Genomic DNA, 144,179 nt, shown 5'->3' with positions numbered 1-144,179 from the left:
CAAATAAATAATAGCTATCACATGTTAAACTAATTGTAGTGGAATACAACTTGTTAATCCCCACTGGTTCAAAGGAGAAAGCGGAGCTGTGGCTCCCCAGAGTGAAAACCTCCAGTGAGTTTTGGCATGAGATATCTTCGTTAACAGGCAAACCACTACGTATGTTTGGTTGATTCTTTTATCACCTGTTGTGTAGAAATAACTTACACATCAGTGGGACTGGCTTGATTTTTCTTTGCAAAATCATTGTATCTTAAAAATACTGAAAGTTCAAAGTCAAAAGAACTGGTTCTGGTGGTTTATGTGTCCCACCTCTACATCTCTCTTTTTCTTTTTTTTCTTTCAAATTGTTGCATTTTAATTCCCTTTAAATCACTACAGGGTGAAATGTCGTGTTTTTTACATTTATACTAAATTGTTCTGGTTTAAATCCCTAAAGTCAGAAGAAAATATCTATGCTCAAAAAAGACAAAAGATGTTCCTACTTTTGGAAAACAGGTCTTAATTCAAACGTTAGAGTTCTTGTTATTGGCTTAGGAGAGTTGCGAATCAAGGCACTGATTAATACCCCTATCTTATGGAGTACATACAACTGTCACTGACTTCAGGGAAATTCTTCAGGTAGTGCAGGGTAGCTGTGCCTTGCTTATATATGTGATTATACCAGCTGGTATAAGGAAAAGTCTTTTAAGTAATAGAAATAATGAAGAAACGCTGTTGTTGTAATCAGTGAAGGAAAAATAGGTTCTGCATGCTCCTAAACTAATATTCCTGAGTCAGTAGAAATATTTGTGATTTCATGGTAATCTTCGCATTGACTGCAATAGATGTTCAAGTAGAACTTTCTGCTCTCTAAGCCACATTTTGCTCCTGCTTACTGTGTGGTTCTGCTAATTTTATCATCAGGAAGACAACTCTGCCTTGGCTTTCTCAGTTAAACTAATTAATAAGCATTAACTCTGTGAGGTCCTGTGGTGGAAGACTCCAAGTTAGCATAATGTACTGTTAATGCTAGCATTTTGTACAAGCAATTGGAAAATAATTGTAGCTTAAATATGAGTTTACTTCAGCCATGACATTTTGAGATCACTTGCAGCGTATATCTGAATCAGACTTTAACTATATATAGATTTCATAGACAAAATTTTCACAGGGCAGTATTTTGAATTCTTATACACAAGACCATGAAGGTGAAATGTACTCTTACTCAACTACAAGATTTAATGTCCCTCTAATTAGAAACATTTACCTAAAGGAGGAAAGGCTCTGCGATAGAGTGAACATTAATCTGGGCCTCGTGACACTGCCACTAGGCTCCTTGTTTTTCCAGGTACCTCCTCTGTGACTTTGTATGAATCACATATACTCAGATTCTAAAAAGTATTTCATTATCTGCCATCAAAATCTCATTTCATCTGCCTAAATCACAGAACTAAAAATAACCCTATAAAAATACCCAGGGATCTATGATATCTCAGAATATTCCCTACTCCACTTAAAAAGACCACCTAATGCATTATTTAGATGTTTGTCTGATGTTGATACCTGCTTGACCTGCAGCCGTACACCGAAAATTAAGGAAATTCCTTGATTTCTCTTGTAAGTACATAACTTTTTGAGTGAATCAAATTCTGTTGAGAGCAACAAACAGGTTTTTTATAAATTATAATAGATTATATTCCTCCAAAGTTAATTTAAAGAAAAAATAATACTATACAATGGTTTTAGTTCATTGTGTTATCTTCACCAACTCCTGTTATAGAAGTTGAATGTAAAGACATCATATGCAAAGATACACCCAATGGAAATACCCTCTGCCTACTCATCAAAGCACAGTGACAGCATTCTCTCCAAAACTATCTTTGCAAGACTATGATACATGCTGACAAATCATATATTCTGAAAGAAAATATAATGCCACATTTCCACACTTTTTGAACTTTGTAGTTCAGAATTCATATCTTTAATAAAATTTCATTTTTCTGGTTCTAAAGGCTGTTTTTATACATCAATTTTATTTCTATGAAAAATAAATAACTAGCTATCAAAATTGGAATTGAGGATTTTCAGACAATCAAATTTAAGTATTTGATTGAACAATTACAAGTTTTTGCTTTATTAGTGGATTATGAAAATGTTTGTAACTTTGATTTATTGCTCAGTGGAAACACTTACCTTAAACTTGAATACTCAAGTATGGGAAAGAATTTCTTCCTACTTAGCTTTCCTAATAATAGATAAAGTTAGTGCTTTTTTTTCCTCAGGAAATACCGGGTTGGATTTGTTTGGTGGACAGCATTAAAATAACAGTGTATGCTTAAATGGGTTATTGCACATAGTTTGGAGAAGCAATCTCTTTATCTTAGTCAACATCTCCTTTCCCACAATAGGTTTTAAAATCCGACATTCTGGCATATATGAGTTAACTAGAAAAGTTTTTCTTTGTTTATTGCTAGAATTTTATGATACAGTAGGGACTGCTGGTTTCTGGAATCTATAATTGAACATGTACTCTGGACTCGATTTGTTCAGCTGTGGCTAACTCTAGTAAAACAGAGAAGAATCAGGACCCTTTTATCATTGTAAATTACAAGAGTAATTGTAACATTGAGTTCGCACTGTACCTTCATTCTCAAACACCTCTATAAGTACCATCTGTGCTCCTTATTTGTATTCACCAGCTTTCTAATTAGCTCCTTGCAAAGCTGCACACCTGCAGCAGCTTTGTTCTCAGCTCCCTGCACATTACCCACTAAGCATCCACAGCACACCCCACACAGAAATAATTTTGTCACTATGTCAGTATACCTCCTCCCCTTGCAGGGAATACAGGCAAAAATCAACTGCTTAAAATTATGTTATTCTTGTGAATAAAAGCTATTCCTTGTCTTTTGCCTCTTTACATGTTTCACATAAAGTGAAAATCTTGCATGTCCATTGTCGAGATTGCAGTTGGCTCTGTTCAGACCAGGGTAAAGGGCTGAAGACAAAAAAAAATCGAACCCAATCAACCAACAAAAAATTCCCAGAAATCCAGAGTGTTCTCTTTGGATCTCATTAGCAAGTATGCCAAACCACAGCCAAATGTTTTGAAATATTCTCACTGTTGAAATACATACTTTTGCATTAGGTGTATTTCTTGTAAAGTCACAACAACTCTGTTCAGTTGAGCTGGTTACTCTTGATGAGAGATTATTTTATTTTAATGTGTTGCATCACATTTTGTGTAATTCACATGCACATACAAACTTACACTGTACTTACCCAGAAGCCCAGCTTCTCATGGATAACTTAATTGTAAAGTAATTCTGCAAATTTTGAACTGTAGTAAAAAACTTTTTTTTCTTATGCATTCTCATACAGTAGTACTGTGTTTCTCTGAGCTTCTGTCAGTACATCGTGCCACAACCTACATATTCCTCTGATTCCCAGACAAATTTGCACGTGTATGTTTGTAACTATTTGCATGCAAGTTGTTGATAAGGTGATAATCTGTCCTAGTACTATTTAAATTACCACTGCACAATTGTGATTATTAGCAATAAATTCCATGTATATTGGAAGTTATTTTAGTGTTATGGTGGCTTTATTTTCCCTCTCCACTTATTTGGTATATCTTGTTTATGTTAAAGATATTGAATATTTTATTAATATCTTTGTCCCCTAGTGCATATAAGTCTGTTCCTGTGTGATTACTTATGCCTATTTGAAGCAGGTGAGATGATAGGATGCTAAACTCTACCCAAGCTGACCTATTATGAATCACTCTTATTTAGGGATCATGTTGTAGAGTTTTAAATAACTTCATCAAAGTCAGTGAACACCACTTAAACATTGACATGCTCTCTTAAAATCCCAATATTTCAGTCTTTACAACAGGCAGAAGTGGAAATTTATGGCTGGGAAGAAACTGTGGTCCACATTACTAAAATTGGAATAGTCACAGAAAACAAGGAGTAAAGTATGCATGGAATGACATTTTCTACCTGAGCAGTGTCCTGTGCTTAGCTGGTACTGTCAGCCTTGAACTGGTCTGAAAGCTCTCTGCTGTTTACTTTATAAAAGACTAAGAAACTGATCCTCATTGAAGAGAAGAGTCATAATCCATTGACTTTAATGGCAAAACAGAATCAGGACTAAAAATGTATGCAAGCAATTTAAGAACAAAGGCATTACAAGGAAGCTGCAGAGAGAAACTTAGATCAGAACTTTAAACAATGACAAATAATATAAAAAATTAAAAAGCATGTTCAGGAATGGAAATATGCAGCACAATTTAGCTATCATATACTTACATGAAGACACAACAGACATTTGCAATGTAGAGATGTCACACGTTTGCAACTGAACAATAACTCCATATCAGCTTCACAGTGTGCCTCTTCTAATGACACTCCAATGGATTAGCGTTAAAGGATTTCTACCAATGAAGTACAGTTAATGACATGTTCAAGTTGGTCATGCAACAGAAGTATGTCCAAGAGTTTAATGTGATATATTTTGCTAAAAAAACATTAAATGAAATTAAATGAAGAATGAAAAATCTCATGAATTTGGAATTTACTGGTTGGAAAACCAGTAAATTTCTTTGCCACACCTTCAGAAGGGGAAAACCCCGTCCCATTTCCTGTCCTAATTCTTGTTCCAACTTGCACAGCATATTCCGTTCCAGTGACTGCACTACTTAGCAGATACATTCTTGCACAAGAAATCCAGCCAAGTGCTGAGATTATATCTTTATTCAAATTATAAGATAAAAATAGTGCCACATGCATATTTTCGGGTGAGTGCTTCTCCCTACTCCACAGTACTAAAATCTAGATATCAGTCTCTGTAACAACAATCCAGTGAAATAAGCCATAACTCCTAAATCTTGTTGAGAAAACACACATTACATGGTCACAGAATCACAGAATAGTTGAGGTTGGAAGGGATGTCTGGAGGTCATCTGGTCCAACCCCTCTGTTCAGGCAGGACCACCAGGAGCCAGCTGCCCAGGACCATGTCCAGTCAATTTAAAAATATCTCCTAAAATGGAGATTCCACAACCTCTCTGAGTAGCCTGTGCCTATGCCGTCACCCTCACAGTAAAAAAGTGTTTTCTGATATTCAGAGCAATTGTATTTCCTGTGTTTCATAGTATCATAGTATAGTTAGGGTTGGAAGAGACCTTAAAGATCATATGACCATCGCCTCCTGCCCTGTCACTAGGTTCTTCCGAAAAGAGCATGGTTTTGTTTTCTTTATAACCTCCCTTCAGTTACTTTCACATATTGACAAGGTCCTGCAGAAGTCCCAATTGAACTTCATATATCACAAAGATTAGCTCATTAGTTTCATTGCTGGGCCAACATTCAAAGGGTTGCACCAGGCAGAAGACAACCATTGTAATACCTAAAACATGGACATCTGTCTTTAGCTAAGTTAGTCCTGCTACCATTAAACATTCGGGACTTTTTTTCTTTTTAAACATTACGAATCATCCTGAGAACCCCTCTGCTTTGTTTCTTAGTTAGTCAGCAGAAAAGCTAATTACCAGTTTAGACATATTCCTATTCCCATCTGTATCCATATCCTCCAGAGAAGGGACAAAGTAGCCTGAATATATTTGTATTCACCCATATAGTTAGGACTTCAAATACAGGTAGGACACAGTACATAGAAAAAAGTAAACATCTCTGGTGGGCCACCACCTCAGCATTTAGACATACTAACAAGGAGACTGTAATCTGAATCAGACATATTAAGCCAGTCCACTCTGGGGAATTCAAACCAAAGTCATCTCTTTGCCTTTCCCTACAACTAATAGGGATCATGATTTTAAGCAGAAGGAAGATGTCTTTTTAGCCAGGCATGTCATCATCCAAGCAGCCTGGGCTGCAGTGATCGCACATTGGTGGAGTTCAAGGTCCTAAGGGATATGAGACAGGTGAGGAGTATAGTCAGAATCCTACATTTCGGGAAAGCAAACTTCCAGCTCTTCAAGGAGTTAGTCAGCAGGACCCCCTGGGATATGGTCTTTGGGAAAGGGAGCAGAACAGAGCTGGCAAGTATTTAAGAATGCCTTCCATAAAGCACAAGAGTGCTCAGTCCCCAGATGTAGGAAATCAGGCAGTGAAGGGAAGAGACCAGTGTGGCTGAGTAGAGACCTGCTGGTTAAACTGAAGGGAACTGCACAGGCAGTGCAAGCAGGGACAGGGAACCTGGGAAGAGTATAGGGTTGCTGCCCAGTTGTGTAGGGATGGGGTCAGGAAAGCCAAGGCACAGCTGGAATTGAACTTGGCAAGGGAAGCAAAGACTGACAAGACGGGCTTCTACAGGTACATCAATCAGAAAAGAAAGGTTAAAGAAAGCATGCCTTCACTGAAAATGGTGATCTCATATCAACAGACGAGGCAAAGGCTGAGGTACTCAACATTTTTCCTCAGTCCTCACTGACAACTGCTCTCCTCATCCCTCCTCAGTCAAAGAACAACAAGATGGAGACCAGAGGGGTAAAGCCCCTCCCACCGTAGGGGAAGATCAGGTTTGTGAACACCTGAGACACCTGAGCATATATAAGTTTATGGAATCTGATGATGCATCCCAAAGTCCTGAAGGAATTGGCAGATGTGATTGCCAAGCCACTCTCCATGATATTTGAAAAGTCAAGGCAATCAGGAGAAGTCCCTGGTGACTGGAAGAAGAGCAACTTTGTCCTCGTTTTTAAAACGGGTAGAAAAGATGGCCCTGGGAACTACCAACCTGTCAGCCTCACCTCTTTGCCTGGGAAGATCATAGAACAGGTACTCCTAGAAACTATGTTAAAGCACATGCAGGACGCAGAGGTGAAGCCAGCGTAGCTTCACCAAGGGCAAGTCCTGTATGACCAACCTAGTAGCTTTCTATGATGGGGTAACCACATTGGTGGACATGGGAAAAGCAGCAGATGTGGTCTTTCTGAACTTCTGTAAAGCCTTTGACGTGGTCCCCCACAACATCCTTCTCTCTAAATTGGAGAGATATGGATTTGATAGATGGACTGTTTGGTGGATGAGAAGTTGATTGGATGGTCATATTCAGAGAGTAGTGGTCAACGGCTCAATGTCCAGATGGAGATCCTTGACAAGTGGTGTCCCTCAGGGGACCATACTGGGAACAGTGCAGTTTAATATCTTCATCAATGACATAGACAGCGAGATTGAGTGCCCCCTCAGCAAGTCTGCAGATGACAACAAGCTGAGTGGTGCAGTTGCCACACCAGAAGGACAGGATGTAATCTGGAGGGACCTGGACTGCCTGGAGACATGGGTTCTCCTGTGAGAACCTCATGAGGTTCAACAAGGCCAAGTGCAAGGTCCTACACCTGGGTCAGGGCAATCCCCAATTTCAATACAGGACAGGGGATGATGTGATTGGGAGCAGCTCTGCAGAAAAGGACCTGGGGGTGCTGGTCTACGAGAAGCTTGACATGAGCCGGCAAAGTGTGCTCACAGCCCAGAAGGCCAACTGTATCCCAGGCTGCATCAAAAGCAGGGTGAGGAAGGTGATTCTGCCTCTCTACCCAGCTCTTGTGAGATCCCACCTGGAGCATTGTGTCCAGTTCTAGAATCCTCAACACAAGAATGATATGTAACTGTTGGAACGGGTCCACAGGAGGGCTGCAAAAATGATCAGAGGGCTGGAGCACCTCCCACATTAGGACAGGCTGTGAGAGCTGGGGTTGTTCAGCCTGGAGAAGAGAAGGTTCTTAGAAGACCTCATAGCAACCTTTCAGTACCTGAAGGGGGCCTACAAGAAAGCTGGGGAGGGACTTTTTACAAAGGCATGTAGTGACAGGACTTCATGCTGAGGATGGTGAGGCACTGGCACAGGTTGCCCAGGGAAGTTGTGGATGCCCCATCCCTGGGGGTGTTCAAGGCCAGGTTGGATGGGGCCTTAGGCAGCCTGATTTGGTAGGAGGTGTCTCTGCCCATGGCTGAGGGGTTTGGAAACAGACTATCTTTAAGGTCTCTTCCAACTCAAACCATTCTATGATTCTATGATTCTATGATTCTATGATTCTATGATTCTATGATTCTATGATTCTATGATCCAGCTTTTCTAATACACTGGTGGTTGATGTGAGGTGTGAGATTGTTTTTTCTCAGTGACATCTTCTTCTAGGAATGTGTCCAGCTATCAAAATACAGGATTGACTAAGAGGGAACACACTTCACCTCTGTGTTGTGGGTGGTTTGCAATACAACCAAGAGATACAGATAGTTTCTTTTCTTCATAAATATTTCTTCAAGATCGCTTTATTATTATCCATAAGAAAAATTATATTACATGTTCAGTACACTAATCATGTATAACTAAATCTGCTAGTCAATCTACCTCTATTATTTGATCCTTCTTCGCCAAACACACTCTGAAATGCCTATATGTAAAAAAAAAATTGCTTATTGTATGTCAAATAAATTAGTTCTATATAAGATATATTTTATAAATAATGTCTTATACACACAAAAATACTGACATGAATGTGTTTATTTTGCAGGACCAATGCAATTAAGTCCTGTCATTTTTGTATGCAGCCCTGGATATCACAGTAATCATTAATCAGAGGAAAGAATGTAATACTAATCTGTATAAAGAATAAATTATATCCTTTTATGACCATTACTAGAATAAGGCACAGTAGGAACAAAAGTAATTTATATTTCTAATAACTGTATATTTTTATATCCAGAGAATTTAGCATTTTAACTAGACTTTGGTTGTTTAAACATAATGCCTCAGTGATAAGCCAAGACCTGTATTCTGAAAATTCAACGTGGCATCAGTATAAAATATTTTAGTAACACAACTGGGAGACTAATACTTAATAAACTATATCTCCAAAGAACACTCCTGCTTATGTACTATGTGTCACATTGTCAAAATACATTTTTCCTCAAATGTTTTATTACCTTCTATCACTTCACTCGGTGGAGGATAGAGCAGGTAGGGATTAGATCTTGCTAATCCTTGGAGCTGACTATCAAAACTTCAGTGGAAGCAGTCACTGTTCAGACTGTGTTACTTCTTTTAGCCACACAGAATGCTTTATGCATTACAAATGGAAGAATTCGTAGCCATTTTTCGCTTGAATTCTTATACTTTCAGGTATAAAAAAGAGTCCTCAAATATCAGTGCAAATAATTCTACCATATATAGCAATCACAACTGACTACAGACACTCACACTAGCAAACAATAGAAGTTTCTTAACAAATACCCAGCAAACAATTCTGCAGTACAGCGACATCTGTATCTATTAAATAAATTCATAACTTAATCTGCCAAGTTTTTGTGTGATACCTCAGAAAAATTTGTGGGGAAAAAAAATTATGTCTGGCACCTGGTTTTTGTATAAAAACATTGATAATTATGACTTTTTAATGATCTTTCTGATATGACAGGGTATGTTCTACAAAAGTTATCAATTACACACATTTTTACAGACAGTTTTCCTTATTGCTTCAATGTCAATATGATTCTATTTAATCTCAAAACGTGCTATTCTATGCAGACTTCCTTTAAAAAGAACTATGTTTTTTGCTGTACTAACTTTTAAACCAGTATTTTACAGCTTCCCCATGAAGTGTTGTACGGATGGGCTTCATACTTTAGTTTTGCAGAGTCATGAATACATAAAGGAAAACAAGCATGTAAAAATACATGGATTATGAACATATTCCCATGAAATTTCTGCTGGACAGCAGCAGAGCTAATCACTACTACTAGCAAAAAATGGGTACGGTCCTCCCACGTTTCAGCAATACAAAATGGTGTACTTGCATCCCCTCTGTTTGCATGTAGTTTTAAACCAGTTAACCTGTCCAAAGTAAAAAGAAATTTTACTTTAATGAACTCAGAGTCACAGAGTGAGAAATAATCCACAAAAGTCTGTATGTGGCACTCCAATGTGTAAAAAACCTAATTTCTCAATCTCTTCAAAGATTGAAGAAGGAAAAATGTGTTACCCAAATAAAAGAATTTCTGGCATTTTACAGTTTATCAGGCTGTCCGGTTAATTCTTCAAGCTTTTCCAGTAACTAATCTATAAATTATGTGGATAAGAGGAAAGGGATGATCAAAACAAAAAAAAATGTTAATACTTACCTTCAAGCATTTCTACATCTATGGAACTATCGTAGCTAGCTGTTTGTTCAAGTAGAACATATTCCATTGCTTGCTGTTTAAATTCATGATATTAATAGTTGTTTGATCAGCTAAATATATAATTGCATAATATGTGCATGTACCCAATATCTGTGGCTTTTTTATTTAAGGAAAATGAAATATACTCTCACTAGTACTGTAATACAGTAGGTTCATTTTCCCTACAAACCAGCCTGTTGAGGACATATAAACCACGTACTTCCTACAGAAGTGTAAAGTATTTGTATATTTTAAATCTCTGAAGCTCCATGGATGAGCAAACAAAATCAATCACTGCTGCACATATTTGTGTCAGATAGTAGAATGCATATATAAATATTTCTTCTGCTGAAATCTTCATTTGTGATGTGCCAAATTATTCGAGCATGCCAAGGCAAAATACTTGAATTAATATCCAGTAAGTCAAAATAAAGGTACTGTAATTGCCGCAGTTGTTTCCTCTTAGAGGTTTGTTTGCGGGCTTTTATCGTTCCTGAAATCTGCTCCAGTCATAAACAGGTCATTTGAACTACTTTAAAGAATCTCCTAACACAATGAATTTACATATTATCACACAAACAGCCAAAAAGATTTAGAAGTGGTAGCTTTTAGGAGTAGGTTAGTTGAAGAGTCTTTTGAAATATTTGAAATATGAAACAAGGCCATCATTTTGCTTCCATTATAAACAAAGAAACACAGAAGGTTTCAGTGGAGCAGCACAGAGGCTGAAATTAGCTTTTGACTCCAAAGCAACAAATGAACAAAGAAAAAATCCAAATAATCATTTGCATGTCTGTTCAGAAATGCCTCACAGCTGCATTTATTCCTATGGGAGCATTTTAGAATATGTGCAAGGGAATAATTAATCAATGTTTCATTTACGTGTTTGGTTTAGACTATGCTGTTTATAAATAAACAAACCTAGTATCCTTGTATACTGTGCTTTACAGCAAAACCCAATAAAATGTGTCAGAAATAAAGTGTGTGTATACGTGTTTGTGTGTATATATTTCATAGTGATTATTTAATCAGTTAAGGTTTAGTAGGTGATCATCTCAGACAGAAAATTTTGCGGGATGGTTTAAGAATTCTGTGCAAAAGAATGCAATTCCATACTAAATTCTGTGGGAAGGGAACATAAGAAACAGTAAGCCAGCAGAAAAGAATGCAAAATTTTTCAGTGTTTAAAAGAAACAGTAGCCTCATTGTGCAAAGATCATTTTTTATTAAAACATTATGCATGTTTATACCTACTGTACACGGATTACAGATGATCTTCTGTGTAAAGCAGGTAAAATCCTATTGATGGAGGATTTTTTTAAAAATCTATCGTGTATAAAACACAGATTATATCCCATACTAATAATGCATTGCCATGAAAACACTGTAACAGCTGTGAGCAGTTTTGCTGTCTGTTGTGCCAATGAAATGAAGAGTAAAGCCTATTTCAAAGCTCAGAAGACAGCAAAATCAAGCAGACTCTGGCATGCGCTATGCATTATATTGTGTACTTGGATTGCTCAAATGGATATTTGCTGTTGCTTCATAACAATCTCACTGAATGAAGATTTCTGACACAATGAAAAAAAGAAATAGTATTCAAATAGATGTGGATTCATAAGTAAGAATATTCATATAACATTCAGTTTCTACAAAATTTCTGAAACGTACACATCAGTCCACAGCTGCAGGATAGGAGGTGCACTTTTACCATGTCTTTTCCCCTGAAAAATTTCTTCAGGCTAAAATGGAAAACATAGTTCTGCTTCGTTGATGATACCTCATTTAACACAGTGATCACAGATTATTGCTTCTTGGTCCCTTGGCAGGGATCAAGTTTGTAAATTCTCTCTGTATTCATGCAATTCAAACTCATTAAGCCGATATTGCTGGCTGTTGCTAGAAGGCTTGTGCAGATTAGGAACAGGTAGTCAGACTGTCAGATTAATTTTCATTACTTGTGAGTAGATGATTCCCTCCTGAACAGCTCCAAACATAATCTAATTTTATTTTTCGCTTTGTTTTCTTCTTTAGAGGTCAGAATATCTCAATTCAGTCATAAGGAGTGCAGAACTGAAAATTTCTGATATGAGATTTTGCTGTATCTCATAACAAGAAATAACAGTATGAAATATTTATATTCAGTGCTGTCAGAAAAAAAGATAAAGGAAGAACACAGAAATGACGGCACCAAATAATCAGTATTACTCTATCACTGTAACTGAAATATTCAATTGCAATGCAACTGTCCTCTATTGAATGCAACAATAAGTATTATTTTAGCTTCAATTTCAAGCAACATGGATGTTCATCTCTAAATGTTAGACTGAGGTCATCCTTGTTTTTTAATACAATATCCAAAACAATGCAACATCATTTTTGCAACACTGGCCAATGCCTGTCCGTGGAGGTTCAGACTGGTGATGAAGCCCAACAGCTACTTTCTTTCATCTGTCAGACACAATTGATTGTTTCAGTCTTAAATTTCATCTTTTATTTTACTAAGGAGGTTGTTTTTATAAGCTGTAATACTGTTTCTCAATTTCTTCAACATAACAAATTTAAGCAGAGTTTTTATTCAATAGCTAGAAACTTTGACACATAGTTTTTGTTGCAATTTATACATACCTAGGTCAATACAAGTGCTAACTTGTGGAAATATATCATTTGTCCTTACTGAAGTAAATATTTTTCAATTCAGATTTATAACCAATAAAAAACTATAACATTACCTCATTTCTAGTGTTCAACATCCTCCTACCGGGAAGTCTAGCACTACCTATTTAAGATAATCATGGGGATGAATTTATAGTATCAGTTTGCTTCATTGTCCAATTAATTTGTCAGAGCAGACACAAAGAAAAGGGATTTATCCCTGCCCTGGCTGAGTTACAAGCGCAGCGCTGCATGCTGCTACGAGCCGGCTGTTCCCAGCGTGACAGCTGTCCCCAGGCCCCTGAATGTGCCAGATGTGCATGGGGAACTAATCGTTTATCCACGGACTTGGCACGTCCCAGTGAAATCTCCCTGCCAAAATGCCCTCCAGCAAGCGATGGGGCTGACAGGTGAGGGACGCCCTGGCAAAGGGCAAGGTGGAGGCTTATCAGGAGACCAAGGGGGTGAGGGACACCAGTGTGAAAGGGGGCCACGGTCATAGACCAAGCCATGAGGGAAGCGAGGGAGTGGGGGCAGCTACAGTGGCCAGTGAGAGAGGCTGGACCCCGCCAGGGAAACGGGACAGCAGGGCTTGGTGGTGCAGCCTCTCCAGGAGGTCATCGGATGCCTCAGGATCTTGGATATCATGTCAGAGGCACTGCCTTGTTAGGAAGGCAGCAAAGGTGGTAGGGCTTGGCAGGGATGGAGGCACACGTCACAAGTGCCACAGGAGAGCAGAAGGGAGGAAAGAAAATAAATAATAGAAGAAAGCGAGGGAGTGACGGGAAAAGACTTCTGCGTTAAACTTTGCGTTTGTAATAAAACAGAGTTAGTATTTGCCTTGTTAAAAAACATTGCTGTCCATGTTTATTTCATTAGAGGCAGTGTTACATTGCACACACAGGCAGAAAATTGAAATAGCAGCCTATCTTTATTGCTGCCATTTTTACTTTTATGCTTTATTTTCATCTCTGATTCTCTGTCAACAAATTTTTATTCCAAAAATGTTTTGCACAAACATGGAATACCACATTCAGTTTATTCTGTTCCAAAAGCAATTTAGAGAGGTAGTGTGAGTCAATCATCCTCTCATAAAAGGTGACACAATGAAACAGTCCTTCACATTACTACATGAACATCAGTTATTCCCTTTGAATGTCTCTGTCTATGATGGCCAAGTCAGCAGGCTAATATTTTGTCATACAATTTATGCATCCAACATGCATGACTACTGGAGAGAGTCCAGCAGAGAGTCATAAAGATGATTAGGGGTCTGGAGCATCTCTCTTATGAGGAAAGGCTGAGAGACCTTGGTCTGTTTAGCCTGGAGAAAACTGAGACAATATCTTATTAATGCATATAATCTAAAAGGCAGCTGTTAAGATGATAGGTTCACACTCCTCCCAGTGGTGCCCAGCAACAGGACAAGCGGCAACAGGCACAAACTGGAACACAGAAAGATCCACATGAACACGAGGAAAAATTCTTTACTGTGAGGTTTATGGAGCACTGGAATAGGCTGTCCAGAGAGGCTGTGAAATCTCATTCTCTGGAAATACTCAAAACCTGAACAGACCCATTCCTGAGCAAAGTGCTGTAGGTGAACCTGCTTTAGCAGGAGGGTTGGACTAGACAATCTTCAGAGGTCCCTTCCAACCCCAACCATTCTGTGATTCTGTGAAAAAGCCAGTCATGCCTCTGCCATAACTCTGACGCCTTTCACAGAAACAGAAGTAGAACAAAGGGATAAATCATCAGCTTGTCATAAGGCCGTACACGAAAGCTATTGAATAGCTGGGGATAGTTTTGGGTCAAAACCTATTTAAGGATGGCTCAGAGCTCAGGAGTAGTAGCAGCATTGCTTAATTTCTGATTTTTTTTTAAGAGGAACATCTCTGCTACGCGGTTAAGTCCCCAACTATCACTTACTTGAAATAGTCTTTTAAACTGTATGGCCAAAATGTCCTTGTCTGTGTTCTTCCATGACTGAACATAAGCAGAGCCATGCTTAAAGCTGTAGGAAAAGTTGGAAAGAATGGCCAGCAAAACTTGCACGGTTACTTATTAGCACATGTTGCAAGTTGGACAGCAGTGAGGAGCACAAGGAGTAGCAACAAAAAAAAAAAAAAAGAAAAAAAATGAACACAAATATTGTAAAAAATATTATAAAAATTATTATCAAATACTATATTCATTACAAAGATCCAGATGTATACATCATTGGAAAGAGGAAAGGTGCAAAGCCTGATCATTGGATTTCTGATTTTACAGAGATGAATATTTAAGAAATACAAACATATACATATATAGAAGCATAAATACACATAGGATGAAGGAGAACTCTGGAAGTCCCAAATGCAATTGAACTTTCAGTCTTCCAAGGCAGGTGATGTTGTCCAGCCCAGGTTAGAACGGTTGCATAGGTGGAGACTCCAGGGCTTCTCTGGGCAGCTGGTGCAGCCTTGCATTCTTAGTCACTCTGAATCCACAGTTATTTATTTACTGTTCATCTGTTATTGAAGCGTAACACCCTCATGGCAAAGAAACCCAGTCACGCTTGTTATTGGTATTCATTTTATTTTACTTTGTGCATTTATATAGAAAGTACCTAACTCTCTGTGGTACAAACTGAAAAAAGCTAATAGATAGTATAAAGGAAAATTTTTCTTTCTGCAGTTAACAGTGGAAGGATTTGGCCACATGAGGCTGTACTGATATTTTCCCAGTGGTATTAACACATGAGTGAAAGCTCATAATCAGCTCTTTTTATTAGCACTAGATAGTATCACATTCATTGCAATGTTGGTCTCAAATCTCACAAAGGCACCTTGAAATCCAGGTACCTCTGGGGCAAAAAAGTCACTACACTTTTACAGCAGTAATCTGTAACAATTTTTCATATATATGTATAGACAAAAAAAGTCTGGGATACTCTGCCCGTGATTCATATTCATAGCTTAAATGGAGGCTATCTTTGATCAAATTGTGCATCTGTCTATTTGTGTACATATTAAAAGGTTACAGAAATAATTAAAAATTTAAAAGAAAAAGAATAGTTATCTAAAAGGTAATTTAAGGGATAAAGTATGGTCTTGTTCCAGGATATAGAGTTAAAAATACTGAGTTTGTATGACATTTTTGGAGGGCCAGCGGGAAAATCTACAAATTATGTGTGTAGATGTCTCAAGATAATGATGAAAGGGAATTTATTTCTAAAACAACTTGTTGTCAAAACAGGCATATGCAATTTCATCATAGACTGTTAAATTACAAACCTTTATGACACACTAATACAAAAATATGCATTACAGTGTTATTATCCCTTTCTTAATTCAGCAGAATAGCAACAGTTTTCTCCTAAAACATTCTGAATAGTTTCTACTACAAAGTTAATCTTGTTTATCATGTAATTGAATTATTTGGATTTGTATTATATTGTAAGATAAATGTTTTCAAAATATTTTGGAAAGCATTTCAAAAGACAAGCTTAATCCAATTTTGTCTGCCAGAACATCTACATGCTGAACCTTCAAAAATCACATTAAAGCATGAGTCAATTTTCTCTCATCCTTTCTCCTAATGTTGTTCTCTGATTTTTATGCCAAAGATATAAATTTAGAAATATTTAGAGTCAGTGTAATGCTGGATGGAAAATAAGCTTTCTATTCTTGTAAAATCAGTGGTTTAAGTATTTTCTTTTATATACACACAGAGTAATGTAAATTATTCACAAAAGCACACACTAGTTATGATGCTATTTTTAGTGCAAGTTCTAGTGAAATACTTGGATGCCTTCAACAAAGTCTCAGTGTCCTATCACTGATTTTTTTTTTCCTTGTGACTGAAAAAGGAATTTACAAGTGTCAAGACCAAATGGCTCTTTTTGCTTTTCCTCTCAAGCAGCTGTAGAACTACACATGAAGAGAAAGAAAATAGAGGTTGTTATATTGAAAAATGGGCATGCTCAAGCATGAAGTTCAAACAAAATATGCTGGCAACCCAGAATGAAGTTCACCACTTAATTCCAAATACTTCCTTTGAGTAATTTTACAGAGGGCTGTGATCACAGAGTTAGCATAATAAAGGCTTTTTCAATATGCTGGAACTAAAATGAACTAGAAGAACTAAAAATGCCCTTCTTCTTCAGCTGTGGTCTGGGAAGTGAATGTATCTGGCACTGCTAGGATCAAGACATGTATTAGAGTTTAGGTTAACCCCCATGAAGACCATAGGTAAAGCTATATTAATGCAGAACCCCAAAAGGAGAAGGAAGCTTGGACGTGTTCTGAAATGTAAGCCACCACTGTAAGAATCAGAGAATATGACTGGTGATCAGGATTCACTCCCCCTGGACGTGTTAATGTTACAAATGAATGCTAGAAATCGGCTGGTATGAGGTAGATTAGAATATGCTAATATATGATAATAGAGTTCTGATATTATGCTGGAAGGGATAATACATGGAAACAGGTGTGGATATAAGTCACCTTCGTATCTTAACAGGACGACCACAAACTCATCTCTTCTGTGTCTTTGATGTAGGTTATCCTATAATATGCAGCTGTTTACAGGACAATAAGCTGCACAGCATCATGAAATCAACTTTTCCTCTATTTTGTAAATATGTAAGTATATTTTGCATATATGTTTACATATTTTAAATATACAGTATTTTTAGCTCTGCCTGCCTAAGCCATGCAATGATAGTCAGATCTAAAAAAGAAGTACCTGTTGGTATATCCACTATAAATCTACAAAGAAAGCCTAAAGCCAAAACATGTACACAAGAGATGAAGAATAGCTCTACAAAATGCTTTTCAGTAATTCTCCACTGAACAACCATGAAAAAGCATTAGGCATAGAGATAGGCAAACACAGCTGTGGATTCCTCTGTGATCCTGTATCAAGAGCTGTTCTGTGGATAATCCATTTATAAACGCTCTTTTGCCTCATCTAGCACGTGCCAAGTTTCTGCATCAACCATGACATCCTGCCTTGCCTAGATAGAAGTAAGTCAACAACTAATGTGATTACGTGGCCATGAGAGCTTTTAACAGGAAAATGGCTTAGAAACTTGCAATTGGATTTGAACTGATAATCCCTTGAAAGCAAAGGTGGCTTTTTGTGTACTGATGGTGAACGACTGTTTCTAGCAATGAAGGCAAAAGTCCAAAATACACTTTTTTTTCTTTAAGGTTTTAGTGTGTTGAAGTGCTCATCACTTAGTTTGAAGGCTATATCTCAAACATTTATCTGAGGAGAAAGAAGGGTCCATTTGGATGCAGTGGGCATATTTTGATGAGTGCAATATCTACTGTGTGTTCTTTGCAAGCTACATTTCAGGACACTGCAGTTGTGTTAGAAAGCAGCAACAGTCAAAGATGTCTACGAGCACTATCTACTTCCTTTTGAGAGTGCAATTAAGTATAGTGAAGTCTGTACTATTTGCAGCTGAAAATTACTCATTAACTACATATGAAAATTTAAAGTCTTATAGTACTGTTTTATGTCATTTTACGAGAATGAAATTCCATTTTGGGTTAGCAGAACTAATTTTATCTAAATAGCCAAAATGCATTACTTTAGACTGCAAAATGAGTGAGACACAATGCAAATCATCCTAGTGATGCTAGTTGTCCCATCTCATTCAAGTGAACAGAACTTATTAAACAGCAATGTTTCACTGATTTTCCTTTCATCTCTACTTTTTTTTTTTTTTTTTTGAGTTTACTATGGTGTGACAGGAAGGACAGAACCTTAAAGTTTTGCCTCCTGAACACATGGTCCTGTACCAGCACCAAGTTTTAACTACCTCAATCACTCAGCACAAGGTGCAAACTCAGCTCTAGTCACAACAATCAGAAGACACTGCAAATCCAGAGCAAAATGCTGTACGAGGATTCCTTGAGCAGAAGCATGTAGAGCCTACATCTGGCGGCTTCCTTTTGCCTATCACAAACAGTACTTTTAATGGAAAATCCTGGAACTTTTCCTGGGTCACCTCACTTCAATTTAGTAGTTAGCAAGTCCTCAATAATTTAAATTAATCAATATTTAATTTTTTAAATTGCTCTGCCATTGTAAGCACTCATGTTTCCCCAACATTTCTAGCCAGGAGAAGCTATCTTCAGGAGTTAACTGACTGCCTGTAGTTTGAGGAGCTTTTGTGAATGCAAGAGTCCTTACATGACCCTAGCTTGACCCATGCCTGACTCTTAGTAAATTTAGGCTATGGTAAAACATTGTGGCTTCACTGCAACGTGATACATAAAGCACATCCCTTATATTAGATTCCATTCCTGTCTAAGGTTGCAATTTGCTTGCTGATCCTTCATCACTGGAGAAACCTAGGTCTGTTTTTCTATGGTAACTCTCCATCCATTGGACATCTCCGCATTCTTCGCCCTGCTACATGTATTATTACCTTTTTCTACAGTGAGTTTTGGAGTATTTTTGTCCCCATTTTTATGTAGATTTTTTCATACTACTTATTAGGTTCTTGTTTTTATTGCGAGCCTTTTAAATATTACATCTGAGTTTATTGTTGGCAAAAGAGAATGGATTTCTTGCATTAAAAACTGACAGGCTCATCAACCTTTCTTTTGAATAATTTATTAGTCTAAACCCCAAGAGTACCTTAAAAAAACACAAAACCATACCTCCTGTGAACATACCACACCCACATCCGCAAATGCTGATCAGCATAACACTCTCCCTACAAAGTAATTAGTATATATGAGCAATTTGCTTTCATACCAAAGTAATCTATGGCCAAAGTTTCAGCCAATAGCATGTCAACTGTAAGTCTTCTTGTTGCTTTGCTCTGAAGTTACATGACTTTTCAAACCTATGTTCAAAAAAGACCTATAAAGATGCATCACTTTTTCATTCGGTAGGGAAGTGAGAAACTCTGTGTACGAGTCTTTTCTTTCCAGAAAGTCACTGGATCTTGCCTCAATATATAAGGTGAGAAGTGTGGGCACAAAATGAACACTCTGGATAGTGTTTACGAATGGGATTCATCATATTTAAACCTCAGCAGAAGTTTCAAAGGGCTGGTTCACTTCCAAAGATTGACTGTCAGTTTTGAGCTGTGCCAAAACAAACCACTGATCAAAAATTAAGACACTGCATTTTGTCCACCATCTTCCTCCTTGTTCCATTTGTTTTCATAAATAAAAGAACATCTCAGAGATACAATCCATCAGGAAACAGAATGAAAATTTAAGAAGTTTTTTTAAATCATTTCCCACTGAACAAATAAGAAAGGGCAAGCAGACAACTGGTTTGCACTACACATCAGATAAAGAAAGAAAGAAAATAAGTCAAGTCCATCTATCCGTCTGGCTTTTATAACTCATTCATTTAAAAGAGAAAAAAAAAACCCAAACCTCTTCTAACCAAATTAGGTTAAGAGACTACTGAAGCTGCCTGTTTCCTATTTCATTTTAATTATTTTTGTTTTGTTAATTAATTTTGAGAATATTAACATTAGCTTTTATGTTGAGGTTCCTGCTTCTTTGTAATCAGATTAAGCGATTCCAAGGTCTTTCATGTGTTTTCTAGTTCTCCTTTCAACAGCTTTCATAACTGCCTGCTTCTATTTATATTTCTCCTACCGCAAAGCCAATGTCACTGAAGTACTTCTGCTCTTGCTCTTAAGAAATGTTAATTCTGCTATTTTTGGAAAGGGGCTCAGCACCATTTGTGCTGGCTAATTACTTTCATTTCTTTCATCTTGTTTTCTGCTTTCCTTCTCTTTTGTTTTGCATTAACCCCTTACTGCTAACATTCTCCAGGCACCAGTCTAGTGGAGCCAAACTACCACAGTGCTGACAGCTCCTTAACAATAGGCAGGGATGCTGGAGTATTTCTGTGTGACAGGCTGCAAAAAACATTCCTACTTTATTGATACAGTCACATTCAGAGATAAGTTGTGATGGGTCACATGTTTTCCTTTTGCACTGCTTGTTTCTGCTCAATTGAGCAATGGCAGTAGGGAAACATTTTTCTCCTAGCACTCATCAAGATGTAATAACAGGGTTCCTATTGTTAGAGCAGCAAGCCTTGCTTTTGTTGGCACCGATAGGAGTTTTAATGTAAACATCAACCTTGAAAGACAACATATTTGTAGTTAAGAGGATACAAAAATGTCTAATAATAACATACCTTCGTTCTAAATTCTGACACGTGCCTCTGAGATTACCAGTCTTTCCTGTTTTAAGTTGTAAATCCAACACCATACCTTATGTTACAACAATCCTACAAAAGATGTAGAGATCAGAATACAAAGTGCATTTCCCCCTCATGAAGCCTTTTTAAAGCTAGTACTGAAAACAGCCAGAGCCTTCTCCAAAAGAAACAGATGTAAAAATAAAGGTCAGGATCCTGGCTCTGTCTGCCTCTGCTTTGGCCAGAAGAACTGGCCCAGCAAAGATGTGTAAGCAGCTCACTTTGTGCTCCTTCAAAGAGCCAGCAAGGGTGACACTGACATGTGGTATGCATCAAAACACAGTGCCTCCTGTTCTTTGGTATTAGCTATCTGACTTGATTTTACTTTGCTCCAAGCCTGCAGGTGCACAAAACACTTCATGAACTCCTAGTCCAAAACACCTGCCAGCTTGGTACATGCTGTCCCTACTTACTCTACTCGCAGGCACCAGACCTCAATACAAGACTCAGCATGATTTATATCTAATTATTAAATGTTGTTTAATAGTGTAAAAAAAAAAGACATAAAATCTTTCTACAAATCAGATAATTTTAGGAGAAGTTGGAGTTGATAATAAGCTTCGATATACTGGCATGCTCTGTCCTGGTTGCAGGCAATGAATAGAATGAAAAATTCACTTGGTATTTGGCCACTAATATTGTTCTGATCTCCTAGAGCGAAATTATACTGTAGTGAAATGCAAAGTGAGGTGAAAAAAGAGCACTTCTAAAATGTCCAGCTTTTAAGTCTAATACTAGCAATTTAAATTCATTCTCAGACACATAACAAATCTGATCACCAGTTGCTGAGGTCACTGGACCTCCACTGAGCCAAGCACAGGACTTTGCACATTCAGTTTCTGGTTGCCAGAGCACTGACCAAATATAAAGAAATTTTTCAAAATACTCTATAGTTTATTAAAAAAGTCATCTGTAGCTTGACAGAAATTAGCCACAAGATCCACAATGTCATTAGGACCAGAGAGACCGGTCATATTGATATTCATTTTCTGTTACCCACATAAAGCTAAGGGTAATGACTGCCGGATATATCCCATCTACTTTGCCCAGGCCTTACCACCAGGGAATGTGTATAATATGATTGCAGACCTGGGCACATCGTTGTACTATGTCAGATGCTTTTTTAAACTGCTACCTTCCCAATCCATGATTTATATTTGAAACGTCTCTATTCTCACTGCTTTGAAACATAAAGTGAGGACGTTATCAATGCAGTGATGTCTCTCTGAGTTTACAGTCTGTAACAGTGGCTTGAAATAGCATAAATTGTGTCATATTTCCTGGCAGGATGTCATTACTGAAGTCTGGTGACAATCCTCTTAACATCAATTATTTCACTAATGATTCTACTAGAACTACTAGGTAATCACCCATACAGGACATAATGACAGCTTTTGGAAAATGTTTGCTCTGCAAGGTTAAAGATATTGACATTCTTTTCACTACATGTTTAAAGTAAATCCCTACCTGGCCAGCAAAGTCAAGCAATGAAGAAACAGGTCTCTTCCGAATCAAAGTAGTACCTTGAAACTGAATACCAAACATTGTCTTATGCTGGTTTAGGTGCCTAAGGACTCAATTGTACTTTCTTTAACTTCCAGTGTTCAGTTTTCTTTTAGCTTCTCAAATGTCTTGTATTTCTGAATTTTATTGAATGATATTTAACATAAATGTAATACTAGAAGAACAGATATCTATTCAAGAGGGATCTGCAAGAAAGAGGAAACCAAGAAAGCACATTGACTGACCCAGCTACTTAGTTTCATACATACATTTCAAACCCAATGTGTGTCAGAAACCACTGTGTATCTGTCGTATAGAAATTGGCAGTGGTATCCATGCGTAGATACTGCTCTGAGGAGAGGTTATTGCTAGGTTCACAGCATCTAAACCTTCCTAAACTCCCCATAAAACTTTCCAGCTTTCTGATACGCTGCAAATACTGCAGCAAATACTGCAGCATGCAATGAATGTGCCACAGTCACCTTTCTGTTCTTCTACAAATTTATGACCATGCTTTTCTCAAGAACAGTTTAATAGGTTAATCCATCACGTGCTACTATGCCTGTGGCAGAAAAAAAGTCAGAGTTTTATTTACTAAAATTTTCTGCTGCCTTTTTTCTTGAAGATAATTTGGTTTCATTTGTCTAGCATAAGGGAAAGAAGGGGGAAAGGAGGGCACAAGCAATGTAGGAAAAACTGCACCCCACCCTCTGAAAGCTGCATTTGGCACACAGACAAGTCACTAACAGTTTCTTAGTAGTGATAATTAGCAAGTCAGTTTCTGTCTGTTTGTCTATCTCCTGTTCAGTTGTCTTTTGCTATCACAGTATTTCCAGTCATCTTCTTTCTTCCCACACAGGAAATCTACCAGTAGGCAAATTATTTTGACACTATTTATTAATTCTTTTTTTTTATTCTTTGTCCACAGGGTTCACATGTAGCTATTTTTGTATCATGAGTGAAATTGCATTACACAAAGCATTTTTGAACATTTGCCCTGTCACATCCTTTGCAACACTTATCCTTGTGGAGGATGAGTTGAACAACGTAGTTTATGAGCTAGATGTGGGCAACACTAAATGAAGGACTAGCCCACAACAGGAGCAAACTCCTGAATCAGCAGTGCTCCCCAAGGGTAGACAGATGTTCAGATGAAAAAGGAAGGTGATAAGCCTTGGAGAACAGGACTTTATACATCTTCCAGAGACTGTTTCATTTCTGTTAGACTGTGATTCTGATTTACCTGTACTGTCACAACATCTCCAAAGACACGTGCTATAACAGATTTCCCTCAGCTTGTGTACAGGAGAAATCTTAAGGAAAAGGCAAAGTTGCATGCTGCAGTTGTGGAGGTCTCCAGACATTGAGACAGTCCTTCAAACTCTTCCCCCCCCCCCCCCTTTTTCTCCTTTCTTCAGGAGACATCTTCATCTTTTCACCAAATTTCTTCTATATTCTTTTTGTCATCTATACTCTTATTTTCTAGTTGTGCTTACATTTTAAGGAAATTTTCATTCAATTGTTGATACTTCTTCCTTCAATCAACTATATTTTTTCAGATTTTGAAGGGGGAGAGAACGAGAGACTTTTTTCCTTAAACATGCAAACAGATTGCTTCTCACTCCCATAATGTTAGAAGGCAGGCGGGTCAAGGAAAATGTAAAGGATAAAAATTGTACCAAAAATTCTGCTCTACATTCATTAGCTGTTTCTAAGAATAAAAATCTTGTCACTTATTGTCTAGTTACAAGCAAGATGCACATCCAAGAGACAAATCAGGCAACAAGGCAAAATGACTCTGCCAGACAAAGTGTTTATAGCTTTATAGAAAAGCTTTACTGTAGGTTGGTTTGGAATAGAGAAAAGGGAAATAGCTAAAAATATCAAAAGAGAAATAATAAAACTTTTTGTCTTTGGAGAAAAATAATCATATGTCACCATACCAAGAAGACAATGCTCTGCAAAAGACATTTGAAATCTTGACTGAAAAAAATCCGTGTATCATAAAAATTGAAATGACTAGAATCATCTACTATCAAGAAGGGATAAAGATAAACAGAAAAAGAAACAATCACAAAGAGATGAAAAATGCTGGTATAAAACTGTCTGGAAAGAGGATGAGTATAACAAGCTCCAGTGAAACTTAGATGAGAGAGTAGCTTTTAAAAGCAAATTTTCCTCTTTGGGATAAACAAAAAAACAGTAAGATTGCAGAGCAATATTTAGTCATGATAATTCATACTTTTCACAAGCAATTTTAGAGTGCTGAACCTAAGGTTAAGGCAAGGAATAGCCCAGACTAGAAGAACTCAATGGACAAAATCAAGATCACAGAAAAGTGAGCAACTAAATTAAGGTCACCAATGCCAACTTGATTCAGGCTCGCACTATATCCTCTGCACTAGCATGGATGTCATTACATGAAGATCAGGTGCAAGACCACCTAAGGAACTTGAAAATGCATACATCCATGGGATCTGATGAGACGCATTCATGAGTCCTGAGGGAACTAGCAGATTAAGTTGCTAAGCCACTGTCCATCACAGCAGTCACATCAGTTTGGTGAAGTTCCCACTGAATAGAAAAGGAGAAGTATAATCCCCATTTTTTTAAAAGGAAAAAAAGGAAGACTTGGGGAACTGCAGCACAGTCAGTCTCATCTCTATGTGCCTAGCAGGATTATGGAGCAGATTCCACATGAAACTTTGCCAAGGAACACGGGAAATAAGGAGGTGATTGTTGATAGCCAACATGGCTTCATAAAGGGCAAATCATGCCTGACAGATTCCTTCTACCATATGGTTACATCCTTGGTGGATAAGGAAATATTAACTGTCATCATCTAACCGGACTTGTGCAAAGCATTCCACGCTGTCCCTCAAGGCATTCTCGTCTTTAAATTGGGGAGACATGGATTTGATGGATATACACTTAGTGGATAAGAAACTGGCTGGATGGTTGCACTCAATGAGTTATGGTCAAAGGCTCAATGTCCAAGTGGAGACTAGTAATGACTGGTGTTCCGTAGCGGTCAGTACTGGGACTGGTGTTGTTTAACATCTTTATTGGAGGCACGGACAGTGGGACTGAGGGTGCCCTTGGCACGTTTGTCAGTGACATCAAGCTGTGCAGTGCAGTCAACATGCTGACTTAGACATTTAGACGGAACTTAACAGGCTTGAGAGATGGGACTGTACTAACCTCACGAAGTCCAATAAGGCCAAATGCAAGGTCCTGCAGCTGAGTTAAGGCAATCCCAAGCACAAATACAGGTGGACAATGGATTGAGAATAGCCCTGAAGATAAGGACTTCTGGTGTATGAGAATCTCATCGTTAGCCAGCAGTGAGTAACCAGCAGGTCAAGAGAGGTGATTCTGCGTCTCTACTCTGCTCTCAAGAGACCTAACCTGGAGTACTGCATTCAGTTCTGGAGTCCTCAGTAGAGGAAAGACATGGATCTGTTAGAGCAAGTACAGATGAGGGGCACAAAGATGAAGGGTGGAGCATCTCCATACGAGGACAGGCTGAGAGAGTAGGCCCTGATGGGCCCCCTAAAGAAGGCTCTGGGGAGACCTGATAGTAGCCTTCCAGTACTTAAAGGGGCCTACAAGAAAGCTGGAGAGGGACTCTTTATCGGGGAATGCAGGTTTAGGATGAGGGCTAATGTTATTAAGCTGAAAGAGGGGAAATTTAGATTAAATAATAGGAAGAAATTTTTTACTGTGAGGTTGGTGAGGCACTGGAACAGGTTGCTTAGAGAAGTCATGAATGCCCCATACCTGGAGGCATTCAAGGACAGGCTGGATGAGGCTTTGAGCAACCTGATCTAGCGGAAGGTGTCCCTGCCCATGGCAGATGGGGCTAGAAACAGATGATTTTTAAAGTCCCTTCTGACCCAAACCACTCTATGATTCTATGAAAACAGGAAGTGTTATATCATGGTGATGGTCTGTATAGGCTGTCAGTAAACTATCATTTTTCTATTTACTCAGAGCAAATAAACAATTTGTGGAGTTTTGCTTTCCATTAGTAGGACAATGTTTGCTGTTTTTTTATGTTAGCTTTTTTTTTCATAAGAATTGTTGTCATTTCAACTATATTTGTGTGACGCTTATTTTTCAGCTGCAAAATTCTAAAATATCTTGTAGTCAGATAGTATCACTGGATGCTCAATCTCAGAACTGTAAAAATTGCTAATAGAAAATTTCTGGGTAGCAGCTCTGACCCATCTAAAAGCAGATGATGATCTGAATGTGCTATTAAATTATTGTATTAATTATAACACTGTTCATGTGCCAGTGACTTCCATTGTATAAGGCTAGCTCTTGAGTGATGACTTCTGTATAATTTATGACTGACATTTACTTGACAGAGAGATGTAAGTAAAATTTTCTTTTTACAGTGCAAAAAAATAAGGTGAAATCGACTCTAGCATTGCAATTTCCTAAGCATTTTCTTGAAAATCAGTCTCTCTTCAATATTTAAAATGGGTGAAGTTTTTTTATTTAGAACATTATCTGAGTACCAATGGTATAGTTTCATTTGGATTTATTCATTTATTTATGTTAATTTCTGTATTTGTTCCTAATGATTCAAATAAGATTGATAACGTATCACCCACAGGAATAAAAGCTTATTAGAATGAGACAATTGTAACGTCAATTTATAATTTGAATCTTAAAGAAGGCACTCAAGCAGAATTTTTTTTTAAAACTGCTAGCATCTATTTAAACTCCAATAATTCTAAAAATTTTCAAATACTGTGATATAGGTGAGCAATTTCAATACTGTACACACAGTCTATTTTCTACCTAATTGTCTGGTTTCTAGGGATCATATACTACATCCTGCGATCCAGTATAAAAACTGGTAAGAGGTAAGGAGGCATAAATCTCACTCCTGTATTCTACCATTACATTTTCCATGTACTAAACCAAACCCCTAGCTTCCTAGAACCTGCAGGATTCAGGTCTAGGATGCTAGTTTTATACCAGTTTGTAGCTCCACCCTTAGTCACGTGCAATTCATTCAGGGGGTAAAATCCTATCCAAAGTCTGCCATTTATGTAAAATAAATCTGGAAATTTCAGAATGGCATAAGAACAAAAAGGTTATTGAGTCCATCTCCCCCTACTGAGGCAGGCTAGACCATTCTTTATAGATGTTCACCAAGACTCTCTTTCAAAGCCTCCAATAACAAAAATGCTATGTTTACACTCGACCCCTTCTTCTTGTTATTAACTATCAATGTGTTTTCCATTTAACTTGACTTCTTTTGTTGCAAATTCAGCCAATGTTGTCTTTGTCCTTCAGTGGAATATGACTGTGTAACTGCCTGTATATGCTGAAGGATGTACCCTTTAACAGTCTGATTTTTCTAGACTAAGTTAACTCAGTGCTTTCAAATTCTCCACAGAGATAATATTGTCTAAATGTTTTAGTGTTTTTAGCTCTACTCTAAACTCATTCTAACTTGACTACATTTTTCACACAGAGTAATTCCTCAAATTAGACACATCACTTTCGCCAAGGCTTCACTAGACATGGAAAAAGAATAATTACTACCTGTGTTATGTATAACACAGCTGCTAATACCCCCCAGAATGAAATTTATATATATTTAGCCACATCACATTGTTGATTTGCATTTATTATGTTGCTGTATGCTTTAGCTCCAAAATCCTTTTCAGTAGTTCTTCTGCCTAAGGAATGATTCCCCATTTTGTATTTGTGTAAATTTTTTTATTCCCAAGTGCCTTAATATGCCTTATTTTTCTTTGTTGATTTCATCTTATAGACTTAAGATCATTTCTTTAATGTATTATATCATTCAGTTCTCCCTTTTTTTGCACTGAGATATTTTGCTGTTGCAAAATTTATTAATAACTCTTTAGCCGATTTACAACTTTCTACTCTGGCACTTATCCTTCTTTCATTCTACCTTCCCCAAACACTCTACCTAACACCACTTTGAATTTTTTAAGTCTCCTTTGTAGAAATATACTTATGTCAGTCTTTATCCTCCTCTTCCATCCATGCACCCTCTTCCTAGAATCCAAGAATCATCATAAAAACTTGCATCAATAAGTCTTCTGTCTGAATTTTCAAGTGGTATTGTTAGGCTAGTTAGAATCACCTCTAGAACTGCTACTACTAACCATTTATTAAAAAAAAATAATATTGTGTCCAACTGACATGTTGTTACTCCTTGTGTGAAAAGCAAAATTAGTCTTCCAAAGATACAAATTTAATTAAAACTCTCTAGTACAACCCTGCTATTTCAATGTATTACATAGCTACACAAAAAATAGTTGCATCCACCTACTCCTTCTGTTTGGCAGTTTACAGCAAATCCCTACCATTAAATTAAGCTTATTCTTTTCCCCTTTCATCTTCACCCAAGTACCCAACCACACTGCCTCCTCCTAAACTTCAGAGCAGGTACGTATACGTTCTTGATCCACAGAACAACAGTTCCCCGTATTTTTCCTTCAGCATGGGCAAGGTTTCACCCTATATTTAAACAAAGCAAAAGCATTGTAACTGTTTCACATAAATGTTGACTTATATCCTAAAGCCTCAAAACTTGTCTGGGTACTTTTCAGAGAAAACAAAGGATGACCTATTGTAGTGACCTGCATGTGTACCATCGCAAGAACAATGCAGAATAGAAATGCATGTAAAGACAGCTGAGTAGGGATTAAAATGTATGGACATAAAAAGGCAGTATTTTATTAACAACAAAATGCCACACAACATAGCCAAGTGAATAAACAAGAAAAATCTGTAATAGCCCTATAATTATCATGCAAATTGAGATTAATAATAGTAGAAATACCCATCCCATGCTCTTCTAATCGACAAATAGTAGATTACAGGGTAATTAGTAGGGAATTTATATATGATTATTAAGCTCTAGATTACATGGTGACTAATTATAGTAGCAATCTGAAGGCATGCTAATAACCATGGAATCATTTGGCAAAAGTACATAAATTAAAGATGTAGCATACCCTACAACTGTATACGTGATTAAACATGTATATAGGTATAAAAAAATAAATCATTATTTATCCATTTCTCAAAAATAATGAAAAAGAAGGCATCTAAATAATATTTTTGAAAAACCACAAGGTAGATTATGAGCACAGGATTTAGTAGAAAATATTACTAACGATTTATTGAATGAGCATGACCATAAAAATATCTGTATTAGTTTCACTGATTTAGGAAAAGGACAATTCAGAGAGAACTTGATAGCTGAAGCAGTATGATGGACACATGGAATTTTCCAGACTGTCATTCCTAATTAATTCCAGAGAGGAATCTCTGTCCTTCCAAATGAAAGTGCATCCTTAAGAACCGAAAACCAATGTGAATTCTTCCTGAAAATGTAAAAATAAAATGTATGAGATGTTCTAATTCAAATATATATAAAACTGGCTTCCTATGTCCATGTAGTGTTACCAATAGCATAATTTCCTGATGTGGTAGGGTATGCAGCAACCATTTTGAGTGAAACTACTGAGCATTAATGAAACTCACACTTTATTTTGGAGCCAAAAGTGAACTTACAGTCCTAAGTTTAGACAGCTTTAAGACCAATCCTCAAAATAAATTACTATAAAGTACTATTTCATTATGATTATTTTAAAACAACGAGAATTTATTTCCTGGGAAAACCAGAAAAGTGGTCAATTTCTGGGCAATAGAGGAGAATATTTGTATAACCAATGAAACATCCACTCCTTCCTCCCTCCGTGTTGGCTTTCTACTGCAATCCAAAACAATAATGATCTTTAAAATTGATAGAGACTCTGGAATAAAAAGACTCAGGCATAAAAAGAAAGCAAGAGAGGTAATGGAACAGATCATACACTCATCAGAATGTAATTAGAATGGAAAAGTTAAATGCTAGTAAAAAGAATAAAGTGTGGGAGAAAGAACATCTAATGAGAAATAATATGGAAAGAGTGCGGACCGTAGTCTTGTAACTGCCTAAACCAGATTGACTTTTAAGTTCTAGTTATGAATGCTAAAAGAGATCAAAAGACCTGTTCTGAAGTGAAAAAAATTACATAACAGGCTTTGTTTTCATATTAATAAGGACCTGGGAATGTGCTAGACAACATTAAAACTGTCCAGTGCTGCTTGGCCTATGGAAGATGCATCAGAAAGTCATTTTCACTCAAAGGTTGAATTCTACTTACCAACAAGCAGTGCTCATAAACTGTGAAGAGCCATTATAGAATCATCATGCATATAATTTAATCTGTGAAACTTCCATTAGTCAACGCAGGAATTATATCTGAAACTCTAGAACTGCCTAATTTCTTTTCAGAAATTCAGCTTGGGAGGGGCCCCGGAACATACAGTTCTTCCCCTTGCAGTGCAGAAGACTGGCTTGGTTTCCCTTCTAGCATCATACAGACTCCTTAAACCAGTACAGAAATGTCATAAACCTAAAAATCACACAGAGAAGAAGAAATGGTTATTGAGTAGCACATTTTGTGAAGCTAGTGATGCAGGGATCAAAACCAGAGGGTTATTCTCAACCTCAAAGAAAGAATAGGAAGCCTGAGGCTATTTCTTTTCATTCTGTGCTAATATTTTACACCTCCTCAGTAGGGTTTTTCTCCAGGGCATTTTGACAGACAAAGCTTAGCAATGACTGAGTCCAGTACTACTGTGAAGAGCACAGCACAGCCAGAGGTGGAAATAGATACCTTGGCCTGTGAGATGCAGTTAAAGCAGCAGAATTTATAATGACTTAGATAGCTAACACTGTACTCTGTCACACATTTCTCTTGTTCAACTGAGTTTTTATTTCCATACAGTCCTTGCTAATGTTGTCTTAAAAAAGTTCCCATGCTAAGGTCACAACTACCGTGAATAATACAGTTAATACTTCCACCTAGTATAAGACAGAAGCAGCATTGCTGCATTAGTTGTCATTGCACTTGAGTTAAAAAGCCCTGACAGCTGGGCATTTCCATGACTTCACTGCTTCCAAAATCCTGAATGAGATTGACTATGAACGCTTTTCCACCCTTCACTCCGTAATGAAAAAAAGTTCAGACTTTCTCATGATTTGCTATCCTTTTTAGGGAAATACAGCTGCTATATCTACCTTATTCTCATTTATCACTGATTGCAGCAACAACTAATCAGCCAATTAATCACGCAGAGGGAATTTTTGCCAAACAGATTTTGAAAAAAACTTAAGGATTCTGCTAATAAAATATATGTGAAATGGATGAGAAGGACAGAGAAGGACAAGGGGATATGAAATCTCCTTAATATTTATAATTCTTCAAAATTAGTTAAAAAGTGAATCATTAGGGATCAATACATTTCTAAAGACATGTATGCAAGACATAACCAGACAGAAGTGACGCTAGATGAAATAAATCTCAAACAGCAGAAGGGAAGACAGATAGAAGTGAGAAGGAGTGAAATATGGCAGGAATTGTTACATGTTTTACAGAAACATTTATCTCACATTAAGTGAGATAAATGGAGGACAAGTTTGTAGGCTACTAAAGAATAAAAGTAACAACAGCTCCAAAACATAATGTTTGTATTCCAAAATGATGAAACAGATGAAAGATAGGGAGAAATATGGAGATATATAAATGTAAATACGTCACAAGGAAGAACAAAACCTAACACAAGTACTTTTTACAGTAGCCCAGGGGCTAGACTTTAAATTAACAGCCACGATAGATTTCTTGTATTCTATATGATAAATGGTGAGATACAATTAATGAAGAAAGCAAAGAGATTGTTTACACTATTGAAATTATGGAAAAAGGAATGAAAAAATGCCAAAATCAGAAAAGATAATAGCATCTTGATAACAACTGTTGAGAAATTCGTATGGGGACCTGTTCAATATTTCTGGCAATGTGTTTCAAAGGAAGACAGAAAAGAACTATGAATGACAAAAAGAAGTCAAGATTGGCAAGATCTGGGTTTAATTTGGCTCTGGTGAGAGATGGCTGTAATAAGATTACAACAAAAGAAATTGACATTAGAATGTTAGATTTCTTTTTCAACTGCAGGAAGAAGTTTATTTCCCAAATATTTGTGAGGAAAAGGCCAAAAAAAAAAGAAAAGGAAAAAAACAAAAGACATGTCTTAGTTATAAAAGGTGGATATTGCATTATAAAAATAAATCATTTCACCTGGAGTCAGCTCATGGATTTTATTGTCAAGGACTACACTTCAAGATTCACTTGTGAATGCAGTCCAAGGAATTCTAAAAATGACTAAAGACAGGTTTCACTACATTTGTGTCTTTTCTGACTGTTCGCATTATAAAACAGCTCCAGATGATATCAAGATTGAGGAGACAGAGTTGGTGTGATTCCACTATATTCTGCAGTGAGCCAACAGCAAGAAATAAGTTTGATGAAAATATGTCTGTGAGGTCAACAGCAGCTGCAGCACCATCACACAAAGCTCACATACATCCTCTGTTCCTAAGTATCTCTTCCATTTTTCTGGGAGAGCTATTTTTGCAGCTGTCTGGAGGCCCAAACCAAGGAATTGATGTGGTTGACATATCACTGTCTTTATATTATATCAGTTTTTAGCCTGATGACTTTGCCAGGACGGTTGACTGGGTGGTCGTGCAACTGAGGAGACAAGCAGAAGGTACTGAGGGAGAAATAAACAATCAGCTGAGGGCTGCTTAACTTGGCCTGAATCCTATTTTGCTCCAACGGCTGGGGTGATAAGGGACCTGCAATGCCATCTTGATTTTGTATACTACTAATCTGCATGTCAAAGAAAAAGTCTTGGCTTTGCCCACACCACACTTGCCCTTGCCTTTACTCACCAGTGTATGACTACTAGATCCTCAGTCAGTGCACTGGGCATTGTAACTCTTGGATTGTGTTAGTGTCGTTACCAGTTTTCATTGTTTCTACTTTTATGTTTCTTTTCACGGAAATAATCTAGTCCTTCAAGGACAGATAAAATATAAATCAGGTAATTCTCTTGCTTTCAGAGAAATGGAATTTTGTCCAGAAAGATCTTGAATATATTGTTTTCAAAATTTAAAGAGTGAAAAAAAAATCATTTTTAGATGAGATTTTTAAAAAACAACCAAAGATACCACATGGCATTATACACTGTAATTATAATTCTAATCCTTTGAGAAAGTGCAAAGCACAACTGTCATTGAGGTACTCAAGCAATTATTAAATGTGTTAGTAGAAGAAAAATATAAGACCCTTAAGTAATGTTTGGTTTAAATTTGAAACATTTTGTCTCAAAACAAAATAAGGCCATATAAATTTTGACTCTAACCTGGTTTTAAAGTTTTCTGTGTCAAGTAAATGAACTACTCAGAAAATATCCGATTTTCATTAGCACAAACCTAGATAAAAGAAAGAATGCTGAAATAGACTGAAATAGGAGGCAGACTAGTTTATGTTCATGGTTACAAGTTTCAAAAGCAAAAACTAAAGAATAAAATAGCTAATACTCTCAGTTGGTTTTGGAGGCAACATATAAAATTCACACAAAAGATTTTTTAAGAACATTTCCTTATAAGAAACTTTGCTAAGTGAGGACAATAGACACCAACAGAAATCTTTCTGTGGTATAGTAAGAAGACTTGAAGGGCTCTGCATGTCATATAGTTTTTCCCATCTTAAAATAGTTTCCTACCTAGATGTTGCCAGACTTCACTGTAAAGGAGGTATTCTCCTGGCCTTGAAGATTGTCACAGCTTCAACAGGAACACTTGTCAGAACAGGGACAGACTTTTATCTCATGCAAAAATGATCTTTTCAGGCTATATATATCATTGCAGTTTTATTTTGAGATACCTAATACGTAATCACTTCTACTGACAACTTACAGTATTTCTGTAACATGGCAGAACCCACTTTTTAGACTATAGTAACACGTGTGGATTAATAGAAAATATTTTAATTTTTTGGAAGACCTTAGCACAGAGATTTACATATGTCAATGATGTATGACTTGCTAGTCTTTTTCTTTCTGCACTGCACCGTAAGGTTCATTTGGCAAGAACTCATTTGACATTTTCAGCAGATGTATAAAAACAACAAAAACATTTCTAAAATCATGTTTCCTTTGCATCAATAGTTCCACTTTTGATACTATTACTGCTTTGTGAAACTAAAATTTAGTACATCTTTGGAAAAGAATAAATTGAGGTGCTAAAAAAATACTTGAAAGTGAATTTTATAGTTTCCAGTTAAGTCGTGTCAGGAGTGTACCTTTTCCCTCCATCAAATCATTAACCACTTTCAGAAAAACATTAGGGTGGTATTTTATTTTTATAATGTATTCCCTGCTCTGTGCTTATTTCAAGCTTCTGGATCAGCAGAAAACAATTTCATATCAAGTGAAATTAGGGTTATATGTAATAAGAATATGTAGTTTGGAATTTCATTCTGCTGAATTGGCATGATTTGGTACAAACATTTTAAGAGACCCATGCCTATAATTTAAATGGTTCAGTGAGATAAAAGGTAATTTTTCTCTTCTTCTTTCATTCTACTGTCACCACAACTGGAGAAAACTTTTAAGTGATAGGAGTTTCAGTCTAGTAAAGCACTTACTGTTAAAACAGGTACCTGTTTTTGCTAGTCAACAAAGCACTTAAAAATTTCTTTCATTCCTACTGACTTCAAATCATATATAAGCTTAAGCTGAAACACACACGTAGTTGCTTTCATGAAAGAAGGCCAAAGTCAGAAATAAGTTTTAGATGGACTTATCAAAGAAAAGCTTCAAGCTGCCATCTGATTCCATTAAAATTCATTAAAGATTTTATCCTGCTCAAAACACCTGAGTTTAGCTGGGGAGATTAAATTGTCAATCTCTGAAACTTTATTTAAAATTAAAAGCCTTCTGTCAAAAAACTTTGAAAAAGTATCAAAGTTGTCATATTATGTTCAACAAACAACTATGAATTTTAATAAATAAAATACTTTATCATGCAATGAAATTATAACATGATATTTGCAATTGCCAAATTGCCAAATAAATGCTAGTACTGTTTTTCCAGTTATTTAGTGATAATAATTTCCTATTGAATCTCAGAAATAATACCAATAATTATTCTTGTTCTTTTCACAAGTCATCTTTGTGCTTTTTTTTTCCCCCCATCAAACATTGAAATAATTTTTGTAGAACAGCAGACTACACCGTTGAAGATCTTGAATATTTATAGTGAACGGAATATCTGTCAATAGTCTGGTAAAAGTTATTTCATCCTACATAACAGAGTAAAAGAGTGTACTAAATAAACCTGAAGAAATATTTGATATCTCCATCTTCTAATTTAACTCCATCTGTAACACCATTGTGATAATACGATTTTCACATATTCAGCTCTTGATTTCCTGAATTCTGAAATCTTGCTTGCATATCTTTGTTATAATCTTCACTCATCATATGTGATATCCACTGGGGGCACAGGCTGGAATAAAAAAAAAAGGAGGTGGTCAGTTGTTCAGCCCAGAGAGCATATGCTCATTCAGAAACACCTTGCCAGGTGTTCCTTTAGTCATCAGTACCCCAAAACTTGCTTCTTTCTGAGTTACAGTAATTCCCTTCAATATTTCCCACGTTCCAGCTTGTCAAATTCAGACACTAAAACCAACTCATGAGCTGGTTAATTCATTCTTCTCCGATTAATTTTTCAATCAGAATAATATCTGGAGTCTAAATCAAACAAAGCTTACGGAAATTGCAGGAGGCACAGATGCCTTGATAAAAAACAAAGCACATGATACCATATGTGCATTTATTGCACATTTCACCTACGGGATTTGAAACGGACAGAGCTGGCCAGGAAAATCATGTTGTGAGCCACAGGATGTTCTGATCCAATTTATCTTTTAAGCATTTTCTGAAGTCTGGGCTTCTCAGTCCCCAGTGAAATTTAAATCTGCCATTCCCACTAGAAGTTCAGAAGGAAGCTGAAAAAGGAAACCCTGGCAAGGCTTTTCCTCGAGAGCTTCTCTTCAGGGCTCAGACATCCTCTGCAGCCTCCTCCTCCTCAGCAGCTCCACCTGGAAATGCTGCCTTTATTCCCCGACTACTCTACCCATCCTGCAATTCACTCAGTTTTCAAACATGAACTCTCCTTCACCTATATGTCTGCCATTATTTACATCTGTCATTTTTCACTTACTATGCTTTCAAACAGTGAATTTGGGTATCCTTTTTAATGGAGAACATAAGAAAAGAAGATTAAGGCTGCTGGCAGAGTTTTGTATTCATTTTTGAGCAGTGATGTTCTCAGCTGTGTGTCATTGGGAGATATGAACCCTGTTCTAAGCAAAGAGACTGCTTGGCTGTCTAATGAAAGGGTGTGTAAAAACAGAAGCAGATAAGAAAACCACAGTATATAAACATAAGGAGAACAACTTCTTAGAACATTGAAGCAGCACCACTGATAAAGTGGTCAAGGCAGTAAAGTATCTGAGTAATAACAGTCACAAAAAAAAAGGAGTAACCAAACAAAGATCAAACTCTTATCCCCATGCTACAGGACCTACCAATTAGTTACATGCAGCCCAAGTCAAAAACAAAGTTAACAAAAAAAAACGTATTTTTTTTAAAATATATTTAGTTAGAGGGGTTTTTTTAGTAAAATATGTTACATAAATTTGTGTCTTCCATGACATGTATAACATCCAGGGAAGAGAAAGAAGGAAAATAAAATTGTTCAAAATGAAAATAATTAGATTAAATGCAAAAACATTTATTTCTAAATTAGGTGCAGAAAGAACATTACTGGTTTTCATTCTTTCTCCCACCCCAAATCCTACTTTTTCCCCGTTTCATTTCTAGTTAACAGGTTGCAGAGGCAGTCAAGAACATTTAGGAGGAGAATAGCAACAAGAACTGTTCATGGATATGGAAAAAAGTGAGCACAGAAAGATAAAACAGATTACAAATACATTATATACAATACATTATAAAAATTAATACATACTATTAAGGGTGAACAAATAAAAGAAATATCCTACCTTACACCATATCTAAACGAAAGGCCATCACGTTATTCTTCTGTATTTGTTCACACATTGTAGTATCCGACAAAAAGGAACAGGGGCTCTAGGGGATTGCTGTGTCCTCTTCTCAAGCACGGAGAAATGGAGAAAGCAGGATGTTCAACAGAAGCTGTGGACAGCAGACACTGTGTCTGCTGTTTGAAGCCCATCTGGAGAAGATGGGAACTGTGGAAAGGCAAGCCGTGGCTGAAAACAAAACCTAACAGTTCTTTCCAACAGAAAAGTGATGAGGCATCTTTCTTGATCTGTGGTGTGATGATTAGTGGTCAGCTCCATGGCCAGCCCAGCAAAATCAATGGCCTTTTGCTTTCAACATTGGCAGAATTGCACATTGCATTTATAATGGATGGCAGCAGCTACATTTCTCTACAGTCCCAAACATCTCTTCTACTAGCAGTCTCCTTTACCTGCAAATATACCAAAAAAAGAAAAAGCTATTGTGAAAGTCAGTGAGAACCTTTGGCACAGAGGAATGTACACATGTATGTAAAAAGGTATCTGTAGTATTTCAGACAAATTTAAAGTATTACAAGAATTGCCTGTATTAACAGCAATGAAATCCCGTGGTATGTTTAAATGGTAACATTTAAAATTGGATTCCAATTTATAATAACCTAAGTAATTTTAATATAACTTAAAGTTGCCATATATACTTATCATACAAAATGGGAATAAGCACATTTTGAGAAATTGAGGGATACATCAGAACTGAAGACACCTTTCTGGCAAGGTGAAACTCCCAAAAATGATCCTACAAAAATCATATTATCTACTCATTCTGGATGTTGGTAAGCAAAGATTCATGTTAGTTTCCCCTAGGTTCGAACCAGTGTCTAAAAATCCATCTTTTAACAAATGCAGTGTGTCATTATTAACTAGTCATGGCAAATAAACCAGCCAAGTGACTGTAAATGTAGGTAGTTTATAGCTGGTACAAAGCCTCTATCATCACAAAAATATCCCTGTGCCTATGAGGAGTAGATAGGTGGATAAAGAAAAACAGTCATGGCAAAGAGAGACAAACATGTTGAGAAACTTTTCAAAACACTGGGTATAAGCCTTGATAGGTGAGTTTGTTAACGATGCAAATACTTCCTCTGCCTTCCTCTGATCTAATTCCTAGATATACCAAGCTCGAATCTGGCAAACAATGCTTCTATTGTTCTCAGCTGACTTAAAGCACCTCTTTCTTCTTCCTTAATGATTTTTTTCCTCTGATTCAAGCCACTGTCTTTGTTTTCCTCAGAGTTGCAGGAAATTGCATTGACAGTGCATCTGTCAGTTGAATGCAGTTACCTTTCTCCTGAAACTGTTAGCTTCAATTCAAGCTGTTGGATTTTACATTTAATTAAATAATACTAACTTCATCTTTAAAATATTTATAAAACTACATCAGTCTAAAATCTGGATAACACAATGGCTGTGCACCAAACCTCAGCTTTCTAAAAGTTCTCATAGTTAACAGAACTGTGAACAAGGGGTCCACTCCAGTCATCCGGAGAAATGACCCACTACTCTCCAACAAACACAAAGACTGGAAAATGGATCAGCGTAAAGGCCAGCGATCATCTGCTAAGTATAGGGAGTTACGTAATTAGGTATTTTGCAATGAACTATTGGTCTGCTTAGGTGTTGCTGAACTCATTTAAGTCATATTCTGCATTGCCCAATATTTACTGCACTCTATATTTGTTACATTGACTATTTTGCAGATTTTATACTACATAAAAGTAATATACAAGGAAAAAAAAGCCCTCACCGTAAATCAGCAAAAAATGTGAGGACACTAAATGAATTCACAGGTAAAACCCTTGGTGGTAAATTGTCCATCTTCAGGGGTGAATGTGACCAGCTATGCAATATATATGCGTGGACACAACCTAGGGTTTGCAGAGATTTATAAGATCATACATAAACCTGACTTTTCCAAATAGTCATAATGGGGGGGGGGGGGGTGTCCTGAATTTCAGACTTAAATGGGCAAGTTGCCCAAGTAAATGGCATTTTGACTTTATATTTGAAAACAGATTAGTTCTCAGTTTTGTTGCTTGAACAGTTTTATGCTTTTTGCTTGATGCTTCCATTCGTAAAAGCACATAAGTGCATGCACAGCTGAAAGAATGCACATAAACTCAGTTGCAGTCATTGAAACGTTGCACCTTATGACTAATTCCATTGGCTTTAGTAGAATCTAGGCACTTGCTTAAAACTAATAGAAATTAAGTAGGTACTTAAATAGTTTGCTTAATGAGTCTGCAATGACTCTCACGTACTGAACTGAATTGTAAACAGAATGAATCACGGTTATATCATTTTATATTTGTTCAGCAAAATACATATTTAATTAGCAGAAAGAGTTCACAAATGGTCCATAAATTTTATTTAACATAGAAGAGTACAAAAACGCATTCTAAGAAATCTAAAATCTATTTATTTACCTTTAGTAGTGATCAGATTATAAGAATATCAACAGAAATATTTCGAAGGCCTTTCTACCTCATTTAGCTCACATTTCTATAAGGACATCAACTGATAGTGAAACATAAAAGTATAAATTAGGCCAGCTTTGAGAGTTAAAGTGGTAAATGTGCCACTGCATATTACATTTATGGAATTATAGTATTTTAATTAAATTAAATTAACAAATTATAGAACACCAAAGAACAGATTAAGAAAAGAATGTATTAGTTCACAGCAGAAGTTATCAGTTATGGATAATAAAGGTATAGTTAATTTTGCTAGAGTCAAGTGACAATGCCTTTTCACAATTTGATTCCATTTTTAAAGATGTAGCTATCATGCATACAAGCATTTTGCTTTCAAAAATTAGTAACAAGATGCACATTTAGCCATGAATATAGATATTCATAAAACATCTTTGCATCATATCTGTAAAACTTAGGGACTGTGGTGCCATCTTTGTTTAAGAGATAAACTGCAAAATATTGTAGAGTTGCCTAGGTTTGGAATAAGGGTCAGACTTTGCTTAGCTAATTTTAAGCGCTACTGATGTAAGAGAAAGAATGTCAGCCTCTTGCCTGGAGCTAACTTGGGTTAACTCTAACTACATACTTCCTCATACAGCTAGGCAGATACCTCCAGAATGCAAGAAACCCTGATAATCCACATAAGGTGCCCATCTATTTCCTCTGGTTTTATGGCCAGCCTCAGTGCCACTGTGAAGTGATTATTTCATCCAGAACACTGAATGAACTCTTTAAAAACTAATAATGCGAAACACTAACCTCAGCTGCAGCCATGTACATCCATGGAGTAATCAAAGTGCTAATATTTTCCTTTTGAGGGTCTATGGGATGAACAACAAAGGCACAAGCAGAAGGAAGCGGAGAATAATGCTGAAACAGCTTGATGGGAGCACAACCTGCCTCAGAATTCCCTACAGCTGAGTGATTGGGGCACTGAATGCCCTAAAGCCTTGTATGTGGCAAAGATTTGGGGAACCGATCTGGATAAAAGCCCTAATACCTTTATTTTATAAATAAATCCCTGAACTAATTCCTGAACTGGAGCTACATAAATGTCAAATGCAAGAGCAAGGGCGTGGGTGGGACTGCTGATGGGAGAGAGGGAGGAGGACAACAGAATTGTCACAGCCTGCACTTGGATCAGCTAAAATGAACCACACCTTTCTAAGCCTGAAGCCTGCATAAATTGTGACATGGGGAAAACCTGAAGATACGATGGACTCTCAAGTCTGGCATCCTTCTCACTTTGATGCTTTTCATTTAAGAAAAGATTTAGCCATTTCTTTTTGCTCATGCAAGTCTTTAGTCTTTGATATGAAGACAGCAACATGAAAACAAATAGAATTCAAAAAATGTTGAATAAAATATTTATTCTATTCATGCATTAGATGTGTGTGCCTTAGAAAGTACATTACATGCAATTACACTTTGAAAGTCCTTTAACTGTTCTAAATATAGGGGGGAAAATACTTTGGCACAGAAATTCTGTATTTATCTAACTGAGGACTCCTTTATGAGATAGCTTAGTTCCCTGAGGAGGATAGCAACAGAAGGGTTTTGTTATTCTATTTGACTACCCTGAATGTTATAAAGGTCACATAATGCATGTCTTGCTACAAATATATATATATATATATATCTTACCAATTTAATCATTTGTGGAATTTATTATATTACAGTGATCTTCGCAGAACCTTGATAAAATTTGTAAAAACACACCATAGTTACATATCATAAATTGTATAAATGTGGCTTGCACCTTATTTAATTTCTATGGCTTTTGATGTATTTCACAAAGTGGTGAACAAAACACCTCATCTCATCGGCACAGTAGAAAAGGAGTGTTTTTTTTCCTGAAGTAGGAATGCACAATATGGGAGAATATGTCCTGTGGTTGCCTTTGGTAATTTAAAGGAAGACTGGAATGAGAACTCCTTTCATACAATTAAAATAAAAAATGCTGGATACTCCACTTGCTGAGTGACTGCTATAACCTGTATGCTATTCTGAGTATTAAAAATGACATGTGCTAGTATAAATATACATAACTAGTTCTTTGGGGAAAAGAATGAACAAAAAGATGTCCTACTGCATTGCTCCCTATTCTGTCTTCCATTTGAAGACAATATCACCATCTGTTTTTGAAGAGCTTATCCAGCACGCTGGTATTTCAATGTTTCCTCTTAGATAATATAGCATTCCTACAGCGTTTTTTTCCTGAAAATGTGGCCACAACTTAATTTTGTGAGGGGAGCGGTTTTGCATATATGTGAGATAGGCTTTCAGAATGCTTAACAGAACAAGTTCCTCAGCAAACGTAGGCAAAGCAACATCTTATTTCCAGATCTCAATCTAGTTTTGGCAGAAGTTAGGCACAAACTTGCTCAGACTGGGAAGAAGTCTAGACACTCTATTAACTCTATTTCCATGTACCGGCTAAGTCAACAGACTTCCACAGAGAGGCATCAACTCAGCAAGACTCGACAGAATCACAGTTTTGGATGTAGGTATCTATGTTATAGCCTTAGTGCTTAAGCTCTCATTTGGAAGCAGCCACTAGATTAATAATCATTTAAATTCTTTTAAAATAACATTAAACATAATCATATTAAAATACACGTGTGATAGTTGCTTTATGAATGTCTTGATACATTCACATATGTGATTGTTCATCATACAAATGGTCTCATTTCCATAATATGAAGGAACTACTTCAAACAGGTGTAAAATTTCCCTCTTCCTTTGTCACAAGCAGGGATTTCTGGCATGAAAGGGTACTTGTTTACTTCACAAAGTAACTTGATCATGAGCTTCTTCAGCAAAACAAAACAAATGAAAAACACATACCATAACTAATTATCTTTACTAGTTATTCCTCCTTCTCAGTGTAGTCCCACATTTTTAAGCACTGTATGTAACATGACAAAAGAAGATACAGAGCTATTTATTAGTGAAAAACACTCTTGAAGGATTTCTTCATTTCCTCCCTACAGATTTGAACAAGTTCTCTAGGAAGCTTGTGGCAGTAGTTTTACTATGACAGTGATGGTAAAGATAGGCTTTAAAAAGATATGTAAGGAAAATTACATATTTGCAGGGAATCAAAAAGCATGCTTTCAGGTAGACAAATGCAAAACTGCTCAGACCACAGGTAAGACTTTTGTCTGCTGTCATGGAGACATTTAAATTACCTATTCCTTTCTCAGAGAACCAAGAGACCAAGTCAGGTGCTTAAATCATATTCCATTTGTATGATATGTGTATCACAATGTCCTCTTGAAATGACAGAGAAATGATCTCTCATGTCAATTCACAGTCAAGTTAAAAGTTTGTAATCCTTTCCATTAGTTTAAAATTGCTAGCCAAAGGTTTCCGAGACTGAGAGGGGACCTCACAGCTGTATACTGCATCCTCACAAGCAAAGGAGGAGGAACGGGCGCTGATCTTTCTGGTGACCAATAATAGGACCCTAGAGAATGGCAGGAAGATGTGCTGGGGAGGTTTAGGTTGGATAATAGGAAATGGTTCTTCACTCAGAGGGTGGTGGAACACTGGAACAGGCTCCCCAGGGAAGTAGTCATGGCACCAAGCCTAACAATATTCAACAAGCATTTGGACAGTGCACTTAGACACATGGTATAAATTTTGGGGTTGTCCTATTCAGGGAGAGGAGTTGGACTTGATGATTGTGCTGGGTCCCTTCCAACTCAGGTCACTCTGTGATTCTGTGCAATAAAACCCCACAAACAAACAAAAAGGAAGGAATGGCAGGTATATCACCAATTAGCACCCAAAAAATCACTGACCTACCAGTGTGGCTGTACATGTGGCAAACTAAAGTTTTGCAAATGTACATACATCTTGAAAGGCAGTATGGAGTTATCAATCTGACACTTGGGACCCTTTTAGACCCTCAAAATTCTGTACTTGTAAAGGATTATAAGTACACTGAACACTTCTTGCATTTGGAATGGAAGGAAAAAACTCTCATCTAAAATAATGAATACTAAAAAAAATATTGAAGCTACTGTACTCTATATTAAAAGAAACAAACAATGATTCTTTTTGTAAGGCATGCACCATCTTTGGGAAAAATCACCTGTAACATCTGGTACTTTTAAGCTAAAATGAAAACCCTTGCTGTAAGTACCTGCAAGAAAAAAAGAATGGAAATGTAAAGGCATTAAATGCTGCTTTAAGCTACGGGAATCTGGCTGTGGGCATTTACTGCATGTATAGAGAAAGTGAAAAAGATAACTATGAACTATGAAGGCAAAGGCTAAGATCGTTCGAAAAGTACCTGCGACCAAATGTTGAGATATTGTTAAAACAGTGGCAAAAATGAAAGACAACAGGAGAACAGGACTGCAGGCCTTCCTATGAAGTGTGGCCAAACTGGGCAAGAAACTGTTTTGTATCCACTATTGCAACCCAGTGGCCAGCTCTACTTCCACATGCGGTTTATAAAGTTATGAGTTTTGATTCTCAGTCTTGTCATATTTAGAAAGAATGTCATTTTCTTTCCCTGGAATACTGTGAATAATAATCAGTATCTGCAAGATAAATTCTAAGTAGGTTATACAGAGGTGGTAAAGCACACTAATAATATGTTGACATTCTAAATATAAACACTGCAATTATATTGCTACAATTAGAGCGAGCGAATGCTTTGGATGCCAGTCTAGCAAGGTAAGAAGCTAACTTTAATCATAAGAAAAGAGACACTGAATTGACTGGAGCTAATCCTGTGCTTACAAACTTTGCTGAATCACTGCCTTTTTGAATGTATGCTGTCATATAGGCCATCATCTGCTGAAGAATAGCAGTAAGAGTCTCTTTAAAGACAGTTTTAAGATCATGAATGCAAGTAATTTGATCACTAAGTAAAGTTTGTAGCATAAATAAAAATATCAGTTGAAAGTAATCAGTACCTTCTGTAAAGTGTTTTAAATCTTTTTTAACATCGTTAACAGTGAATGAGTTCTTACTTTTTATGAAAAAGAAAAAGAAAGGCTTCAGGAAGATCATGGATAGACTGAAGTTAAGGTACTGTCTCGTGAAAATGATCATGATTCTCTTATACTTCTTCCTAAAAATCTTCTCAATTTTCAATTCTTTGGCTGGAAAACAGTTACATTTTATATATACCGAGATTTCTTCAATGTGTGAATCTTTAGTTTTCAAAGTGTTTTCTTAAAAAAAAAATTCAGTTATGGTTAGGAGAGGTTTGTTGGCTTGCTTATATTTTAAATAAACAGGAATTAAATTTACAGCATGCCAGAACATTTACAATTTGCAGTTTCAGAACTCTTTTTAAGTATTCCATTGAGGGCATAAATCACAATAATTTTTGTATACTATGTAAGAAATGTAATACAGAGGAAATTGAGTAAAGTAATAAAGCAAAATAGAAGTGCAAAACTAGCATTCCAAAGTGTACAAAAATAAAATTTGAAATTTTGTAGCAAAAGTGATGTCATCCTCATCTGTTGATTCTGTTCACAGGCTGACAGGAAGCAGAGATGACTTAGCGTTTTTCCAAATTAGTCACAACCCTTCGTGTCAACAACCTAAAAGATAAAAATACATGTTACATACTCTGATTATCATGACTACAAATGAGACTGAGAAATTCCTAAATATAGGAAAGAAGTACATAAATTTCTAATTGTCATATATAACTTATGTATTTATACTCATTTTTTTGGTATACATATACATAACTATTTCTAATTATTATTGAACCTACTCCACAAAGAAACTTGTAGGCCTTATAGTCTCATGCTGTCACTTGCAATAAAAAGGAGATGCAAAGTGCCACCTGTGTGACTTGATTTACACACCAGCCTTATAGATACCCTGCTTGTTGAAGCATAGGATAGGAGCTGTGAACAGTGTAAAACTGGGATGAAAGAAGGCATGGAAAAAAATAGGATTTTCTTCCCAATTTTGACAAGAAGACTTGTCAGTGATTTGGCTCACACACCAATTTTCCCTGTCTTTCAGCATAATCGTCAACAGTTTCTTGGATGCCATGGAAGGAGCTATATTTGTACTTGACTGCTGCTACATTAGGTGCCTCCTCAGTTCAGCTTGGCACGGCCCAGTGTACCCGCTGACATCCTCAGTCACCTAAAGATTTTGCAGGCTCCAGAAGGGAACATGGAGGAGGTGTGGCTGTTGCAATATCCACACCTACTTGAAAACAGGGAGCAAAATAACACATGAGAAACCCTTAGAAACGTGTGGGTGAGAGACATTCACTAATCCTGAAACCCTCGACTGACTCCCACATGTTCCCACACGTGGGGAATGACTGACTCTCCCTATGACCATCAGTGTGAAACCACACAGGCCACGAAGCTGCTTTGCAAGGGACACCCATCAAATTTTGTTTACTTTCCGTGGTGAGCAGACAGCACCTTCCCCAGTCGCTCCGCAGCCGCAGCACCAAGGGAGCATGGCGGCAGGTACTCCAGTGTGGGGCAGGCAGTATGGGAGAGCTGTGTTGCTGCTCAGGCGGGATGCAGGGGTGGGGAAATCATAGAAACATAGAATGGTTTGGGTTGAAAGGGACCTTAAAGATCACCCAGTTCCAATCCCCCTACCATGGGCAAGGACTACACCAGGCTGCTCAATGCTCCATCCAACCTGGCCTTGAACACTTCCAGGGATGGGCCATCTACAGCTTCCCTGGGCAACCTGTGCCAGTGCCTCACTACCCTCAGCATGAAGAATTTCCTCTAAACCTAAATCTTTTCCCCCCTCCAATTTACAGCCATTCCCCCTCGTCCTGTCACTAAACGCCCTTGTAAAAAGTCTGTCTCCAGCTTTCCTGCAGGTCCCCTTCAGGTATTGGAAGGTCACCATAAGATCTCCTTGGAGCCTTCTCTTCTCCAGGCTGAACAAGTCCAACTCTCGCAGCCTGTCTTCTTAGCAGAGGTGCTCCAGCCCTCTGATCATCCTTGTAGCCCTCCTCTGGACCTGTTCTAACAGTTCCATATCCTTCTTACGTTGAGGATTCCAGAACTGGACACAGTATTCCAGGTGATGTCTCACAAGAGAGAAATAGAGGGGCAGAATCCCCTCCCTTGCCCTGCTGGCCACGCTTCTTTTGATGCAGCCCAGGTCACGGTTGGCCTTCTGGGCTGCGAGCGCACATTGCTGGCTCATGTCAAACTTCTCATCAATCAGCACCCCTAAGTCCTTCTCTGCAGGGCTGCTTTCAACCACATCATCCCCCATCATGTACTGAAATCGGGGATTGCCCCGACCCAGGCGTAGGACCTTAACGCCTGGCCTTGTTAAACCTCATGAGGTTCTCACAGTCCCACTTCTCCAGCCTGTCCAGGTCCCTCTGGATGACATCCTGTCCTTCTGGTGTGCCAACCGCACCACTCAGCTTGGTGTCGTAGGAAACTTGCTGAGGATGCACTCGATCTCTTCCTCTACATCATTGATGAGGAACGGTTCGGGTCGGAAGGGACGCTGGGGCAGGGACACCTCCCCCGTGCCGAGCCGCGCCGGGGCAGGGCGAGCCCCGCACCTCCCCGCCCGCAGCCCCGCCCCGCCCCGCCCGGCCCCACTCGGGCTCCCCTCGCCATTGTGTGGCTGCGCCGCGGTCCTCGCTGCCGGCGGCGATGCTGAAGGGCTCCGCGTCCTCTCCTCGCTGGCGGGAACTCGCTCCAGCGCCGGAAAGCGGCCACCCCGCCTGCTGAAGAACGAAACTTTGCCTGTGTGTCCCCTCCCCGCGCCGCTCCTTTCCCTTCGCCGGCCCCGGCGCGCCCTGCTCCATGCGCTGAGCGGCAGCGGGGCGCCCGCACGGCCCCATGGACGCCTTCAGCGCCGCCAAGGCTAAAATAGGGGCGAAGAGTGGCGGCGAGGCAGCGGCGGCGGGGCTGGCAGCGCCTCCGCCCCCCGGCCCCGCCGCGCCCGAGGCCGCCGCCTGCAAGCTGGAGGACCTGGAGACCCTGGCCACCGTGGGTGAGTGCGGGGGACAAAGGCGCTGCTCGGGCTGCCTTCGGATGGAGCCGCCCGGAGATGCCCGGCTGCCTCCAGCCCTCCTCCCTCGGTCCTTTCTTGCCGCGGCCGCTCGTAGGCGGCGGGATTGGACCGGCGGCCGCTGAACCCGAACAGACACAGACCCCCAGAAAGGGACGGACAGACACCTCCCCCCTCCCGAGAGGAACGGACAGACACCCCTCCGAGACGGACAAACGGACAGCCGCTCCCCCCCCCGCCCCGAGGGACAGACAGATACCCCCTTCCAGAGGGACGGACAGACTGCTCCCCCCTCCGCCCAAGGGACGGACAGACTCCCCTCCCCCCGGAGAGGGACAAACAGACTCGATTTCCACCCCACCCCCCCCCCCCCCCCCAGTGTGACCGACAGACCTCCCTCCCTCTGCCCCCAGAGGGACGGACAGACCTCCCCCAGACGGACGGACACCCACACACAGACAATCGCAAACCGAAAGACACCCACCCCCCCCAACAGAGACACACAGACTCCCATACGGACAGATGCACACAGACAGCCCCCCCCTCCCGGATAGACCTCCACGCAGACGGACACACAGACCCCCCCCGATCTCCTCCTCTCTGTCCAGACCCACAGGGATAGACACACAGATCCTCCCTCCCTCCTCCCTCCCTCCCCAGACCCACGCACACAGACACATGCATGGACACAGGCGCCGGGAAGCTGTTGGCATTCTCGGTCCCTGGTGTGGTTGTGAGGGAGCGCAGATGATGCCAGCACTATCCCTGTCTCTGGCTGCGAGATCCTGGGTTTCATCTGCAGCTGAGCGAGCCTGTGACCGGGTTTGGCCTGTCTGTGAGACAGGGACAGCCACTGCTGAAAGCTGAGGGCCTTCTGGTGTACGACTTGCTTTATCTGGTTTAGACTTCATTTACCTGCATTGTGATAAAAAAGGTCATTTAAATGTAGCTGTCGGCCCAGTGAAGAGTTCCAACAGGTTAACTGAATATTGCCAGGTATATTTCAAAACCCCAACAGTTTTTTTGCCCTGAATACTGATATAAAGATGCTTTTGCATGTGTAGGATTTTGGTAGAAGGCAAGGTTGCATGATGCGTTTACCCTACCTTCTAAAAACTGACCTTAACCAGCATTGCTGCAGAGTAAATGCATGTGTTTAAAACATTAGCATTTCGTCCGCTGGTAAAAATGTTCATTGTGTTCGTATCCACTCTGTCTGTGCATTGTGTCTGAACGTATGTTTGTATAGTTGCGTATAGTTTTGCACCTGTTTTGAAGCCTTGAATGTTCAACTATGTGGAAGTTTTGTGGTTTTTTTCTTTATAGGACTATGAGATGAGTTTGGATAGATTTATTCCAGTAAATGCTGTAAATCTTATTTTACCCTAAGCTGCCTTCAGCTAAAAAGGTGCTATTTAAACACTTTCTTAGTGAAGTTGATGGTTCTAATAGGCCTGTACAAATGGAGTCGAAAAGGCCTGAGAATGTTGTGGTCAGTAAAGACAGCACTATCTTCTCTTGAAGTGCATTGTTTTCTGAGGTAATTTTCCCCATTTGAAACGTAACAGACGTTTTATTGATAAATTAATTGAGATCATTAAGGCACTGCTTTGAAGGTTTGTGATGCTTTTTTCCCCACCCTAAGTGGTTGGTCTTGCTTGTTACATCATGACTAGTTGTTGTGGATATAATTGTCATCACAGAGGATTATGACTTCAAGTGAAGCATAGGCTGCAGAAAAATAGTAATTTTTAAAGAAGACGTAATAGTCTTGGAAATGTTCCTGAGGTGAAGGTAGAATGTAGATATAATCCTGGTGTTGATTTTAAACAGCCTGTCTTTTTAGAGTGTCCTTTAAGGTGCTCCGTAGTCATTAAGGAACAGGAAAGTTGTGATTCCACAAGCTATAAAGAAAGACTTGAAAAAATTGAGACAGCTTGATATGATGTCACAGAGAAGGAAACAAAATGTAAAAGGAGCATATAGCTGCCTATCAGGGCACTGTCAGAATATTTAGAGAGCAGTCTCCCTTCCTTCTCTGTCTTCCTTAGCCTGATTTCTTTATTATTCTTTTCTCATGTAGCTCTTTCTGAGAAGATGGCCATTCTTTGTATTTCTTGTGAAGTGTGGCACTGGTTGTTTTGTAGGGAGAAGGTAGACAAAATGCAATTCTTGAAATGTATAAAAGTGCACAGATAAATACATAAGGCTTGACCACACTAAAGAGGCTGAGCTGGCTTACTGTAAGTTGGTTTTAATGTGAATTTATGACATGCCTGTGTGCCTGAATCTAAGGCTGTGAGATAGGAAGGCATCTAGCTCCTGACCAGGAAGCAATGCAGCAGCCTCAAAGTGATACTGAAACTGAACACGTGTATACCTGCCTCTGAGTGGCAGAGTTTATAAAAGATGCACTGCCCTGCTAATGTGTTTGTAGCACATCTGAGATCTGAGACACTAACTGCATATGGTTGGCCTGCGCCATACCTGCCCACTAACTTGCTACGTTGCATTCCTGAGTTAAATGGGCTGCAAGTTAAATCAGTACAGAATACTGCAGAATAAGATACAGATGTGTAGTTTACTTGGAAAAGCTCATTTTTGCTTGGCTTGAACATTTTTTAAATGAGTTAGTTAAGTACAATTTAGGTTTCTATCACATGTACTGAAAGCGTATATCTGCAGGGCTTTTTTTTTTAGCAGCGGTCTGTGTCAGTTTTGCCCTATGCTCCATTTTGATCTCCCTGTACAAATTGATGAGATTGTCATCAATTTCACTACAGCAATTTAGAGTCATCTGCAGTTTGATTGCTGTGATAAGAATAGCTGTTTTCTTTCTGCTGATGTTCTTGAAAGCTGTGAGCCCTATCTGAAATATTTGGAGATGTCTGTGGAGGGGAAAGGGATACCTAGAAATTACAGAACAGGAAGTTCTGATGTCTTCTGTTCTAGAATCATTGTTGCTGTTAGACATACCCAGCCTTAAAAATGGAATGGACTTGGAAACTATAAATTTGAGAAGTGGCAAAATGGAGAGGTGAGCTCCATTCTTTTACAGCTGTTTAAGTAATATTTGAGGTAACAAAATAATGCTGGTGTCTGTAAGATTGTGATCATCTTTCACTTGATAGGCACTTTCTCTTGGAGAATAGAGTAAAGTTTATGTAAAAGCAATACATAAGAATTGGAAGCCCTTCCCACTTTGAATATAGTAGCTACTGTTTTAAATATCCTTCATAGTCTAAGAAGATTAAAATCTCTCTGTTAACTCGACCAGCATAATGCAGACTGGTTTGCATGTGTTCTCTGATTTATGTTGGACACTGTGCCTGGTATAGCAAAGAACTTGCTATGAGGGGAGAAAGCAAAAGGGGAGAACAGTTTAGCATCACGATTGGGAGGACACATATCCCCCTCAAAAGTCCCAGGCCTCAACCTTTTGTTTTGGTGTTTGTGGACCCTTTGGTAAAAGGCATTGGTAGCAGAGGCTAGAGTACAGGTATGCTTTTGAGAGAAATGCCCTAGTATTTAGTTGATAAACTGAAGTTACTGGTTTGAGGGTGGCACAGAAGTAGGGTGCGTATTGGTTTCTGGCACAAAGAGAGGTTAAACGGGAAGAATGTTTCTTTGAGGATGCTTCCTGAGAGGTTGAAGATTTGGCTTTGAACCTTTGAGATATATGGATTTTTTTAACTAGTCTTCTGATATGAAAGATGAGCTCTTTTGCTCTGGAGCTGTTTAACGTGCCTGACTGTCCAGTTCTGATTTTGAATTAATTTTCCTTTCAAAGGAGGTTGAAATACAAATGTTTGCTCAGCACGCTAAGACCAGGCTGAAATAGTCTGTGGATCGTAGTTGAATTTACATGCCTAGTTCTAATGTCTAGGGTAGTTCTGTGCTGCACAGAAGCAAAAATTTGTGGGCCGCCACCACCGTGCTCATTGAAACTTCACTGCTGAAAGTTCACTGCCCACCCATGCTTGTCTGAGTGCATTTCAGGCTTCTTATATAGGTGGAAGAAAGAGACTATGGACACTAGTGGCATAGTTCTTGAATCCTTGTTTTTGATGAGCATTTAACAAGAGCAGCCTTCCTATCACTAGAGTGTCTGCAGTTTGACATCTGACATATATCCTGAAACGAAGACGCTAAATTTTTAATTATGCCATTATGAACAAGTAATTCAGTTAAACTAGAATAATAAGTACAAGGAAACCAGAAGATATTTGTTCACTTTTGGGTATGTGAAGTTGGGAGAACAAATGTTATCTTCCGCAGTGAAATGTATGGTGATAGGGAGGGGAGAAAGAAGAGAACTTTAGGAGAAGAAAGGTGACAAACTTATTCTTTCCCTCTTTCCTCTGAGATCTGCTTCTTGCCCATTTTTCAAAGTGCAGTGAATTCCATAATGGGCTTTGTAATTGTAAATTGGGGTTTATGAATCTATTCAATTGATTGAAATATTTTAGCAGTGGTATTTTCATGTGAAAAGATTCTTTTAAATAGATGTTCTCATGAGGTGCTTTACACTAAACAAATGCAGTATTTTAATTTTTATGAGCATGGGAATATTTTAAAAAGTACATGGGAAAAGTGAGGCACAAGATTTTTTTTAAACACTTAATTTCCCTGTGTTCACACACAAAATATGCTAGACAAATGTATTTGAAATGGTATTATATCAGCAAGACAGTAGGTACAGAAGTGTAGTCTAATGCTGAAAGAAGGAATCTGCTCTTGTATAGGACGTTATAGTACTATTTTCCCTGCACATAACTAAACAAAACTTATGCACCAGGATAGGTAAGTTCTTTTCTACTAGCACTGGTGGTGTGCGGTTTTTTTTTTTTTTTGTTTGCATGATTTCCCTGAAGGGGTCTAAATTAGCTCTGTTTCTTACCAAGTGGGTTTTTTGGCTTTACTACCAAGGTCCTCACCTATTTAAAATATTACATTTTAAGGGATAAGTGGGCATTTTTTCCTGTTTTGTCACCTTTTCTTGATACTGAAATGATAAAATAATAGGCCATTTTACTTGGCAATGTCTTTAAATACCACAAGTTTGAAAGAAAACATGGTCTGAATGTTGTGACTGTAATGGTGACCTAAATTCACCATTACATTTGTACGTCCGTGAGACTTTAGTCATAAAGCTAAATTACTTGCATTTTATTTTCACTCTCTGTCTGTGGAATGTCTTTCTTGCTTCATTTGTCCCTCCCACAGGATCGTACTTGTCTGAAAATAAATCCTTAGTATTGTTATATTTGATGTTCTAGAGAGAAAATGACCAGGTGTGACTCAGCTTTCCTCACTTGATTTTCCTGTTATCCGCTGCTGAGGTGAATTTCAGTAGCATAATGTTTATTGTGGAGTAGGTAGCAACAGGTCCTTTCTCATAAGGTGGTTCTCTTTAGGCTGGAAAAAATTAATTGAATTGAAACAAATACTGTCTTTTATCTTTCAGAAAGGTCAGAAAAGTGAGAGTATTTGGAAGAAATCTGAAAATGTGAAAACTGAAAGTTCACATTTCTGCTTTTTTATCTTCAGTGCTTAAAATCAGTGTTGAGGTAAATGTCTAGTGTCTGCCTGTCACCTGTTTCTTTTACCTTAATCTTATTTAGATGTCTAATGATTGTGGAAAGAAATTCAGTATTCTTTCTCTGTTACTGTGGACTTGATGCTATTTTATAGAATGGGCTTTGACACTGAAATACACTTAGATGTATTATTCGAGTCCTGTAGATAGCCCAGAGATGCCCAGAAGTGCCTGTTGCAATGCAAATATACAAATAATTTGGAACCCAACTAGTGCTAATATTTCAGAAGTAAGAAACATGCAAAACTCCTCTCCTATAAAATCAAAAGTACCTAACTCCACAACTTCCCTTGCCAAATTTCTGCTTAAATAAAACTAATGTTCCAGGTGAAGATACTGTTGAAAAATTCTTACATCAAGTGGTGTCTGTCAGCTATGACTGAAAAAAAAAGATAAAAAACCTGAAGAGAAATAGAGATTTTAATTAACTTACTTTCTCCCTCTTCAAAGGGAGGAAATAAGAACTTAAAGTACTGGTGGTTGGCAGCATGTAGTTTCTTAGGCCTTGACTCACCGTTCCTGTGTTTAGATTCCTGAGTTTGCATGTCTGGACTGTTTGTAGTGGACAGGGAGAGCAGCCTTTTGGAGACTGATGTCTTGATATTTCAGCTTTTGCATCATGAAAACTTAGTGAAATGAATTCCAAGTTAAAGTGCTTTTAATCCTGGATTGGTCCAGGGTGATATGAAATGTACATATTAGAAGAAAGAAAAGGCTGGTGAAGTTTATGTACCATTTTCATTTGTTAGGAGAGGAATAGACCTGTATACAGCAAAGAAGAGTGAATTTTTGTAGAGTAAAAGATGGGAACTTTGTTTAACCTTTCAAGGGCTTATCTGGGCATAAGCTGTTCTTAACCAAATTAGTTTAAGTTAAACAATATAATTCCCTTACTGGTGATACTTAGTAGTGTAAAACATGTTCAGTATTAGGTTTTACTACTCAGGAGTAGATTAACAGATGCCTTTACTCCGGGAAAGCATCCTCCATTCCTCCTCAGATTTAGGGGGTGTTTAGGAGTTTATAAAAATGTTTGTAAGTAAAATTTTGCTGAAAGACTGTGTGTTGGTGTGCACCTGGGATATCCAGGTGATAGGAAGCGCAATTCTCAAAGTTAGACTGTATTTTTGTTTTCACACAGGAAGACTATCTTTCAAATGATTGAACAAATGTCCTTTTTTATTTAAAAAAAAAAAAAAAAAAGGAGGGAAGGTATATGTTACAACATTGTTTTAATTAGCTCTTGCATATTAGAGCAATGGTTCAGTTTTTATTTGGACTACACATTGCATTTTAAATACTGAAGGTGGATCAGAGGTTTTTTTCTTAATGTAGCCTCTTCTTTGCCATAGAGACTGTAAATTTAGAGTGCTAAGGAAATTCACTTGAGAGAAAGGTGAGTAAATCATGAAAGCAGTTAACAAAACACATTATATTTGGAAAGTGAGTAGAATGTTACAGAATGAGAATTTTTTCAAAAACATGTCAGTCTTGTTATTGGTTGTTTTTTTGATAATTGTAGTCTTGGTTTGTTAATTTTGCTAAAAAAATGCTCAAGTTTTTGCCCTTTGGATTATGTTTACCATTTTGGTTTTGGTGCATTATTTCAAAGGCATTGAAATTATTGCAGTTGTGATGGTAAGCTGGCAAATTAAAGACTTCTGTCTTGACAGATTTCATGGGATGTGTTTGAAAAGATGTTACCTCTGAAGCAGTGGATAATAAGTTTATCTTCTAAATGTTTAGAGGGCCAGGGTTAAAACAGATACAGTGTTTATGTGAGGGGTTTTGCCCTGAACCCATTGATAATCTAAAAAGAATATCTTCTAAGAATAATACCGATTTCTCATTTTAGAAAGCTTCTTTGAACTTGAGGAAAATATCTTTTTATACTTTGAAGAACATTCTGAAAATATATTAAAATAGCAATCTCATTATGAGGATTAACTTGAACATTTGTTTTTGCAGGGTTTAAGGTCCACAGTCTTATTGAACTGTAAATTTTGTTCGTTTATAATTCAACTAAAACAGCTTAACTGTTCTTTGTAAATATCAAAGTTCTTTCACTGAAGGTGAAAGATGACCTAAAAAAGGAAAATTGTGTTGAAACTGTAAGTCCTAGCATACTAGAAGTATTCAGAATGTGCTCTTCTGTACGTATCTATGTTGTAGTATATGCAATTATAGTTTTCAGTTTTAGGTCTACCTAAACTAGTTTTAAATTGTTTTCACTTCGTTTCAGTGCAACTGGTAGTTGTATCACTAAAGTGCTTCTGCACTTTAGTGAAATAAGCTTGGTTGAACTGCTGTGTAATGCTTATGTTGAAGGATTTGTTTTGATATCTGTATTTTTGAGGTAGTTTGAGAATGTTTGTGTTGCAGAGTTGCTCTTCAAATGTAGGTATGATCAAATTTTCTTTTGTTTAATTCTGGCAGCTGCCCTATCCAGTCTTAAATTGTGGTGATCTGTGGCATTTTTTCATGAAAACTTTCCACTTGACTGCCTTCTTTCTTCATGCCCATCACAGCTTGGAGTAGTTGATAGCCGGTCTGTTAATTGATTGACAGTAACTTTCGTATAAGTGTGTCATTTTTCTCCAGGGAATCAATTGGTCTGCTTTGATATGCTTCATCTCAGACAAATTGCTAGTGTGTGTGTTTGATTTATTTGTTTATAACTGAAAGACATTAAAATTAATGAAGGAAGCATCGTTTCCATATGACTGCATGGTATAATCCATTTCTGTATAATACTAGTGGTGATGGAATATTACACCTGTGTTTTGGGTTGATCTGGTCAGTGGAACGGTTAGTGAAGTCTTGCTTTGACCTTCAATTTTCTTAGTTTGTTGAGGGGGCAGGGAAGTCCAGCTCAATTTGACCTACATTATAGTTAAGTAAATCTGAACTGCAGTCCTCTGGCAAATCAAGATACTTTGTGAAGTATCTTGATTTCTACTCTTGTGACTCTGTTTGTTGAGTGGTATTTATTTAATACCGAAGTAAAAGTAGTTTGGTATTGTGATTTTCTTTGGTTTGCAATGTATTTCATAGCCCTGATACCAACAGTTTATGATGTCTAAACCAGACAAATTTTTATGTCTGGTTTATCTTCAAAATCTTCTTCGCTCTTGTTTCTTTCCTGGATATTCATTTTGAATAATGCCTACAGCTTTTTTTATTGGATAATAAATTTTATACATATACACATCTCTGTTTAGATTTGTATAGACTCATAAAAGAAAGTTCTACAGTTCTATAGCTTGATGCAGAAAGACTGAGAATATGGAAAAGTCTGGTCATTTTCTGTCAGTATATATAGGATTTCTAAGTGCAATAAATGGTCAAGTGAGCAGTTCTTTGTTTCTGCAAGCTATTCATACAGTATCTACATCATGTAACATTTTTTTTAACAAGGATTTTTTTACTTCATTAAATAATTGATTTATATTTTGTATTTCCTGGAGTATTTAAGAAAGGCAATTCAAGGCAGAAGAGCTGTATAACATAAACTATTATTAGCAGTTGCAACCTGTGAGTTAAATGTGCATTTGCTTTTCTTGTGTATACTTGGCATTCTTATACAAACTTTTAGAAAGCATTATGGCTATCAATTCAATACATTATTTTGCCGAGAAAAAGAGACTGTATAATCCCTTACATTGTCTAATACAAGAGGAAACCATGGAGGAGAGCTGCCAAGGTTCAGGGATTATTTTGTTGTTTGGGTTTTTTTTTTTTTTTTGGCTTGACTATTATATACCTTATAGGTGATAATGGTTTGTTGCCAAAATCATATGAAGTGCCCATTAAGGGTGCCCACTCTGCCACCCTACCTGAGTTTTGATATGGTTCTTCATTAAAATGTAGCTTCTTACACTATTTGTGGAATTTACTTAAGTGTTTTTCTGTTTGTATTGGGGAATATGGGGACCCTGAGTAATCTGAAATATTTATGGTAATGACACTGCCATTATTGTTGAAGGTGTAGGGAGCTCTGTGGATTAAAGCAAAATATCTAGTTAGTATTGTATTTTATGTCTCTCTGGTGGTGCTTCAGTTAGTAAACTAAATGCTCCAGAATTGTTTGGGTAGGTGCTGAGAGTGCTGTCCTTATGTAGACCCTTCAAAAACAGGCTAAACTGGATGTAAGATTCTTTTCTTTGCTGATCTACTAATTAGGATCTACTGTAATAACTATATGGATGGTGAATATAAAAACCAAGAGGCTAAGAGCTGACTGTGTTTATGTAAAACTTCTGGGTGCTATAATAGCAGACTCTAGCCACCTGCCCCAAAACAGATGAAAGGCTTATAGCCTCAGACCTCTTCCCTCCAGTTTGGTATTGGCTTCTTACAGCTTCTTGGGTCAGGATATGATAGCCTGTACATTTTTAATTTGCATGGCCTGCCAGAAATAACTTAAGAGTATGCATTGTAAAATTTTTTGTTTGTTTTCAGGAGGATTAGTGGGTGACTCCTTGACTGTCCCTGGAGTACAAACAATGGAGACAGCTCAATCAGTGTGTTTCTCAACTGGGATTCTTGTCCTCTCTTTCACTGAAATATTTCAGGTTCCATGTCAATATGCTGAGTTTGTGTTCTGAGGCCACTAAACTCTCCCTGACTTTTGTGACTTTCGGAGGCCTGTGAAGACTTCTGCAATATGTCTTTATTTAAGCCAGCTGTCACACTCAGCAGTGGTGGATGTAAAAGTTGTAGTAAATCAGTAATGTTGTTCTTGCTACTTTTTTAGTGACCAACATAGTTCAGTCCACTTAAAATAAATTCACATTAGCAGCCATGTATGCAGAAATTGCTCATTCATTAACATCTTTGGAAGTAATGTCATTTGGGTTATAATAAATTCAAAAATATTTCTAGAAGCTTCCCAGTATTGCAACTTAATTCAAATTATGTGGAAAGCTTTTAAGCAGAATCTCTTCTTGTAATTTCACAGTAAGTAGCAGAGATTCTTTGGATTTGTTCATGGAAAATTTTCCTTGATTAAAGTTGGTTTTGTTACTTTTGTTTATTTTCTGCTAGAAAAGGCAGCTGTGAAGAAGCTGTGAGAAAGACAGTGTGTCCTACAAGATAGAAATATTAGAAAACAAAGTATCTGAGAAGAGATTTTGAAAAAATCTGAAAAAAACCCTAACACCAAAATTAATGCGAAATATTTTAAAGGACATTGAAATATATTTGGAGACGAGAATATTTTTTTAAGTCAATTTTTTTAATTCCAGTTGTATATGTTTCATCCTTTGTTAGTTGACAAATAGAAACAAATTAGGGCACATACATTCCTGGTACTGTAAAGCCTATGAAAGTTAGCTCTTTAATAAACTAAACTATATCCTTTATTCTAAATGTTTAAGTGGGGAGAGTTTCTAGAATTATCGCTACTCTTTTAGCTTACAGTAATGTGTATAAAAAGGTTTATTTTGGTGGCAGTGGGGATGTGGTTTTACTGCCTTTATTAATAGGTAGCTTTAATTTTTCAGTGTTCCTCCTGCACTGTTGGTTGTGGTTTAGGCAGAGCACAGCCTTGTTGGCTTGATTTGGGATAATTCGGAGAAACTCTGGAAATCTGTGATGGGATGGTTTGAAAGCATCATGTGTATTTTGTGAAATAAATGTATTTACATCTGAAATCTAAAGGGCATCTTGGAAATATGGGTTTTCTTCTTCTCCCCCTTCCCCCCCCCCCCCCCCCCCCCCCCCCGAAAAAAAAAGTTTAAAGTTTAACATGATTTAATTTTCTGGGAAGTTGACCATAAGGTGTGGCTAGGGTGTAATTCTGTAAATATTCAGGCTCACTGACATCAGAGGCAGATTGAGAAGTAGTTTCTGAAAACTGCATTTAATGAAGATTTTTAGATATTCTTGTAACATGAAATTATGTATGAGTTGTACTAAACTGCAGGTAATGTTACTTATCAGAGAATTCCTTATCTATTGAGAAGAGATTGCAATACATGCTAATAGTAAGTAGAGGAGCAACATAGTGAAATGGGAAATGAGGAAGACAACTGGCTTTGTGGCTGATCAGCCAGTCCCTCAGCCAACTTTATTTTTTTCTGACAGATGAACCCATCTAGCGTAAAACTAAAGCAGGAGTTGGTTGTATAGTTATTGATTTCATAGCTTAGAGTATGCCTTTCAGGTTTCTTGTAAGGGTTTTCTAGGAGTTAACCTTGGTGATAAAGACTGCAATAATTTTGTCTGCGAGTCTTGATCTTATATATTTAATTGTAAGTGAATTAAAGTGTAAAAGTGAAATTGTAAGTGAAAATTGTAAGTGAAATGCTTTCATACTATGTACTTGGATAAGGGTTCACGTCTCTGTGTTAATTTTAAATATTCTTTTTTTAATTTTACTGATCTTTTTGCATTGTTGCTATTTGTGTTTTAATAAAAAGGTTTCTTAGTGAACTTGAGGGCGACCAGTGGATGAATAGTCAGGGAAGCCTGGCAGACAGTAATGGAAATGAATGCGTAGAAGAAGCCATACCTTTGGTTCAGAATGTTGGAATTCCTACTTCAAAGTGATGTTGGTAAAAGAGATTACGATAAGGGGACTTAACACTGTTTTGAGACACTCTTCCTTTTGTTTAGGTAGATCTATGTTTCCTTGATATTGTTTTTCTTTACTGCAAAACAATTAGAACAGAGTGAAAGTGTGGCTAGGTGCAGGGTTGGGTATTCTAAATGATTGCATGTAAAGAAACAAGTGTTACTGGTGCTTGATCTGGTAGGTATGTATGAACTTGTAGTTGTTGCTATTAAATACTGGCTGTCCAATGTCAATGAATTTGTTATTGCTTCATCTGGAAATAAACTATGCTAAAGTAGGGTGCTCTTGCTTGAAATATTGCCAGTTTATCTCCTGTAATAAAATACTTTGATAAACCTCTCTCTAATCTTCATGTGATTTGGCATTTAAAATATTTGTGGGAGAGAAAAGTTCTCCTGATGGCAGTTGGATATAACAGCTAGGGAGAGATTCCGTACTCCAGATACTCCTAGTCTGTGATTTCTAGCCTAATTGATTTTCATTTTTGATAGAGATGTTAGGAACTGCATTGTTTGAGAACAAACAAAACTTTGTTTTTCTGCCTCGCTTGGTTCTCTGAAATGTGATTCTTGAAATAAAGTTAAACAGTGATTGTAGTAATAGAAAAAAGAAAACCAACTACCACCACCTAGGACACTTAAGGGAGGGGGAGAGCAGAGAGAAGGAACAAGCTGTATTGTTTGATCACTTTGCTTTGGAGGTCCTTCCATAGCCTAGTTGGTAATAAAGTACAGTCATCTCTGAAGAGTTTTGCATTTCATATACAGACCTCATTTTTAAAGACTGAGGAAGTCCGTAGACTTGATTTGATTAAAAAGGGCAGTATGGTAAAAACAGGTGCTTAATGACTTTTTAAACCTTGATGGTACTTAACTTGTGTACTGGTAAATCCTGTTAATTGAGATTTGAGAATGGAATTCAGAGAGTGGGATTTTGAAACTTAATATTTGTGTAAGTGTATTTGTTCCAGTTGTGTATCAGATATAGCTTCATTTGGATATTCTAGATTTACTTCCTCTTTCTCAAATAATAGCTCTTTATGTCGAGAATATTGTGTCCATTCTACTGCCAAACTACAGTAACTTCATCACGTTATGTTGGACAGTGTTACACTATTTTTTGTATAGTGTAGTGTAGTATGAGAGAATTTGTAAATGTAATGAACGTGTGAAGTAAATTCTAGATACATAATACATCTTTACTCTGTAGTCTCTCAGGAATATCAGTTGATACTGTCTTGTGAATATAAACAAAGCCTTCCCTTTGAGGAATACTTTGTTCCACTCATGAATTCTCAGTGCATTAACCCTTAACCAAAAATCCATTTGCAGTGCTTGTTCCAGATAGAAATGATGTTTCAGGAGAAGATTCTTACTGGCTTGTAATGTGAATGTGATTTTTTTTTTTTTTAATAAAACTGAGTCTATAGAAGATGGAATACAGGGTCTCTATGTAAAGAAATTATTTGAGTCTTTTGGGAAGGTATTAATTTTGCTGTAGTTACAACAATAAGTTCTTCGTGCATATTATAATAAAATTGTTAGTACTCAGTACTGCTCAACTGAATATAGAAGTGCCTGTTTTTTCTCCAACTCAAGGTGAAAAGGAGGCTGTTGGTTGTTTGATAGAAATGGAGAAATTCTGTCTCTCGGCTTGTCTTTAGAGTACAAACGAGCTGGTCAGTTACTGCTTGTACACTATTAGCCTTAAACTTTGCTGGTTTTTGTTGTTTGTTTCGGTTTTTTATGTATTGTGAAAAGACTTTTTATAAGCTCCCACCATGAATTGCAACAGGCTAAGATCCATGACAACCTTTCAGGATGTACATCCATTGTATTTTTTAATGTCCAGCCATAAAGGGATGACATGGGCCTATGTGTTCCTCTGTTGTAATCTTCTGTCTTTGAAAGAAGAAGAACTACAGTTTGCTATTTTCTAAAAACTATCAATATTAAGGTTTGAAGGTATAATGTGAAAAATCAACTTTCTGATGCTTTAAGGCCTCTAACTGCTACTCAGTGGACAGGATTTGTCTTCAATGTGAATGTCTAGAGGGCTTTTACCTTTTGGTATCCTAGCGTAACTCTAGGTCAGTGAAATTTTAAAAATGAGCATCAAAAGTCTGAGTGAAAAAAGGTTATAATAAAAAACAACAGAAAAAGTGGGTATTAGCTGCCACTGAACTTTTATTTCACTGCTGATTTGATAGAATTTACTTTCTGAGCATTAGTGTATCTGGATTTCAACCTAGTCTTTCTGGCTAAATCTCAGTAGTGCTGGTATGCGTGTAAATTTGCAAGTGTGTTTCTGGACTAGGGTCTTTTGTGCCTAATTCTGTGGTAACATACAAAATAGCAGGGAATAGGTAATCTTGACCAGTTATCTATTAGCTGCCTATTTAGCTGTTTCCTGAAACAGACAAGAGAATGTGCTGAGTACATTTAAATTAGGTTAAAGTATTTGATCTGTCTTCCTCCAGGAGCTCTTCAACGTAGTTTACTCTTCAATCTTATACTTTTAAAAGCATTGTAGAAATACCATATTAAGTAACAAATAGCTAATCCGTTTCAAAAGTATTATGCAGTTTTTGTGCTCCGTATGAAATGCCCCCCTTCATTTCTTTGTCCTTTAGCACTACTTCAGATGAAGATAGAAGCAAAATCTAATTGAAAGAAACGTATTGTAAGAAGTACCTATCACTCAAAGGCTTCTGTCCAGTACTGGTGAAGGAGGAAATTGGTCAAGTACAAACAATGTGGCTTTTATTGCATTCATTCAGCAATAATAAACCTTTGTACTTTAACAATATTTTTTTGTTTGCTTTTTAAAAGGACACAGTCAAGAATATTAAGCCTGATACTTTCTTTGCAGTAATATTGGAATCACTTGCATCAAGTAGTTCTTTTGGAGAAAACAGTGGAAGAAATGTGCAAGAGATGAGTTTCAAGACAGACAAAACCATGCTGATTATGTGAAACGCATAGAGGCACATATTGGCAGATGTGGTTGCCAAGTCACTCTCCATGATATTTGAAAAGTCATGGCAGTCAGGAGATGTCCCTGGTGACTGGAAGAAGGGTCATGTGCCCATTTTTAAAAAGGGTAGAAAAGACGACCCTGAGAACTACCGACCTGTCGGCTTCACCTCCATGCCTGGGAAGGTCATGGAACAGATCCTCCTAGAAGTTATGCTAAAGCACATGAAGGGCAGGAAGGTGATTAATGGCAGCCAGCATGGCTTTACCAGGGGCAAATCCTGCATGACCAATTAATGGCTTTCTATGATGGGGTAACTGCAGCAGTGGTAAACTGATGGATGTGATCTGTCTAGACTTCTGTAAAGTCTTTGACACAATCCCCCACAACATCTTTCTCTCTTAAGTTGGAGAGATATGGATTTGATGGGTGGACGGTATGGTGGATAAGAAACTGGTTGGATGGTCATATTCAAAGAATAGTGGTCAGTGGCTTAAAGTCCAGATGGAGATCCGTGACAAGTAGCGTCTCTCAGGGGTCCGTACCAAGCTGAGTGGTGTAGTTGCCACACTGGAAGGATGGGATGTCGTCCAGAGGGGCATGGACAGACTGGAGAAGTGGGTGTGTGAGAACCCCATGAGGTTTAACAAGGCCCAGTGTAAGGTCCTACACCTGGATCAGGGCAATCCCCAGTTTCAGTACACGACGGGAGATGATGTGATTGAGAGCAGTCCTGCAGTGAAGGGCTTGGGAGTGCTGGTTGATGGGAAGCTCAACATGAGCCATCAATGTGCTCTCACAGCCCAGAAGGCCAACTGTATCCTGGGCTGCATCAAAAGAAGTGTGGTCAGCAGGTCTAGGGAAGCGATTCTGCCCCTCTATTCCTGTCTTGTGAGACCTCATCTGGAATACTGTGTCCAGTTCTGGAATCCGCAACATAAGAAGGATATGGAGCTGTTGGAACAGGTCCAGGGGAGGGCCACAAAGATGATCAGAGGGCTGGAGCACCTCCCGTACGAGGACAGGCTGAGAGAGTTGAGCTTGTTCAGCCTGGAGAAGAGAAGGCTCAGAGGAGATCTTATAGCGCCCTTACAATACCTGAAGGGGACCTACAAGAATGCTGGAGCAGGACTGTTCACAAAGGCTTGTGGTGCTAGGACGAGGGGGAACGGGTATAAACTGGAGAGGGGCAGATTTAGACTAGACATTAAGAATTTCTTCACCATGTGAGTAGTGAGACACTGGAACCGATTGCGGAGGGAAGTTGTGGATGCCGCATCCCTGGAGGTATTCAAGGCCAGGTTGGATGGGGCCTTGGGCAGCCTGCTTTAGTGGATCTTTAAAGTCCCTTCCAACCCTAACTATTCTATGATATTTCTGGGCTGAAAAGGAAAGTGGCTAATCAGGTGTTCAATACCTACTACGTACCCCTATTTAGCTTCACATACTTCAGAGAAAGCTACTGTTGAAGTTTCAACCCATGCTTCTGCTTGTATCCCTGGTCTTTATCAGACTCCATGTAACTTTTAACTTCTGTGGAACAGAGTGACTCTTTATATCGTTCATGGGTTGTTGCATTTGTGTTTTGTTTCTCAGTCATCAGAATGTTATTTTTATTTGTTTTTCTTAGATGAGAAGATGAGTTTTGGGTACTGCCATGTTTTGTACTTGTTTGGCTAGTAAACCTCATTTTTTTGTGTTTCTTCAGGTATAGTTATAAGCTTTGTCCATGCAGTAGTTTTGTGGTAACATATCAGACCTATTGTGTTCAACTGTAGCAACTGACAGACCAAAAGGTACTGGAACAATCTACTAAATGCCTGAACTATGGTATATCTTCTACAGAGGTGATGGTTTAAACTTTTAAGGCTGTTTCCTGTAGTTGAAGTTACTAGGAAAAGGTTTTAAGTCTGTCCTTGACTTTGTGACCCAGCAAATTTTTTGATAGAGTTTTGATGGTTTTTTTTGTGGAAAAGCATACTAAATTATTTCTCTGCTGAATTTGAGTAAAGCAGCTAGTCAAATCAGTTCTGTAAACCCTTCCTGTAAATGGGGAAAATGAAGGTGAAGATAAAGTATTGACAAACGACGAGAAGCAAAGCTTTACGCACCTCTTGGGTAAAGATTTCATTGTGGGAACGAACCTTAGCACCAGAGCTGGATTTTCCAGTTTAGTATGTCCCTTACAGTCTTTCTTCGTACCTTCATTGGGAAGGGCAAAAAACCTCTGTGAAGCACTTCTAGCTCATAATTAGAATAGAATACATCAAAAATGGTGTATTAATGATTAACTTGAATTATGCACTACCACAGACAAACTGCAAAGTTACTAATTTAAACAGAAAATGAAAGATCAGTCCTTTTCAGTTTAAACTGCTTCTGGGACATGTAGTTCAAAATTTTGAATGTAGTACTAATCCCTACTCAATAATTAGGAGCCATGTATTCTCAACAGCAGATCAAAATTTAAACAGTATCTAAAGACAGAGCAGGATTCACCATTTTCACCAAATTTTTTTGTCACAACATTTTAAAAAGTTTGTTGTTTTTTAATAGGAATCTTTTAGTCTAAAATCTGGGATTGGATGATACCTGGAATAATTCTACACATTTTTTTATTTGCCTGCTCTTTACTTAAGTCATATTTGGTTTTGTTTCTGGTTTGTTTGCTTTTTTTTTTTTTTTTTTTGTGGTAAGCACATAACACACTTTAATTAAAAGTAGTAACTTTTAGCCTATATGCCCATCAATTTGTTTTGGGTTTCATTTTAAGGATGTTATTTCATAGTGTTTTTAAATGCTTATTATTTTGTCTAAAGACAATAATTAAAGTAATTATTAAAAAAATTAACTTTGAGCACAAATTCATTTAGAAAAAATCCTGAATTACTCTAAACTTGATGGATAGCACCAGTTAATGGACAGGAGGTGGCTGGATGTTGGGTTTTATATATCTGGCTTTCATTGTTTGAGAGGGGTTGGTTGTTTTTTTTGTTGTGTTTTGGGTTTTTTTTGTTTTTTTTTCTTAAAGAAAGCCTGACCGAAAAAAAACCCCAACAACTTATCACTTTAGTATTTGCATTCCAAGAAGCCCTAATTTAACTTGCTTATCTTAATATCTCCCTAGTCTGTTGGTGCTTGTGGCTACCAATAGAGACCAATATGTAGCACAGTAGGAAACATTTCTTCTAACTGTAAATAAAAGCAAATACATCTGATGCTTTTTGTAGGCATCTGTGGAAGTCAGGACCAACCCCTTTGGGACTCAGAAACAGTCCTCAGGGTCATGGATCTCACATGACCTAGTTTATTCTTCATTAAAACAGATGGTATCTATCTGAGCAAGGCAAACTTAGATTTAAGAAAGAGCTGGAGATTAAAAGGATGGGAAGCTGGAACAGCTGGGCCTAATTAATGGGAGCCAATAAAGTGGCAAAGTGAGCATTAAATTAGTCATGTACATCAATAACAAATATTCACTCCATGACTACTTGCTCATTGGTTTTAGCTGATCAGAAGTTGCAGGATTGGTTTTCTAGCATCAAAAGTACCTAAAATTACATCAGAAATGTTCCCACATTCTTTATTCTTTTCTACTAGGCTTCAAAGAGTAAAATTCTGGAAGCTGGCTATGGTATTTTAGCGTGATGTTAGGGAATCCAGTTTGTTTTGTAAGGCTGAGAATGCCCTCCTTGCATTTGATACCTAGGCCAAGCTGGTCCTCTGTAGTTCTTGGCCTTCTCAGTTGTTGTGTGTTTATCATGAGAAGGTTACCTAATTGAGAAGATTGCTGGCATTCCTTCAGGTTCTGCAACCACATTAAATTTGCAGAGGGATCCAAAAATGTTATTGTTTCTGTTGTAAACATATTATACTGGATTAGTGGTTAGCATTTTTCATGTTTTATTTCGTTTGTCTGTTTAGTCCTGAAAATCTTGAATTATGTTGCAGATGGCCCAGGCATCCTTCACTTGCTTTTATTACTGGTGGCCAGAAGCCTTCATGTGTTGTATGTGTTAGCAGGGAGAAGGGGACTGTGCAAATAAACTACAACACCTCCTTCAGACCTTCTAATAACAGCTGTTTTCATGAGGTATAATTTCCTGATGTAAGCACATTTTTGCTCTAAAACTGATATTATATGCTGTAACAGAGACAGGTGGGGTTGTGTGTGTGTAGCCATTGCTCTTCCTTCAGAAGGATAGTACTTTGTAGGTCCCAGAACTCATCCAGAGTGGTACACAGTCCCTGAAGTTCTCTCTGTTTGAAATAAATACAAATAAATGCCAGTAGTATATTGGGCAAATCTTTCATTATTATGTGCAAGACGGTCAGGTACAGAATATTTCTATTTTAAGGTAATCTTAAGGAATGTTTACTTGTATGTCACAGGAGATCAAATTTAGCCAGTTTATGTAGCTGAGCTGTGAGGTAATCAGAGCAAAAAATTGAACAGTTCTTTCATGGGGATTAATAGAAACTGTTCATGAGCTTATTGTGTCCTTCTCAGAGGGCAGAAGACAGTTATGCTTTAACAGAAGATTAGTAACCCTGCCTTTTTCTGCTTCCAAAACCCTTCCCTCAAATTTATGGAGCTAGGCCTTCATCTTCCGTGCTGCCACTTCACTACTTAAATTTTCTCTCCGTGGATGCGAGGGGCAGAATTTCCAACTAGATCTGTTTTGATAAAATGACTTGGTTTTTCTTGACTGTGTGCAACAACCATAACAGTATCGTTTTACAGCCTCCCACCTTGACTGTCCTGTCCCATCCTGATCCTTGTACCTCCCCACTGTTTGCAAAGAAGAAAGTTTTAAAAATCTCTGCAAAAATGACTAAAAGCATGAGCAAGAGATCCAGACCAAAACTTTGAAGTGGATATTTGAATTGTAGTCATTTTTGTATGCAAATTTTATCTGGTTATCTGTAGACTGGCTAAGCATAAAAAAAAAAAAGAGCTTAATAATTAGTCCTGTGTGTGACTATGCAAAGGCATAAATTAAGCTCCATTTGCAAACTTCTATATACCTTTTGAAGTTTCAGCAAGAAAGCCGCTGTTCCCCCTTGTTGATGGCCCCACATGCTTAATGTCTTTATTTTCTTGTTTGAAAAAGTTACGTAGTACTTGCTATGCTCCCTTTGTTTCTCCTCACAGTGAGAGTTTGACTGAACAGCTTGAATGGTGTATGCAAATTCCAGAACAACACTATTACTTTGCTTTAAGGCTGTAAGAGAGTATATTATTTGTCAAAAGTACTGAAAGGGGGGTGGTTGTGTGTCTGGGTACTGTCACTGCCAGCTGATGTAGGCCCAATGGTTTTTCTGACAAGACTTGAATAGGAAAAGATTTGTATAGTGAGAAGAAATATCTGAAGACAAATGGTAGATGACTTCTTGGTCTATATTGTTTTCCTGATTGCCATAGTTGCTTAAAATTGAGCTAAAGATGTTTGAAAAAGGAATGTCTGCAATCAGTTCAACAACAAAACTGGTTGGGGAGGTTGGATGTTCTCATTTGTCTGCGTGGTTAGGTTTTCCTGGAGGCTGTCTGCGTCAAGTGCTTGCCACAGTTCTAGAATAGCCTGCCTGGCTTTGCTGCTCCTGGCAGAGGCGTTTTTGAAGAGGCAGTGTTTCCAAAGTTAGAACTATGGCTAAATAAGTCCCTGACAGGTCCTTCTTTGAAAATGAATGGAACTTGGGGTTGTAACTATTATTGCCATTGTTATCTCTGAGCAGCACCATTTATAAAGTTAGACTAATAGCATAATGAAAAATTAAAGCATTCTAAAATAAAAATTTCTAGGACAAATAGAACAAGTCATGAAACATGAGGTCACCAGAGACTTCAGAATAATTAGATATGTGTTCATTTCTGACTTTCCTATTGAGTATGTCTGTGGAAGCACTTTGTTCATACGAGTATCAAAGTGTGTATAAAACCAACATTTACTTATGGGGTTGGTACTGTTAATATCCTCAAGTCCATATTTGAAAGTCTTGAAAATTTAAAATGTTTAGTTCTGCTGTGCAGTATCGCTATAGTTATTATTGACATTGTTTTTACACAGAACTTCAATTGCAGTCCTAATTCTGAAATAGCCTTAGTTAATTTTTTGTCTGTGCATACAATAAAGATGTAAATAACCAATATTTTAAACAGCTTAAACAGATGGTTCTGCTCAGAAGCTCTTAGGCTTTTTTTAATTATTTTATTTTATTATTTTTTTTTTACTGTAGAAGCCCATACTCATGGAAATACGGTTTTTTACAAGTGTAGTCATGTAATGTGCTGCATTGTTAAAGGATTTAATTGCATGATAAATTTTCCAGGGTAACCTGGTGGCTTACTTTGCTATAACAGCAGGCTTTATCTGAGACTTGTTTACGGCTTTCTTAGTTAAAGAACTGTAACTCAGGACAGGTGGGAATGTAGAACTGCTTTGACAGAATCTTTTGTCCTTGGACAACTGTCATCCTTTCTGAGTTTGTCTAGTGAGAAGATTTATCTCAAAAGCTGGGTTTGAAAGCTTTATTGCTACTGGAGCTTCAAATTCCATTAAACTGGATTGCTGAAATTGTTAGTTTCCACTTTGTAATATTAAAATTTTCTTTTGATTTTTATTAAACACCGTTCTCTTAAACAATACTACAAGTGACTGGAAAGAATAACCATTAAATAGAATGGTTATTTTTTAAGTGAGACTACACATACAGAAAACAACCTTTCTTTTCTAAATTCTCCAGTTTTCTGAACTGATAGGAGGCAAATAGTCCCTTGTATTTAATTTCCTCCCAAAATAATGTAGTTTTGGAAGTTCATTTTTTGGTCTCTTCTCGCTGCCTCTCAAATCTTCCCTTTTACATATATACTTAGCTCCCTACACCCAGTATGTGTCTTAGAATATCAACTTGTAGTATCGGTTGATCATAACCTATATAATTTCAGCACAACCTGAAATCAATTGCCATACCACTTCATAATACTGAAGAAGGCCCGTGGGCTGCCTTCCTAGCCTGTGTACGACAAAGGGGTATGATTATGAGCTTAAGTATAAGATTTTCAGAGTTTTTTTGAAAGGTGTTTCTCAACACGAGAGTGACCTTTTTACAAGTTAGGCAATTGGTTTGAATGCCAAGCATCCTTTATTGTGGCACATATTTCTGTCAGAGAATAGGATTAAAATATCTGGTATACTGTTCTAATGGAACCAATATGGCATTGGTTAATGAGTGAAAAAACGATGAAAGCCACCCAAGGAACTGAAATGTGCATTCATCTTTTAATGTATAATGCTGTGCTGCAGTACAAATGGAAGTGTGGCTAAACGTGCTGGGTTTAACTTTCATTTCAAACTAAAAGAAATACTCAGTTCAGTTAAGTCTAATTGTCTTTAGTGCAATGCACTTAGGAGAACTTTTAAGATTTCTGTATTCAATAGAGAAATGCATAATGCATTATATAAAAAACAATAAGTTTTTATTTTCCTTTTATAATTTGAGAGTGAATTGGAAAAGGAGTACATTAACTACAAAAAAAAAAAAGTGTCTGAAGTCTACTATTTCCATGTAGTATAAAGATGCAGCACTATAAGCAGATCTTTTAAAATTTGTTAAGAGCATCAGCAATGGTTTGGGGGTTTTTTTCCATCATTCCCTTGTCGTACTAAATCACTTCATCTCTCTGTGCATGTTTAAAGGAATTAAATCTCACTCGAGTATTGCAGACAACTATTGTCAGTCACTGAACCTTGGTAGATAAGTATTTTGAATTTTTTTTGTTATTTCTGTACTCGTCGTGTTATGAGTTCCTACATTTTAAACCCTGATTGATTTTTCAGCTATCTTATTTTGATATATATGGGAAGTTAAGTATATTTTTGTGTGGAGGAATTACTAAATGTATTAATTATGTTCCTGATCTGTGATCCCTTTTTTTTTCTCTTTTGTGCCACACACTGTGCACATAATAAGTTGAATGCTACTTTTGAGTTTATCCCTGCCCTCATCACTCAATCTAAATTAAAAATGATCTCTGAAATGTAAGAGAGGGTTTCTCAGCCTTTCTTCTACACATGAGAACAGTTTTGCTTATATTAGTTTATATTGCTTACATTTGCTTATATTAGTTTATATTGGTTACCTTTGAGTGTTATATATTACATACTCGGGGGTTTTGTACATCTCCCTTACCCTTTCTAAGAATGACTTCTCCTCTTTACAAGAAATGCTTCCTGAGTCTATTCAAAGAGTGATAGTATTGCAACTCTGTACTTTTTATTAAATCATTATCAATAAAAATTGAGAAACTCAAAGAAAAAAAATTATGTGAAAACAAGCGAAGAAATATAATGCTGACAAACTCATGGGAGGAAACTAACAGGAATTGAGTCCCTGCAGGTTTTATAATACTCTAGTAAATTATCTTTGCCTTTCTTCATTTTTACAGTATGTTGACATTTCTTCTTTGACTTTTCAGGCACTGGTACCTTTGGGCGTGTTCATCTGGTGAAGGAAAAAATGGCCAAGCGTTACTTTGCACTGAAAGTAATGAGCATTCCTGATGTCATTCGACTGAAGCAAGAACAACATGTGCACAATGAAAAGTCAGTCTTGAAAGAGGTCAACCACCCCTTTTTGATCAGATTGTAAGTTGTTGTATTTTTTAATTTAACTCTATATGTGAAGTGCAGTTAAAGTGTTACAGAGTCTCATTGCAAGTTCTTGTGTGCATAACCAACACCAAGTGTTTAATTTCTGTTATATAATCTAGACTAAAATAGACTTCAGACTAAAATATTTATTCTAGAAGAATCACAAATTTAAAATGGAGTTATATTTTAAACATTTAAGCAATAACTTATTATAAGCTATTATGCTGTAGCTTTGCTCCTTGTTTTGTTTTCCTGCTGCAGAAGAGAAATTTTCTTACGTGAGGGGAAAATATTAATGAAGAAATGTTAGGATTGTCTCATCAAAATAACTTCTAGAAGGATTCTTGATGTTAGAATAGCAAGAAAACAAGTATTTCTACATAGATATTTCCTGTAGATATCTAGATATAATTTATTATACGTACTTTTTGAAAACTGTTGTGAACTTTACTTTTGCAAACTTTATTTTTAAAGAATTTAAATGACAGCAGCACTTCTTATGCTGTGTTTTTCCCTTATTTGAGTGATGGGACCTAGTGAGAAACATCATTTAAACGCAGTTCATGAAGAATAATTTTTTTCTTTTTAGTGGAGATATGATATTTCTTATGGTTTCGTTATTAAGGAGAGGAGGCAACATAATTTTTTGTTCACAGCACCTTTTGTGTGTCTGAGTCCGTATTTATTAGTCGGATAACTAAACCTCTGGGTAAATCACACAGTTATTTTCCATTTATGTTTTCTCATGCATGGACACAGCGATTGACCAAGATTTGTTTTGCATTTACCTGCCTTAATCAGTTTTACATAAACTTAGATGTAATTAGCCTTACCACTTGCTGCAGGGGGTACAGCCTCCTTCCAAGGCTAAGAAAGTATCAGAGGGAAAAGGAGGCAAAGAAAGCATAGTAATAACCCAAAAGATGGAACCCTGCAGGAGGAGGCAACTGTGGGTGCAGCAGTTCGTGTTGTGCTGTAGTTTTGACGTGTCTTTGATTTTATTTTTTTTCATGAGAAAAAGAATTACTAAAAGTCTTAAAACCTAAAATAGGTTGTCTGTAAGAATTCACAGTGATATCCAAAGTTTATGTAGAAAAGCTAAATTTTAAAATTACACTATTCCACACATATTATCCTTATCATCGTTTCTGAGATATTTTCCTTTTAGCAAAAATGCTGAAATACCATTTAAAGCAATCTGTATTGCAAGTATTAAAGTTCTTTGTTTTGCTGTTTTTCATGTATACCAAATAACATATCCATTTTTCTGTGGGCAAACAATCTCTTAAGAGTTAGTTCTTGAAGAAATTAATTCTCTTAAAAATAGTATGTTTTAATCATCTAGGTATTCCATTTTTTTACTCTATATTCTTTGTCAGATTTTGTCCTTCCTCTCGTGTCCTTCCTGTACATGGCTTTTCAAACATATGCTTTGCTTCGTTTTGTGCATTCCTGTTCCTCTTTCTTTGTTTATTGTAGGTGCAACTTTGCCTGATTCTTTAAAATATGTCTTCATATTTTTTTTTTATTACTTTGTCAATAAAGATACTATGTTCAGCAGCAGCAGCCAATTAATGATTATGATGCCTCTATGTTAGGGAAGCATTGCTGTTAAAGCAAAAAGCAAGCCTGGGCTCTGCTTCCTTCATGACTTTGAAGGAAAGGAGGAGCTGTTGGATGTCTGATAGTCTTTCTCATTTTCTTAGGTGCCCTCAGTGCCAGTATCAAGAAAGAAAATCTTACTGAGCAAAAGTCACTCATGGGTTTGGGAGTTCACTTTGCTCTGCTTGTCTTTCTTTAGACTCCTTACTTTGATTAGTAACCAGCTAATGAAGTTGGGAAGAAAGGATATTTGATCATTCCATTCTTTTGATGCTGCAGAAGCAGTTACTAGAAGCTGAAGGAACTTTTATTCTTGTATCGTTAAATTAAGATCGGAATACTGTGTTCTATGCCTGCTCTCATAGTAGTAGGGGTAGCTGTTTGTTTTAAAATGGTAGACTATTCCCTGAGATGTTGCCAGATATTTATTTTCTTCTTAACAGTTGAGTTGCATTTGTGGGTGTGGTGTATGAGCTGTTTCATGTGAGTAGAAAGAAAAACAACTTAGTTTTGGGGAAGGTGGGAGAGAAGATTCCTGTATTCTGTAATGAAGCATTTGAAAACCATGTGGAGTTATTTTCTTTATTTGTTAGCTGCACTTGACTGCATTGTAGTAACGGATGTACCACAATAATAGTTCTTAAATTTAAGGCAAGAGAACAATGAGAGGTACTTATTAGGTTGATTCTGAGGCACAGAAATTAGTTCTGCTTTGTTGTCATTTTTACTTTTCCATTGATTTTGTTAAAGATACTGTAGAAGAGCAAACATTGTGATCTGGTGCTTATCTAGTAACTTCACTTCAGTTGGGTTTGTATATTTCCAGGGATGACAAAGGATTAGGAGGGGGGAACACTCCTCTCTGGTGTCTTCGTTTTGAACATGTTGTCATAAACATCGTTACGAAAGCAGATTATGCTCATCTCCCATCACTTCAGCAATATTTAGTTAAATAGAATGATCATTATGGCTTCTCAATATATAAGTACATAGGCCTATAACAGTGATGGGGACAAACTTTTTAGCAGGGCCTATTGCAATAGGACAAGGAGTAGTGGTTTTAAACTGAAAGAGGATAGATTTAGACCAGATATAAGGTAGAATTGTTTTTACAGGAGGGTGGTGAAGTGCTGGAACAGGTTGCCCAGAGAGATTGTAGATGCTCCACCCTGGAAACATTCAAGGTCAAGTTGAATGGGGCTCTGAGCAACCTGATGGAGTTTAAGATGTCTCTGCTCATTGCAGGGGGGGTTGACCTTTAAGGGTCCCTTCCAACCTAAACCATTCCATGAATCTACGTCTAAACAGTTGTCTAGTCTTAGCAGACTGACAGTATACTGAGTCAGTTGTTATGTGCCTTACAGAGCGCTACTATGTACAATGCAATGGAGTCTATCGATCAGATTTCCTCTTTTAGCCTGGGCTGTGCACGTCTTGAACTATCTGTTGTACTTTTCAAGTTAAGTTGGCTACTTGAACATCTGTTACATTCTGCTGCTAGATTCTCGGAGTTTTAATATTTGCAGAATAGGAACCATAAATTAATTATGTATATAGTTGGAGCAACATAGATCACTTTATAAAAATATACTTCTAAAGGAAATCAGGAAGGAAATTTGTTTATTCAATAAAATAATATTTTTATTACAGATTTTGGACCAACCATGATGAACGTTTTTTATACATGTTAATGGAATATGTGCCAGGAGGAGAACTTTTTAGTTACCTGCGCAACATGGGGCGTTTCAACAACAGCACAGGACTGTTCTACTCAGCAGAAATCATTTGTGCAATAGAATACCTGCACTCCAAAGAAATAGTTTACAGAGACTTAAAACCTGAAAATATATTACTAGACAAAGAAGGACATATCAAGCTTACTGATTTTGGATTTGCTAAAAAGCTGGTGGATAGGTAAGTGTGTTTTTATTATGGTTTAACTTGGAGAATGTAATTACAATTACAAGAAAATACGTTTGATTTCAGAGCTCAGCATTTGACCTGATATTCTCTGTGGCTCACGCGTGTCAAATCCCTTAATATGAGGAAAATGATTGTCTCAAAATGGCTGTACAGAAAACAGTGTCACAGATTAGGTATAGTTAAGAGCGATATCACAGATAAGCTACCATAAAAAAATATTTTATATGCTACCATAAAAAAATATTTCATATGAGTACGTTTGTCTATTTAAGTTGTCAGCAGTCATATTGTAAAAAGGTATTTGAATGAAGTAGAATGAGGGAATATTGACATGTATATATTAATCTAGGACATTATTCATCCATACAAGTTGAATTGCTAAATGTTTTGTAATTGCCGTTTCCTTCTAGAGAAGTTTTTAAATTTGAGAGTAACATTTTAAAACTGATACTGTGTTTTCACTAACCTGTCCCTAAAATAAATTGCGAAATCTAGGCAGAAACAGTAAGGCCAGCTTCAGAAGTATTTGTCTAATTTAACTCCTGCAGTGCTATCAGCCTTATGTCTGTTTTATTAGCGTATGCAAACTTGTTGATGATGCAGTTTTTTTCTGCAGTAATTTCTCTGTTCTCTCCATCTGAACTACCCTTCTAATGCATGTTCTTAAAAGGAAGAGCCATCACTGGGATTGAAAATCAGGGAGGAAAAAACTCGCCTGTCATGTTAGAAAAGCAGCATTACAAGATTTGTTATTATACCCTTTGGCCACTTCTTGATGGAGACAATATCTGATTGCTCTTGTTGAGGCAGCCTTGTAGCGAGTTCGGTGTTACAGAGGTGCTCGTCATCTTCACTCTTTTGTGTTACCTGTTTGATGCTGCTTTTGCAACACAAAAGCACAGGGCACAGGGGCAGAGTTGTACAACATCAGTTTGAAATTAAGGTGCATCTGAGGGATCTGCTCTTAAAGGATCCCTTATCGAGTAAGTTGGATAGGACAAATCAAGTCAAATTATGGAGATCATAAAGTTGCTTCCCTACAGGTTATATGCTCATAGTGCTGGACTGCTTCAGCGCAGAAGAATGGTAGACAGTATAAGTATGCTGGTTCTAATCACCCTTGAAGTCTAAAATTCTGTTTTAAAACCATAGTGTTTTAGTGTCAGTATGTTTGATTGAATTCAGTTTCCACTGGACAAGCATAGAGGTCTACAAATGCTGGCTTTTTTTTAAGATATATCTTTTTTTAGATCAAAGTAACTTTATGCAGGAAGATATATGGCTACTTCCATGTGAAAAAGTAGGACAATCTGTTTATAAAAGGTTTTCATACAAATTCTTATGGCATCCTTTTCACATGTAGATACTGCCACTTAGTGGTTATTCTTAATTTGGATTTCTGTGGGTTTAAAGCACGACAGAAATAACCATTCATCTTTCACTCTATGATGAATCTGTAAGATTAATAAGAATCTATAAGAGTAAATTTGTTCAGATAACTTGTTTGAATGTCCTGGAATGTATCACTACTGGTTTTAGAGTTGATTTCTTTTTTCCATCCTGTCTTGGTGGGATTGAGGAGAGCAGCAGGAAGGGGGTGGAGGGAGGTGAAGTTGATCAGCTTGTGTTGAACTGAATCGTAGCACGCTATAGTAGTTTTATATTAATACCTGCTTTACCTATAAATGTACAACAAGTAATATAAAATGCTGAACACAGTTGGAAGGAGCAAGAACTTTATCAGTTAGAGCACGCTAGTTACCTATGCAAGTCTGATTCTGCCACCATCCCTACTGTGTAGTATTCAGCCTACTAGCTGTAGTCATTTTCACAACATTGTTTTTGTCACTGTAAAAATACACAGTTCTCTGCAATTTATCCACTAGTACACTCCAGTAGGTTATTTTGTTTCATAGACTGTTCAACCTAAAATAGAGAAGACAGTTTATCATTTTTATGCATGGCAGACATCTGTACACATGAACCTTTCATGTGTGTGTGTGTATATATGCATATATGTATAGCACATATGACTTGTGAAAGTAAAACACGTAGTATATATGCTTTTCAAACAGCTGTGAGGAATTGTGCCACTTAAGACCAGCATATGTGTTCCTAGAGAAACAGGACATGTAAAGTAAAACATAGTCTGCAGAAGACCTTCAATGCATGTACACGTTTCTTGATACATATTTTCTCTGAATGACTCTGTAGGTGCTGAATTCTGTAAGAATTTGCCTTTCTTCTCATGACAGTCTGTGTGAAAGGATGAAGTGTTCACAAAGTCCATCTACATTTTTGAGCCACTCTTCAAAGAGAGTGGCTGGCTTGCAGACCACATTCCTGCTGTGGGAAGTAGCCTGCACATTTACCTTCTTATTAGTAAATTTTTGAAGTGGTAAACTAATATATTTTTCTGGAGAAAGAAGAAGGGATGGAGGTTTTCTTTCCTCCTTCTATTACTTATTGATATGTCCTTCTGTTTATCCTCGTTCTTCCCTTTTCAGTCATAGTGTAATTCTAAAAATTCTAATTTTTTCTCCAGAACAGTGTGTCTTTGCCTCAGCTGCTGTTTATTTCTTCTCTTTTCCATCTTGGTGTTCCTTTACTGAAGACTTAATAACCTTTTCAGTTTCTTGTAAGTACACTCGCATAAAATAGGTATGCCACTACTTTAAAAGAGGGGTAGTGTCAACAACATGGAAAGGCAGAGGGACTGAAACGATTTATTGTTAACCCAAGGATATAGAAAGGATTTGCTTTGAATTTTATAGCCATTACACTTTTAGACCTTTCTTTTCCAGTAAAGCATATACCACTTTTTGGGTACAGTATATCTATTAAATAAGTTTCTGATCTTTCCTACCATTTTTTTTCCCCCCTCTTGTGTTCTTTCAGAGAAACTGAAACAGAAGTTCATAGATTTTTTTTTTTTAATCTTTTTATGCACAGATTTCACTCAATTTTTATCTTTTATTTTTCAGAAGAATTTTATTCACTGTTAACTTTAGTTTGCTTAGTTTAAGCCCAAAATGAAAAAGAAATAATTAACTAAAAATTATGGGGATATTTCTTCACTGTTGTTTAAACTGCATGACTGTTCTACAGAGTGGACTTGAAGAGGAGGAAAAAACGAAACTAAACAAGTTGTAGCTAATTGTGTATTGTGTGTCGCTTTACAAGCAAGAATGTCTTGCGGAAAAAAATTGTTGTAGGCTGGAAACAAAGCAATCTCCATTGATTTTAATTATGGAGAAACTTCCAGAAGAGAACACCAAAAAAGACATTGTTAATCTCTGGCTCATGTGCAAGAAGGCCGTCAAGGACTACAGAGATGGATGCTGAACAGCGTAGAACACAAAAACATGTTAAACATTGAGACTTAACTTTTTCAAATAATACTGTTATCAAGTCCTGCAAATATTTTTTTATAGTTTATCTTTGGACTAGAGAAGATTATTTTTCATTTCCATCTTTTAAAATTAGATGTGAACCTTACCAACTATTGCTTACCTATATTTCAACTTTCATCTTGAAAACCCAGAGCAAGGGAATTTTTGTAGCAATTTGAAGGAAACGGTCTATTCTTATCTTCTGTTTTATAATTTTTCTTCAAAAGGATAATCTGTAGTTTCATGTAAATATGCAACAGTCATGAAATAGTAGTGATTAAAAAAAATACTTAATTTCTATGGGAAAAAACAAACTTACTTTATGCATTTTCCAAAATATTGTTTGTTTCCTGACCAACAAAAGAGGAAATACAAAACATGATCATATGGCACAAATAAACAGCTTCACAAAGAATTTGAGAAGGGACTGGGTTGGAAGTGACCTTAAAAATCATCTAGTTCTGCCCCCCCACTGCCATGGGCAGGGATGCCTTTCCCTAGATCAGGTTGCTCAAAGCCTTATCCAGCCTAGCCTTGAACACGTCCAGGGATCCAGGATCCACAACTTCTCTGGCAGCCTGTTTAACTGGCTCGCCACCCTCACAGTAGAACACTTCTTTATACTATCTAATCTAAATATGATAGCCTTTCCTTTATTTGTGGTTTTCATTTTGCTTGAATAGAAATGATCTTGTTATTAACCTGTAAGGGCATTGAGGGTCATCTTAGTTATTGTCACCAGCAAATTATAAGGGTCCTGGAAGTCATGGTCAAGTGTTAAAATGGGGTTTTTTGGTATCCTAAAGGACCTTGGTAAGTGATGAAAACCAGAGGCTGCAGCTTGGCTGAATTTGTGCATTTATTGTATTGGCAATCTGGGGTGAAAAAAGAGTAACTGTTGTGGGCCGTTGTCCTGCAAACTGGCTTGTTCATTAAAATGAACATCTGCTTCATTTCAATAGCCCTTCTTCCTAAAGACAGCAAAACTGGTAGCTGCTTCATTTGCAGAGCTGGCTCAATTGGGCCCACCCAGAACCCTGGGCTATAGGACCAAGACTGTGTAAATGATAAACTCCCAGTCAACCCCGAAATTGTGTGGGATTTTCTGCTCCAGCAGGATCCCTGTAAGTTGATGCGTCCTGATGGGATTCATCCAAGGGTACTTAAAGAGCTGACTGATGTCGTAGCAAGACCTCTCTCAATGATTTTTCAGTGCTCTTGAGAATCTGGAGAGGTACCAGTTGACTGGAAGCTGAGAAATGTCCCAGTCTTCAAGAAGGGCAGCAGGGGTGACCCCAGTAACTACAGGCCTGTTAGTCTCACTTCAGTGACTGGTAAGATTATGGAGAAGATTATTCTGGCGCCTACTGAAAAACACCTGAAAGACAACACAGTCATTTGTCCCAGCCAGCGTGGGTTTATAAAGGGAAAGTTCTGCCTAACAAACAATTTCCTTCAATGACAACGTTACCCACCTAGCTGACCAAGGAAAGCCAGTTGATATAATCTTTTTGGATTCCAGCAAGACCTTTGATACTGTCTTGCACAGCATCCCCCTAAACAAAACATCCAACATACAGCTGGGTAAACACATAATGCAGTGGGTGAACAGTTGGCTGATTGGTCAGGCTCAAAGGGTCATAGTGAATTGGAGTTACATTAGGAGCATTCTGCAGGGATCCATCTTAGGACCAGTACTCTTTAGTACTTTCATAAATGACCTGGATGCAGGACTTGGATTTTTACTAACCAAGTTTGCTGGTGCCATGGAACTGTGGGGGGAGCTGTTGACACTCTTGAGGGCAAAGAGGCCCTGCAGAGGGGTCTAGACAAATTGGAGAGCTGGGTAATTGCCAACAGCGTGAAGTTTAACAAGGACAAGGGTTGGGTTCTGCACCTAGGACATGTCAACTCTGGATATACATACAGACTGGGGTGCTAGAGGCTGGAGAGCAGCCCTGTGGAAAGGAACGTGGGGGGTTCTGGCTGATGGCAAGTTGCACGTGAGCCAGCAGTGTGCCCTGGCAGCCAAGAGGGCTAACTGTGTCGTAGGGTGTGTCAAGCACGGCATTGCTAGCTGGTCAAGGGAGTTGACTGTCCTGCTTTACTCCACGCTGGTGCAGCCCCACCTAGACTATTGTGTGCAGGTTTGGGCACCACTATATAGAAAGGATATCAAGCTAGTGGAGAGTGTCCAGAGGAGGGCTACAAAGTTGGTGAAGGGTCTAGAAGGGAAGTTGTATGAGGAGTAGCTGAAGTTGCTTGGTCTGTTCAGACGGGAGAAGAGGAGACTGAGGGGGGACCTCATAGCAGTTTACTGCTTTCTCACAAGGGAAGAAGGAGCAAGCACTGATCTCTTCTCTCTGTGTTGACCAATTATGGGACCCAAAGGGATGGCAGAAGGATGTGCTGGGGTGGTTCAGGTTGGATATTAGGAAAAGGCTTTCCACTCAGAGGGTCGTGGGGCACTGTAACAGGCTCCCAGAGAAGTAGTCATAGCAGCAAGCCTGACAATATTCAAGAAGCATTTGGACAATGCACTCAGACACGTGGTGTAAATTTTGGGGTTGTACTATGCAGGGATGGGCATTGGACTTGATGGTCCTTCTGGGTCTCTTCCAACTCAGGTCATTCTGTGATCCCGTAAATCAATATTACAGCTTCATAAATCTAGGGGAGGAGGTTTTTAAAACTTAATATTTTGTTTTAAAAGATGAAAAAGCTTTGTTTTTCTTGATTACCTAGTCCTGATCTAGGCAACTGCTAGGTGGCAGCAGTGTGTAAAGCAGTGCTATATGTAGGAATTTTCTTGGCTTCTTGATTTGGAAGAAGAGAGTTTGTGTTTTCTGGCATTAAAAATTATGACACCCTCTTATGACAAAAATTAAAAGTGTATTCTTTACATTAATCAACATAGTTTTAAGATCCATGGAGCACTTAGGTGCACAGTGTGTCTAACACATACTATCAGTTTACTTAAGGAGTTTAACTTCTGTTATATTAAAATCTGACCTATAGAACTACAGTTCTGTGTATCATAAATCTTCATGTAAAGTGTTGACTTCACTGTACAGCTCTTCTTCCTTGATCTTAAGTATTTTTATGATTCGAGACTAAGGCTGAAAAAAAACCCCAAATTAAAAAAGGGAAAAGAATACCCAAAAGCTCTGCTTAAAATAATTCTGCAATCTCAGGAAAGTGTATTATTTAATCTTTTAAAATAAAAAAAAACAAAACAGAATTGTTCATCACAGGTGCATCCTGAATTTCTATTCATGGTTAGGAAAAAAATCTGTTAGGTTTAGCAGAACAGTGTTAGGGAAAACTAGAAAGAGTTACATATTTCTTCTAAAGGTGATAGCTCTTCATCCTAATTGTTCAGGACCATATTATCAGTTTTGATTCATGCACAAGAGAAGATTCTCTGTGCACTTGCAAAGAAAACAATTAGTTCATTTTGCTGCAACTTGATCCTGTTATAGTTAAAGATGTCCCTTCTCATTGTGGGATATTGGACTAGATGAGCTTTAAAGGCCCCTTCCAACCCAAACTATTAAATCATGTGCAGTGACCATTAATTTTGTGATGATATTCTTTGTCATTTCTTACTAGAACTCTTCTTAAAATGTAATATGCTTCTTTGTTTTTGTTGTTATTTCATCCTCTCTTGAACTGATGATTTCAAAGTTTCCTCTCTGACTTGCTATCAAGGAAGTATAATTTATTCAGAATGGAAGCACATTTTTCTCTAGTGTATATTTAAACATAGGTCAAGGTAGTGAAGCCATGCATAGGTATTTTTGCAAAGAAGATTTAACATTCCTGAAAGAAATTGTTTCAGAAAATTTTGTGTTTCAAATTCCAATTTGGTCTTTGTAAACATCAACTGCTTAGCTGCAATTTATTTAATGAATTCATAGAACTTGAAATATTCATCTCAGTGAGGTAGTAATATAACATTTTTTATTTTCCTGAGCTTATATTAAGATAGATATGATTAGAAGTGACATGAAAATATATAAAAAATAGTATTAAGCAAGTATGCGATACATGAATAACTATACTATTTCCACATATCTCTCAGAATTGGTGAGCATCATCAAAGTAGTCTTTTTAGATCTGGTAGAGGTCTTTCTTTTTTCTGTTCTTCGTATATACAGTAAATACATAGGCATATGTTGGGTACTTCCTATCTGTGTTTTTTTCTATTACTGTTCTTTCAGTTTCACTTCAGTCTGGATTTGTTGTTGTTTTGTGGGTCTTTTTTCCTTCTTTTCTTCCCAGAACATGGACGCTTTGTGGTACTCCTGAGTACCTTGCACCAGAAGTTATACAAAGCAAAGGCCATGGAAGAGCGGTGGACTGGTGGGCACTGGGCATTCTTATATTTGAGATGCTGTCAGGGTGAGTGATAATGATTATTTTATTACAGTAATATTTTTATATATATTTATAGATATAAAATTTATGTTATTGTTTTATAATATTATATATATGAAATATATATATATATATGTACACACACAGAGGATTCTTTACTGGTTCTGTTTACAATATGCAGAACAGCAAATTTGGGCTATATTTGTTGTTGATATACCAGTTTCATTCCTGCATCTGAAGAAGGATATTGAGAAGCTGTACAGAAGAACAATCTTCACTGTTACTACTAGGATTTTTTAGGGTTTTGAGTTTGTTGGTTTTGTTTGGTGGTGGGTTGTTTTTTTTTCATTTAAGACTTTTTGAACAGCTGTTCTTACCCTTATTTGTTTTGGAAATTCAGGTTTTGTTAGAATTCAGATTTTTATACACAAAATCATTTTATTTCAAGGATGAGGAAGTGGACAACCAGTTTTCGTGGAAACTTCTGTAATTAATTTCTTGCGTAGTGAAATAATATTTGCAGTGAAAACTTTAGTCTGTAAAAACACGTAGTGGCAAGTAGGAGACTTCTATTACTACAGCTTGTGTTATTACTGAGCACTGGTTTACTTCAAACCAAAGAGGTGAAAAGCTTAAAAGGTCTGTTTGCTCAGATGCTACTTTTAATGTTTCGGGATTTGCTTAATAAGTAACGTTTCCAAAAGATGCAAATTCAAACTGAAGAGAGACTTTCTGGCATTAATATAATTAACTGCTCCTGACTTTATGTATTATATAGAAGAAAAATAACTGTCTTAATTTGTTCTGATTTCCAAAAAGAAATAGTATTTCCAGTAAAATAAATAAGTGGTTTGGGGAGAATGTGAAATCTTGCTTGTGTGCTGAACAAGGCATCCATATGTTTTCCTTTGGTTTTTGTCTTAGGGTATTTTGAAACTACTTGCTAAAAAAAAGACAGGTACGAACTTGGAAAGAAATCAGTTTTGCCTTGATCAGTGCAGTAGAACAAATGCAGGTGAAAGCAAGGCTCTCATAGCTTCAGAAGAAACATAGTGTGTTTCATCAGTTTTGATCTAGTGGGAGGTGTCCCTCCCTATTGTATGGGGCTTGGATCTTTAAGGTCCCTTCCAATGCAAACCATTCTATGATTCTATGATTTCAGAGTCATTAAAACTTTTTTTTCCAATACCAGGCCCAGTGTACTCACTGCTTTCTCGCTCCCTGAGTGTGTATCAGGTTGCCTCTGTGGTCTTTCATTCTGGATCTGCAGCCTCATAGAGTGATTGAAACAAAAATATCCTTGTGTGGATTTATTTATGCTTTTCTGTATATGATGCTCTCACGTCTGGGTACCTTTGGTGACTCTTGTGTTTGAGAAAGCTTATAGGGTTGCTGGAGCAGACAGTTCACTTGAGGGATGATGAAGAGAGCTGTATATGTTGTGAAGAAGTCTACCCAATAGCATCAAAACTTTTTCCCAGGAGAGCACTGTCGCTCACTGCTTGCTTTCTTAATGTTATGAAGGCTTGCACATGCATTTGCTTTGGGTCTCATGGCAGTTTCTGGACAGAAAAATCATTAAAATGTGCTAATGGTTCCCTACTGACCCGGGCAAGCTCGGCTGACTGGTCTAATAAAAAGTTATTATTTATGTAAGTTGATCTGTGCAGAGGCCAGACATCACCTTTCTTCTACCCCTCCTTGTTAAGGGTGAGCAGCCTGAGTTGGTCAATTGAAGCCTTGGAGGGTTGAAAGGAGCAAGAGATTCCCCACAGCCTCGTTGCTATTATTCCTAGTCTAGACAGCCATGCTCCGTGGACAAAAGTGTCTGGTGCTGTAACACTAGCACAGGTGCTTCAATCTCCCAGCTGTAACCTGAATGATTTACCTTTCTGCCACAATTTTCTTGTAGGACCACTCTGTTTCGTCTCAGTGTGAGTGGGTACTGGATGTTTTTCTCTCTTCTAGACCTGTAATAGAAACATAGGTTCCAAAGTTAACTACTGATTACCCTGATAGTCAAGCAAGATCTCATCTCTGGAACCAGTGAGACTTTAAGATATTAGGGCACTGAAGTATGACTGCTACATATTCTGCTGAAATATGACTGGTACATATTCTTCATTAAAAAAAGGGAGCAGCTGCAATAACTTCTAGGTAGGATGTTCTGTGTGCTGACACTATTTGGCAGAAGTGATGAGGTCTGGATTCCCCCAAGCTTAATGTAATTACTTTGGCTATAGATACTCTTAACCAGTGGAGATAAATTACGCATTTCTAAAAGGCAGCTGAGATCTTGTATAGACTGATTGACAGAGCAGCTGTCTGCAGCAAGTGATTTTGTAATGCTTTTTACAACAGTATTTGTGTAGACATGCTCTTCATAATGATTGGATGCTGCTATTTATTTTTCAGTGTTTGAGCAGAGCCTCTATTCAGGCTGAGGTGGGGACTCCACCCAAGTTTGTTTGAGGGTTTTTTGTTTGGAGGTTTGGCTTTGTTTCATTTTGGGGGTGGGGGATGTCACATCAGGCATATATGCTTTTAGCTTTTTATTAGTTTTTTTGCTGTTGTTGGCAGTAGTGCTTTAGAATGATTTTCCTCACCAACTCAAAGTGTGGCTTGATATTTGCTATCAAGTCTTTTAGTGGAAAAACACTCCTAGGTAACTTTATCCCTTGAAATTCAAAGAAGATTTAAGAAATTATTTGTAAGTGGACAAAGCCTGACTTCAAGACTAAGCTGTTGTCTGCAAGGAGATTACTTAAGACATTTGGTAATTATTTCCTGACATTACTCCCTCTGAACCCCCAAAGCAATTGAAAAGAATAGGTAGCTGTGTGTGTAAGGAAATGGTGTCTCTAAAAGCTAGCAAACAAAACCACACTTTCCTGTTCTGCAGTGTCTTGTTTCTCTAACTTAATCTCTAGAGGCCAATGGAATTCTAGTTCTGCACATATTAGATTTAAGGCAAGGTCCCATTTAGGTTTAAGATAGTAAAATAACAGAAGGGGGTGGGGGTGGAGAATAAGGAGAAACAGGGATGAGAAGAAATCTTTACAGAACCAGTTAGTAATATCAAGTTCATAGAGTAAATCTAAACAAGCTAAACAAACTGTTAATGGAGAAAGTTGAGTGATCTGTTTATTTTGAGTAAAAGTGTTCTGCTAGGATCTGCCATAGAGGAAAATACACTTCTGATTTAATAGTAAATATAATAGATCATAATTGTACTGTCATCAGATACGTAGATAGGTGAATTTTCTCATTTAATGAGGACTTTGTGTTTTTCATTTTTGCTTGGTGGTCAGGTACGGTGCACTGGGCTATCATTTCAGGTGGCTAATAGTTCCTGTCTACAGTTTCATATTCTCAGACCTATGTGTTTTCTTCAGCTAAAACTATTTGTTATCTTTGAGACCAATGTCAGTGCCATTGTTACGCATCAGTTAGCAAAAGGAATGGTTTGCAGCTGTTGTCCCATATAGAGAGAGGGTTTTTTTGAGCTTCTTTTCAATTGGTGGAAAGAAGGCATCTGTTTGTGTTTGTGTTAGTGTGAAGATAGTCTGAAACTCAAGGGGGGGGGGGAGTTGATTTATTAGGTGGCTTTCAGCACAATACTTAACGTTGTTTTGTCAACAGCTGTTCTATGTTGAAGATTGAAATTTACAAGTAGTATCAGTCAAATTATTTGGTTTGTCTGTGAGAAAACTTGCAAAGTGGGAATAGCTTTGAAAGATTACATACAATTCAAATGCACTTCAAGCAGTATTGCCATTAAATTATTATATAGCCAAATGTAATTTAAATTTCTCTCAAGAATTGTAGACAACATAACTTTAGATTTTCAAAGTGGGAAAGCAAACAGCGGTTTAAGCATATGCAAATACATAAAATCTTATACATACCTTTTATTCATAATTTCACACCTCATTAGCTACAGAATATTGTGAGATGAGGGGAGGGGAAACCCTGCATTTCATGTCATCTGCTTACTGCAGCTGGAGCCTTTGTAATACATTGTTACAACATCTCATTCTGATTGCTTTATGCATTTATAAGTGCTAATATATAGTAACATACGAAATGAGAAACAATGTACTGTATTGTCAACTTGTTTTGGACAATGCGGGGCATAATATTGCCTGAGTAAAAAAGAAACTGTATGTGATAATTTCTCTGGTGTGGGAAAACTTTCTGTATGTTAAACGCCTACAACAATTTCTTTGTTCTTTAGTGTCAAAGGTCGAATTTATAAAATCATAAGTATTTTTTCCTGATATTCTTATATTTTCTAGTTTCTTTCTAGCTGATACTATTCAGTTTTTCATATCAAACTACTCTGGCTTTCTGAACCACCAACAAATGCTCTTCAGTCTTTCCTTAACCAGATAGTTTTGTCATACTTTTCTGTACTTCAAAGTATTCCTGTTTTTTACCTTATACATAGACACAGCTTTACTTAACTATTCCAATGGAATTTGGTTTAGTCTGTGGCTGGATTTTACAGTATTTCAAAGGAAATGTTAATCCACTTGACCACTAGCTGAATAATGAAGAAATTAGTACTTCTGGAAACACTTAGGTAATGGAAATAATGTATAGTACTTTTTGAGGAATAAACGAGTTTGAGTAGCATAAAATTAGGGAAAGTATATGAAATGAAGAAAGGTTGTTTCTATCCTTGTTTGTGCTACCAATGATTTCAAAAGCCACCAGCACTGTATTTTTGTGTGTACACCCACAATTAATTTCTCTTAAAAAGTAAATATAAAATGTTAGGGAGGTATGAAAATATTTTAAATATTCTACCGCAGTAGTGCTTGGATGTTGTTAATGTGGTTGATATACAGAATCCCACTTTTTTTTCTTTTCTGTAGGGGTTTTGAGACAGAAGCGTAGTAAGAGGGATACTTTGATCATGTCATGGAAGTCAAGGTGGGACTGAGATTAGTGAGTGAGCAGTTAGCTATACGATACCCCCTGAAAGGTTTCCTGTGGTAACTTCTAAAAAGGTGTGACTGCCACTCTGAAAACCTGTTGGCACTTGGGCTAAGTTGCTTATACTTACTGTACTGATGCACCCATACTCTGAGCCTCTTGCAGTAATCAGGGTATGTATTATATTAGTAAAGGAAGCACGACAGAAAACTATTCTTTTGTAGCTGTAAGAAGTAGTTTGTTAGCTCATAACTTTGTGAAGAACTTTCTAGAAAATAGTAATTGTAGAGTTTTAATTGCGTCTTGATTTACTGATCATCCTGGGAAGATTAAGAAAGAAGTAGTTTATCTGTCCAACACAGAAAGACAGTTGTACTTCAACAGAATTTCAAGTTTGTCTCTTTCAAACTTTATAAAAATACATGCTTGGATTTATGAAGTACAATAAATAACTGAACTAGACAGTCTATTCAGAGCATGGCACTTCAGGTAGAGACTAGTGAATAAGGGTATGCCTGCAGTTACTGGTCAAGATAAAAAATGGTAATGCTGTTTTGGAAAGCATATCCTAGGTTTTATAGATAAAGGCAAAATATTTTTTACTTTAACACTGGAAATTTACTTGATAATTTATGTTTTTATTGTAGTTGTGTAACAAATATCTCTCTTATGGTACTTCAATTTTAATTCTCTATTCAATGCATTGCATACAAAAATGCTTTCTGTTTTGTAATAGCAGCTTTAACTCAAGTTGTTCTTCAGGTTAGTGTTTGATTGATAATGCTGTATCAAAAAGAACAATATAATCAATGATTTCTGAGGGGAATTACTATGACATAGTACTGTTTATAAGATTTTTAGAAATTCTTTTTCTAACCTCTAAAAATTTGCTGTATCAAAATAGGTTTCCTCCATTTTTTGATGACAATCCGTTTGGTATATATCAGAAGATTCTTGCTGGCAAAATAGATTTCCCAAGGCATTTGGATTTGTATGTGAAGTAAGTCCATGACTCCCAATGTTGTTTTTTATATTTTAAGCACCTCCTGAGCACTGTTTCTGAAAAATCTTCATAGAAGGCCATATACCAGAATCTGATTTTCTAAAACACTCTGCCGGAAAATTTAGATTAAATTTGCTTTTGCAGTCCAAGTAAAACTATGTGTTTGATAGACTTCAAACTGGAGATCTGTTTGTGAGATGGTATCTGCCTCTCTTACTTTCCTGCCTACTTTGGAATCTTAAATTCTTTTCCACCTTCTGCAAAGCTCATTGGTACGAGATTAGTGCCTGGAAGAAAGTAAAGAGGAGAAATATGAGGAATTCATTTAATGTATTAGAGTAAAAATTAGGAGAGCAGAATGCGAACACTAAACTATTCCTTTGTATGCAGACATCCAAGTTAAATCATTCAGTGTAACTACTTGAATTAACTCACTGATACTTCAGAAATTCCAGTGTAAAATTGACTTCCATTTCTCATAGCAGTGCCTCACTTCAATATACAGCCTTGTATACGCATGTGTGGACTTTATTCATAGTATTTTGCAGTCATTGTAGGTGTCTTGCAGATTAAATGCTTTCTTCCCTATTTAAAAATTGCATAATTCAAATAATTGTTAGTCAACAATAGAACAGAGAAAGTACAATTTTAAACATGAAGTTTCTCCTCAGAAGCAGAGGTGAGTAACATTCCCAGATTAATCATTCACAGTGTTTTGAAGAAGTGACCTTGGAGATGGTGATTTCTTAGTGTTGTCACGAGGTAAACAGAAAAAACGTTGTACTGCAAATGTAATGAAATCTGTCCAGCTTTCTCTGAATTTTCATGAACTCTCTTGCAAAAATAGTCATTCAGGGAGGATTTTGTAAGCTTCTACCAAATTTTTGGGTGCACTGAGTAAAGTATGTCTACATCACCTTAGGCTGATTAGTGTCTCATGTTTGTGTCTATTCTTATCAGAGTTTTCCCTTATTGTTTCAGTGCTTTTTCCAAATTAGTGTAATGTCATTGTCTTCCTGTCTCAGTCTATCTTGGGGAAAAAAAACTTCAGTATCTCACAGTGTTGTGCACACTAAAGTGTAAGACTGTGACCAGAAGATGAAGAGCTCAAATTAGGTTATTATCACTAGCAACCTGTCTAACGCGGTGAAAGCACTTAAAAGTGGAGATGTTGTTAGCTTCTGTTTGTGCTCAACATTCACAGACCAACACTGTTTCTACTATTTTCAGAAGACACACAATGCTGTGAAATTTCCTAGTTATGGTAGTAAGCGTGCATATCCAGGTTTGCTATTAAGTCTAGATGTGACTGCCAATGAATTGTGGGCTACGTTAATCAGCATATTTGTTGATCTGCCTCTTTCCAAGCTTTTCTTATCCAGATGTTCTTTCAGTATGTGCTTGGCAGCTCATTCCCGGTACACTTCTGCTTTCAAGGGGTCTCATGGGATTCTAGCTAGGACTTTCCTCCTTTCACACCTTGGTTTTGAGTGATCTCATTCATTTTCCTGGCTTCATCTGCTTTCTACAGTGAGTTGTTAGCATAATGAATCTCTATTGTTCCGTCAGCCCTCCTTCCTTTTTTTCTTAAACTGCAGAATGCTGAACTGGATAGTCTTTGACATTTCTGCACCATTAACTTAAAGCACATGCCAGGATTATTTTGTCTGAAGAAGACAGTCTGCTTTTTACTTTACTTGTATTCCATGTGCTTTCTCTCTCTTCCTTTTATCTCAGCAAGGATGAAGACTATCTTGTCCTGTCACATCCAGACAGTGTCTGAAGTATTAGTGCTCTACAGTGTTTACAGCAATCAAACTTCAACTCTCTGCTCTTAGGCAGCAAAACTGTTTTTCTTTTTGAACTCTGATAAAACTTCTTTACCTAGATGTACTACATAGGCTTACTGGTTGACATTTCTCTACTCACCTACCCCATCACCCTCCTGCACTTATTGCCTTCTGAATTTGTACCATTTTTGCTTTCCCTCCTGTTGCATGATGTTCTCTGTCTCTTACTGTGCTGTATAACTTGTGTCTCCTGTATAAGTTCTCTTCCTTCTGGCTTGAGCTAGAATCTCTTCACATTGCTCTCTACTGTGTCCCTTTTGTTAGCCGCATTGCAATTCCTCCTTGGCACATTTGACAATTAGTTCAGCTCTCTTCTGCAGAGCAGATTCTGCCATGATAATGACAATAAATTAATCAACTAGAAATTCCAAAGTAAGACTATTGATAGAGTTTTGTGGTACTTAATTTCTGGTAAAACAAGTATTCATTATGCTCCACATTTCTTTGGCTACTAATGAATTTATAAGTTATTTCTTTTATATTTTTTTGCTTTTGTAAACTTTTCTTTTCAAAAACAGTTTTGGAAAGTATCAAATGAAACATCAGTGCTACAGCAGTTTAATGATTATTCGTCTGGAAAGACCTTGATGTAGAATTTCATTCCCCAAATACATACAGCAACATATCTATTGGGTTGACTTTTACATAATATCTGAATTATTTTTTAGAAACTGTGTAATAAAGCAGCATTAAAATATCTATTACTTGTTTCAATTTGATGGATGTTTGTTCTGTTGAATGCAGAAAGTGTCTTCATCTTTAGTGACAGCACAGTATCACTGAGCAAGCTTATCCCTTAACTCTTCTTTTCTAACATTAATTTCGAAGCAAGCCAAGAATAATCCATTGAACGTTTTCTGGTTATTCAGTTATATAGGGAACTCCATGATTTAACTTTGACCATGTAGCCTATGAATCTAGTTCTAGTTTCTGGATTTCTTTTCAGTACTACTTTCTTTTGAAGTCTGGTTATTGCCATTCTTGAAGCTTTCTCCGTAAGGAATAGTCTTCTCAGTGAAGAACTAGAAGGAGATGTTTCTGTGAAGGTAACTGTAAAAGGAGTCAGTTGCATGATTAAATCTAATCCAAGCATTGATTGGTTGGAATGATCATGAGAGTTTTATAAACTACTTTCTACCTTGACATTTTTATTATCCTTTTGTCTGGCAATTGAATATTTTTCCAGTTGAATTTTAGAACCGTTTTCCTGCCAAATGCAACAGCTTTTCAAGCAGCCTAGCACATTCACTCACAGCACATATATTCTTTATACGTACGCTTTTGTGATTTCAAGGATAGGTGACATAATACTGGTTTTGTTTTGGGTTAGTAAGTGTTATAGTTAGGGATGGAGAGAGACAGGTGTGTCGATATGTTTGAATTTTTTTCTGTAAATAAAGCTGTTGGCTTTTTTTAAGCCTTCTGCAAACTTAAAAATTGGGATTAGTCACACTGCATAGATCACCAGCATTTCAGGCAGTATGGCATCTCTCAGGTCTATTTGAGGCATAGAAAGAAGGATGGCTAAGCTTCTGTTCTTTTCTGTCACTGGTACTTTACACAATGAGACCAGAATGCTATTATTCTAAAAATAAATAGCAGAATAATCTTTGAGATAAAAAATAACTGCTTATAAAAATATGAAGCCAGATTTTTCTCTGAACTCATAACTAATCAAATTAACTCAATAAATCGTGATACTCACTTTATGTTGGGTTTTTTGGCACTTAGTATTTAAATTAATTTGCTGTTAAAATGGAAGTTGTTTATGTCTCTAATCCTACATGTACCTTTTAAAAATGTTGATTTAGCCTTATGTGGAACTGTTCAACAAACTAGAATCTTGGGGAAAGCTTTTCATTTTCAGTGACATTAAAGCTTATAGATATTATTAGTTTTAAGCAGATGAATAGCTCCTCTATGTTTTATCTGAATATTTAGCTGCCACAGAATTTAAATATCAATATATAAATTAATGGGTGCAGCTTTACCTATTTTTTTTTATACTTATTAGGGTTGTGTTCTGCCAAGTATCTTTGAGATCGATTTTGAGATCTGGAGTGCAAAAATACAAAGAAAGATATAGTACTACTTGGTGGGACAGAGGAGGAGAGAAATTTTTTTTCCTTTGTTTCTTGAAAGAGTCTAAGAGGATCTTGCAAGAATTCTTAAAGTTCCTTTTAGCACATGCTGTTCCTTTTTATCTTTCACTGTTAAGTGTCCTAAAATATGAAAGAAAGGAATGGGTAAACTACACACAGCATTAGCTAGTCAAAGTGAAGTATGCTTGTATTCTATAACATTTGAATGACAGTCAAATATAAATTACTTTTGTTTAACAGAGAACATGTTTTCTTTACTGCAGAGATCTTATTAAGAAGCTGCTTGTGGTTGACAGAACAAGACGATTAGGAAATATGAAGGTCAGTACCAAATGTTAGGTGTAACGCATGAAAGAATTCTTTAAGAAAGATATAGAACAGCTCTTCTATGGTTTTCATTTTTATAAGTATAAAATTGAGATATGTTTGACCATACATTACTTTGGTGGTGCAATCCTAAATGCAAAGTTTAACTGTATATTTCTGTAAATCGTAATCCTACTTTGGGGGGAAAAAAAATAAATATGGAAACCCTTACTGTTTACTGATGAATTTGAAGATTTATATTAGATCAGAAACATGGTGCTATGTCCTGTAGGACAGGGCATGAGCTTATATGGTTCTTTTTTTAGAGTTTTTTAACCCTAAAAGGAACACTCCTGAAATCTGAAGTTTAAAAATTGTTTTAAAGAATATAGATGGTGCTGTAGTACCTCGATGTTTGATCATTGTACCGACAGTTTGGTGGTAGGGCTGATTAAGCACAATGAAAATAGTCTTCCACCAAGAAGTATTGTTCATCCTATTCAGAACAAACTTCTGAAGGCAATAGATTACAAGTCAAAAATACACTTATATGTCTCAGGTAGCATTCCAGCCTACCTCAGAAATACATCTATACCTGTGTTGCCTCAAGGAGGAACGCAAAACAATCCTGTGAATTCTGTGAGATGTCTTGATGTGGTACTACTGATAATGCCAAGAAGATGACAACTGTATTGCAAACTTATTTGAATCTGCAGCTGTGCAGTAGCTATGGTTGATAGTGCTGCTAGAAGTTAGCTGCATGAGAACTAATTCAGGTACTTAGCCTGTTAAGAGCACCCCAAATGCTCTCAGTGTACGTTAATTTACCCTTCTCACGGAGTAAGTTAATCCTATATTCAATAACTTGTAGTGTTGCAGATACCTAAATTACCTTGTATAATCTTTTAGTTCTTGAACCACAGCTAAAATTTCCATTTCCTTGGGCAGAGGAAGTTAAAGGTTTACTTCTTTTCATAAAGCACAGTTTTTGGTGAAGAAGGTAAAAGATGCACAGTCATCCATATTCATGTAAGTGTAAGTGCTAGAACCTGCTGTCCAAAGTTCTTTTTCAGAGCCTTTTTGTGGCATAACTTAGACTGTTAAGAAAAGCTAGGAAGTAAATATTTTTCTTGTCCTTCAGAATTATCTGCATTGTTTTTCAGGGGCTTTAAACCCAGACTTTTATAAACTGAAAGTTGAAAATTATTGACCACTGAAAACATCTGTATCTTTTGACAGTTTTGAAGGAAAAGAAAATAAAACCCGAATATTTTGTTTATTCAAACATGGGTTTTAGGAAGTGTTTGGCTGGCTTTGCTGGTTTTTAGTCTGTGGTTGTTTTGCTTTGTTTGGGTTTTTTCTCTACAGTTTGCTAAAATATCAAAATAAAAAATAGTTTTAATTAGGAGCAAGATTTAGGGTAGAGGCAGTATAGGTCATCTGAAGTCTCATCCCTTTCCATAATCATAGATGGCTTAAAAATATTTAAATCCCATTGGGCATTTTCTGGTGAGGCATTGAATTGGATCTGCTTTTGAGGGAACTAAATGATAAACTGCTCTTCTAGTTGCATCTTTGGGTATGAGCATGGATAGTTACACTCCCTATCAATCTGAAATAAACAAATGTGTGGTATGCTTCTTTCCAAGGAACTGTATGTGGTATGAGCTTGAATGCTGTGTATTAAAACTGAGATTAGGCCTCAGACAGAGAACCAGCTGTTTTTCCCCACTGCTTAAAGCATTCAGAATGAGTCTATGCTTGAACAAAGCTTCATCCAGGGAGAGGGAGGAAGGAAAAAAAAGACATTTTCATTCTACATAATCAAAATATTCAGCCCAGCGAGAATAATCACTATGAGACAAATACACATTTAACCGTGTATTTAAAATGAAAACAAATGGGTTTATATATGTACTTTTGTAACAGTACTGAGTACATCTTGTTGTCAGTATTAAATGTCTGTAATGTTTGATAAAGCAGCATGCTTCCCAGGCAGATTTTTATTTAAGACACCATCAGCCCTCGGTTATTTTTTTTAACTCAAAGTAAGAATTAGAAAGTATATGTGAATAAGAGACGTTCTCTACACTGTTGGAGAAAACAGAAGTAAATAGAACTGCAGTGAATGTTTTTGAAAAGGTATTTTAAAGCCTATTCTTCGTCTCTCTTGTGTCAGAAGAATGCTGCTAAACAAAAGGAAAAATAAAAATAATTTTTAAAAAACTGGATCTTTTGCTGGAAATCAGGATCTGCTAGGGATATGGCAATATGAATTTATGCTGTAGGAATTTTAAATGATTGTCACCTGAGAAAGGAAAAGTGGTTAGATGGACCATTAGTCTGCTTGATACCACAGTTCTTACGGTGAAATACATGGTTTGGCATACATAAAACTTTGTATATATTTTTTTTGTTTTTCTTTACAGAATGGAGCAGATGATGTGAAGAGACATCGATGGTTCAGGTCTATAGATTGGGATGCTGTACCTCAAAGGAAACTAAAGGTATATTCTGCAAAATACTGTATAGGACATTGCAACAGGAAAGCATTGTTCATTTAAGTTGATCTGTTGAGGTTTTGTTGCCTTTTGCATCTGTGTGTTCGTATGTATTTATGGGCACACACGTATATGCACACATCAATAATTACATGCATTTTTGCCATTTTTCACTGCAGAATTTATTATCTAAAATCTTCGTTTTGTTTTTGTTTTGCCGAAGTTGATTATTTAATACAATATTTAATTTTCAATTTCAGGCTTTTGCAAGTAATTACTTGCTAGTTCTAGATTGTTGGTTTGATTTCCTTCCCACCCACCCACTTCTCTTTTTTTTGTCTTAGGTTTCAAATATTTGTGATAAGTTCAGTTCAGGTAAATGCTATAATGAAATGTAAAGTGTATAGAAGCAGAAGGAATAAGGAGGGTGAGAGAGGATTTATGAATATAACTAACATACTTTTTAACAGCACTAAATTCTAGTATTACATGAAGGCAGGTGCTTGTGAAAGCTATCAACACTGTTAAATGTTTCTAAAAGTCCTTTGGAAGTAGAACTGCTTGCTTGCTTTCTCAAAGTTTTATCTAATCCTATTTCCTACAGGAGTGATATTCAGTAATATAGGTTGCTATTTGCAGTCAGCTGAGTACCAATTAAATATTTGTGTTTCATTTTCCTAGCATTAGTTTCTTACAATGATTTTCTGGCTAGATATCTTAAGTCAAGTTCTTGCAAAATAAATAAATGAAAATGTTTTTGATGCATTCTTGTATCAAAACATCCCAATACAAAGCTGTAAGTGACTTTTTTCTTTAAAAGAAGTAGAATTACATTGTTATATATGTGTAGTTTGAGTTTTTAAATGATTAGTACACCTGGTTATGTTTTATCATTATCTATTTTAATGAAGTCACATTTTTTCAGATTATTTAGTGTAAATTCTTGTCCCACAAGTTTGCAAAGAACACAGACTGGATTATAATGCTTTATACATATTTCAACTCTGAAGTTTAGGACAGCCTACTGTATTAACAGATAATTGACAATTAGTATTAAAATCTGAATGTTAGAGGTACAAGTCAAAAGTCTTGGGTCCAAGAATCCTTTCTGTTGCATTTTTATGTACAATAAATAAGTGTCACTGTAGGTTTCAGGTTATAATGAATCCAAAATTTGTTTCTTAAACTTCGTGATGGTTATTTTAAGCTCTTAGAAGATGTTATGCTGCTTAAGTGTACTTTAGAGCAAGGACTTGAATTGGGTCAGAAATTTACTTTGTTATTTCTAGAGGCAGCTAGATTTTTCAGAATTAGTTTACACAATCTCATTTCATACTGATGAGGTTGAAAATATGAAATAATGGATACAATGAAAAGTTTGTATTGACCTGTTGTACAAATGATGCATTGATTTATGGTCCTAATAAGTTTTTAAGTATGAGCATTATATAAATATATTTATTATATAAGTAATAGTAATGACTGAGAGAGAGAAAATAATCTTCTTAATCTAAAATGAAGCATTTTCCCTTCTTTATTTTTTTTTCCTCTTATTGTGTGTCACTTCACAAAACTAGGTTTCCTGTCAAAATGTTTACAAGGAAATGAGGGTACCAGGTATTGACCACAGTGGCATAGTCAGTTCTCTGTACCTGACTAGTTTCTGTACCTTTTCTTAAGCATCTGGGCAGTATACCGTGACTGCCACATGCAAAAGTAGGACTTAATTTTGGCTGACGCTTAAAAGTACTGTCCCTCAGGGACCCTTTCTTTCCCATTGAAAACCTGCTGATGGCGTTGTTTCAAACCTAGAAGCCCAAAAGATCAGATAAGATCTCAGAGCTAATGGAAGCCAGACTTTTATCTTTTTGAGAAGATGCAGAATAAAGTTTTATTGTATTTTATAGTTCTGTCTGTGGTATGACTTTTATTAGCCAGTTTGGTGATTGTCCGTAAGGTTTTCTCATCCTAAAGTGTTTTGTTGGACTCGTGACAATAGTTGTTTTCTGTTGCTGAGAATGGGGTAGAGAGATGAATGTCTCTTGAGATAAGAAAAAGGGTTTGGCCTACATTAACTCCCTGGATTACTGAAATGTTCAAGAAAGGAGCTTTATCTTACTGCCTGTGGCCAGAAGGGCAGAGTAATCTTGATGCTAGATAGAAGACAAGTTAAAACTACAGGTGCTGTGAATCTGGTGAGCAATACTAGAAATTCAAAAGTTTCCCAGCGAAAGAAAGAGAAAACAGATATTTCTCTTGGCACTTAGAAGTTTCCTTAAAAAGATCTATTTGAATTAAGATGCTTTTACAGATGTGAAATGAGTTTTTACAGCGTGATGATTTCTTTACATGATTGAATTTATAGCTAGGGTAGGAGAAAGCATAATAGGTAATGTGAGGCATGAGCAAATTAGTCATTTCAGCCTCATTAAAATGATCAGTCTATTTGAAAGCAATGAAGAGGAGGCTCTTTTTTTCTTCAATTCGAAAGCAGTGTGCATGCTTCTATCAAGACTTCCTCTTAATTAAAAAGAACCTGATGTGATTACACACACCCCTTGTTGCTCATAGGCCACTGAAGAGGGTCGTAGTGAGGAGGGAAAATGGCAGGATGTGCTGTAACAGCACCTGCCTGGAAGCTTAGTTGTAGTAATCCTTCAAAACAGTTACCTTCAGTCTGCAAAGTAGCTAGATCTTAAGTGCTAAATAAAATAGGTATGTCTATTGTATCTCTTAACCACAATATTTAACTGCAATGTAGACAAAGCATTGGAACATGTCTGTCGCTGCAGATTTTCTCTCATGTGCCATTTGTTATTAGTGAAAAATGTGAACTTTTATGAATATGTACCTATTCTATTTAATCAGTCTTTTACACAGTTTCTACTTTAATATGATGGAGAGGAGCTCATTGACGAAATTGTACTAACATTCTTGTTGTGCTTATTCTGACTAGCCTCCCATAGCACCAAAAGTATCCAATGATGGGGATACTTCCAATTTTGAAGCTTATCCTGAAGATGACTGGAACAAGACACCTCCGGTACCCCCTAAAGATTTAGAAATTTTCAAGAATTTCTGAGTGTGACATCTGCACCAGATGGGGTATGTCCAAGCGTCAGGAATCCTGTTCAAAACATCGCAGGTCTTTGAATGAGAGCTGTATGTAGAAATTACCTCTTCTGATTCATAACAGGGGTTAATACTTCCTTACAGCTCGTAAAACCAACATGAAGCACAGCAGTAGATAGCGTAAAGTAAACTGTTGAAATAAAATATTGTGAAGTGAGCTTACAGAATGACGAAGGTTCTTTATCACACAGGCTTTGGTGTTTTTGTGAACTATTGTTTTACACAAGTGTGCATTCATAGCTCAGTAATGCACACAGAAACACAAATAATTTCAAGACTGAAAAAAAAAAATCTAATGGAAACTGGAGTTTTTTACCTCTTTTTAAAATAACTACAAAGTATACTCAGAGGCATGTGAGCCATAGGTGCCTAGAGAGAACAATAGAAGTTCTACAGAATCTAGGAGAAAGACCCATTTTCTAGTTAGATAATATCCACAGTGCTTTCTCTTCTTCTTGCAAGACTGGGGCAAAAACACCATTAAAATTAACGTCAAATTTTGCTGCATGCAGAATATGGTAGCAGTTGCAGTTGGATCATGCTTCGAGCTGCTTTTAAAAAAATAAATCTTGGAAAGAAAACAAATATTGACTTGAATGAGAAGTAACAGTTTAGGGTTTTTACCGTAAACTGTCATTCTGAAACTGGCTAAACATTACTGAGGATTGAAAGTAATGAAGAGTTATTTGGTCCTTAAAACTTTTAAAATACGGTATTAAAAGCAATTATCTAGATTGATTTTACTGATAAGGAAATGTGATTGTTCTCAATTGCAAGTTTTTTATATTAAAAATGAAGACATCAGTTAGAGGAAAAAGATTGTCGGATTAATTCTGTACCCTGGGTTCTATGCTATAACTGTGATAGGTTGATACTTGTGACTCAATTTGCATGTTCCACTTTATATTTTGTCTTCCTTTTCGATTTTTTTTTCATCTTAGAAACTGGAAGAAAATGGAAGTGCTAAGAGCAGGTCTGAAGAAAAATGGAGTTCATACATAAATGAAGACTTTGTGAATAAGAATGATAGCACATTCAGATATGTTTATTAGTATATAGTAAATGTCTAAAGAGTTGGAGGCAGGCAAGAATTATTTTTTGCTGCAAATATTTGACATTAGTTTAGTAAACTGTAATATTGATAGTCTACTCTGAGGTAGACTCTGGAATATTTTAGGATTTTTTTTTTTCTTAACTTATGGTTTAGTTAAGTTTCCTGCTATTCCCAGATCTTTTTTGCATAGTTAACTCATAGACTTTATTTTATAAGTTTATACTAACCTTGTGTAATTAAAAGCACAAATTAGTATATATGTATATAATGAATGCAGTACAACTAAAGCACAGGAGCTGTGCAAAGATGTAAATTTTTGTACTTTGCAGAGTCTATGATTTTTATTTTTCAAATGTTTTTCAAGAAGTTCTCTAGGAATAAAAATCTTAAAAGGATAAATGAGTTTTTCATCATCTTATATACATTTTATAATTCTTTGTAAAAAATAAAAATAATTAAGTTTTAAAAAAGATTTGTACCTAAAATTTCCAATGCCTCACACTTGCAACCATAAGTACTTGAAAGCAGAAAGACAAGGGCGTGTTTTATTGTTGAGTAAGGTACATCTTCATGGCTAATTTATTATGTTACAGTGCTGTCTCTTTACAAACTAGGATATTGAGTGATTAGACACTGTCTGAAATGAGATTCCTCACATGAAGACTCCATATAAATGTGTCATTCAGTGCATACTGATAAAAGGGCTTTAACTGGCTCTGACAGTTGTTCTCTCTCAAGCTTGCTCTCTTCTCATGTAAAATATGAGTCATAACACACTTTTTTCATTATTGAAATAGTTGTTGCTGTATGCTTGGTACTTCAGAGTATCAGAGGGAAGACTGAATATATATTGGAGCCTAATTTTCCTGCCTCTACTTTTAGAAATGTCCTAAAGCCTCTGCTGCCAGGAATCCCACACGTACAGAGTTCAAACCTTAGATGTAAGGAGTCTCATTTTTCATCCTGTATTAACATCTTTCTAGCAGCTTGAGTACACTGTATATAGGAAGTATTTGCAATACTGCTTCATTTTAAATAGCACCAAATGTCAGTATGTGTGTTTGTATGTACCTATGTATACGAATACACATGAACATAAAGGCAGATTGTATACAAGTCAAGATTTTTTTTAGGGTTCTTTGATGTTACATATTGTGATACTTGTGCTAACATAGGAAATTTGATTTTGAAGTGCTTCGATTTCAAAAAATAAATATTCTTCCATATGTTGTGGTCTTAGATAACTTTAGTGCAATTGTGATACTTAGACCAAAAATATTTTTTTGAAAGCACAGCAGCTCACTGGAGTTCTGCTACTGTGACTGATGGCATTTCATAAAACTGCTAAGGTGGAACCTGCAGTTTCTCCCACAAACTGCTGTCCACATTTTTAATCTGAAATGCCATAAGAAATATAGGCCAGAGATTCATGTTTCTGAACTAATCCTGAATGTTTATGAAGTAGATGTTCTGGTAATTGCTAATGAAATTGCCATGTTTATAATTTTATTACAGATCTGCAGCTGGAGTCGCTTCATGGAAAGCTGACCTCAATTTTCTTTTGTTTAGCTCTGAACAGTACAGAAGTGCAGTTGAGAACTTGCAGTTTCTAGGATATTAGATGTTTCTTCATAAAGCAAGTCTTAACTTTAGGAGATTGCATAACTTTGTGCAAAAATGCACAATGTGTAACAAGACCACGATACTTCAAAGTGGTAATTCTAGAATATCACAAAGCCTTCTTAGTGTTGTGCAAGTGCCACAAGATGATGGCTGCAGCTGCCACTTATTAAAGACTGTGTGGGAATGTATAATGAAATAGAGAAAAATCCTCAGAAAATAATTATTTTATCCTCTAAAACTACCTTATACTCTTGAAAAAAGATTTATGTGGCCCACTGTATTTGTGTCTGGAATTAATTATTCCAAGTCAATTGGGAAAACTGAAGCACATAAAATGCAGCTTCCTTTGTCTAAGGTAAGCACAGTTCAGGGGTTTTCTTTAATGTGTAAGCTTACAGTATTTTATGGAATCTGAGTACTACAAAACCAGTTTCTTAAAATGTACATACTGCAACAAGCAAGTGGGGTAATATTTTTTTTTTATTTTTTTTTCCCCATATTTAAAAACTGCATTGTGTTCAAGTCTTCATAGTTGGGGAAATTAAGTTACGTTTGACTAATGTGCCGCATTGGTGGTTAGAAGTTTTGAATGCTTGAACAACAGAAGATAGTGGGTTTTCTTTTTATTAATCTTATCCATTGCTGGCAGTGGATGCACGGACACTCGTTATTTTAGAGACAGGAGAAACAAATACAATCTTGTTATTAATGGTAATCCATTGACTTTACGTTGTTTCCTGAGCCATGCGTACATTTGTCTAACTATTGACCTCGTCAACATGCTTTCTAGTACAAAACTGCTTTCAATTTTTTTGATTAAAAGTTTTCAAGCATTGTTTTAAGTGATCAGTTATTTTCTCAATTGTCTGTTATTACCTGCCCTTTTTATTTATTTGCACATTTGAATTTATTTTAAGTCATTTCTGGGATTTCATGGCCTACTAGTGTAGTTTTGTCTTGAGTCCACGGTTACACACTGCACTAAGTACTCTGGGTTTATGGGATTTTTAAGCAGCCTAGAACACTTTTTTATTTTCTATCCAAGTATGGTACTCTCTGAAGGTCAATCTTTTATGTTTGCTTCTGTTAACATGTGGTTTTGCATATAGACTGTTGCATAAGGAAAGTTTACTTGCAAGAGCCCATAGGCCTTTGGTATTCTGCTTCAGTGAACAAGAATGTTAAACATTAAATAACAACCTTTATTTTTTAGTTTTTGATATATATATATTTTTAATTGCCCAATTTGAGATTTTAAGTGATAAACATGCATTGTAAACTCAATTGCCTTGTAACCGAATGATAAAAATGCTTCATGATTTCAGTGGAGAACATGCTGTAGATTTTCTTGTAAATTAGTGTGATCAATGAATATGTGTGCTACTGAGCTTTAACTAATGTGATCTTCCACTGTAGAAATTCATTGTTAATTGATCAAATATAGGTACTAAACTATGTTTAAATGGATGAACAGGGATTTTGCAGTTTTGAAAGCAATTAAGATATGGCTGTTCCTCAGCCCACCTGCTTGCCATTCAGAAGAGTTAAGATGCAGTGCTTCCTATGCTATAGAGTTATTTTTCAGCTTTCAATGACTGTAGCATGATTCCATTTTTTACTGTACTGTGTACAGACTTTCCATGTTTTGCACTTTTCTATGGCAAACCTTGACTGCTTTATAAATACGCAGTTGTGTAAGTACGTAGTGATAGTGGTAACAGGCATTTGTGTACTGCATAATCAGTTTGGACTGCTAGACTTGCAAGGTTAACTTAGACTAACATTGTATGTTGCTGATTGCTTGTTGTAGCTCACCTGTATAAGTGATGTTCAAAGTTACAAAGTCAGCCCTCATTGCACAATGAAAATCACTGTGATCTGTACATAAACCCCAGTAAAATTTTATTCCTGTTTAATTTATGTTATACCTGTCAAATCTGGATTCATTTAATAAACCTTTATATCTTTTTAAATGTTTAAACCTAGTTTGCTTCCATTTCTGTTGGGAGACAGTAGAGTTCTTCATCCAAAAAAATAATGAAGGGGAGAGGAGAGGACTAGAAAAACAACTGTTACCTCTTTTCAGGAGTTTAGTCTTTCCAGACCAAAACACAAGTGGTGGAACATATTTTGGTAGGCATGGAAGGAGCACCAAAAAGTATACTTTCAAATTAAGTTCAGGTAGTGAACCAATAATGAAAAGTGTTAACTTGGACTTCTCATTAAACTTCGATTATGTGACCCTAATTGCTTTGACATTTTCACAGCTTAATGACCTGAACATTGTCTGGAACACTATTCAATCTGTTTCTTTAAACATCAAAAAATATTCTTATGATGTGTTGTGGTTTGAGCTAAAGTGGAATCATGTTTCTAACTTCAGCTAAGCCTTATATAAAATAACTTCATTTTCTGAAAGTTAGCAGCAAGTTCTTCAGCCAGTATTTCTGTCTGTAAGTGATAAAACGAGGGGTATTGGTGTGCAGAAAGGCCATTGCTTATCCTTCATCCTATAGAAATGAAGGCCATCTTTGAGCTGGTGGAGTGCCATAAATCAGAGAGGCAAATAAAAGTTGCACCTGCAGAGATAGTTTGGGGTCACCTGTCCTGACTGCCTGACCAACAGAGTATTCCATCCCATGTACGTCTGTACGTCATACTCACCATAAAACTGAGGGATCATGAGGGTCACTCTCTGTTCCTCAATGGACAATACCCAGTGAGGACTCATCTGAAGTCAAGTGAGTCTTTTTGCCCGGATCCTGGATCCTTGTGTTCCCGAGTCCAGCTCCCTCCTGCCACTGAGTCCAACCCAGGACCATTTCCCTGTGCCTGCTCTGCAGCATCTGTGGTTACATAGTTATTGGCGATGGGGAGGTGGGGACAATTTTAATGTATTTGTATATATATATTTTTTTTCTTATTAACAGTGTATTCCTAATTATTGTTCATTAAAGCTATTTTAGTTTCCAACCCACAAAGGTTTTTTCTCTCATTTCCCTTTCCCTGGAGGGGGAAGGGAAATTGGGACTAACTGCTCACATCTTAGCTGCCATTCAGCTGGGCCAGGGCTAAACCATGATGTGTCAGGCACACCTACCTAAACCTATAATTCATCTTCCATCCAAAACTTCCAAAGTCCTATTTTAACAAAATTCAATTAGCTGTTGGTGTTAAATTACTTCTCCCAAGTCAACTGTATTTTATTTCTTACCCACTAGATAGCTTAATCTTGCAGAGATAATTATGTATAGAACCAACTGGACATAGTTTGTACTAATTAAGGGTTGGGTTTTTTTAACACAGAACTTTGTGCTTTCTTTCTGCCTGACTTAATTCTAAATTTTGTGCATTGACATTTTTCTCTTGTAAACCACTACGTCGTGCACTTCAAGAAACTGCTAATGGAAACTGAAAGAACACTGCAATGAGCCCTGGCAAGCTTTTGGTCGTGCCTTTGACATAAATCAAAAGAACTGCTCAGTTAAAGCATGCCAAATGTTTGAATGTTAGCAAGTGTTCAGGGTGTTTGTAAGGAATTTAGTTTGGCGTATTCTTACCCCAGCCTTTTGCCATATGGTAGAGGTTTTTTTTGTTCTAACCTGAGTCCTGTATCTTTTTTTGACTGTACGCATACTTCCAGGTCTTCATTGAGCAAGATCGTTTTAAATATGTTTTCTCACTCATGCAAGGCATGTCAGTTCTGCTCATGTATAACTTTATCTGGACCATACTCACAGAGCATTACTGACTACTCCTATATCTGCCTCACATCCATGGTTCATTAGCCCTTTTTATTGTTAAAACAGCATTTGACAAGACCCTACCCTTCTGTGGCCTACTGTTAACTGGTAACACTATGATGTTATAAGAAATGTCTGAGATCAACTGGCACTGTTGCAACATTATTTTTCCTAGTACTTTGTGAATTGATGTATAGTTCACGTATGGAGCTATTCCTTGTGTGAATTACTGCTAGCTACTACAATCTCAGCTTCAGAATTTAGACAGTATTTCACAGAAGCAGTGTGCTCTTCTACTGTCACAGTGGAAGAGTAGCTTCCCTTTCTCTCTACCATTCCCACTTTCCATCCACCATCTACCCTCCAAAAAACCACCATGCATGAATGTATATCAGGCTTCGTATTTATTCTTGAAACCAGGAATATTGTAAAATTTTACCAAGCTGGATTGTAAGACTTTCTTTCATTCTAGCTAATATTCTTCTAGTCTTGTGCAGGAATATTCCAAAGTGAGAACAGAAAATTTCAGCAGTAAGTAGGGCTATTATAGCAGCTTTGACTTAAGGTAGAATTTTATCTGATTTGCTGCATTTGTTTCAGTGCCAATACAAATGAGTTGTTGAGGCAGTTAAGAGCCAAGCATCTCTTAGTGCATACGTTATTTAAGCTTAAGTCTCTGAGGGAAATCTGATATGTAACTAGAAGCATGAAAATGCACGCCTATCTTGCTTCTAGTATGTGAAATTGTAAGATGCTATGCAGGTGCTGTCTCTACTGCATTGATTTATTTAGTTTATCAGGGTATATCACAGGCACCTTGAAAAGTAGTCTGTTTCAGCTTAAACAACTAACCAACTTGGAGATTTATTTTCTTGTCTCCAGCATGTTGTCCATATGCTAGACTGTAGTAATAAAGGAGACGAATGGAGGGGAGAAAGCTGTTTTGGTAAGACAAGTAAGTTGAATTGGACTTTAAACCAAGAAATATCTTAGTATGCTTAAGCAGTACATACTTGTACACATACTTGCTCTGTCACTAAAGGTTGTAGAGAAAATCGTGCCTGCTCTAGCTTCATGCTAGCTGCTAAGCTATGAAGTGCTCTTCTTCCTGATATTGTGTGAAAAGAAATAGTTGTAGCACCCAGAGTTTATTTCATCTTTAGTCAGTAATTTAGTTTAGAGAATCCTTGAGACCTGAACCCCTTGGCTGGAGAAGGAGAAAAGTGCTTTACAGTCATCATCCTATTCATTTTCTGTTTGGCACAAAGTGCAAGGTGTGCAGAGGAGATGGTTGTGGTTTGAATCCTGCTACTATGGTAAATCGTGTGAAGAAAACAACAATGTGCTCAAGTGTGTGGTGTGTCAGCTTCCTTAAGAGCCTAAACGTTAGTCTACTCACTTGAAGGACCCAGTCTATTTACTTTCATCAACTTTGTGAGAGTGTAACTGAGCTGGGTAGAAAATATTAGAAAAAGAGTTTTTTAATGGCAGCTTTCTTTAGGTCCACATTTCTTCAGAAGTTAAGCATTAGACAGCTCAATTTTTTATTTAGGATAGAAAATACTCTCACCTGTTCAGTGCACCTGGAATTCTCTGAGCAAATGTCATAAATATGGAGTGTTTCAAATTGTGTGTAATAGCTAGTACTTTCTCTGACACTATAGTAACTTCTCCAAAAGAAATTTGAAGTTAATTTAGGACCCTGTTCTAATCAAGGTGCTTGTAAAAATATTTTACTGAAGCAGAGCTTCTAGACTGTGTTAATATAGGAAAACCTTCCCAAATGGCATTTCTACTGATTAACAGTTTCCTGTGAGGCACACTGACTAAATTACTCAACATTTTGGGTTTGGGCAAACTTTTACTCATTCTAGGAATGTATTTTGCAAAAAACAAGCACTGTAAATAAGTAAATTATTTCATCTTTTTGTTAATAAAATTGAGCCAATAGTAATTATGTAAATGCATTATCGAGCAAAGTTTGTTCCAGATTAATACATTCATGGTTTGAGTGTATTCAGATTTAGGATTGTTCTTACTGGCCTGTCTCTTAAAGCAGTACTACACACCTGTGCCATGATATTTGCTTCCTCCTGCCAGTCTGCCATCGTCCATGTAGTAGCAATAAGTCAGGCCATTAATTCAACTGATCTGTGAGAAATGTTTCTCTCCTGTGAACTGAACTTTGGATCAAAAAACCTTCTTCTACTTAGTTGATCTGAAAAGGAATTTCCAATAATTGAGTGAAGCTGAAGTCCTTCTATTCTGTCTGCAGGTATTTGCCACTGAGGAGCAAGACTATTGCAATGTGCTGTAAAGTAACACAAAATTCAAAAAACACATCTTGAACCCATATAAAAATATTTACATAAAGCTCCTGTGAGTCTTGTAATCGCCAACAAAATCTTAGTAATGAAAGAAGGAAAGTGTGGTGGTGGATCACTTAAGTAAGTATTGTTAGGGACTGAGTCTGTTCTTTAGTTTCACTATGCAACCATTGAGGAAAGGCAGAATTTTATATTCAGGTGGTCTTGCTGACCCTTTGTTTTGAGATTATGGATTTTTGGATCATGAAAATGTCTACGAAGTCTGTTAGGAGACTCCATAGATTCTGCTAGTAATAAACTATTTCAAATTATTTTATACAGCTGGTCATTATTTACTTGAAAAATTTTGAAATTAAGGTTTGAAATTAATATGCTACTTTGTTTAAATTTTTAATACTTTAATACACTGACTTTGCAATCAAATAAAATCTGTGCATTCAGTTTAAGAACAAGATGTTTAAAAATATCAAAGCTTTTGATATAAAATACTTTACGATTGGAAATAGAGTAATATTGTCTGAATAAACAGGTATCAGGAACGTGGGCTAATTTTGGTTCTTCACCTGGAGGTTAAAATGAAGCTGTTGAATGAGGAATGAAAAGCACAAGTTGGCACCCATCCCTCTCTTCCATCAACGTGTCAAAAATTATGTAGTAGAAAAATGTGTTGCTCTGGTGCTAGCTAATGTCTAACAGATATTTACAGAGCATTTCTCAACACTGTGATCCAGGTCATTGTGAATGTTCTACAGTTTATCCTCTATTTTATATTAAGTTTTTACTAGGGTGCTTTCATTAAAAAAATGATAAGATGAGATATGGGGAGTCACTTACTCCCTGAAAACAAGTTGTTGATTGTCCTTCGTTAATACTCTAAATGCCTCTTTTGTGTGATTTTAAAGTCTGAGTCTTGATAGAGGTGTAAAATCTGGCTCATTACTCCCTGAAGCAGAATTTACCTGGATGGGAAAAGAGCAGCTTTAACTGCACTCTCTGTTAGTGATATTTCTTTTTATTTACATTTGGAATTATTGTCTACATGAAACATTAAATGACTGACGTGTGACGTCACCTTTTTTTAAGCAAAGGAGGCATTACAGCTTTAAAATACAGGGCTTCTTCTCTGATTTTGTTTCTGTATGAGTATTAAAACAATGCACATGAATGTCAGAGGAAGAGTGAAATTGCCTATACAAATCAATTTTCATCTTCTGGTCTGTCTTAGAGTATATATCTTTTCATAGGGAAGAAGTTTACCAGCGGCTGGGATACATGGAGTGAAATAGTCTATATGAAGGATAACCAATCAGCTGAGGAGATAAACCTCCATTGTGCTTGTGGTGATAGACAAGCGCAGCAAAAGAGTTTTTGGTTGTTGAATCTTCTTAATTTATTCTTGGAAATTCAGAGAGTGGAGTGCTGATTTTTGTCATTATAATTAAACAATAAAAACAAATAAACTTTCTTATCATGCTAGTGCCAAAATCGTGAATAGTACTGAAACATATCCTCATTATTTAACTTTGTTATGAGTCTGTGTATTTGGGGGTTTTCTTCCCCAATTTCTAACTGTCAACAATAATAGTAATTGAAACAATAAAAATGCATAAGAGGAGACATTTACCTTGTAATGTCTTTAAACTTCTAGTATATTCTGTACACCGAGTGGAGATTTTGTCCCACTTGAAATAATTCAGTCCATAACATTTTTTTTCTCTAAATCTCTCTAGTTCATCTTAGATTGGCATAGCTCCAAGCAGCTAAAAAGAGAAAAGCTCCAAGAAGATTATAGAAACAGTCAATGACTTCTAGAACATATGTTGTCCAAAAGTCTGGGTGTTCTGGTTTGTTTTTTTCCCTCTGCATAGGGCTGTAGAATATGATGTATCGGAAGGAAAACACAAGCCACCTTGAAAATCAGGTTTGAGTTACAGTATAGTTTCATATAGTGCCAAAAAGTCGTTCCATTTACTGGCTACTTTTAGTTAGTTCTTTTTAAAGACGTCCATAGGTGTATTTTCCTTTATTGTTTTGGAAGTGCTTTCTTCATGTTCAAGCTTGTTTCCCTGTTGCCCTGAGGGTAATGTTTAGTGGAGTTCACTTTTGTTTATTCTATTGAAAAAATCTCTGATCCTCTTTCTTCTCGAGGTGTTATAGTAGATGGCAGCAATAAATCATAGATTGAAATAATGCATTATTGTGAGTCACATGAAAGACTATGAATGAGAAGTAGACACACAGAAAAAGCCCTATTATGCTAGGGTCTTTAAAAGGATTTCCAGTAACAGAATTCATTTTAAACTCTTTAAAACAAGGTCCTAAGATACAAAGCTTAAGGGTTAATGACAGTTTCTCCTATTAATGTTACTTGTTCAATCTACCCAATCTATCTTATTTTGCATGTTGTGAATAGAGGGAAGTCAGTAAGTAGAGGTGTGTATAACTGGCTGGGAAAAGAGGGTCTCAGATTACAAAGGAATAAGTAAAAAAAAAAAAAAGTAACTTCCTACAAACTGCTCTAATAGAAATGTAACTCTGCATAAAAAGTGTTTACATGTGGCAAGAAAGGGAAAGAAAAGATTTACCTCCATTCCAATTTTTTTTCTGATATCACTATATCACATTCAGGCAGTATTCCTTTCTTTGGTCAGGGTTTTAACTTTTTTAACTGGAAAGGGACTAGGCAAAATAAAAATCCTCAATGCCTATTTCTATCAATACTGTATCCTCTTACTCCTGTAAGACCGAAACAGACTAAAAAAAACACCACCACCCATGAAGCACTTGATTTAAGGCAGATGCAGCTTCTAGGGGTGGAGAGAGTACTTTAAAATTAAGAAATGTAACATATCAGGAATGGGAGAGGAAGTGTTTTGTCCTTGATTTTGAAAGTTTTCTGTCTGATTTCATACATGAAGCCTTTTGTTACAACAGGGGGTCTCAGGACTTCAAAGATCAAATTAGGTAAATTAATTTGGAAAGGAGGAAAGGAAATACTGAGGAAAAATTTTGACTTTCACTTGACCGTTTCACAGAATCACAGGATGGTTGATGTTGGAAGGCATCTCTGAAGGTCATCTGATCCAATCCCCTTACTCATGCAGGGCCATCTAGAGCCAAAACAATAAAACCATATTTTGCATTTATCCCAATGGATATTTTTGGAACTGTCCTCAAAAGTTAAGAAAACAAAATAAACAATGCTCAGTTTTTTTGTAATTCACTAAAAAAAAAATGCATTTATTTATAGATTTTTTTTCTCATTTTAAAGTTTTCTAAACAGCCGCCAAACTGATAAATTCATTATTCTCTCAATTTTCACTTCAGCAGAGGTGAAATACCTAGCTAAGGTCAGTTGCTTGTCTTCTCAAATGTCTGGAAGGACTGTTTAACCTCTCGGGATTTCAAGGAGGCCTGAAGTTGTGAAATGGACTACATGTGGATGTTAACTGCTGCACATGGATCACTCATGATGAGCAAGTTCTTCTGGTGGAGGTGGTGCTGATTTGCTGTCTGTAGAGACAGCTTTTGGTTTTCATTTGGAAGCTAACTGATTTTGTATGTCAACCAACTTACATTAAAAAGAATGTTGCCTCATTGACTTCCACTTTTTCACTTCAAAGGCATTTTAAATGGTCATCCCATTGCTCTTCATTTCTCTTGAGTCTAGAAAAGCTAGTGTGGCCTTTCCTCTGCCTTGTAGGGGAGCACTGGAATCAGTGTACAACCTAGCTCTTTGCAAACTAAGGGACAGTAGACTGGTATACTCACATACTGCTGGATGTCTATTCAATCTAAGGAGTACTGGATGCTACTCAAAATAACACCTCTGTCGGTTGAAGAAGTTTCACCAGAAACTTATTTCCATCCAGTTCTTTCTATGGTGATGTGATGAGTTGGCAAACAATGAAGTCTTTTAACATTGTGCTTGCAATTCCACCAGATGTAGTTATCTGGATGACTCATAAATGCTGAGGAGCTCCTGTATGGCTAGCTGGAGTGTGGAAAGCGAATGCATCACTATGAAAGAGCCCTTCCAGGAACGCTAAGCCCAAGCATGATTGCACTTGGCTTCCCAGCCAAGTCTTTCATCACAGGCAGACAGGAATGGAGCACAGTGAGACCTCTTGCAAAAGAAGGCATTACCTCGGGCAGGAAAGACATTAAAGGCAAATGCTGGAGCAGCTACACGTCTGTTCCTTGGGCTGAGGGACATAGTAATGTGGTAAGTCTGAAGACATAGACCTGTCCACACTTACCCAGCTTTGTTGAGGCACCCCAGATATGTAACTCTCATATTGCTCATGCAGGATTCTTCATGTCAACAAAATAATTCACTCTAATATTTTGGCTTTTACTAATACAGACAGTACATCTCCTTCCTCCCCCACTGTACCATGGGAATTGGCCTGAAATATATTTAATTGAAAACAGAGGAAGACTGATGCCTTTTTCAAGTAACATCCTTCTTCTGATATACTCCTTGTTTACTTAGCAATTAGTTTATGTACATGGAGTAATAATACCATCTTTTTTTTTTAATCTTCCTCTTTTGAAGTACCATATGATGCAAAATAAAAACATTTCAGACATAGTCAAAAAGTGTTTCACTGCTCTTAATTAATAGAACATGAGTTCTTGTCCTTTTGATGACAGGAGGATTGAGGAAGAATTGTTCTTGCTCTACAAAAAAAAGAATATTTTAAGGAATAAAATAACCACAGAAGTACTTTTATAGTGTACTTTACAGTTGTCATGTTTATTTTTAAACAATAGCAAATCATTCAATTGTTTCAAGCAAGCTTAGTTCCAAACATTTCTAAATTTGGAGTTAAAGAACTGATCTTGAGAAGGCATACAGGAAAACAAAACACTCTTCCCCTGTCATTTCCTGTTGAAAATAATAAGAATTCAGGCTTCTCTTTAGTTTACTTGGCAAGTATTATTCCCCATGAACTATCCTTGTAGTTAAAGGATCGCAGAATGTCCTCTTCTCATAAGGAAAGCATGAACTTCTAATCCAGTTTGTGTTGTAAAAAGGTTGGGTTTTTTCTTTAAAATGAGCCAAAGCGCTTAAAAGCATTTTAATGGCTTTATACTACTGTGTGCAGAAGTAATTCCACTTTCAGCTTGCTATGTGTTGAATACATTATGTATTGCCTTCTAATACCACTCATCACAATCTTAGAAGTATAGTGCATGGTAATAAAAGCTCAGCAAGGCACAGTGAGATAACGTCAACTGTCATGCACCAAGTGCTCAATTCCTCCCAGGGATCCTGATTCAAAAAGCAGTGAAATAAATGAATCAGGAGATGGAGACTTTGCACTGAAAATTTAAGTAAATGGCCAAATAGCTTCAAAACATCCTTAGACAAAATGAGATTGCACAGACCTCTGGAGGGGCTATGTCTCTGCTCGCGTGGGACATCAAGGATTCCTTTGAGTTATTACGTAGGCTCAAGGGTTCCAATACATTGGTCAAAAGATTTTTTACTGTATCCTTGTGAGTCTGACAAACTTGATATTTTGGAATTGAAATATGTATTTTGTGATATTTATATCTGCAAGTACCAGTGATTCTAAAGTGACAGCATCTTTTGGGTCAGTGAGTGTGGTAGACATCACTCACGAAACATAGTCCATCTACGTGGGAGTTATCTAATGGGATCTTTTTTAAAAACAAAGATAATTTTGGTTTTCATTTGCTTTTCTGATATTTTCTAAGAAGTTCTAACCTAGAGTGGCAATTGTAGGTTTATTCAGATGAAAACTATGCAGCTGTTTAACTGAGTAATCATTGAAGGCTCCCTGTTCAGGGAAGTCAAGGTCATACAAGTAGCTCCGAATGTGATTGAAGAAGGCTGTGATGTTGGTGTGCTCTATTATCTTTTTAGGTTACCTTTACTCACTGAAAAACAGATTTGTCATCACATTAATAGTACCTGTAAATTTAGCTTATATGAACAAGCTAATGAGATTGGAAAGATTATTTCTTCTGTAATAGTTTAGGAGTTTAAAAGCACTTCGCAAAAATAAGATAAATTTCTTCCTGTGTCTTCACGTCCATCTCCCTTAAGTAAGTCATTGTAGGTGAACATCGTAATATTTCTGTTTTAACTGAATGAAAAAAATGTTATTAACTTTAAATGTATAAATTAGGCATTTTGAATAGAAAAATGTATGGTATGTGGACTAGCACCAGAGTACTGTTAAAAAAACACCAAACAAAAAAAAAACCAATTCAAACCTGAATCAAAATTTCTGTCTTTTGCTTTAAGTAGTCTCCCAGAGAAGTAGCTGGAAGATAAATTAAGGACAAAATGATTCAGTTCATAAGAATGCTTCAACACATGATTTCACAAACAAAAAAAACCTTTACTAATATACTGAAATATTTTCATATCCAGGTCCCATACTGCATCATTAAAAAAGTGTGATTCAGAAGTGGAAATGTGTCATCTTCATTGCATGATGACAGTGCCATGATGCAGAAAAGGACTTCTTCAGACCTTTTTTAATCTGAGCATTTTGCAATCTCCTGAATACGCCCAAGTAGTAGGTAAAAATTTTCTTGAAGGTTTGCAGTACACTGGATTTTTGCACTCTGTTGGACGCTGTACTGAAAGGATCCTGGCACCCTAAGTCGCCTATTTCAGCTTCGGTCAAGTCTTGGTACCTTCCACGAGGTTATCCAGCATCTGCCCTGAGCAGTTGCTGCAAACGTCCCTCTGGATTCAAATTAGTACTTAAAATTCTTTGATACTGTGATCTCTGCAAGCATCTGCTGGTGTTAATGAAGTGGAAGGAGGTGGATGAGCTAGTGCAGTGAAGGGTAAAACTGCGCTGGTGGCAATGTGGCAATGGGAAGGACCAGAGGCACAGGGACCTACCAGCTGATGGAGAGCATTTGCCTCCACCTGTCAGTACCTGCTAACCAGAGGCATGCAGCCCAAAAGGGTGTTTTTACTAAGTACATTTGCGGTGGAGGTGTTGAACCATCCCACTGTGCAATGTGCAAACACTCGCATGCCTCTTCTGTCTTTCAATAGACAGTTTCTATAATGGTAGCATAAATACAGGAGACAAAAATGAAAAGTCGTCTTTTTCCGTTGTATTTTAGTAAGATGAGAATCTGTTAGCATGGTCCAAGAAAAAGAAAGAGAACAAAAAAAAAAAACTTGTGGGGTAGTCAGAGAGAGAAAGCAGAGCTTTGACAGCTAGCTGGGGGAAGAGACGAGATCTGAAAGAGCAATGGAGTAGGAAAGGGAAGCTGTCACAAAGCCAAAGTTAATTTAAAAGGAATAAGGCTGAAATTAATTGGATGGAGAGGTTTCATTTGCCTCTTCTTGGATGAAGAAACAAAGTCCTTAGAAAGGAATAATATTTAGAGTGGGTTTAGCCTACTGCTTCCTAGGAGCAGGCCTGTTCTTGCCACGTAGGTTGGTCTGCAGAGAAATCCTCCTCTCCTGAGGGCAGCTGGAGAGTAAGGACAGACCCATCTCACTCCACCCCTCTTTGCAGCGGTGTGATACCATTCACTTCAGCGCAGGCCTCCTGTTTGTGGTGGCTGCTGCTGTATCAGTTTACTAAAGCTAATTGCCCTGCTGGAAGCCCCAAGCTTCTTTAGTTTTAGAGGCTGCAAATGCACCATTGTTTGGCTTCTTGCAGTCCTCTCTCTTCTGGTTCCTTTTAATGGATACTATTTCATTAAATTGTGGATAACTTAAATAAACATATGTATTGCTGTAGTAACATATGTAATAACATAGCCTCGTCTCCTTCACTCTCATAAACTTTCCTGTGAAAATTGAGCCTGCTTATTAGGAATCAGTTATCCATTTTGCAACATCAGAACTGTAAGCTTGAATTTGTTTTCTAGTATGAATAGATAGCTTAATCTCATTATCTGTAGTACGTTTACATACTAGCGCCCTATATTGCTGCTGCCTTTGCTGTTTCCCCTATGGGTCAGTGAATCTGCCTGGTACCTTTGCCTAGCAATACGTTCCTGTATTTAAGAGCTTTGATGTGTGAATTTGTGTTTTTCAGTACTCTTCAGATGAAATTATATAGAATACTGCAATGGGAGGGAAAAGAAAATCATTAGACCCGGGGATGCTGAATCTTTTTCTCTAACCAGAGACGGAGAAAACACTAGAAATTTTAGTAGAGGGGGTCAGCAGGTTACTGATTTTGCAGACTAATTACTAATAACTAGCTTTTGCTTTTAGCCAAAGAAAACACCTCTGGGAGTCCTTAGTTTCTGCCGTGTTTCTTACCTGCTATGTCTCTATATCCCTTTTCTTGCCATCCTACAGAAGAAGTGCCATGCCTTCTTGTTTGTGGAATGATAGTCTGCTGGCAGCAGTACAGGTCAGGAGGAGAAAAGCAAAAATCAGCGTAAATTATAGGGAAATTATTTAATAAATGTTAAAATCAGATTCAAATATCCAATGGGATAAGCTTAGAGAGTGTTCTAGAGTCTTGCTGCATAAATTAATCTAGACCGTGTAGTTGCTCTACATAAAGGTCTTTTTCTTTCAAGCGTAAAATGTCACTTCCTACCTAGAGCTGTATCCAGATCCTGTCTAATCTTGGCAAATTAAAAAGAAAGATCCATTTTTTAGGACAATACAAAGTCAAGGAAGAGCCTACTGATGTGGAAAGATGTAAATGTGATTCCTGAGAGGATAACTCTGATAGAAGACTCAACCTGCAGACACTGAGCTGAGGATTTCCTGGAGATTTCTGTGTCTGAGGAAGGAGCCGTGATTCTGTGCCTGCTTGCTGGGCTAGCCCAGTTAAACCATTGCTGCATGGCCTTAGGAGAAGGGCGTGCTCTTACTCACATAGTAAGAATTACTGGAAGACAGGCAAGTGCAAAAATTAGGTGTGTATCTGAAAAAGCAGTTAAGTGCTTCTGCTAGAAATAGTAGACATACAGCTGTCGTGGGAGTGAATTTTCTCTCATTTCTTGAGCCTCAGCAGGCAAACACAGATACGCTTACAAGATGTCTCAGTCTAAGTGAAAGTGAAAGCCTCAAATCCTCTGACACAGGTAACCATGAAAGCACAGTCTCCCAAGGAAATGGTGCTACTGTTACCTTTTGTAAGATAGAGTGATTACTTATCAAAAAAATGGAAACGGATTCAGAGACCACCATTTAATTTCTCAGCTCCTATTTCACAGGGTGCCTGACCATGCTTTTTCTTGAAGCAATGTGACATTATAGGGGCAACCACCTAGTATGAGTGGATAAGAAGACAGCAGAAACTCAGGATTTTGGAGCGTGGTAGGCTTCATCCCTGCACCAGAGATTTTTTCTGTGTGATTTAAACCCAACTAACTAGGAAACACATATCCCTGCTTTCTCAGCATCCTAATTACCCTTGTGAATTCCTACTCTTGGTTACTTACTCTGTTTCTAGTCCTGTGACTGTAGGACAGAAGGCTTGGTAAATACTTCAGTTTCCTTTCTTTGCTTAGTGGATTTCTTTTGTTCCTTTCTTTCCCAAGGAAGTTGAAAGGATAAGGAATAGATAATTAAAAACAGATTACTTATGTAATCATATAACAATCAAGAAAATAAACAAAATGTGAACAGTTTGAATACTAAAGCTTGGTTGCCAAGCCTTGGCAGCCTGGCTTACTGAGTTTCACTGTTCCCACCCACCTAAGATCCCCCTGAGTCTGCAAAGAGCCAGTCCTCATGGAAGGGGAGCTTACCTACCTCTCTGCTCTTCCTTGGTTAGTTTCCAAGGCGGAGAGATTCACACAAGCAGGATACTGGCACAGATCCCCTTTTCTTCCTCTCCATGTATTTTTAATCCTTTTCCAAAGTAGATGCAAACAACTATGAGGTCAGTGTGAACCATTTAGGTCTTATGTTGAAGGGTTCCTGTGTCCTTTCACAGTTGTGAACACAGTACGATCTATTAACAATAGAGTCATGGTACAACTGCAAGTCCTTTTATATTGCTATGCATTCTCTAACTCTGGGGTTTACACTTGCAAAGGCTTTGGCCAAACTTATTTCTTCCCTGAGGAAGCCCAGCACAGCTCCCTCACTCATCACAAAGTCCAAATCAGAATCACATTTCTGGACAACGAGCTGGGATCCTGGCCCCAGGCCCAGCTGCTCTGGATGGCTAGGGAAGAAAATAACTACCTTGAAAACTGCCCTGAATACACTGTTGAGTAAAACAGAGAGGAAAATGGCTTTTGCCTCTCTTAAATGCTCACAGCAGTAAGGGGAGATGGATGTGCCAGAGCTGGCTGGATCTCCTGATGGTGCCTAGGTTAAAGGAAATATAGGTCTCCTCCCACTTCTCAAATATCTGCTCCATTAATTTGGTCTAATTTTCCTCTAGCATGGGAAATTTAGGAGGTGGAAGCTGGCATCATTTTCTGATAAAACAAAACCATCTGTTAACCTTGAGTGCTGTCGTGTCTATATCCAGCAGCCAAGAAACCTCCATTTCTGCTCTGCATTATCACTAGATGGTACTTTGATCAGCAGGAAAAGTCTAGAGAAATCAGAGGTATGGAGAAGAGAACTTTGCTGGTGGGTATCAGAAAGGTGGCTGCTCTCACTCAGCAGTGAAGTCCCTTGAAATGCAGGTCCTTCACTTTACTTGCTTAGTGAATTAGTTGTGGATGGTCAGTCCTGCATGGGTGACGCGGAGAGGGGAGGAATTTCTAGTAAATCAATAGCCAGGAAATGGACCAGCAGAAGATGGAAATGCCAAACTAATGTCTTCTCAGAGTTATTTTAAATAACGATATTTAGAGGGAAGATGAGACATGTGGTGATCCTGCCTGTCACTGCATGGAAGTTCTGCATCGTGAAACAGAACATCTGAGTAAAGACAAACTTTCGCTTTCAGTACAAAATTGTCTGTGCCATCACATATATATGTAGGGATTCAAACTGAGAGTTAATTATTTTAAATAAATATCAAAGAAGTAAAATCTTACTTTAAGGTGCCTGCAACCATAATATCAGGTGGCACTGTCTTGGACGTAATAGGTGGACTGTCTCAGGACTCTGACAATCAGTACCCGGTAATCCTTTCTATGCACATGAGTATGACATACAGTCTTAAAGCTTGCTTTGACAGCTAATTTCTCATATTTCTGTTCCTGACTCTTACCTCAAAATGGCCTGAGATGGTATTAATTTTTCTGAAACTCTGGTCTGGGACATTGCTTCTTCCCTGAATATATTTCATCAGATACATTCGTAGTAGATATCTGTTGATGTAAATTTGTTACTGAAAAAGTAGAGAAAATCTTTAATAAATAGTTTTTATTAAGTCCTAGGTACTGTATTCAGAAAGGAAAATTGAAACATTTTGCAGTGAGGTCTACAATGTCTAACAAATCACCAATTATATAAGTAGGATTTTATACCTAGTATTGCTATAGTTATATAGGTGATACTCTTCCAAGATACTTTACATATTCATCATATTGACAGCAATGCTAACAGCTGTGGGTTCAGGAATGTAGAAAATAGTTATTACTCAGGAGATCTGACTGAATTTGGATGTTTTCCTTGCAATTTACTGTAATTACGTGACTTCAAGAGGTGTTGTTAAAGATTTTAAGGGTCAATGAGAGAGAATTTAATTATATCATGCTGACAGTTCTTTGCTTTCTACACATAGTATTAAGCGTTAAAACCCTTGGACTGATTAGTACAAAATCAAGATTAATGTCTTATCATACTGTAAGGAGAAGGAAATGTGGACATTGTTAGCGAAAAAATGAACCCTAATAAACTAGACAGCTATAATCCTTTTGTGGAAAGGAATAGGATAACGGACTATGACATTTGGCTTTGTTAATGAAAAAAAGCCTTATGAAATAAAACAAAACTCAGATGTTTAATCACTTCAGGGTGACATCATAAAGGCTCTAGCTGCCTCCACATATCCTCTTTATACGCCTTCTATGGAAAGCTCACTGTGGAGGAGGGTAGCTGGAAACAGCTGCTTTGCCTCAAATATTTCAGATAGCAGCTTCTCCAAACAATCTGCTGGTGAGCAGGGAACTTGTTGTAACTAAGTCATTTTTAGTGGATGTTTCATCTATTTGTCTGATTTTTAAAGCTCCTCTTCCTTCAGGATTTTCTAGTACTAGTGTCATGAAACACAGCTAATACTAATGCTGTTTGCATTACAGGTTACTGTTATTTTGTTGTTTATTCACAATTTTACAAACTGTGTATGTGCGTTTGTCAGTCTTGTAATTTATTCAACAGAGAAAAGTTGACTCTGTGACCTGGGTTCTTGGATGTGAGTCATGCAAATAATTAATAACGGTGCCACCAACCCAGAATCCTCTATGTCCTGGACATTACAAATGACAGTCATGACAGAAAACTGGTGTGCAGAATGAAATAACTTGCTGAGGGTCACTCAATTAAATGTTTCATTTAAGCCTGCTATCCAAGATTCCTGACCTCCAAAGGCTTGTTCTTCTCTGACTGAACCTTTGGTAATACCTCGTGACACAGGAGCACAGCATTAAAAAGGCATTGTTTAACTTCCTTTCGCATACATCTACGTTAAAATGAAAAGCAAGAAATAGAATGGTGTTGAGTCACCAAAATCTTCAGGACAGTTGAGATAACTCTTGACAGTCTTGTAAAAACATATTCTGCAGTGGCTAGCCCATTTCACATCCTGTCACCTACATCAAAGGCCAAATCTGGAATGTAGATGGGGAAAAGTATTTCAGGTTGCACAGCAGTGAAGACAAACTCATTGCACTTTCAGACCAACAAGAAAACATAACTCAAAAGTAGGAGGTAAACACACACTGGTCCTCCCACTTACAGGGAGCAACGACAAACTCATAGTATTTCCTGATTTTCTTTTGGCTTTGTATTCATTTGAGTAGAATTATTATCAAGAATAACAATGTTTGAACTTAATGCAAGTATTATTAGGTTGGGTTTTTTCCAACAACAGTAAAGTTACACAACTTCAGAATTGTTTAGACCATTTTCTGAATGATTTTTAGCATCCACCTGCCATTGTTTTTTTGATATATTGATTAGTAAATAGTCTATCAACTCTGCAGCATTTTACTCACAATGTTTTTTACAAACCACATGATGAATATATATATTATCTCAATGAAATAATGAAACTGACCCTACTTGATTTCCTTGTGTAATGCTGCCAAAATCTGTAACAGTAACGATGATAAATATAAACTCAGAATTTCTTAGCCAAGATTTTTTAATGAAAAAGCATCAAATCTCTCAACATTACATTCTGCTGTGTAATTGCTTTGTTGGGACTCTGAGATAAAGCAGGTGGTTGGAAACAGAAATGGTTCAATTTGCCTCATTTGGGTGTGCGTGCTGAGTGAAATACTCTTGATTTGTACATAAAAATGTACAAGAGGCCAAAGCCATCCCCAGAGTCTATATATGAGGGTATAAAACTGCAATATAGCATAAAATAAAGGAAGAGAGATTTTTTAAAAAAAATATAGATCTCTAGTCCTAAAACCAGAATAGTCTACCAAAATACCAAATTGCAATTATAGTTTTAGCCATTTCTGTGTTTACCTTCTAAAAAGCACTATTCAGTCATTAAAATCAATACGCTGATTAATATACCCCCAAAACCTCTGTTATTTTCTGGTATTTGCATGCCAGACACTTAACCCTGATTTAGCTGCCTCATTTCAGACTGTCTGATTTAGCAGCCCCATTTGAGACTGTCTGCATAGGAAGAAAACAGGAGTTGTAGGAAGCAACCCACCCATGACCTATTGGGTTTCACTGACACTGCTGTGTGGGATTAAGTGGAAAGATTGCAGAAAAGGGAATGGAAAAATCTATGCATCTTTTTGTCCTGAGGCAATGTCTGGCAGTTAATTCAAGCCTTCTTAGACCCATATATGCACTGTCGTATCATCTGAGAACCAGGATTTTACTGCCTAGCTGGAGCTGCAGAATTGCCTGGCTGCTGAGAGGATGTGAGGACTGCTGGTATTCCCAGCTGACTTGATAACAGCAGCACTGATGCCTTCTGCTATTGCCTTGGTTTCACAATAAATATGTAGGTGGGGGGGTGGGTATTTCCAGTCGGTGGTGTCTACACATGTTGTTTAGCAATAGTTGTGTAGCTGTAAAAATAACCAAGCCAGACTTTCCTGACAGCTCTCTTCCCTTTACGCTGAAAGCAAGGAAGACAAAGCACATTCCTACACTCTGGACATAATTTTAATGTCTTTCTTTTTTAATCTCACACATGTTTTCCTTTCACACCCTTCTCCATCCAGAAAATGCTAGATGTATATTAAAATCTTTACACAAAGCCACAGGTGATGGCAGGTCGGGAAATAACCAACTATTACAGTCCTGGCAGAGTGCTCTTTGGGTTTTATTACTGCAGTGACAGTAATAAAATCTCATCTCCCTTGTTTCTTTTCCTCATTTTGTCCATAACTTTCAGTTCAGCGGCAATTTTCATTACCAGGTAACGCCTATTTAAAAGGTAACAGTTTTGTGCTTATCATAGCACAGGCTACATGAAGCCTCAAAATGTGGAGACCGGGTCTGTTGTGGTTGGACCTGTTTTCTGATCCAGGAATTCTAAGTGCAGAGAGAAGAGATTTACTTGATCAGTCTGCACATCTGCATGCCAGGACAGGCATGTACCCAACAGTGTGTTTTCTAGTGTTAAGTCCAATTTTAAATGGGGTTTCTACTACTTCCTTATGCTATCCTTTCGTACTTAGAGTTGATCTCATTGTCAGGCAGTTTTTCCATATGTTCAAGGGTTTGCTTTCTAAGTTCCATCTTATTAGTCCTAATAAACTCCCTCATACCAGGTTTAATAACTTCTCTTTTTACTACCTCCAACTGTTTGCTAACAATTATGTTTCCCTGTAGTCAGAGCTTAATCAGCTTACACATGCTGAACACTTTAGGACCCTCCAGGGTTTAGTGTGCAGAATGGCTGGACCTGTGTCACCAGGTTTTTCTGAAAGAGTCCAGTCCTGTGTACATGCCAGTGACCTGGGAGCCGTAGTCAGAGCTGCTGAAGGATGCTCAGATAGGAGAGTCACCAGGGAATGTCTGTCCAAGGAGGAAGAGGAGCAGGGAGAAAGAGAAAAAGGGACGTTGTTCTCTTCTGGCACCTAGAGGAAAGCCTGAGCCCAGGTGGCAGGGCAAGTAAGCAGAGCTCAGTGATTATCAGATACCCGTTTCTAGCGACACAGAAGGTGAGAGCCTTGTATTGAATGAGAAAGTACTGCAAACGTGTATGTGTTCAGCTCAGGGGTAAGGGGCACTGACCGTTATACAATGTGACCTAGTACACAGTCTGTAGGGACCAAAGTGTGTTTCCTCCCAGCTATAGTGGAGAAACAGGCAACACGGAAGGAAAGATTGAGAGGGAAGAGGATGTTTGGATAAAGTAACTATTAACCCCCCTAAATGTAAACAATAAGGATCCCTCATACTAAATTTAGATGGAGATGGACAATGCTTTTCTTTTGGAGAGATTAGGACAGGGAAGTTTATTCACCCTGTTAGGTACAGATTTTCCCAGCCACCTTGCATCTCCTTAGCATGAAGGAATTTACATCAGCATCATGTGCTCATGGCATGTACAAAACTCTCCTTGATCTGTCACCTTATCTCATAGGTATGTAAATTCCACTGTCAAAACTGTGTAGGTATATTTAGTCTGTGATCGTCCCAGCAGAACATAGTAACAGTATGCTTTTACAGTAATTGAATCATAGAATCATTTGGGTTGGAAAAAACCCTTAAGATCATCAAGTCCAACTGTTAACCTAACACTGCAATGTCCATCACAAAGCCACGTCCCTAAGCAGCACAGCTACACGTCTTTTAAATGCTTCCAGGGATGATGATTCAACCACTTTCCTGGGCAGCCTGTTCCAATGCTTGATAACCCTTTCACTGAAGAAATTTTTCCTAATACCCAATCTAAACCTCCTCTGGCACAACTTTAGGCCATTTCCTCTTGTCTTATCACTTGCTACCTGGGAAAAGAGACTGACAGTCACCTTGCTGCATACAATCTCTTTTCAAGTAGCTCTAGAGAGAGATATGGTCTCCCCTGAGCCTCCTTTTCTTCAGATTATGCAACCCAAGTTCCCTCAGCCATTCTTTATAAGATTTTTTTTCTAGACACTTCACCAGCTTTGTTGCCCTTCTCTGGACACACTCCAGCACCTCAATGTCCTTCTTGTACTGAGGGGCCCAAACTGAACATAGTATTTGAGATGCAGCCTCACCAGCACTGAATACAGGGGGATGATCGCTTCCCTGGTCCTGCTGGCTGCACTATTTCCAATATGAACCAGGATGGTATTGGCCTTCTTGGCCACCAGGCACACTGTCGGCTCATATTCAGCTGACTGTTGACCAACATCCCCATTGTCCAATGGACTGGTTTTAGAGCTGTATGTGTTCTGAATATGTAGACTAAATAAGACTGTGCCCAAAGTAGTGGCTCCTCTTTCTCAATATTTCAGTGGAGAGAAAATTCATCCAGTTTATGCAGGATCCAGTTCAGTTTCTTATTTGCTTGTCGACATTTGAACCAATATCACCTCTTTTACACTGAATATGCGACCACTAAAAATCCTCCCCTGCTCACTAATTAATGCTACTTACGCTATGTATAAAATACTTTAATAGTCAAACAAATGGGGAGCAAAACTCAGCTTATCTGCTTTTATGGAATAAAGCTGGTCCACAATGCTATCCTTCTTTATGAATGCCCAGGTAAATGCTGAACCGCTGGGCATCAGGGATGCTCGTTCATTCATTTTGTGTAAAAAGGCCTTATTTCAGGCAGCTAATTCCAAAAAAAAAAAAAAAAAAGAGATCCCAGAGATAGCTGGGACAGGTGTCCTATTCATCAGGAGAAACATGTTCTCCCACCCCAGCTTCATGGAAACCTTGGTTCTGAATCCCACCAGGTAGAAGGAGACTTTCAGTGCTCCCACGTTGAGGGATTGCTTCTGCCCAGGAATCTGCTCAATAGAAGCTTGTTTTCATTGCATCCTCTGTGGGCCATGCTCAGTGAAAAATGTGACTGGACTCAACCTTTAGCAGAGGCTTTTTGGTTTTAAGGGTTTTTTCTCATAGTAAAAGGCACTTAAGCATCAGAAAGTAGGATTGACGGCACCCTTCAACTTAGTGTTTTCCCATAAATGCTTTCCTACTCAGAGGACTGGACTTTCCACATTATTGTATTTGAATCTATGTAATTTTTCCCGTGCATTATGGAGGGTGACCTCATCTTTGTTCCCTGTTACAGTGGGAAGAAAATCACCAGTCTATCTGACCTGCCCATGGGTCTTGGGCATTTCTTTCTCTGTGATTTGCTGGGGAGAACACAGTTTTATTTTATTTTATTTATTTTATTTTATCTATCAAATGTAATTTTACATCAGGGAATATAAATAATCAATATCCCTATTTTTATTTTCCTAATACAAATATGTCAAAAAAATGAAAGCACCTGAGGTAGAATACAACTTTTTATATTTAATACATATTTTGGGAGATTTTTGTTTCATAGCTCACCAGTTTAACTATCCAGTTGTCCTATATTTTAGATCGCTGTGTCTCCCAGATAAGGACCATGACTCTTTTTGTTTCCTAGCAAAATAGAAGATTGTAGCTTATTTTTATGAAGTAATTACAAAAAAAAAGGATAATTGAAGAAATTTAATCAAGAGAGAGATGAAAAGGGCTATCTAGAAGTCTTTGTATTGAATACACTTCCATTCATGACATCTTCCTGGAGCTGATTAGTTTTCTAGCACAACATTGAGCAAAATGAAAATAAATTATTACCACTTGCATTGTTCTGAAGCCCAGACTGTGACTTAGAAAAACAATGTGGGATCACAATGAAAATGGCTTATTACTGAAGAAGATGAAGAATCACTAGACTTAATCCTTCACCTAATTGTCTGCCAGAAAAATTATGCCTCTACTTTTTCCAATACTGCATGTAAAAACATACAGAAACTTTCTTTTCAAGATTAAAGAAATATCGAGCTGGCAATAATTGGAGAGATTTTGGCCTATTGGAGAGAATAACAACAACTATACCTATTTCAGAGGTACTACACACAAAAGCCTTATGATAGAATTGAAATGCTCTGAGGGTAGAGGAAACGTCTGGAAGTTGTTCAATGCAGCCTAGACTCCTTTTTTTCAGTTGAAACAAAGGCTGAGCTGTTCAGTCATGAATGAGAACAATAGTGGCTTTTAAAGGAATGCAGTTGGGAAGGTTGGCTTTTATTGGCAGTTAGTGCAAGGTCTGTGCTTCCAGAGTGCTGTCAGATGCAAGTCTGGAGTGACTGAGGAGCTGGACCAGCTTTTTTTGTGTTGTGTAAAGGCAGATTTGGTCTTGTGCCGTGCAGATTGTGATAGTGGCACCAGCCCAGCAACAATCGAAGACAGACAGGAAAGAGAGTCTCCTCTGAAAAGGGCACTATAAAAATTGAATTATAAACCAGAATGTGCAGATTTGGATGGATGGAAAAGCTCACTGTTTCTCTGTTGTTGCAGTAAGGTTTTAATTAAAGGTAGATTCTAGTTATAAATTTTACAGTAACCACATCTGGATGGTTTCTTAACACTTAGGTGAATGACTGAAGATACAGCTTTTCCAAGATTTCGGAAGAAAAGTTTCATATAGTATTTTCGCTTGGCAGATTTGCGGCTTCTGTGAAATCCACGAATTAAAAAGATATCTTCAGCAATTCGTTGAGTTTGCTGCCCAAAAATAAGCTTAAATCTGTTCAATCATTTAATGTCTCTTTTAATAGAAAGTCATAAATATGTAGGAAGGAACAAATAGTTCCCAGAATAGGGAAGCAAAAAGCATTGGGCAGGTCAAAACATATTCAGAAGCACTGCAATAATATCCCGAAGAAGGAAGCCTCACAGGCTGGATTGTTAGCATTTTATTATTACTTATGTTACCATCACCCCTAAAGAGACCCCATTGTGCTGGAGCTGCTCAGACCTATCCCAGAGCACTTGTGACCTGTTCTCCACCAATCTGTTTTCCAAATTCATGTTCTGCAAGAAGGGCGCTATAAAAAAATATGAAGTGTTAATTAAACATATAATTACCTGACCCTTCAAGATAATTTTTTTTTTAAAAGTAGCAATGACCACCACGATGAGTATAAGGGAATATGTTGAGTGAAAAGGAATAAAGGTAGTCGGTATAGGTAAATCAAGCCTACTCAAAAGGGGTTGTTTCTGAAAAGAAGGGATGTTTAGGTAATCTAAGTATGTTACAAGGTATTGTGAATTTCTTTCCTCATCTTGCCATTTTTTTCTAGGACTTAAGCTCCATATGCAGGAAGCTATTCTTTCTGAGCAATGATCTTCTCCAAAAGCATACTTCGATGTTACAGGGTTTTTCACAGTCAAGACAGAAGCAGTATTTCAGATTGTAATAAGCCTCAGGATATATTCTAGATGTACTGTCCCATTTCTACCCCATGTGTGTGCACTAAACTATCTTTCTATCCTAACATGACAGCTTTATCTCAGAACAAGTTTCTGAAACTCCCACTTACCTTGTAAATTCCTTAGATGATGGTTAGTTTTATGTAAACAGACAGACACATATTGCAGGATTTAAAAATTCCTTTTATCCCATTGGGTTGAACACATTAAATAACATGAAGAAATCCAAAATACCTGTCATTTATTGTAGTATTTGTAGAGTCCTGGCACGTGCAGGGATATATTTGTCAGAGAAGAAGAATATATATCTGTGGTTATACCACATTTGGTAACAGAATAACCTATTAAATAATTTTCTTGGTTCTTAAGTTAGAAAAGTTATATAAAATTAAATCCTTTTAATAATGATGTTCAATTCCCTTGCAGTACAGCTACAAATTCTGTTTAGACGCCACTCTGCTCTGTTTCATGTAAAGGTAGCTTCACCCTAGAGAGCCCATAGTCTACATTTGTAATGTACAGATGAGCAAGCCGTGTAAAGAGATCATGTTAATACAGAAAATCTAATAGAGAAAAAAAGGAAATGGAATACACTGGAGAGGCCAATTCTCCATGAGCATTAGCTTTAAGACCTTGATAGTCATCTATTATCAACAGAATCAATCATGGGTTACAGACCAGTAATTTGTTCTGACATTTTTATAACTTGATTCCTGACGTTTGTCTGATATTGGCTGAATGCATAGTCTTCAAAAGCTTCATCAGGAGTGAGTTACAAGGGACACATACTTTATAGTGTAAGGGTTTGTATCATTGTCTTCACTAGAATCTCTGTATCTGCGGTCTGGTTGCCAAGCGGGATTATTTAACTCATTCTATCCTTAAGCAATGTGAGAGAAGCCAGCAATACACGTGTCCTTGTCTGCAAGCACTGAGAGGCAAGGGCTGCTTGCCTGGATACTCAAACAGCGATCAGGAAAGCTGGGCTCTGACCCTGACCAAGGGCTGTCTTTCTAATTTAGTTGAACATATGATATTATTATGCAGTTACCTGACACTCACAGTACTTCAACAAGTTTCTTTACACATGGCTACCAAGGATTTGTGCAAAGGTGCAATGTTCCTCTCTTTTGAAAACATTTCTGAATTGGAGAAATGTTTGCGTAGACTTTCTGACAATTTGAATTTTAGAGCACACAAAGCCAACTGAATCTTGTAAACCCACATACTCAAAAACAGCTGTTAACTGCAGCATTGTATACTGTTTTTTCTACAAAAGTTGTACTGAGTTCCCTCTTGATCTGGTTTGCATTTCTTCCATACGTTGCTGGCTCTGATAATTAATTTTACATTGCTTCAGGTAGTCCACATCTACAGATATTTCACTGAATTTGTTGAATAGTTCTTCCACTAGTGCCTGCTTTAGGCAACATAAGAGAAAAGAGAGAAGCTTTGGGACTACAGGAACAGAAAAGAAGGAGAATGCCTGGAAAAGAAAAACCCCAACAGTTGCTTAGGATTTTAAGAAAGAGTCAACGAAAAGACAAATGCAAACCCAAAGAGAAATAAAGAATCTTTTAGTAAAATTAGTGATAAGAAAATAGCTTGATTTATTATGCCTTGACTCAAGGGCTGCTGATAATATTAACAAAAATCACTGGTAACATTACCTTTTTTCCAATTCCTTTCTGAATTGTTGTGCAATTCTTTAAAAAATGTGCTGTCAGCCTTTGAAACCTTGTGTACAGGAATTTCATGTGACAACTGCAGCAGGGTACAGCACTTCCCCAACTCTTTTGCCTTGTCTTGCTTTCTTTTCCCTTCTTTTCCTTTCCCTTTGCCCTTTTTTTAAAGGAGTCCATCCTTAACGTATACCTAGTACCAGCTCTAAATCAAAAGATCAAACACAAAAGGGGAAAAAGTCAAAGAAATCAGATAAGGGATAAGAGTCAGAAAGAAGGGCTGAAATCTCCAAACCCCAGGATATACTTTTTAGGAGAATTATACTTGAATGAGGTTGTGACCTCACTGGCTTCATAGGCTTGGTCTCCTGATCCTGAGGATCTCTTGGAAATGTTGATGTACTTTCTTACAGATATCAGGCTCCTCGGAAATTATACATACTTGTGTATTTTTCAGCAACGGAGGTAAGGTACCTCCCTATACCTGGGAACCCAGGAGAACTGTGCTTATTGGTATACCGGTTAAAAAATTAAAGCTGCATTTGTTACTAAACAAACCTTTTGGTTCTTTATTGAGCCCAGAAGATGTAGACACGCCAACAGTATTGCTTGCTTTTACAGAAACCAAAAAGAAAATCTTTTTCATATGAAAAACATAAATAAATTAAAATAGCCTAAATTGTAACCTTCTCCACTGAAGTCAGGAATGTTTTGTAATGTGTTAAAAATGAAAACCTTTATCCAACAGAGATCAATATTTTTATATAAACATTAAAATAGGTGTGGTTTTACTACTTTCCATTGCTTAAATAATGCAATAGGCCCCCGAGCATAAAGGGTAAGTCAGCATATCTGCTTTATGTTGCTGAAATAGTTCCCAAGAATACTGATGAATATGATCTCGGTGGATGCGTTATAAAGCATATTCTAATGAATTTTTCCTTTTGAATAGTTGGTTGGCAGATGAACATGGCTACATAAAGAGGAAAGCCAGGGGGATGAACATACAAAGGTGTCTGTTGTTAGGATATTGTTGCTAACAGTGTGTTCTTGCCTGGTATTTATGAAGCCTTCCAGAAAACAGTATTTTCGTAGAATACAATGTACTACTTTACGTTACGACATACCTTCCTTGAAAAAATGGGAAATGGGAAAGAAAGGAAACAAGGAAGGCCTTCAACAGAATGACAAAAAGTGAGAACTTTTACAGTCTTCAAAATCCAGCAGTTTTCATACATTTACTTATCAAGATTAGGGGTTTTTTATTGATTTTCTGAGAGGGATCTCTAAACTGTTACACTGCAGTAGTTCTTTTTTATTCATGACCATCTTTCTGGAAAAGGGTCTCCATTTTCTAGATGCCTTAGCTTTCTTAGTTTTAAAGAAAAATTCTTCCTTATGAATTCATTTACAGCTACATAAGTAAGGGACAGGTAAGGCTGCTATATTGAAAAAGAATAAATGTTAATGAAGACTGTTTTCCATTTGTGCAAGAGGTGGTGATCCATGTTTGCTGTGACCCATATTGGACCATCCAGAGATCTCTGGGGGAGACCCTGGGCCTCCCTGTAAAATCTGTGGGTTCTGTTCATTTGGGTTAAATTAAGATGAAGCACAACACAAAACGATTGATTTGAAAGACACTGATTTATACAGCTGATCTTAGGAACAAGGCAGATAGTGACTTGTTAAATCTGTAGTAAGGAAAAAAAAAAAAGGAAAGGAAGGAAGGGAGGAATGGAAAGAGAGATAAAAATGTAAGAGCACTGCCCCAGGCTCCAGCATTGCCTTCAGAGTCCCAAAATGGCTCCATCCCTGCTGAAGGTATTTAAAAGACGGGTAGATGAAGTGCTTTGGGATATCATTTAGTAGCGGACAGGTACAGTTGGTGTTGATGATCTTAAAGGTCATTTCCAACCTAGTGATTCTATGATACTTTGATTCTATGAAATCTTTCATTGCCAAATGACAGTTTTAGCCTCTTTTACTATGGCATTTGCTTCTCCTGACTGACGTGTGGACTGTATTTTGTCTCTTTTCCTGTATCCTGTAGATGCATGACTACTGGAAATTGTTTCTTGACAAATACAGTGAGTGCAGTGAAAGTAGATGGTGTGTTATCTCTTTAAAAGCACCCTCAAGCTCCTGGAAAAACTAAAAGCAGCTGGTTTGATCTTAAACTGGAGAGTACAAATTTTCCTGGAAGACTTAGGCACACTGAAGATTTATTTGTCTGGAAAAGATATCTCCACTGATTTTTAAAAAAATTAAGCAGTTTTCCACTTTGCAGTTTTGAAATTATTTGCATATTTAAATGCATCACTTACTTAGCAAATGGCAACAAGTTTTGCCAAACAGGCTGAGCCTTAATACTATGGGAACCTCTGTCCACATATATAGCTGATAGGTGAAAATTATGTGCCCACACCACACCCTCTTACAGAAACATGGAAAACTCATACAGATAATTTTTCTTAGTGAGGTTGGCCTGTTTCAATAGTTCTTTGCATGAGCCTACATTCTCAGGGATCTGGTATTTGTCTGGGAAATAAAAGGAAGCTACTAAGATATAAACTGACTGCTTTACTATGCCACCAGTGCCAAAAACGAAGTATAGCGGATGCAACACATCTTTCTAGCAATTTTCATCCACAAATTTTAAATGACCAAGATAATAATTCTCTGTCACATATTTTCATGCTTCTTTTATAGTTTTATAATCTATTTTCCACTCTCTTTTTTTCTACTACATCCTACTGCTTCTCCCTCTTCCAATAAATAACGCTAATGCTTTTTTTCAAATTATTTTTACTGAAAAACAGCAGATAGAAATGGGATCAAAGGTAATCAAAGCTCAAATTCACATGACTGTATCTACAGATCTGTATCTACAGATGTGAAGATATGATATATGAGTGAAAGACAATATATTTAATTGATATTCTTGTCTTTTTACTCAGCTAAGATTTGAGCTTAGAATTCTTGGGTTCTCCTGTAGTAGATGAAGACATCACTAACACCCAATACAGAGCAGAGAAATGGATGACTTCTATAACTTTGCATTTAGAGGTGGAACCTGTTGAAAGATTTCCATATGGATTTGGCATCTACATGGAAAAAAAGGATAAAACAATAATAATAAAAAAAAAGACAGAGCAATAAATACACTTCCAGAAATGTGGGTTCATTTGGGTTCTGTACTTACATTTACAACTTAGGCCTATTTGTATGAGAAGGTGATGCCAGGAACTTGACTTGTGAAAACAAATGGCAATTTGTTTTAAAGACAGTAAATGTGTTTCATGTCTTACTTTGGAAAAAAAAAAAGGTAACATTGCAGAATTATGAGTGATTTTTTTTCCCCTGTGATAGACTATAGAGACAACTTTTTATTTCTTTATTGAAAAAAATGAGGAGGGGAAGAAAAAAAGAAAAAAACCCTCAGTCTAGAGAATGAATTTTTCAGGCTGCCTCTTTACTAAATTTCTGAATAGATACTCCATAGACATAAACAGGAGTAATGTGGAAACTTTTCAGTATCTTGCATAAGAAAGAAATAGAAGCAAAGAAAAAGAAAGGATCAGAAGCCAGCAGTCTCACTACTTTTTCCAACACTTTTCTTCTTCAGCCTCAGAATCGAGTCCAAATCTGTTGAATAAATTGTTCGGAAAACACCCTTTGCAGAGTTGATTGGTGCAGATCTTCATCAGTAAACAGCATGGTTACTTTCTCGGCTCAGACTGTACCTTGTATGAGTGTGAAGCAGTTAAAATAAACCTCTAATGAGCAGCATGAATTTAAAGTACCTTCCTTCTGTTTTAATAACCTTTGGCTTACTGATTTCTTTTCCAATCTGGCCTCAGGTTTGGATTCAGTGCCTGGACTGAGGAAAATTGTGGTGTTTATGTTTTCTTTCTCGAACTTCCTTTTTATTTGTGATGATTCCTCTTCCCTTCTTTTTCCTCCTGAAGTTCTAAGTGCAGAGTTAATTGTTTCACAAGGACTAATAGATTGCTTGACTTCATTAATCCTTTTATTTTCTAAGTCTTGCTTTATTTATGAACTTTCAGGTTGCTTTTGCTTTCTACCTCAGTTAGTTTTGGCAGTTAATTATAACGAATTATTTCATTATTTTTATTCAACACCTTTCTGGAACAAAGGAAAATGCGTTTACTTGTTACGAAACACAGTTTTCTCTGAGGTTTATTACGTGACGATGGCTTGGAGTAAGGGGTCCCAGCAGAGGTCTGCATTGCTGTCAGAGGTCTGACAGATTAGTATTCTGTAAGACAATCTTTTCATAAAATTGCAAGCTTTTCCAGTTGGCTTTTTTGAATGAGCCTATATGGAAAGGCAAAAGAGAGGGTCTGAGAATAGGTGTGCAATTTTCCATCCTTTTGCATACTGCTGGTGAGCCTTTGGTTGTACCTGCACCTCAACTTCCTTGTTACTTTTTGCGTCTGCCAATAATTACTTCAGAACACTCCCATGCTGCTACAGGCATACGAGTAATATAGTGAGCATTTGGAGTAAGTTACTAAGGGGAGCTAAGAGGGTTGTAGCAGTTATGAACAAGTTAGATATGATATGTAGGAGCAGCTTGAGGAGACAAATGGATCTCAGCATCACCTGAAGCTCTCTCCAGCACTGCCTATTATTCTTTCATGACACATCGGACTATACGATGGCATGCTAATGTATTAACGCTTGGCTTCTGCAAGAAAAGAAAAAGCAGATTTTTAGGGGAGCCTGTCAGTTCACAAAGTGGTGATCTTGGTGAATCTGAATTACATTTATCAAAAAAAACCCCTTTAAGCAGACTTTAGGAATTCTGGTTCCCTAAAGATATCATCTGTCACAAAAAGCCAGACTTGTACTTTGTGCAAACTCATTTATGCTAGATTAGGCCTAGTCGGTGCTTGGGTGAGATTCAACCTAGAATAAAGCTTGGAAAGATGGTATCACTTCTTCAGAACTGACTTCTGTTTTCAAATGTCTTCTGTGTTGCTATAGGACCTTCTGACATGTGCGGTACATTACACCTTATGAACTGTGAAATAAAAAATTGACTAAACAGCAACAATGAGATTGCCTTAAAAAATAGTACCCTTTAAATTTACATATTTTTAATGGGAAATATTTCAGAAATATTTTGTTGGGTTTTTCTGAGAAGAGTAATTTTAATTGTTCCCATTCATCCTTCCAGAAGGTGATAGAAAGAAGTTGTAACTACTTTATGGAGGTACTTTGTAGCACCAATTGTGACATATCAATGCACAAGACTCATAAAACAACTTGCAGATTTCAGACTGCAATATCTCAGGAGAGGTCTTTGTCTTCATTTTTTTATTTTTAAGAAGCTGTACACTACTAAGAGCTAGGGGAGAGAATAAGAGAAGGACCTATGCCCACTAAAGGTCATTAACAGGATTTTTGAGAAGAAATAAACATGCTTTTCTCAATAATAATGCTCAAAATGTCATATATAAATGAAACATAACTGTGCTTATGCTGCATAATGAGTACAGGGTAAAAATGTAGATATATTTAGAGCAGTCAAGCCATGAAGTAAAACAGATGTGTTTTAACTGTCAGTATATTTAAACCTCAACTGTGTGCATTTGTTATAGCAAAAGTAAATATTGAATGTTAATGTAATTTTATATATATATATAAATTATATATATTTATCACATGCATATATATATACCTGACTAAAAATATAAAGTAAGTGTTACTGAACTTAAATTAAATAATGCCAAATCAGAGTGTCTTCTTAAGTTAAATTCTGAAATACCAGTTTCATTCTAAGGATGCTGGATTTGTGTTTTCACCAGCATAACTCCCAAGAACATACTGAGGTAATTCTGTAAATGTATTTTCCCTACAATATCATATTTGGCAGTTGACTGTTTATGAAGTGAGACCTTTAGTTGACAAGTATGTTAATGCTCGAGAATTGTTTGCCATAAATGCATAGGTGTTGCTTGCCTGTGGCAGCAGCTACTGTGAACTTGGCCAGCGCATGGTTTTCAGAACTGGTGAATCTGACCATGTGGAACAGTAGTCCATTTTACCACTTCAGTAATTGTGAAGGTAGTATATCCAGCATAGGTAAGAATGGGCTCCATGGGATTTTCCTTGCACTCCAACTTCTGGTAGATGATGGCAATTATAGTTTTCTTCACAGCATCATTTGTATCACGGGTTATTTAACACAGCCTGTGATGTGGCACTAGTTGGATGGGCCATGGCCCACAACTACTTGAGGCAATGCTCATCTGTTAAAAGCGGCAGAAATGTTGTTGCCTCAGATATATACCTGGCACCAATTCTTTTAAAATGCCTGATAAAGATTTATATGTATAAACTGCACTCTAATAGACCATAGGTGTTAATGATACTTGGGGAAAATTACAAAGAAATACCTAATAGACAATCCCTCCAGAAATATTTCAAATAAGCATGTTGGACCGATGTACACTTGATTCTCCATTAATACATGCCTGGAATAGTCATTATACACTTCAGCAGGAAGTTCACCATGCTTCCATTGTGATTAAGTGGTGTCTGATGCTTTCTGTTTGTCTCTTTTATGTCACGAGGTGGAAAGCAGGAAAGAAACAGGCTTTGTGTTTTCATTTACCGATAATGTTAAGGAAGACTTAGTGTTTCCAAGGCAAAAAAACAAGCAAACCAAAACCATGTCCACTATAATAGATATAAACCATCACCACCTCAACATATACATTTGTTTAAATGATGTTTCTTTTTTATTTGTTTGTTTATAAACCACTGTTTTTGTATTTTTAAACATAGGACAAACAATAGTTGCAGGGGCAGGCTGTAGAAGTTAGAAAGTTGTAATGGAGCCTGGTCATGAATTTGCTCACAGAAATTGGGTAAATTAGTCAAAAAGCAAAGGGTTTTTTTGCTAAGAACTTTCTAAATTTTAAACATGTAGTAACAGTGGAAACTTGATTTGCATAGAAGACTTCAGTCTTTCAGGATTTATAGGTCTGTGTTATTGGACACTTATATGTGGACAATTGCAAGTACAGAATTCATGTATGAGCAGGCACACCCAGGCACTTTGGACCAAGCTATTTTTCTGAGCAAGCTCACTAGAAATGATTGAATTTCCATTCATGGTTGCCAGAAACACGTTCTAAATTTCCTAAATACTGTAAAAGACCACTTTTGAGTTTTATACTCAATATGCAGTAGAAATATAATGTACAAGTAAGTTTCTGAAACTCAGCTTTTCCCATATCAGCTACAGTGGTTTTTTTTGGAATATATGAAGTTGTAATGCAATAAGCGATGTTAATTTCATGCAAGGTATGTCCAAAACCTGCCTTCTTGCATTCCTTAAAGAAATTTTTATACTATTATACCTGCAAATGTTTCAGCAAATAATTCTAGGTAGCGACAGCAGGGTCTGTGGTGATGCCATTTGTTGTTTGAAATTGCTACTTAATTTACTGACTTTCCTTATGATGTGGTGCAGGGTGATGTAGTGTATGTGTAAACGTGAAAGATGTTCATATCCAGAAAAAGTATGTATTTCAGAATAACTGAAGAATTTCTCTGTTGTAACATCCAATTTATGATCACCTCAGAGTGTTCAGGGCTTAGGAGCCTGACCATGAGTTTCTTTGGGAAGATGTTTTTATGGAGAAATTGATATAGATTACAGACAAATGTTAGGAATTATCCTAGGAGAGTATTAATCTTCAATGATAATTGATTGTATATATAGCAAGCAAATCTGTGAAGGAAAGAGATTTCAGATTTTAAGTGATGTAATCAAGCAGATATAAACAGACTTCTCAAATATCTTTTCTCCAAAAGTTTGAGATGGGTTTTCCCATTTGTACAAGTGAGAGGTGGGAAGGAGAATGGGGGATGGCAGCAGCAGACCTGCTGTGTGGAGCTCTGCAGGTGACCAAGACAGCATGTGCACCTTGGAATTTCAACAGATCTTGCCAAGGTGACAAAAATTAGCTCCTAGTAAGTGCGTAAGAGCTGCATCTTTCACAGTAGCTGCATGTTGGAGCTCTCTACTTCAAGATACGAGTGCCTTAACTTTGCCTCTGGAAGCCCACCGGCTGCCATGGTTGTGCCCTACCAGTCAGATACTTTAGTCGCTGCTGGTGTGAGACCAGAAGAGAGGTCCGAGTACCGTGTTGTGCCCTGGTCACCTGCAGAGCCCCACACAGAGAAGGTCTGCTGCTGCCCTCCCCCATTGAGCTAATAGTTATTGGAATGAGCAAGACGACCAAAGATATTTCTGCCTTCTAAATATTCAGTAAGAAAGCTTTTCTGGCACAGCACATATCAACTAATTTTAGATAGAGTTAATTACCAAAACACCAGTATTTTAGACAAATTATGGAATTCTTTGAACATATTAAATGCCTACTTACTTGTCAAGGACTGTAACTCTGTCAGCTCAGGACATATCACATTATTTTCAGAGCATTAATTGGTCTTCATCAAGCTGCAGGAAGCAATAAGGAATCTCTTTTAAAGCCTAGGAAGCATTTTCAAATTGTTATTTGCAATACTATTGTTCAACAAAAGAACCCATTTTGGACAAAATTGTTCCCATAGTTCAGCCAACTCTGTTTCACTGTTCTGCTGCCCAGCATTATAATGTTCATATATTTCAGTGATGTTGTTTATTATCTTCTTTGGAATCTCTCAATAATATTTAAAACAAAAATAATTGTCAGTCCCTGACACATAAAACATTGAGCATTAAGGGATGAGAGGAAGCGAAGGTGGCTTTCTGCAGTGGCTGATAATCAGCCCTGAGTTACATCCAGACCAAAGCACAACTTAAATCCTCATGGTTACTCTCCAGGAAGAGATCACTGCCCATCACACTGGTGCAGAAGGCACTGCTAGGCACTCTGCTTCTGAAGTACAGTCTGCATCCAGTCAGCATCTGACTTGGCCTCAGTCTCTTCTCAGCCTTGTATGATGCCTCATAGCTCTAAGAGGTATTTTATGATTTTTTTTTTTTTTAGTTCAGAGTGCATAAAATGTGAAAACCTGTGTTGTAGACAGAGTGGTACAGCCAATATGACAGCATGATTGAAAGAAAAGATGTGTGGTCAAGCTTTTGTGAACTTACAGTGCTGAGCGCTGAAACAGCTAGGGGTTGAGAATGGTAGTTTTTCTTGCCTCTGTTTTGAGTCAAAAACTCCATCTAAGGTGATATGCTGTAACGTCCAGCAGTGCTCATCCACACACAACAGCGTAAAATCCTACTTAGGCTGGCAGAAGAGATAAAGAAGAGCATTGTATGAGTCTGTGTTCTTAAATTTAAAAAGAAAGAATAATTTACACCCAGGAAAAGAAAACTGAACATCTTTATTTCAGATTAATAACCTGGTTTCCATTAGCTAAACTAAGATTCTACAGGAATGCATAAATAAAATATCAATAACTTTTCAGTCTGCCAAGGTGTTAACTTCATGCAAGTAAAAGGTTTGTGGGCATTTATTAATATGTCCACAGACTAACTGCGTCTGTAGTCTTCTCCTGTAGGGCTCAAATCCTATTTACTCATGAATGATACAAATTGCTGAATAATACTCAAATATACTGAACACTTGCACTGCTGTACTGTTCAGCTTGCCCCTAAGAAGGTCTCGCTAACCGATCAGATGAACCCTTCCCTAGGAGCACCCATTTCTCTCTGCTGATGACTTTAGGCTTCTCAGGTGACTTGCTCTGCCATAAAAGTCTTTCCTGTAGATGTCTTAAATGGGACAAGGTAAGGGTCACTTTAGCACAGCAAGGTTTCATACCCGTTTTAAAGGGAACATTTGTATTCTAACAACACTAAAAATGTTAGCGGTGCTGTGATTTAGGGACTTTGGCCTAATTGTGTTACAGTGATGATGGAGATTTAGAAACGCATGACTGTTGTCATATCCTAACTCTGCAGTGGACTGTTGGGGCTACGAGAAGCAGTGTTGCTTTGGCCGCATTTCTGACACCAATTCTGGCATCCACCATGAATTTCAGTAACTATAAGAATTATCAGAAAGGACGGGGAACACTCCTATACTGCCACAGAAGATAGTCTAGATTTTTGGTTACTCATGGGAGCTGAGAGATTGATTTGTGTCCTTTCAGGCAGAGGAAGAGGGTGACCCATGTCTCCTACCTGTTTCTGTGACTTTCCACTATTACCAACAAGTTTTCCTTTGGTAAGACTGCAATTCCAATTGCAATAACAAGTAAAAGGAAGAACCCCTAAGTAAAGAGTTAATTCCCAATGCATATTACAGAAAAAAAACACTTTGGTAAGTGCTCTCTGTGAAGAAAACATATTTTCCTTCAGGAAAGTAGGGCAAAACCATACCTAGTTTGTGTGTCTGGACTCATTGTGTGATACTCTTCTATTGCTCAGCACCACAGAACTCAGGTGGCTTATAGGCTCCCCCAAATCAAGACTATAAAGATCCTTAAGATATGCGCTATTAAAGGACTTAAGGCTCCCACAAGTGCCTGTAGTATTAAATGAGACCAAAACAAATTTTTGAGGATTTATAAGTTAGATGTGGAGGCACATCACCAGCAACTATTGTCAACTATTTCTGTTCAACTATTGTCTACACTGTGAAAAGATAAGATGAAGGAATATACCATGGCTATTTGTGGTACATATATTCTGGAGATTAACACTTTGAAGCTGAACCTAATCTTCTTATCTTTTTTATTAAGATGTTTAAATTAAGGGGTTGGATTCAAGCCTATAAACTCTACTTTATATGTATCATTCATAGTGCTATTCATACATATATTTAACTACATATTATGATTATTGGCAGCTTCCCTCCCAGAAAATTAATATCTGGCACTTTCATACACTTGCAAATACACAGAGCTAATAAATATGTCATTTAGCCTAGCATAATATGTTTGAAATAAACCATCCCAAGAAGTATTTTTTTCAAAATATGGCAGCTGTCATATTTTCTTTCGGAGACAGGAGCCACTAGGGGCCACCATACACCTCATAAAAATGAGATTTCTTTCCCAGGGAAAAAATCTTAAACACATTCTACTTGTATGTAACTGACTTGACCTTTCTCATGAAATTTATTTACTAATTTTGCTAAGAAAGTGTTTTCTTGTAATTACATTTTCCTTTCTATCCCATTCATATCCAGTGGCACAGTTGTGCATGTGTTCAACACACTGAAGGTTGGGAAGCACTAAATGATGATCTGACTTCATGGAGGTTTCTTTCTCTATGACTTATTCTTGGATTAAACAAACTGTGTTTAATACTAATTTTAAAAATTAGTAGTAGCCTGGTTTGTGTTTTGTGAGAAGACCATACAATTTTAACAAGGAATCATTAATGCCAAAGCTGTACTTGAAGTTATGATGCACTGCAATTATTCATTGGAACTAACTCTTCGTTTGAGGTCTTCAGGATTTTCAAGGAAAATGTTCTGTTCAGTCACTCAGCTAACTACTTATGGCATACAATTTCTACAGGAATCACAGTGAAAATAGCATTTAGAAAAGTTATCCTGTTTCTTTGGCAGAGGCTGCACGTACAGCTCTTATCCATGTATTAATCCCAGCTGAATAATAATTGATCATACAGAGCATCCTGTAAGACTAAGTGCTTTGTTAGCGTTAGAAACAGGAGAACCCTGAAATCCTGAGTGGAAGGAGTTTTTTTTAACTAGTAGCCCATTTAGATTTATAAGATGTGTGTGTGTGTGTGTGTGTGTGTACGCACACACAGAGAGCTAGTTGGAAACTTGGGCAGATGTTCAGTCCATATGTGCATTGGTGATATGATTCCATCGGACCAAGCAAAATTGTCTGTATATATTCCCACAATTTAGCCAAAACGATTCATGCTTGCTTTCACAATTGTTTGTGAGTTTCATGTGAGCAATTTGAAGCTATATTAGCAAATTTCTAATATAAGTTACTAGAATTCAGATTCAAACTAAATATTCTTTTCTTTTTCCTGTTTCCATTTGAGACATTCTGTACAGTATACTAAGTTTTCCATTCTCAAAATGCTTACATTTAGGGCAAATTTTTAGCCACAGTAGAAGGATTTAAAACTACCATTTTACACCAATTAATATTTCTCAGTTACTGTCATGTGACATTTACTGGAGTCAAAATGACATTGAATCCTGCACTTTAGCTGAAAGCAGCCTGCTTTTCTTCTGGTTCTGCCTTGATCTCTGTGTTCAACCAACTGCTGCTTTGCAGAACTAAATGGACTTGAGCCGCCACTGCTTTTGTAGCGCAGCCTGGGCACAAAGAAGAATTTATTTAGGAGGCTAATGTGTACTGTTATGCTATGATCCATACTTGTAGTTCGTAACAGCTTCAAACTGCTGCTCCTTTGACAGTGCAAAAGGGTCAAAAAGCATGTTAAATTTTGTTTAATATTTGTTGGTTCTGCCCTCATTTGAGAACAATTTAAATAATGAAGTTATTGAGAAATTTCAACTTTCAGTATTGAAGATATTAGCCACTAAGGCTACAGATTGGTGAGTTCTGGCATAAGATACTGATCAAGACATAAATCATTAGTGAGGGCAGTAGCCAAGCATTTATGATTTATTACAGACTAAACCCTGCTATTCAGTGGTACAGTACTATATATCTCAAATTGTGACTTGGATTTTCAAAGGATCCTCTAGATATTAAGCATCAAGTTCTTGAGTGTGTTCAGCAGGATTTGAATATTGCACTCCCTCATAAGCTAAATCTTGTTTACATATTGAAAAATGAACATATACATGAGGAAAGAGCTCAGTATTAGTTAGTCCATTCACACATATGGAACAATGTTCTCATTCCTTCACTCCCAAACACAGCACGTACCAGAAATTTTACCAGCCTAGTTAAGTGTTTTTTCTAATTAGTAACCATAAATAATAATCAGCAACACGTAACTGCCATGCTGAGCAGTATCTCACTGTCAAGGGGGTATTGCCTTGAGCAACAATTATGAGACATGTTTTCTGTCTTCTGCAGAAGGAAAGAGCTGTTAATTTGAAGGGCCTCTGGAAAGGGAATCTCAGTGGCTCCAAGACATTGTGGCCACTTCTACAACTGATTTTGTTTGCTTTTTGCTGGTGTTTTTCTTTTCAGTGCAAATAAATTTGGTCATAAATCCATAGCTAACTTATTTTTTTAGATTGAATTATACGACAAACATTGAATTAATGTTTGTTAGAACTCACCCAATTGTAGGTGAAAAATGTTTTGTAGGGGTGAAAAATGTTTTGTGTCCTCATGGTTTAGCTTTATAAAAAAAATGTATTTTTAATTTCTACTTTAGAAAACTCCTTGCTTAGACAAAGACATCACACTCTGAGGCCTAAAATTATTACAGAATTTGGTGAAATTTCAGCAAGAATTATTCTCCTGGAGGTGAATCAGAAAACAGAAAGATTTCATTTCAGACCTCATAGCATATCTACAGTTTTTAGGTTTCTTGCAGGTTTTCCATACTTTATTTACTGTATTCATGTTTAAAAATAATGAATCGATAATTTTAGGGATGTTTTTGAAGAGTTTTAAAAAGTGAAATGACTCTGAAATTAAGCTAAATTAGGCTGACATGTTTATTTGTTTGCTTTTCCTTGTTCAAAGGGAAAAAGCCACATGGATTTTGTATGGTATTAAAGGAGAAGTCCCTCTCACTCCCCAGTTAAGCAAATAACTGAATGTGTACTCACTACCATGGTTTTATTTATAACTTTTCCAATGGCAACTTCCTTCTTTTCTGTGGGTTTTTTTGTTTTTTTTTTTTTTTGAATAAGCTACCTGCAGACTGCTTTTTGAGAAGATTTCTTGTCAGGATATCATTTTTCTGTGCATCTTTTATTTCTTCTTCACATGAATGTATAAATTCTATTAAAGTCAGCGGGACTTTTTTCTTTTTTTTTTAAATCTCCCCCTGCTTTCCAGAAGCTGCTCAGCTCATTCACTTTCCTGTTATACTCCCTTTTCCTGGACTGATCCTTTAACTTACGTGTCTGCTTTCACCTTCTTCAGTTCTTTTGGATCACCATTATGCATTTCTACTAGTTTGCTCTTTCATATTCCACAAATTGCACAGATCTGGTGTGAGGATTAATGCATCATTTTGCTTTTATGCCTCCAGTAATGAACTCTTCAGCTCTTCAGTGTTTCACTGCACACCAAATCCTCTGCCCCCTCCCTTCCTCCCCCCACTCTCATGCTGTTCCTGATGGGCGAGGTGACTCTCTGACCCACATGTAGCAAGCTGGAACTTCCTTTTTCACAATCCTAGCAAAACATTCTGCTTTCGTGATTCCCAGAGGAAGTGAATGAGTTGTAATAATGGAAGGAAGGGAGAAAAAGCTGCTGGTTGTTTCCATCCCTGGATATTTTGGCTGCAAGGAGATGGGTTACTGTGTTATTGGGAAAGGATGCTGTGCTATTCTGAGTTCTCAAAACAGGAGGAGGGTAAACAATTTATTTTTGCATTTCTCTGTTATTACAGATATGGGGGACTGTCTGTCACATCGCTCCTCTGGACTTAGAGACCGATTAAGAAAATCTGCCTTCATTTGGGGGTTTGCAGTTGCACTTTAGACTGGAATAAAGAGCATACTGACCTTCCTGAGGTTCAGTTATTGATTTTGTTTGTGACCACATCTCAAACATATGCTGGGAATCGCTGCAGCACGAGGGCACGTATTGCATAGCTTCTCCCTGCTCACAGCTTGCCTGCAGTCTTCCCAGACACCTTTTCCCCAGTGGAAGCAGGGAACCATGCAGCTCTGAGGGAATCACGCTGCTGGCACCACCCTGGCCTCAACACCAACAGCTGGGCTGGGGCTTCCTGTCCCAGATCCCATTTTCCACAGAAGGGCTTAGGGGTACAAGAGTCTTCTGCAGAGACGTCCACTTCTGAGCACCTCAGAAGGCCTCTGTATTTTGCCATTAATGAGCTCAGAGTGCCATAAACAAGTTAGTAATGCTGTTTCTGGGCCCATGTGGACTGTCATTTATAGCACTCAAAGCAAAAGAAAGTGCTTGTGTGTGCGCTACAGGTAAGTGCAAACAAGATGTCTTACTGTAACAGTTAAAGAGTTTCATCTCCAGTGCATTAACATATATGAACGTCACTTCCCAGTTTTAGTTAGGGATGAGGCCCT

At 37.2% G+C, this 144,179-nt stretch overlaps 1 protein-coding gene across 2 annotated transcripts; it reads left to right on the top strand.

Annotated features, from left to right (window-relative positions):
• The first annotated feature begins 47,693 nt into the window (after positions 1-47,693).
• PRKX (protein kinase cAMP-dependent X-linked catalytic subunit) lies at positions 47,694-102,745 on the top strand. Of its 2 annotated transcripts, none has more exons than XM_054075030.1 (9): positions 47,694-48,093; positions 71,740-71,908; positions 75,167-75,430; positions 83,116-83,235; positions 89,057-89,152; positions 93,371-93,428; positions 95,843-95,920; positions 98,871-99,019; positions 99,988-102,745. In XM_054075030.1, exons 1-8 carry the CDS (start codon positions 47,940-47,942, stop codon positions 98,994-98,996), a joined length of 1,065 nt encoding a protein of 354 aa, XP_053931005.1. In that variant the 5' UTR covers positions 47,694-47,939; the 3' UTR covers positions 98,997-99,019; positions 99,988-102,745. The 2 variants fall into 2 exon arrangements, with proteins under 2 accessions (XP_053931005.1, XP_053931014.1); XM_054075039.1 differs by lacking the exon at positions 47,694-48,093 and adding an exon at positions 53,595-53,681.
• The last annotated feature ends 41,434 nt before the right edge of the window (positions 102,746-144,179 follow it).

This window comes from Cuculus canorus, chromosome 1, assembly GCF_017976375.1.
Source record: "Cuculus canorus isolate bCucCan1 chromosome 1, bCucCan1.pri, whole genome shotgun sequence".
Classification (NCBI taxonomy): Eukaryota; Metazoa; Chordata; class Aves; order Cuculiformes; family Cuculidae; genus Cuculus; species Cuculus canorus.
Note: the sequence above shows the minus strand (reverse complement) of the source record. Positions and strands in the feature narration are given on the sequence as shown.

Excerpts from the sequence above, each read along its gene's own strand:
- PRKX (XM_054075030.1), top strand. The coding sequence starts at position 47,940 with ATGGACGCCTTCAGCGCCGCCAAGGCTAAAATAGGGGCGAAGAGTGGC. Across the intron at positions 48,094-71,739 it reads GGAGACCCTGGCCACCGTGG|GCACTGGTACCTTTGGGCGT; the intron begins GTGAGTGCGGGG and ends TTGACTTTTCAG. Across the intron at positions 83,236-89,056 it reads ATATTTGAGATGCTGTCAGG|GTTTCCTCCATTTTTTGATG; the intron begins GTGAGTGATAAT and ends GTATCAAAATAG.